Consider the following 144,179-nt stretch of genomic DNA (forward strand, 5'->3'; position numbering starts at 1 on the left):
GAGTTAAAAAAAAAAGTTTGACAAGTTTTCACAGCAAGCCTGTGATCCAGTGGCCCTAAAGGATCAGCCTACATTGGCTGCAGCAGATGAGGTGTTTAACCTGGTAAAAGGCATCGCATGCAACTGAGGTGACAAGCCTCACCTTATAACCAACTTATAGACCTAGAGGTAGCATGGAATTCCTATAGTTCTTCCAATCAACCACAACTCTGTTTAGCTCTAGCAAGTTTGTTCCATCTTGTGCTTTCATACTATAGACTTGCCCATGGAGCAAGACCCCCCCAAGCGGTGTCTATATTCTAAGTGAAGTGCTACTGTTAAACAAAGCTCAGAGCTTGTTTGGTGCTTGAAGGTTATTTTGCATGAGCATCCTTAGTCGAAATGCACTCTCCCTGCGCTGCTGTAATCTGTATTAGCCGGCCACAGATTTTTCCAACGAAAGAAGATGAAACATTGTTCTCGCCTGCATTTCACATTTATTAAAAGATTTCATCTGCTCCTGTATAATGTCTGCATCACAAAACAAATCATCAGCTTGCTTTGACCCTGACACCATTTTATAGGCTTAATAATAATAAATCTATGTCCTGAAATAGTTTCAGCAGATTACGGCAATCAATCAACATTCAGGGAGCCTTAAACCATTAATGTCATCAGCAATGATCCAACACCTTGGGAATCTATCTAAATCAGCCATTATTACCGAAAATGTTCCTTAAGAGCTTTAAGAAAAAGGTAGTCTTTGGGAGCATAAATTGCAGCTCTCACCCTCTTTGGGAGATGGGAAATGATTGTCATAGCGATTTTTAAAAATCTCTTTCGAACAAGGCGTTACTGAAATAGTGCCTTGCCTTATTATGTGCAACACCTTTTAAGCACTAGGGGGAAACCGTATAAATTGTGTCTTTGAATATCTGGACTAAAATCAGGGCCATCCCAAGTTTGTTGGCTGTCCTACACAAATCCAAACGTTACTGCTTTCTCCACCCCCTGGAGTGTATGCTAAGAGGCAGAATAGCACCTGACATAATTCAAACTTGATCAGGATTATGGTTTTTGTTTTGTTTTCATTTTTAATGTCACCAGCTTAACTATTGCGCTGCTACACTCCACATTAGCTGAAGCGGAGTAAATATTAACTTCCCTTCTTTTCCTAGGCAATTAAAGCACTTTATTTAAGCCTGCGGCCATCCACAGGTTGGGCTCCCAACTTTCGTCAGCTACAGCCAGCATGGCCAATGGCCAGGGATAATGGCAGCTGGAGCCCAACAGCTGGAGCCCAGCCACGTCTAGTTGGCCACCCCTGCTTTAGAGGGAACCTGAATGAATATATATATATATATATGGTAGGATTATAGTATTTCTCGTCTGAGGACCATGAATCCAAGAACAAGTTTTTGTTTTCCTAATGAAGGAGGTAAAAGGTAAAGGGTAAAGGGACCCCTGACCATTAGGTCCAGTCGTGACCGACTCTGGGGTTGCAGCGCTCATCTCGCTTTATTGGCCGAGGGAGCCGGCGTACAGCTTCCGGGTCATGTGGCCAGCATGACTAAGCCGCTTCTGGCAAACGGAAACGCCGTTTACCTTCCCGCTGGAGCGGTACCTATTTATCTACTTGCACTTTGATGTGCTTTCGAACTGCTAGGTTGGCAGGAGCAGGGACTGAGCAACGGGAGCTCACCCTGTCGCGGGGATTCGAACCGCCGACCTTCTGATCGGCAAGTCCTAGGCTCTGTGGTTTAACCCACAGCGCCACCCGTGTCCCTAATGAAGGAGGTAGGAAGGTTAAAAGCAAGTCCTAATAATATATCAAACGAAGATTTAAGTATCATACTTTATCATATTAAAAGAGCCAGTAGGGTGTCCTTCAGCTAAAAGAGGAATCATCAGAGACAGCCCAAATACCTGTGATGTTGGTGGCCGAAAATTCAAATGGTGCTCCATCTGATCTTCTGCCCAGTCTGGTAAAAATACAGAAGTACATCTGCCAGGTAATAGTCTCCTAAAGAAGGTTGCTCACTCAGCCAACCCTGGGAAAGAGGCATACCAGAAAGGTGAGCCATGGCTTCATGACACTTGGAGCTGGCATGTTGGTAAGAACCCTTTTCTAGGAATGTACAGCACTTCTCTGCTCCCCAATGACTATATTCTGCTTAACTGCTTTGTCTTTTATCTTTAGCAGAAGCAAGGGTACCTTTTCAAGGCGAGACCAGGAACTGTAGCCTTGGGGAACATCCCATAATTTTTATATACTTTGCCCACTGTTCTGAGTTAACTAATTTGCATTCAGTACTAAATAGTGACTCGTCATTGAATAATAAAGTTGTTAATGGGGACCAGTGCAGCAGTGGGTGATGAGATAAGCTGTAAATGCAGCCTTTAATGTCAGTTTTTTACTGTTTAAGTTAAAAAAAACCCAGTAAAAAAACACACCAGTTACGGTAAAAACTAGAGATGTCCAGGAAAGGAGGTGACAAACCTGTCTGTAAATGATGTGTGCTTCCTTCTTGTATAGTTAAGGTTATGGGGGAAGGGATTAGTACCTCTTAAAATTGTTTTAGTTAGGGGGGAAAGGCAGGCACAGAGCTTGAACTGGATATGCAGCTCAGCACAGGAGCAGAGGAGTTCACTGCCCTGTTTGTAGGCAAGTGCCTTATACAAACTCAGCTCAATAGTTCTATCTAGCTCAGCATTGTCTACAGCAATGTTTCCAGAACTTGGGTCTCCAGCTCCTTTTGGACTACAACTCCCAACATCCCTAGCTAGCAATGCCAGTGGTCAGGGATGATTGGAATTGTAGTCTGAAAACAGCTGGAGACCCAAGTTTGGGAAACACTGGTCTACAGAAAGGATGGAGAACCTGTGCCCTCCCTCCCACCACATACGTTGTTGGACTCCATCTCTCACCAACAATGGTCTGGGATGATGGGAGTTCAGTTCAATGATATCTGGAGGGCTATAGGCTCTCCGTGTCTGATCTGCACTGACTGGAAGAAACTCTCCCAGGTTCACACATGAGGATTTCTCCACCCTACCTGGAGATGTCAGGATTGAATCTGGAGCCTTCTACATGCTAAGCATGTGCCCTGCTAGGCTGAACTGCAAAAAAAGAAAAAAGAAAAAAAAAGGAGCCCAGCCTGGTTCTGATCTGTTAAAGGTCATACAGTGATGAGCATCTAACCTGTCTTGAAACACCGGTCTTGAAAGACCTACACTTGCTCCCAGTACGTTTCCAAGCACAATTCAAAGTGTTGGTGCTGACCTTTAAAGCCCTAAATGGCCTCGGTCCTGTATACCTGAAGGAGTGTCTCCAACCCCATCGTTCTGCCCGAACACTGAGGTCCAGCGCCAAGGGCCTTCTGGCGGTTCCCTTGCTGTGAGAAGCCAAGTTACAGGGAACCAGGCAGAGGGCCTTCTCAGTAGTGGCACCCACCCTGTGGAACGCCCTCCCATCAGATGTCAAAGAGAAAAATAACTACCAAACTTTTAGAAGACATCTAAAGGTAGCCCTGTTTAGGTTATTGTATTTTAGTGTTTTGTTGGAAGCCGCCCAGAGTGGCTGGGGAAACCCAGCCAGATGGGCGGGGTATAAATAATAAAGTATTATTATTATTATTATTATTATTATTATTATTGGATGTGGAATTCACAATTGTGGGAGGAGTGCGCACCAGCGGGAAATGCATCAGCAGGACTATATTCTACTCAACACAGTCATGGAATGCAAGTTCATGTGCGTTTACTCGACAGCAAGTTCTGCTGTGTTCAGTGGGGCTTGCTACCAGGGAAGCATGCCTAGGAAATGTGTTCTTGGTCAACTAGTTGGGAAACAGATATATCAAATTAAAGGCACTACAGTATAGCCTTGGGCACCAGAGATTTCTGAAGCATCCCAAAGCTGGAAAACATTTCATGAGCAGGCTGGTGCGCCGAAGCTGTGTTTTGTGTGGATGCAAGGAGAGTCAGGGCTTCTTTTCTGAAGCACTGGTAGCATGCCAGCTCCTAACCTCAAGCCACTGCTGTAGCATATGGAGGACATCATGTATAGACAGATGGCATGCACAAAACAACTCGCTGTATATTGGCCCTGATCCAGTTCAAAATAAAAATGCAGTGAAGCTGATTGAAGCCAAGCACATTGCAGCATGCTTCCATGGGAAGGGCTGGAGCTTAGGGGTACCTACATTCAGAAGGTTCTATGTTCAATCTCTGGCATCTCCAGGGAGGGCTGTCCAAAGGCGGATCTAGGGGAGCAACAAGACATGATTCAACATGATGCACTTATGCATGCTTATGTATGCCTTCCTCTAATATATGGACATTATTTAACTGGAAAGCTGCAATGCAACGTTTGGAGAAATGTAGATTTTGAATCATAGTTTGATTTCAGTCCATGTATTATTTTGGGAAGTGTGAATTAGGTAGGTTCACATTAAAACGTGAAATGAACCATTCCCCGCCCCCCTCCATCTCAGCTCTGGAGTCAGTAAGAAATGGCCCTTAGGCATAACAGTGAACTGTGTGATTGTCAATTGACCTTGCAATAATCAATATGTAGGGACGCAGGTGGCGCTGTGGGTTAAAGCACAGAGCCTAGGACTTGCCAATCAGAAGGTCGGCGGTTCGAATCCCCGTGACAGGGTGAGCTCCTGTTGCTCAGTCCCTGCTCCTGCCAACCTAGCAGTTTGAAAGCACGTCAAAGTGCAAGTAGAAAGATAGGTACCGCTCTGGCGGGAAGGTAAACGGCGTTTCTGTGCGCTGCTCTGGAAGCTGTACGCCGGCTCCCTCAGCCAATAAAGCGAGATGAGCGCCGTAACCCCAGAGTCGGTCCCGACAGGACCTAATGGTCAGGGGTCCCTTTACCTTCACCTTTTAGTGACCTACCAAAATTTGCTGGCAGTAAGTACCATGGGACGTGGAAGCTGGGACATGGGTGTAGAGTTATGTCTCCATCAGCATCTGCTAAATATGCCACCAATCTAATGTATACAAAAGGGCTCTGAGGATTAGGTGACTCCCAGATGGTTTCAGGGGTGGAAAGACAGGGGCTTTATCTTATCTGGCCTAATAGATAAGTGTTAATTCATCCTCTGCGGAATTGGTTCACACTCCAAACAGGAAACACTTATTTTGGGGAAGGGGAGATGACACTAAGTACATACCAGTGTAGACACTTGGATGTTTGGACAATTTGCAGCTATGCACTTTACTCTTTCACTTGTGCCATGACCTTTGATTTGTTAACTCCACCCCACCATTACCTTGGGTTTTAGGAAATTGAAGTAGTTTGAAAGGCATCTATCACAGACTCCTGACCTTTCGCTTAACCCTGCATTACTTGAGGGCCAGACAAGATAGGATGGCCACAGACAGACCCGTCTTTCCAAATGCAAATTTGCCCCAATCATTCATAATGTGTGGGGGGGTGGAGTCTCCTGCTTGCCCACAAAAATATCCAAATGCCTTTAAAAATTCATGTTTTGAAAGAAAATGTATTCAAAAATATACATTTAAATGCAAATTTCCATGCAGATAAGTATTTTTTAAAAAATTACACAGATCATTGCAGAACATGACAGAATGGATGTATGAAAACAGGTACACAATGTTGGATTGCTTCTAATGGACAGAAAGTATTGTTCAGATTAAATAGCTTCTCACGTCAAGTGTGTGTGTGTGTGTGTGTGTGTGTGTGTGTTTTGAGGGTGGTTTTCATGCAGAAATTAATAGTGTCTGTAGGTTTTAATAATTCCACAGACACACAGCCCCTCCTCCGGAGTATGTTTAGCACCAAGGTCTATATCTGAAATAAGCTAGAAATTCCCTTATGCAGTTTTGATGTTATGAGGTGTTTTTACTTGTTTTCAAATGCTAGTTGTACACCTTTGCCATCTTTGCTATCTTGTGTAGAAAACAAGCAAACAAACGGCACTGCAATCCACGCACATGCATTAGCACCCACTATTTTAAATCTGAACTTAAGGCAATGTTGAATAAAATCACTGGCGAAGGAAGAGGAGTGCGGGGGGAGCACACCGCCCCCGGCAGCACGATCCCCAGGGTGCCATCGGGGCTGCCCCCCCGCCCGTGCTCGGCGCCCCACCCCCAGGACATGAGCCAGCCCCACCTGCTCTCCGCCCCCAGTGCTGGAGCATGAAGCTCCGCCACTGAATACAATCTGCCATTGTGTCAACAATCTGCCATTGGGAAGCTGCCCTTCACCTCTCAAAGAAGCAATGCTCTTCACTTCAGCTTCAGCCAAATTGCAGCACTGCCAATAAAACAATGTGGCACTCAACTCAGTTTATTTTCCCCCCCAAGGTTCTAGCCCTCATGGCTGCTGAGAATTTCCTGAAAATGAATTGCAAGCGAGGCTCTAAATATAACCAAGGCAGCACACATAAAGAGTGCCCCAAATTATGGTTGTGTTTGGAGGAGCTGACTTGAGTTCAGAATTCCTGTCGCTCTCCAATCTATTATAGTCTTCCGCCTACAAACTGACAGCTACTGAAGCCTTGGCTACAGATTCTTTTGCGAGGGTGATTCCTTAATTCTTCTCCCCCGTTCTGCTAATGGGAAGAGCAGCAGCTGGGGAGAACATTTGCTGTGGGTCTCGCGTAGGCTGCATTAGGGATCAGCGTTTAAGCACACCATTTCAACATCGATGCAGAACCCATTTAGATTTCAGCTGTGAACATGTTTAATCTTGTTCAAAACTGAGCCTCTTAGAATCTTTCTGTAAAAGCCGAGAACTGCGAGAAATTAAGCTTGTGTGCATTACCTTTGCCGCAGAAAGGTCACTGGCAGTGCGCAAGAACAACATGTCCTTGTCTATCCATGTTGACAATATATTGTGCATTTCCCAGGGCTGGAGCTAAGTCAATGCAGACCCACCTGTTGCCATGTGTATTCAGAAACTCCTGATACGTAAAGTGGGCGATCATTCATACCAAAATATGGCAATCTTTGAGCATGCAAGAGAAAGCCATTTATCAAGTCCATGCCACAGACATTTCCTGAGAGGCTGAGCACCTGCCCACTTGGCCTAACCAATAGCAGAAGGGATTCTTTGTCAACTCAAGAGCTGAACGGTATAATCTCCACGCCAGTTTAGGATCTGAAAGGGTGCTCTCGATTCCGGCGAAAGGCCTGTGTAAATTGAAGGATGTTGTATGACAACCAAGTGTTTCGCCACCCAGACAAGGGCAAAGTACGGTTAAATCAACGTCACACTTCTTTGTGTGAATGTTAGCTTTGGCAGGCTGACGACAGAGTTCCTTCCTGTACGTCAGTCAGGTTGACCTCGGTTTGTAAGGGGGAAGGGATTATAGGCCAGAGCAAGGCTGCGGAACCTTCTTGAACCTTCTGTTCTGATCAACCTTCTGGGGGCCACAGTGTCCCAGTAGTGGGCGGGGTCAGAGGCAAAAATGGGAGGAGCATAAAATGCAAATTAAAAAAACAAAAGCTTTTGCATACTAGGTTTGTTTCTACATACACTCATACACCCAGTGCTACTTTTTCTAGAAAAAGAGGTGCCAGAACTTACCATGAATGCTTCCCTTGTTCTCTTATAGTGGCAATTGCACCCACCTGACAGGTGCCAGAAATGAGTTCCGGAAAGTTCTAGCTGAAAAAAAGCCCTACATACAGCCCTCCATCTAGGCAAGCAAAGGGAATCAGGAAAAATCTTCACCTTTTCTCTAAACTAAAAAGGCTCCAATTCTGCAACCTTTCTTCACAGGGAAGTTGCTCCACCCCCTTGATCATTTTGGTTGTCCCTCTCTGAATGTTTTCCCAACTCTACAATATTCAAATTTTTGAGGTGAGGAGAAGAGAATTGTATATGGTAGTTTACAACTAGTTCCACCTGTACTCAGATTTGGAGAGTTTGGGAACTACAGGACATCTATGCCATTGAAGAAGATTGCATATCTGAAAAACACAGCAGCAAATGAATTAATATTCGCCACTTTGATAGGTAATTTGAATTGTTCTTATCTGTCCAGACCCAAATGTATTCAGCTGGATTGTTGACTCAGAATATATAACACTGTGTTAAATAACCTTTGTGTGTGTGCCCATTTTAATGCTATAGCATTGTTTATTTGAAATGAATGTCTGTGTGGCTGAAGGTGATAATAAAGCAACTTGTACATTTCCCCTCCTCGCTGACCTCAGTATTGTTACCAGATCTGTGTGCATGTAGCTGCAAATGCATTGCACATTCCAGCAAGAGGACTGCATTGGCAATTTAATGCACACTCAGACACTAAGCATGTGGAGCAGCTTCTGCCCATTTCTGTGCTCTTTGGGCGTGATTATATCTGGGTAAGTCTCTCTCTCTCTCTCTCTCTCTCTCTCTCTCTCTCTCTGTGTGTGTGTGTGTGTGTGTGTGCATGTAGAGAAGGAGAGTTACTGGGGAGGCGGGGCGGATATGTCCAAAACTGTTGTAGCTGCTATCACAGTACAAACAATAATAAAGGCATTCCTACCAGCCTTGTCTTGGTTCAAGTCCTTATGGATCACGTCCAGTTTAATATGATTACAGCTTCTTTTTTTTAAAAAAATGAAACCCCAGCCATTCCATTCATGTCTCTGAAATATCTTGGTCCTTGAGGTTCTTAGGAACCATTTGGGTTTTCATGGTAGGTTGCCTAGCACATCACAATGACAAACAATTAACACGTTCTGAGGATCTTCCCTGGATGGTTCAAGTAATCCTAGGATTCAAATGTTATTAGACTTCCAAGAGCTTTGGAAAGTTCAAATTTTTCCTGCATGCATTATCCTTTCCCAGGGTATCAACAGCTGTTTTCATTCTTAATAGCTTTGTCCCAGTTGTGTCTCCATAGCCTTTCTAATGCCCTTTGCAGATTTGTCTACAGCTATAAGTCTAAGCTGCTCGTATACAGAATACATTGCGTACATTTCGAATCTTTAGGGGAGCAATGGTTTGATTTAGATCAGTAGATTACAAAGCAAGCCTGAAACCTGGGTTCAAATTGATGCTCAGCTACCAACTCATGCCAGGTGGTCTTTAAGTAAATCATTATCTCAGACTCAGCTGCTGAAGAAGAAAACATGAATGAGGGTGTGTCCAGATAGCATGTTTTGCACCATCTGCTATCGACTGCCAAACAAGGAGGTGCAGTTTTGCCAGTTTAGAGACCACCCACTGTGAGTGGGCATCCAACCCCTAATTAAAGAGGCACACATTTTTAACAATTGGTCTAGTTGGAAGTCCATCCATCATCCTAATTCCCCATTATTGGGTCCTTATTCCTCCTTCTTTTATTTTAGCATTTGTATGATCATAGAATAATAGAATTGTCAAGTTGGAAGGGGCCATCTAGCAATGCTGGAATCTTTTTACCGAACATGGGGCTCAAACCCACAACCCTGAGATTAAGAGTCTCATGCCCTACTGACTGAGCTACCACCAGTTAGACAACTTGCTGCAGTTTATCTGCTATGAACAAAGGAGGCTGATGCAGCAGGAGTCATTTCATCCAATGGTTATTTTAACTCCATTTTGTCTAATTCCACTGTGATGGATCTCCAAGGTCTCCAGCAGCCCTGATACCCGACTAGAGTTCCTAGTTGCACCAAGTACTTTATGGATGCAAAGCATGCAGTCTATCCATTGAGCAGGTTTAAAAAGAGGCATATGGGTCAGTTGTGCACAATGTGAGGTCACATTAGTTATAAGTGAACTTCACCAGCTCACTTTGGAATCAGGCCTGGCAAATTAAGCTGTTTTCTAGAGGACTTGGAAAATAGACAATCCCTTGTCCATGCTGGCTGGGACTAACAGAAGTTGAAGTTCAACGACATCTGGATGACCACAGTTCCCCACTTCGATCTATAACATATAATATGATCCAAATAGGCTGGGGGGTTCCCTATCTTTTTAGAAGGCAATTCCATTGGATGTGTAGAGAACCGAAGGCCGCTCTGAAACCCAGAGGGAGGGAGATTAGCTCTGTAAATAATCCTGTGCATGGTGAATGCATGGCACTGAGTCACATGACAACAAACGAAAAGCTGTGGAAACACAAGAAGCTTAGCTTTCCCTGGAGTGAAGGGACGACTAATTAACAAAGTAATCTAAGCAGAGAGATTAGTTCTGGGCAGAAAGGTAGGATGGAAATAAATTATCAAATAAAATGCTAAATACTATAGTCTCTCAATTCCCCCCTTTCCCTTTTAAACCAGGATAATGCCATTATCTGTACTGTTACTTAAACTTTAAGCAATAATGCTGATAATGGCATTACATTGGTTTAACTGGAGAAAGGGTAGAACAAGAAGCCACAGAATTGACAATTTTATTTTAAGTCTTAAAGAGAACAGAAACCTAGAGATAATGATGGAAACAGCAGCTCATACTCTGCAAGCAAGAGATTTTCATGTGTGTCTATATTCCTTCTCCGACTTCAGATGGAGAAAAGGATGGAAACTGAGAGACAAATAGGATGCTGGTCTGTGCCCATTACAACCAAAAGAACTCCATATTCCCAGATATTCCTCCTGTGGGTGACAGACAGCTCCTGTCCTTTCAGAAGGTAACAGAGCAGTGGAGTCCAAACTTTTTTCAAAGAGGGCCAGATTTGATGAAGTGAAGGGCTGTAAGGGCTGACCAAAGGGCCAACCAAAGTTGTTAACCTTTTTTTAGGATTGAAGTTGTTGAGGGATTTTTCCCCAGGAAATAAACTGCCACAGGGACCAGAGTAGGCCCCCAAACGGACTTTGGACATACCTGTAATAGAGAATATTCTTTTAGTGAAACCTCTATGCAGGGGTCACCAACCCAGAGATCATGGGCACTAGTTTGCCTGACAGAACTGCCAATGGTAACCAGTGAAGGACGCAGTAAATATCCCCTCAAAAATCCCCACTGCACATGGGAGTGTTAACTCTTCCTGCTCAATTCCTATTTGCTCCAGCTTAGCCTCTCCTCCATTGAACATGTCCCTTTGAACATACCCACACTTCATTGGATTAGATGCCTAGCTTACAGAAGTACAAAGAGCTTCTCTCTGTGAGTGAGCAGAGAGGTGGTGGAAGTAGATCTGTGCCCCGCCCCCCCGACCCATTGAAGGGGAGGCGTGTTCCTGTTTCTTTTAAGATGCAGGAGCTACTCTGTGTTATATCACACCTCCACAGCAGCCATTTTGTGACTGGTGCCCATCGCACTTTCCTCAAAATTCCAGATGTGCCCACTGGCTCCAAAATATTAGTGACCCTCACGGCTTATGCACTGCCATAATGTGCATGACCATTTGCTTGGATAATATAATGTAATCAGGTGTGTACAGTTAGCTAGAAAGAGTTTCTCCAGCAACTCGAATCTGAAGAGCTTTGTTCCTGTGGCCCTCTAGACAAGGATTATCAGTGGACTGAAACCACATCCAATAACTTTTTACAATTTTTGATGCTTCAGATGTAACAGGCAGCACCAACACATGGATACACCAAGGACCTTTGCACCTGTCCCCCCCCCCCACTTCTCAGTATCCATATAGGAAGTCTGAGCTTGCAAATTTCCATATGGAGCAGCAGCACTTATGTATAACATGGATTCCTCTTCAAAAAATAGCAGGCTGATTTGGAACGCCAATTGCCCACAGACCTGCTTGTGTGAAAGTGTCTCAAGCAGATTTGTCCAAAGCATAGTGGATGTCGGTGCCCAAAAGGATTTTTGGACCAATATTTGGAAGTGCTGGAACCACAACATTTGATTGAAACCTTGATGTTTTCAGATTGTGACAGAGACACTCAGCACTTCTGAACAGCAAAGGCTGACCAAGGTTTTTCAAATGTTCTCTTCCAGCAATTTAACCCTGGCTTAACTTTAACTAAATGTATCAGCAGATACTCTCCATTTCTTATATTCATTACAGTTGCTGCTCTCTCTCCCCCCCCCCCGCATCTACTTCTTCCACCCACTTGAGTCAACTGCTGGGAGCACTTTTTTTGTGCCATGTTGAACCCCAGCTCTGTTCCCACATAAGACTGGTTTGCATGTCATACTACAGCAGCCTTCCCCAACGTGCTGTTCTCCAGATGTGGTTGGACTACAACTGCAATCATGCCTGACCATTGGCCATTCTGGATGAGGATGATGAAAGCTAGGGAACGCTGCTTGTAGTGTCTGTCCCTCCCTCAAACAGCTCTCAAGAGGGTGACACCCTCAGTGAACCTGGCCCTGTCATCCATCGCCCTTAGAAGTTTTACACTGATGAAACTATGGTTGGTCCAGATTAAAAACAATGTCATGCCAAATAAAGAGGGGGCAAAGGGGAATGACAGTGACCTGGTGCACAAAACCAATTTGGTCCATAGACCTGAGGTTCCACACCTCTGCCTTAGGCCCTCAAATAAAGAGAAGTGTGAAAAAGAGGCCAGGACACAGAGAGCCACCAGATATATGTTTAAAGATTTGGGCATGCCCAGTGAGATTTCAAAGAACAGCACCGCCCTCACCCTCTGACCTTTAAAGCCCTAAATGGCCTCGGCCCAGTATACCTGAAGGAGGGTCTCCACTCCCATTGTTCTGCCTGGACACTGAGGTCCAGTGCCGAGGGCCTTCTGGCAGTTCCCTCGCTGTGAGAAGCCAAGTTACAGGGAACCAGGCAGAAGGCCTTCTTGGTAGTGGCACCGGCCCTGTGGAATGCCCTCCAACCAGATGTCAAAGAGAAAAACAACTACCAGACTTTTAGAAGACATCTGAAGGCAGCCCTGTTTAGGGAAGCTTTTAATGTTTAATAGACTGTTGTATTTTAATCTTTTGTTGGAAGCCACCCAGAGTTGCTGGGGAAACCCAGCCAGATGGGCAGGGTATAAATAATAAATTATTATTATTATTATTATTATTATTATTATTATTATTATTATTATTATTATTATTATTATTATTCTGGAGGTTCCCTCACTGTGAGAAGTGAGGTTACAGGGAACCAGGCAAAGCACCTTCTTGGAGGTGGCGCCCTCCCACCAGATGTCAAGGAAATAAACAACCATCTGACTTTTAGAAGACATCTGAAGGCAGCCATGTTTAGGGAAGTTTTTAATGTTTAATGTTTTGCCATGTTTTTAATATTCTGTTGGAAGCCGTACAGAGTGTCTGGGGAAACCCAGCCAGATGAGAGGGGTATAAACAATAAATTATTATTATAATATTATTATTATTATATTATAATCTGCTTTTGGAAGCCCTTCATGTTTCAAAAGAGAAGCACAACCCTGGATGCCACCTAAAGTCTAGAGGGGACACTAATAATCTGTTTTATCCTAAAAGCCATTTGTGTGAATGAAATTTTATTATAATACAGGCGACTCAACTTATGCGGGGGTTATGTTCTGGGGACTGTGCGAAAAGTCAAAAACATGTATAGTAAAAATACACTGGGTTCAATTGCTGGTGGGATTGCTAAACCATTTTCCCCAGAACTCTCCCCTGCGCTCTCTCTCTCTCTCTGCCAAGCGCATAAAGCTGAGTGCACACAAGTTAAATGTGAGTAGGTTGCAAGTTACCTGTACCACATGGAAGGCCATATTATACTCTTACCATCCAAATAGAAAGGAAAGTATGTCCATCTCATGCAGTAGGAACTACTAATCTACTGGGGTACCAAGTTGAAATATTTATTTTTCCCTTTATACTTGGGGTCCTTTGGGGAGAAATCATATGCTACCATCCCTTAGACTACCAGCTGATCATCAGAAACCAAGCACACAAGAGAGTCAGCAATGCGACAATGACCTCATTGAGGATTCAACACATAAAGCGCAGTTGCAAAACAATCTTTATTCTGGCTGAAGATCTAGTACAATTTTTTTAAAAGCAACTTAAAAACAGGACACAGCTCCATCAATTTCAGAAAGCCAGCATCTTTTAAGGAGGTGCATTTACCTTTTAAAGGCAATGTACAAAGTGATCCATTTAGCTTCTTCCTCCCTTACAAAAATTAAAAACAACAAATTTTTTAATGTTTTAAAGACATTTAACAGAACAGAGCTTATTTTTTTTTTCCTAAGGAGGGAAAAAACCAAGAATAAAAATAGCAGCATGTTGGGCAGCTAATGCAGTCTCATAGGGACAAATGGTAATGTAACTTTTCCTAATTTTGTATCTGGCTCATTTTAAATGCAGATCTTACAAGATCTGTGGGATTTCTTTGTGTGTATGTTTTTTTCCCAATGGAATATTGCATTCTTAACCATGTCCCATGGGAGGCATTTTGCTTGGAACTGCCCATTCTGAAAGCGATCCTGAACAAAAGCCACCTTAGGAATCACTTTCCCAAACAAATACCATGCATAGCAAAAGCACTGTGTTAAAACTAACCAATGTTCTTCTCAATGAAAAACATCAGAATGACCCCCCCCTTTCCCCAAAGCATCAAAGCTCATTGTTAATTACATGACAAAGCCACTTTTTCTACATAACAGCTGACACTGAAACATAAGATTTGGCTTGACACATTAAAACAAATTCTAGAAACATGACCTTTTCCAAGCTCCCTCTGTCTTTGAAACAAGTTGCTGGAATTTGAAACCAGGTGCATCCAGATCATTCACTCTTCCCTAGTCTGAAGGGCAGGTGGGGTGGAGAAGGTTGTGTGTGCCTTTTTCAATAAAAGTTAGAGACGCTGAAATATGCTCAGTTAAGTACCATGATTGAATACAGCAGACTTCTTCCATTTCTCTTTTATAATAGGAAATAGTGATCTGGACTCAATTTTTCCTCCTTGTAAAAAAACAAGAAAGCACTCCCCCTTTATACAAACTTCCAATTAACACCATTTCTCTATTTTATTTGCAATGCATCTTCTGCCAAATGGCACAAAGAATCTCCAGGGCAGCCAACGACACACAAAACAATAAAATCCGAACATTAAAATACACCTCAGAACACCATCCAGCCTGCTCCTTCCAGATTGTTTGAATACATGGGAAACTTGGGAGTAAAGTTTCACTTCATGCTGAAAACCGCGGTGAGAACGTGGTACACACACACACACACACACACACACACACACACACACACGTAACATCAGAGACAACAAACCTAAGCCTCAAGTTAAGGAATCCATAACTTGTTTTGTCTGTAGTAGCTGTGTTCATTTTAGGTGCACCGGGATATAAACAGGACAGTTCATATTCTAGAAACCCAGTTTAATTATCTTTGTAGCTCGGAAGTTTGGTTCTGTCTCTCTGCATCCTAAACCAGAGAGGGAGAGGCAATGCACAGAGGCAGAGTTTTGCATATGCACCCACTGCTAGCTTGGGGACCACAAACTAAAAAGGATATTGCTATGCAGTTTCCAAGGCTGAGACACTGTATTCAGCTCCAAAAGCTGCACGTGTGGTTTCCCAAAACAAGGTTGGCAACAGTGCACAGCAAATACTGTCAAACTGAGCAGTGCCGATCATTGGGGTGGCTAGTTTGGGTGGTGTGAGGACTGAATCCAGGCATCACCTTTCTTTGCCCCCATGGACCTATGCTTAGCCTTCTCTTCCCTCTGAACAGGTGATCAGAACTCGCAGCACCACCTCTCCGTTTGACAATACGTCAGGTGCAGCCAACCTACAGATGCACAACTATCTCTGTCAAAGTGCATTCGGGTCATATTACAACAGCAAACTACTTGCTATTCAGTGACCAGTCGTAATTTGCCCTCCAAGAACTATCACTGGAGCAAAATGCATGTGTTTCCTCCCTGCTACTGTTGAGTGGAGAAGAATAAAGGAACTGATTAAAACTGGTATAGTTTTTGTTGATCAGTGCTCCTTGAGATAAAATGTGACTCTCAGCCCACTTCCACCTGAGTAAACCTGAGAGTAATTCCATTGACTCTCATGAGACTACTCCAGTGAAAGTGGATTTAAGCTTGCAGGGGCAGCTCAAACTCCCGCCAAAGCCTTCTTCAAGGTTGGCAAAGCCCCAGCTGGCTTTAAAAGGGGTTTGAACTGAACCCTGAAGTTTTCTGAAACACACTGCATTCCTCAGAAAAGCAAAGCCAACGAGTGATAAACAAACTCCTCACAGCATCAAATATAAAGATACTAGAAGAAAAAAAAGGACTGAGGGAACAAAGCTAATTTATTCATAGTGTTACCAAACAAGAAAGATATATCTGCAAGGAGTCCGTACTGCTTTGTTTTAAGAAGCACTGATTACCTAATGGGTCAAAACCATAAAAAGTTCCACAATATCTATTTTCTTTTCGCTTATTCACTAAAACAAAAACAAAGAAGACTTCCGGAGTTCCTTAACACTAATTTGTAAAACAGAAATCGCAACTATGATTTTTAAAGTTTTGCTCAAGAAATGCAGAATTTGGTTAGATACTAGAACAATGAGGTTTTATGTTTCTTTCATTACTTTTAATCCATTGGTACCTGATTTGTTTGCCTTTTCAGATGACTATATTTGTTTTTCGTTTTACTCCATAGAGATATGAAAGTAATAAAAGATTAATTGTGGGAAATATGTGTCACAGAACCGGGGCTTCCTAAAATTATCCTTATTATACTCTGTCATTCACAAAAATATGAAATATGGAAGCCAAATGCACACATGGTTGAAAAACCACCCATGAAAAACAATTTTTCAATACGATATGGAAAATATCTTGATGAAGTGTCTAGAACTGTTGGTCAAAATTTCACATGTCAATCAACAGGATTAAACCTGATTTAACTACCCTAGTAGCTAATGTTTTCTGACTGTTTTTCTGCAGCATTCAAAACAAGATGGACATTTGTCTTCATTCAAATACAAACAGAACCAGCACAGAAATCTAAAACTCTCCCAATAAAATATATTGGGATTCCATAATCTGAAGTTATTTTTCAAACAATATTGTTGGACTCAGTGATACTTTGCAATGTTCATATATTCTTTTATTGAATAAAGCAGCTTTGAAGCTTATCAGGCACTGCCCAACAAAATATTTAGTCAAGAAGGAAATCTTGAATTTTAACCTTGAGCTAGAAGCCCAATTCTCTATACAAAGTGAGGCGGGGGGGGGACGGACCCTGTTAAAATAGTTCATAGTTTTAATTCTGAAACCACCTTTTACTGACATCCTGCACATTACTTTTTAAAAAAATGGCTGAGGAAATAATGAACAAACTGAAAAATAACACCAAAATATGTATTAAGGGAACATTTTGAGATGACAAAAAGAAAAAAAGAAAAGAAAAAAGCTTATCCTCTAGTTACACTTGAACAAATACAGCCTATAGAAAATGAAGTATTGCATAGCAGTGTAAGGATTTAGCTTTCAGTGAAACAAATAGTGAACAGAATGAGTTTGGTATTGACAGTATCCATCTAAGATATTTAGTCATCCGGAACTATGTACATATTATATATACTGTATGCCATAAAAGTCCAGTTTTATTCAGTCTTAAATATCTTCTTAAAACAGGAATTTAAATGTCTAAACAAAAACACTTCCTGGCACTTGTGTTACCCACGTCTGTTTTAAAGTGTCTTCTAAAGTGTCCCTTAAAACGTGAAAGTGCCGCTCTGCTACATATCATTCGCCAGAAAACCAGCAATCCACAAAACTGGCAATCCGCATCCTCTGTGCGCAACCACATCACCCAAGTCGCAACGGATAAATTCTGACGCCACTTTACACAGCCCCTGCTGCACTTTGGAGTCTTCAGAGTTCCAACATTTGAGCTCTTAAAGCTTCGACGAGATGGTCAGCAAGCACCATGGTTAAAGGCCTCTATGTCCCTGCAGGGAGACAGGTATAGCACTTCTCTTTTGATGTGTTTTGCCTTCTGCTTAGTTTTTTTTTTTCCTCTAAAAAAGAAAGCACTTTAGATTAGAAATGTGTGTTGGCAGCTCTTAAAACTGCATTCTCTCCCACTGCGGTTGCGAAGAAAGCTTCAGTCCCATCTGAAGACAGATGGCTTTGACACTTTAGCTCCAACTCAAGAGCATTCTCTACCCAGAGGCCTCAAGATTGTTGAATGATCTTTGTGGGTGTTTTAATAGAAAGAGACAAACCCCAGAGTATTATTAACATCTTCATCGCCTCTGCTGTGCATATACTGGATAGGCTAGTGTGACATTGAGAGAGTCATTGTGTTGCACTAGCGATGTGTGTTGATAATGTAGCACCAGTTCTTTCAGCGAGTTGTACAAGTTATATGGCTCTGCAAATCCAAACCCAGTAGGCGTTTCGTTGATAACACAATGCTTCACTTCACCATCCACACTAAAAGAAGAGAGAAAGATTTTTTTTAGGTACATCCTTCTTATTTTAAGTTATCCTTAAAATGATAAAATAAAAAAATCCTTTGTTCCATTATTACTACATAACCTAAAATTACTCCCACTGCTCCACTCGCCTTTAACTAATAATATTTTTTGATTTTGTGGCTCCACATACGGATAACCTAAAGTTCCCCTTTTCTCTGAAATAATTTCAACATCTCTCAGAATATTTCTTGAACTTTGGCTGCAATCCTATTCCTTCCCCCCTGGAAGTCCCACTGAATTCAGTTGAGCTTACCTCAAAGTAAACATGTATAGGATGACACTATTATTCAAAAACATTTTGTATCACTGAATAAAGTTTGAACATTTTTACTTTAATTCGTGTTCAAGTCATTAATTGCACATCTTTATGTCAACAACTAGCCTTCACTTAGAAGTGAAGTTAGGCCTAAAAGTGCAGAACATATTGGGTTGGCAGAGTGAGAATTTAAAAAAACATGACTACTCAAGCAAACAAGTACGGGATTGTGAGGGGAGCACGGCCAAGCAAATTACACTGGCTGTTGGGGTCTTCTCCACCAGCAGAGCAGATAAGCATATAACTAAGAGAGATTAGGTAGGGAGGAGAGCACATAGGTGGGTACAAAAGACCCACAAATGTTGGTAACTGATAATATTAAAATGTTAAGATTCAGGAAAATATCCTCATAGAATTGGGAGGGATCATGAGGTTCAGGAATCATTTGCCCAACAAGGGGCTCAAACCCACAACCCTGAGAATAAGAGTCTCATACTCTACCAACTGAGCTATCCCAGATACCTCAAACATTATTAGTCAGATTCAAATGCGAGTCCCGCTAGAACAGCGAGGGTTCCCCTTCTCTCCTTCCTCCTGCCCAGTTGGCTCTGGAGAGGTTGGGAGATCCCCCAGAAAAGCACACAGGGGTAGGAGAGTTTGTTTCATCTGGCAAGAAGTCATTGCTTTTGCTGACAGAACAATTGTAAGAGTGTGATGCTGAATTCTGCCCAGTGTTGCAAGATGGAGAATTTTTTATGGAATTGAGGATGTTACATGTCCCACTGCTTTAGAAATAGGGTAAAACATTTGGATACATACACAACGGAGCACGCAGAGCAACCCGGCTTGCTACTTTCCCGAATAAGGAATGTGCCATCCCTTTTCCCACGCAGCAAATTTTCTGCTTGGCCTCTGTTGATATTTCCTACATTCCATGTTCGCTCATCATGATGAGGCAAATCCTCATCATCTTCCACCATAGAATATTGCCTATTTGGAGGAAAAGCAACATGTAATAGTTACGAACCAGATGAAATTAACTTCTAATATATTTACTGTATTACACTTCCACCCAAATTATTTAATTCAGGACTGCAAACGTTGGTCCCATCAGCATTCTCAAATACAGTGGTACCTCTAGTTACGGACTTGATCCGTTCTGGGTTGCCGTTCGCACCCCGAACAGTCTGCAACTAGAGCGCTGCTTCTGCACATGTGTGCGGCGCGATAGAGCACTTCTACACATGGGCGAGATGCACAGAGCGTTTATGCGCATGCGGCGAAACCCGGAAGTATACACTTCCGGGTTTGCTGCATTCGTATCCTGAAAAAACGCAACCGGAGACTGATGTAACAAGAGGTGCGACTGTACATGAGGGCAAGATTCAGGCTTTAATTTGAAGAAATTAATTTCCTAATCATCATGACTGTCTTCCAAATATTGTAAGACACAAACTACAGAATCGTTTTCCTGAGTCTACAGGATGTACAAATTTCTGCCTACAACTTTTGCCATGTGGCAACAAAATGAGGAGGATTCTTGTCAGCTTCACATTATTTTAACAACCCAGTTATTATTATTTTTTAACAGGTTGGTTCCAGACTGCCTTCCATGGGCGGAAAGTCTCCTTCCAACTGTCTAGATCAATGTGAGTAATGTCAAGGAGGCTGCGTGGTGGAAGGTGGAGTGAACAGGTAAGCCATCTCTCTTCCCCCACCAGTGAGAATGGAGCCTGGACCCAAGCTAACATGACTGAGAAGTTCTCAAGTACTGCCATCAGTAATGGTGCTGCCCTGCTGTCAGCACAAAACAGTTCAACATGAGTTGGCTTTGGGTCCACTAAAATGGCTCTGGTTTTCAAACAAGACTATGCATTCACCCAAAACACAGATTGCGATCCATAATCACAAATGTGTCTTATAAATAAAGTGGAGCAAGCCCTAGATTAATGCAGACTGTTCCTGCTAACAGGGAGTAAAAAAACCCCCACTGCTTCTCCCCCAATCTCACCTTGGTGTTATTTAAAAGCATTCCTCTATGAATTTAGAATCTGCCTTGCTTTGCTGGTTTACTGAAAACACATTCTGGAATGCTCAGCAGCAGCATAGCAAATACCTTTCCAACAGAGCTAGCACTCAAAGTTTACTTCTCATTTACTTGCTCCAAACATCTAAGGCTTTAGCTGCTGCTGCTGCAAAATCACTATTGTGGGTTCAATAGTAATAGTAATATAATGTGGTTGCAATTGTCATAGTAAACTGAGAGCTGCTCTTTATTGAAAAGAACAGGAGGTGCCACAGACCTCTGTGTAGATAAAAAACTAGATGAAAGTTTGACTATCTCCTCTACTTCCCTGGGATTAAGATGGACAAAAGGATAACCACCTTGTGGTATCAAGGCTGTGGGAGAATCAGACACCTTAGCCTCTTTTACAAAATATGAAATTAAGGATATGAAAATAAGGATTCAACTCTTAGCTCTCCACTAGCCCAAAATGTAAAATGGATGCCCAAGCTAGCTTTCTTGAAGAGACCAAGTATCACAGTCCCTACACTACAAGATTCATATTCCATCAATGAAAATGTATAGAGTCATCATTTAACTGGCGTAATACAAGTGCTCAAAAAGACTATGGATGCTTACTCTTCTGTATTTTCATTGCCAAGCCATTCATTCAGTTTCTTTTGCCGAACTCCCTTCTGAGTCAGCCACCTGAAAAGTAAATTTGAAGGCATAGTTAGTCATGGTAATACGCATTAAAAATTGACTCAAATTGAAGTAGTACACTTAAAAATCTGGCAACTCATAGGCACTTACATCAAGTACTGATCTCTGGTCTTTCTGAGCTGTATAAGGTCTGGTTTAATGCTGTTCATGCGTTTGTCTATCTCCCTGTATTCAGCAGCTTGCTTCTTCAAATCCTCTTCCAGTCTATGCCGACTGTCCACAATTTCACTGATTCGAGATTTCAGCTTTTCATAGTTGTGCATTATTCTGGAGGGGAAAATTAGGCATGTTAGAGTCTAGGTAGATTCTTAACGCACTGCTCAGGCTTGCAGTTTCTTTAGAGCACTTTAAATATAAAAATCTTAGACACTGCTACCAACCTTTGTATTTCTTTCTCATTTCCTTCCCGTTTGAACTTTTCAATATATTCTTTGCTGTATCTTTCCTGTGTTTGGCACTGCTCTTCAAATATTTTTATGGTTTCATTAAATGCTTCAATAGCAGTTCTTTTCATTTGAATTTCCTAGAGGGGAGAAAAGCTGCAAATTCAGTTTCTGCAAAACTCAGAAAGGGGCTGGATGCTCTATACCTGAAGCACATTTGTGATAGGGTTTTGTTTTTTTTTTAATGCCAGTAAAGTAGCAAGGGTGGTTGCCTGTCTTTCTTTCTGATGCCTGAAAAATCAACTTGGAGAACGCAGGAAGTTGCCGTGCATTGAAATCAGACCAGTGGTCCAGCAAGCTGTGTACTGTCTGCTCTAACTGGCAGTGGATCTCCACAGTTTCATAGAGGAGTCTTTTCCAGCCTTACCTGAGGATGCTAGCCAGTGAACCTAGGACCTGCTGCAGGCAAAGGATGTATGTGCTCCACCAATGAGCTACCACCCTGCCTTGGCTGAGCTCCAAGGAGCCAAGCAACTACTTCCATGTGCCCAAGGATGCTATGGGCTGGTGTGTGTTTTTTGAACAGCAGCCCTGCCCCTCAACCCACTACCACCACCACATGGCAAACTAAACTGCAGGGACATTCAAAACCAGGTGTTCAAAGAGAAAAGGTCAAAACTTCTGCAGGGCGCATCTAAAGTAGTTCTATCAATCCCATCATTTGTTCACTGCATTCTTGTAGGTTTACAGCAAAGGTAATAAAGACGTTTATATATCTATATACTATGGGCTGGATGTGTACTAAGTTGTGTTTTGTTCCTAACTGTAGGTCTGCTGATTTCAATAGGAACTTAGTTCAACTTCCAGGCTGGATCCAGCCCAATATATACTTCAGCATCATCACTATTTTCAATTGTAGGAACACTTTACTCTAATATTGAGTTCGTCTGAGCAATTGGTTAGCTTTCCTGGTTTTATTTTGGCTATAATAAACGCTAAAACCAATGGTTTACTAGTGACAGTACCATAAAGCATTAAGTCCAGTCTAGATACTGTTCCTGACTCCAGTGGCTAAGTTGAAGTCCTTCAAGAGTACTAACAGTACAGTGTTCATATACCTGTGCAACTATGTTATTCTGATAAGAAATAGAGTATCATTATTTAAAACATATTTCTTGCTGGGGAAGTCATTATTACCACGAATATAAGCATTAGTCCGAAACTAGGTATAGTAAAATTACAAGTGAGTTGGGTGTGCAGACATAAAACACAAAACTATAGTGTTACTATAACCCAGAAACAATATTTTTTAAAAAGGCATATCCAAATCTTTAAGAAGTAGAAGATTCCTCCCATATCAACAGAGCGGTTTACTCACACTAGTAAAATCTAGTCTGTATAGATAATGTCAACTTTCCTGCTGGGCCCAGCTGTCTTATTCAAACAGCATATAAGCTTTACTGTAAAATTTATTAATTACTACTGTGCTAGTGCCCCTGGATGTGACCAGACAAGCAGGACACTGGCCAAGCAAATGAGGAGTGAAACAGCGGCAAGCTGCTCCACTATTCAAACCATACACTTTTCGTTCTTTCAAAACATGCACTCAAAGGTCATCGTAGCACTTTTACAAATGTCGAGAAGATTTAACCTCAGAATGCTCCTGATATAATCCCTACTGAAATGAAGAGGCCCCTCTGTGGCAGAGTGCTTTATAGACTGAGTTCATGGTAGACATTCCACACTGCTCACCTGAGATGTTCTTGTGTAGTCTTCATAGAGTCTGTCATACTCTCTGTTCTTCTCTTGGAATTGGATATTATATTCATGCAATTTCTTCCCAACTGCTTCAATGCTATCCTCTTTAACCACTTGATCCTGGAAAGACAAGCACATGGAGATACACGTCCAATGAAGACCAGGCTTCTTACATATTAATGTTTCGCACAATGCAACGGGTTGGGTCTAGAGACAAGCATGTATAATGCAGCAGCCCCCCTCATCACCAGCAATCAGCCAAGAAATTTTGACTGAATGAACGTCCATGGATTCTGCACATGACAGAATGCATTGCTTACAATGTTGCCACCGAAAACAGATGTATACCCCATGCATTTTACTGTGGAATGAGCTTATGTGTTTATTAAATGCAACGGCTTGTTCTTCTTGCTTACAAGAAAAAGCTCGTGTCGTGATTAGCCTATTATTCCAAGATGTTTCCTTTGCTTATGCCACTTACGGAGCTCCTGAAATGTGCACCACTATTCAGATCAGCAACTTTTCGTTTTAATAGATTTATAAACCACTCACATTAGAAAAATACCGAAAGCTGTGTACAGAAAACAAAAAAATAAGTAAAAATATATGCCAAAACAACAGCAGATGGCAACATTGCAGCAACAGCAGTATTCTGCACCATTATTAGAACTTCTGGACCAAACTCAAGAGCAACCTACATCTAGTGCATTGCAGCACTCATTGAGGTTACTAGTACATGGACTGCTGTGGCCAGATTGTACCTGCCCAGTAACATTCACAGCTGGTAGAAGCCATGTGTAGCCACTGATACCATCTGAGCATCTAATGACAAGGTTGTATCAATGTGTAGCCCCAGACCATGAACCCGCTCCTTCAAAGGGTATGTGACCCCATTCAGAACAGGCCAATGGCCATTTTCCCAGACTCGGGAATGCCCACCCACAGGGTCTCTATCTTTCCAGGATCCAGTCTCAGTCTTGGTCATTTCCAGCCTACCACTGCATCCAGATGCATACCCAAGACTTGCAGATCCACTTACAAATGAGACAGTTATTTAGATAACAGTGCACATTCCAGAAGAGGAGCTGTGTTAGTCTGTACTGGCAAAACACCCCATGGCAACTTAGACTAAGAGATTGAGTGGGCATGAGCTTTTCCTTGTAGGCAAAAACCTACTGTTGAATCTGATGAGGTTAACATGGGTTAGGGTCAGTGAGCACTTAAATGTTACGTTAAACAGTAACCATGCCCCCATCCCCACCCCAATTCCTATCCTTCACAGATACACATAGTTTCATTTTGTTAGAAGACAATCTTACAATATTTTTGTACATATTTTTTACCTGTTGATACTTGGATACCGGGTAAAGCAATTTAACATCCAGCTTTGGATTATACTGGGCTAAAGACTCGTTCCGGTAGTGGTTTATTAGCTCAACAACGGAATTGAATGTTAATGGATCCGAAAAGCCGTATTTCCCATCTCGGTGAAATATTTTGATTAATTTATTATTTCCTCCCTTCCTGTAAATAAAATTTAATGGGGAAAGTCAGTCATCTTCATGAGGAAAATGTTTCTTAAATCCAGCCATATAAAATGCACTTCAGTAAATAATATGATGATGCAACGATATTTACCGTAGTGTAAGTGTATAGTCCCCATGCATTTTGGTGGAGGCATCTCGTACCAAGAAGGTGCCATCAGCTGTATCACGAAGCTTCTCATTCACTTCTTCCCTGTGATGGGACCAAAGCAACATCTGGTTTAGCTTCTAAAAATACTAGCCTTTCACTACTAACGTATTTTCTCCCTTTTTCTTTTTTATTCAGCACAGTCAAAGTATGAGGAAGTTTTCATATGAAAACCTGCCAAGTTCTGTTATCTATGAACTGACTTCCCACTTTATCCAAGAAGTTTATAGCAAGAGAACTCAGTAATAGACTACTTTCTCCTGTATGTATGAAAATGTGAACTGCTAGCAGTTGTATTCTTATTCTTTCGTATGAATTTCAGAGAGCTTTAGATGTAAAAACAAACATTGGTGCTCTTGATACGTTTGCAAAACAGTTGTTTCCTGTTGTAAGTAACCAACAGAGAAATGTTTAACAGAATATAGCTCTGGCATGTTTTGTACTTCTGGTTTGCAAATATATACTCTTTAAAAGCACTGCAACCGAAACCTGTGCTTCAATGTTTTAAACATTTCCTTTCAAATAGAGAATGTGCTAAAAATGTGCATATATAATTAGCAAGATAAAAGGTGTCCTTACCTTGAGATATCTCCCCAGTACCATTCAGCATCTTGCAGAGACATGTTGTTGTTCATACCGTTATTTGCTACAGTATTAGGCTTTGGAGGTTTGGGAGGCAGTGCTGCAAATGAAAACAATAATACATATATATTTATTTATACTGCCTGCTGTGTACAGGTAGGTGACGTTCTTAAATGACAATCAACTTAAATCCACTGAGAAGAAGAAAATTATTTCAGCTTTGATTTCATTTATTTGTTTTTAATCAGCACTGCTTTTGAAACTTCTTCCTCTCCTGCCAGGAAACAAGCTTAATTCCTTTAGTAAGCCTTTATAATTTCAACACAATCCTATGCATCTGCTTAAATGTAAGCCCCACTGCATTCAACATGGTTTCCTCTAGATAAGTGTGCATATGATTGCAGCCTTGGTTACCTAAAAGTCCTGTGCTCTCAGCCAATGAGAGCTCCTCCCCCCACTCCCATCGTAGCACAAATTGCAATTTGGACTTGGAAAGATATAAACTGAAGTTTGGCACCTCATTTCCCATCCCTGGTATTCACATCTTTCTATCATTTGATGTATTAAAATTATGCTACACTCCACACACATGCTTACAGACACATACTGATTTAATCATCCAAGAGGAATTACGTTGCTTTCTAGATTCGACACTGCTGTGGCTAATAACAACTGGAAAATTACACAGCACTGCTATAGGGAAAGAATTGGGTTTCTCTGATCCTCTGATCCTGCCAAAATACACTTTAAGGAGTCCATCTGTGACCCAAATATCCCTGGTTCTAATCTTAGCATTCTATAGGATAAAACTGCTCCAAACGGCAATACTGATTTTTCAAAAACCCACAGTCCTGTTTCTCAATGTCAAACCTGCATGCAGACACCAGTGGGTGCCAGAGAAGATACTGCAGGATTTCTGGCTTACTAGCTAAAAATGGGGGTGGGGTGGGGAATCGGGACTAAATAAAAATTAAATCAAGTTATTTACTTTAACGGAAACTCCAATCTCATTTATCTACAACAATGCATGTGGGAAAGATGCACATCAAAATGAATGCTGTATTTTCAAAGGTTTAATGCAGCCCATTGATCTTCCTATCCTGTGCTAAATGAAAGTAGAAATGGTGACACCTAACATTTAATAACAGTGCCCAATAATTTAAAACGCCATCATTGTTTTGAGAAAAAAAGCAGCTTTTTACAGCATTTTCTGCCTGACATCAAGACACACAAAGCAGGGCTATTTTTACTGTACAGTATAACAAACAGACCTACAGGTGAGAGGAAAAAACTAAAAACAGAAATCACATGACAATTACAGTTTCATTAAGCAAGCCGACGAGAATTTTGAACAATAACCCTTGCTGTCTTCTTTTTTTCCCATGCACTAAAGATAATTTAATTCAGCAACTTAACAGCAGCAAGTTAACCCCCAAATCCCAATTCTGCTCTGAGAGCAGCTTTTGTGGCATCCGGAATATGCCAGCCTCCGACAGTAATGCTGCAACGTTACCTGGTGGGTCCATTTCTATGTAAAACATCAAATCCGTGCCACAATTTATATCTGTCCTGGGATAGTCTATGTCCAGTTCTTCCATGCTCCAGACAGTGTTGTACATTTGTACGAGTTTCAGCGAGTAAGCTCACTTAGAAGGAAACAGTCGGGATCTCTTTGTAATGGTGTCTTGGAATTCATTTTAAAACCTATAAGGGGCTGCACTGTAACCTATTACATCATAATCCCCAGCCAATCATGTCAAAAATAATGTCACTGGACCACTCCTGTTTCATTCCCCCCCCCCACACTCTTATTCCTTGTTAATCTTATAACAATTGTCATTTCAGAAAGAATAGACACTTCACAGAATTGTGATCGGCACCTGATTGTATTTATAAAGACGACTGGACATGTTCTCGGTTTACACGGATTCCACCCCCACCCCCCTTTAATCTTTCCTGTCTGCAGCTTGGTACATTCCACTGCTGGCAGGTTGACAAAAGGCTGATAGCAGCAGCAGGAAGCATTTTCCTTCAATACAGTAGATTTCTTGGTGCACAGAGAGATCACATCTCTGTCCCAGCTTTCTGTTCTCTAGCAGGGTTTACGACTGACTGCAATCCTTCCATGCACATTTTGACTCTACTATGAGTGCGCTTTTTAAATAAAAGCCTGACAAGAGGAAAGGTCGGAAGCTCCAGATATATTATCAAGTGCCCATTTTGCACAAGTCTGGGTACCAACTGCTTCTTTAAAACACAAGGTCCTGTACTAATAACATGTCACCTTCAAGAAATGCCCTTTTTCAGGAAAGCTGGCAAATGCAATTGTCTAATTCTTCACAAAACATAGAAACTCAAAATCTATCTTTGCTGCTTTGAGTTCCAATCAGTCTTTTTTTTTTTTTTTTAAAAAAAAGATAAACTACGGTAAAAGTTTACACTGCCATGAGCAAAACCAAACAACTTCCTGTTAATTAAATCAAGCCCACCATCGTTAAATGCTTAGCAAAATACAACAGAATATTTAAGAATATTTCAGAAGCAGTTCATACTGCTTCTTTTGACCTTCTGTCATCAGGGCATTTGCCATTTTGGCAATTCCTGAAGAGCAAAAATTCTTGGTCAGCCTTCTCTGCTTTAGACTGGATATTTTCTCAGGTCTCTTCCTCCAGGCTCTCTCACAGCTAAAGCGACCTATTATTTCTTTAAAAGGTGATTTCTTACTCAGCATAAGAAAAAAAAAATCCTTAAAGAAGTCACCAAGCAGACAGATTCCAATATTTTACACATTTATCACCACAGAAAGCCAGAAAATATTTAACTCATTAGTACTACTGTTGCCTTACCAATTATTATACCGGGACTCTAGGTGATGTGCATTGCAGAACACCACGAATGAAAGCCAACTCACATCTTCTAAGCACTCCACATACAAATGAACTCTTGACCATTTTTATCCTTCAAGACAAGTACTAGCATGTAAGGACATGGTTGCAGCACCAACAGCAGCAAAAACATGCACACACTCGTTGCCCTGCAACAGCCATGCTTCAACCCATCCCATAGTGGCCTCCCCCTCCTCTACAACCCTTTAGGTGGACATGCTCCAGAGATTCCTTCCATTTGCCTCATGTAACAGGACACTTCAGACAGTCTCAGACACAAGTCCAAACATTGAACTTGAGGGTTTAGCCCACCTGCTATCCAAACAGCTCTGTTGCCAAGGTACATTTCTTAAATTAGGTTCTGAAAGACGAAAGAGCACACATAGCTAGCTCCCGTAGCCCAACGAGGCAGTCGCTGTCATTTTTATTTGTCCCCCCCCCCAAATCGCTTTTAACAGCAAAAGTGGGAAGAATAAGTACACTCCCTCACCAAAAGTTTTACTACTGGCTAAACTCCGGAACAGCCACACTTATATGATCAGGTTACTGCTTGACCCAAACTAGTCTAGCTTGCTGTGACACGATGTGGAAAACCAGAACAGGCAAGACACTGACAGACAGGTGATTTTCCACTGTTCCAGCAGATAACTGAACAGGTGTCAAGTTTCACTGAAATCACATTTTAACTATGAAAGCTTGCTGATTAGTCTAATGATCATATATAGTAAAAGTATGCATATACAATGCATATATGCATGCATTTATATATACACACACACATAATATATACGATCACATGCATTTCATTTAAAGATTGTATGTATGTATACACACACACACACAGAGAGAGAGAGAGAGAGAGAGAGAGAGAGAGAGAGAATGAGAGTGAGTCACTTACTTTGTATACTGTGCATGGCACTTGGTCACCCTTGCATTTAACAACCTGAAAATGCCAGATTGTAGATGGCCTCTGCCCAGCTCCACAGAATTTACATGTACCAATATATATCAAGAAAATAAACTATCCTTGGAACCGAAGGCAACAAGAATCAAGTGTTTCCAAAAGTGTCTTCTAGCTCCTTAATTCCAGAAGAAAAAGCAGCAACGTGCAAAATAATAATAATAATAAATAAATAAACTGCCAAGTCCTCTTACGCTTTAGAAAGAATTGACTTCTTGTGGCTCTCTCAGACTATCTGCTCACCTCTATTTCATCACTGATTTTAGTAGTTAAAAAAAAAAAGTCCTCTGTAGCTTGCACGTCTCTCTGAGATAAAGATCTCAGTTTCATGATTAACTTGGGCAGGTTCAAATATTTGCTGAGCAAGAGATTTCAGGCGGGTGGGGGGGGGAGGGTAGGCAGAGTCAAAGTCAGAGTTGTCATCGGCTAACAAGTGGCCAATGGAAGACTAACCCAGTCTCATTTTAGCCAAGTAAATGAGAAGACCATTGTAAGTGGCCTTAAAATAGTCTCTGTAGCTGGCTGCTGCATGCAGAAGTGAAGTACATGACTGTCAAGAAAAGCATTATGAGCAGCCAAACACAGGAAGTGGCTGAGCTGGGGAGGGGAGGGGAGGGGGGGGAGAGAAACAGAATGAAAGCCTTCCTTGTAAAGTTCTGCGTCTCTGAGAGCCCACAAGCGCAGAAGAAGCTTGTTAGCATTCACTGCATCACTTTCCACACACTTTCACCGGACCACAACGACAGGTGGTGTTTGAAGACCCATAAAACGAAGCCCCACACTGCTGAGTCAAATTAATATCAAGTCCCCCAGTCCCTCCCTGAATGCCAGCTAGCTTCAACCTGGGTACATCAACAGCCGCAGAGCTTTCAAGTTATATGAGTTTAAACTTGAAACTCAGCCCCTCTGTTTGCTTGCATTCCCTGCTTATATCAATCAATCACTCAATGAAATCAGGATTTATTAGTCAACTGACCATAATAACTTATACGTATACTTTGGCAACTTTTGGCATCTCGGGTACCAACTGGTATTCTCAATCTTTGTTGGTCTGGGATCAAACTGCACTGCATTAAAAGTCCTGAATTTGGGCAGAAACATATTTTGGGAGATTTTACTCTCTTATGAGCTTCACATCTCCTTGCCTTTGACTACAAAAATAAAAATGTTATGCAGCCACAAAGGAAATAAGCTTCTGGTTCATTTAATGGGGAACAGAAAATTAATTGGGGGGGGGGGAGAGACACACATATATGTTTTCCACCTTAATGTAATTTGAGTACTATAACGGCAATCTGCTTAAACTGTTCATGTTTAATTACAGAAACTGCTATTAATTACAGAAACCTGTTGACTCCATTTTATGATATTGTTTCAACAATTATAGAAAAGTCCATTCCCATCTACTCTGACTTGGAATACAGGAATGGTATTCAGAGTCACTGCCCCCCTATGCGTTTCTATAAACTTATAGGAGTATCTGATATTTAATTTGGGCTTCATTTAGTTCTTCCCCTATAGATGGCACCAAAACCACAGAACTCAGTGTGTGGAACTACCGGTAATCCGTTCATGTGTGTGCAAGGCTGCATGCAGAAAGCAAAAGAGAGGGGCAGGATTGTGCATCGTGCCTGGAATTTGATTTGTTCTCTTCCATAAAAACCAGAAATTTACCACATCTTGCATAATTTGGTTACTTGTTTGATGGATTCACAAAGCATCTAAAAGCAGAGGTTGAATACAAACCCAACTTCCAACTGCAATATTTGTCTGTGTTACTTAGTTTACACTAAGGAAATCACTGGTGTCTGTACCCCCGCCCCCCAAAAAAAAACCACATACAAAATAAGAAGCACTGACAAAGTATGGGAATCACAATTCAGCAAGGTATTTTATTCGTTTAAAATTATATGAGCCTTGCTTATTATTAGCTTAGAAGGGGAGCCCTCTGCTGGACAAACATCAGAATGTAGACTGGCTTAAAGTGACAGTAAGGAACGCAAAGAGCGGGGGGACAGAGTTAAAATTATGTTTTTAAAGTCAAATCACTTAGACTCAGTAATTTTCCCTAAGCACAGGTGAGTTGTGATAAAGGATTATACTGAAATCTATAAATGCACAGCTTACAGTGATATCAACTGATAATGTACTTAAATTATTCCTTAATAAAAACATAGGGTGAAACACAGCACAGTGCAGGTGAATTTCCTTTCCTGGGGCTCTTCCTTCCTTTTCTTCCCCTGAAACCATGATGCCCCCCTCTCCCCACAAAGCAACAACAACAACAAGGTTTGAGCAGGGGGAATATGCATGGATACGATTCAATAGGTACCATCTTGGAAGAATCCTTTGACACTTGGTGTGGTGTCTATTCCAAGATAGAACTGAGTGCCTACAGTTTTCATAATCCAGTTTTCTAAAAAGGGTCAACCAACCATGTCAAGGGACACGGGTGGCGCTGTGGGTTAAATCACAGAGCCTAGGACCTGCCGATCGAAAGGTCGGCAGTTTGAATCCCCGCGGCGGGGTGAGCTCCCGTCGTTCGGTCCCAGCTCCTGCCTACCTAGCAGTTCAAAAGCACCCCAAAGTGCAAGTAGATAAATAGGGACCGCTATCCAGCAGGAAGGTAAACAGCGTTTCCGTGTGCTGCACTGGTCTGCCATCTGCGGCTTAGTCACGCTGGCCACGTGACCCGGAAGCTGTCTCTGGACAAGTGCCGGCTCCCGGCCTCTTGAGCGAGATGAGCGTGCAACCCTAGAGTCGGTCACGACTGGCCCTGATGAGCAGGGGTACCTTTACCTTTAACAATGTCAATTCAATGACCAAAGCTGCCATCAGATTTCACATGCATTTTTTTCACAATTCCTTACAACAGCTCTCTAAAGCAGGCAACAGTTTTCATACTCAATCCAATCCAATCCAAATAACTTTACTGTGCTAGCCATTGGTCATGACAAATCTGAATCAAAAGTAAATACAAGCAAAAGGGATGCTGTGCCTCTGTGTCTCCCTTACAGTTCACAGTTTTCATACCCAGTACCAATACATCCCATTTGTTTCTGGGTATCCGTTTTCAACCGACTATTGCTTTTTAAAATTCCGCTCATACACCCAAATCACATCGGTTTGACTTCACATTCTGTTCCCGAGACAGCCTCTACTGCACTCAGTTTTTTCAGACAACACCTTAAATCTGCTTTAAAGAAAAGTATGTGCCAAAAGTTTGCTTATTTGGTCATCAGTCACCAAAGAACACCTTACAATGTCCACAGTATACAAAATCCCCCAGAGAAAGGTTCTTTCCAACATTATGTCAGTGCAGTGCCAAGGTCTGCCTACAGGTCATGGTTTCAGGAGAGTGACGTTAACCTTGACCCTGAGCTTGGACAATACCCTAAGCCAAACCTTTCCTGCAGGAGCCAAAAAGGCACAGGGAGGAGCAAAATGAGTGCAAGCTCCTCACTGGGAGTCAGCACATTCATGGAACCATGGTAAGCCATACTCTTCTGCGTTGTGATGACATATGGCTTTAAGCAAGGAAAAATTGGTTGACAGATTACCATCCTTAGCTTACAGACAGGGGTGGGGACAGCACAGTAGATTGTGTAAATCTATCTAGGGAGTTTGTGGCAGAGGTGAGATTTGAACCCAGCTCATGGTACAACTGTATATCTTATCTTTGGATATTTCTACACAGGAATTTCCCTCAGTGCTTAATGAGAAAACAATGCAAGCAGGAAGGTACAATTGCATACCAGAACGGCTCCCGTGCACTGCCCTAGATTCCTCATAGCTGCCTTATGGACAGTGTGGCTTGCCAGAGTAGCCTACTTTGTTTTCAGCTATGTACATTGCTACCTGAAGTTAACCATCAGAGAAGGCAAAACCGTTTTGCCTCAGATTTCCCAATTCAACATAATAATAAAGGCAGAGGGTAAGAAAATGCCACAGGTACAGCCTTCTCCAAAATATACTTCAAAATGCTTCCAAAATCCAGATTTTCTTACCTGGTGCAGGTTGTCTTTCATTCCATTCACTTGTAATTAACACTTCCAGGATTTTTATGTGATGTTCAGGACTGTCAGAGCTGTAAAAAAATATTGGTCTTATATTAAAACAAGGAAGCATGCGTTGAACAAGTTGAATATTCTGAATAATATCAGACACATATACAAATGATTTCACTTGCTTCTGAAACTGTGATTGGTTTTCTAACTGCACGATTAAATGGGTGGTATTCAACTAAGGTAGAGCCACTGGAATTAATGAACATGACTAAGTTAGGGCCATTAATTTCAATATATATACTTTGAGTGAAACTTTATTAAATACTATCTCATTATTAACTCACTCTAGTACCTTACGGTTGGTGGGGAGGTAAGAAATCTTATAAATAAGTAAGTTAAATAAATGCATACACCTTACCTTGCTACCTGGGTCCTGAAGAGCAGAAAGCTGAAAATTTCAGCTAGGGATCTTGCATTTAAAAGGTTTTTGGTAGAGTGCTGACAAAGTCTGGAGAAATGTTTGAGTAGATACTGGAGTGTGAGCCAATACTGTTGAGGTATATTAGGAGATCTGATGAGCCTCTTCAGCACTTGAGCATATTCCTCTGAGTTTTGCACTTCTGCAAAGAAATTAACGTTTCCTAATGAGGTTCGTGTAATTCAACAAGAAGTTTTACAGGAAGACACAAATTCTTTCTTCTCTTGAACGATGAAAACTTTAGTAAGCATGGACAGAAAAAAGGATCAACTATACAAAAGTCAAAGTGAAACAGGAGTATCATTTGGTAAAAAGCCACAAAATGTTCAGCGTGTGCTGGTAGAAGTCTGTCTTCTGTTTAGTATCATACATGATTGGGTAATTCTGAGATGTAGCTGATAAGCATCAGAGGTGCTGTTGTAACTTTGAAGGTTACACCAGCAGCAATATCCTGTCCCTAGAATTTGCAATAACTATCAAGGCTGCCACTGAACAGGTTGAGTCCTACTGCCTGAATTCAATACTAAAAGAGATGGGCCTTATCTATGCATATTTATTGCACTGTATCCCAGAATTGCGAATGGACTTGGAATGGAATCTTGTCTACTCTAATACATTTACCTCGCAAGTACTGATAAAAGGTTAACAATTAGCTCTTTCTGCATACAGACAAATCCTTGATTTGTTAACCAGGGTTTGTACAAATATTGTACTTGCCAAGTCACAATGAGTTCTTAACACCAAGAACTGCTTTGTACATTATGTTTTTAAGAAAATTCCATGAGATTTTGTTAACATGAAAATGAAAGGTGACATGCAAACATACAAACGTTTTCAACTAGATATGTGTGCCAGGGAAACAGGACTGGCAGGCAGATCCTTGCTATGTGTACAAAGCAGATCCAAAAGGAATGTGTGTGTGTTTCTGCAGGGCTCAAAAAATGTATGCGAGTCTTGTCTAAAGGTCCGATTTTTGGTATATTAAGCCTCCCATAACCTACCCTTGGAGGAAACAAAAATTACCACTGTTAATGAATTCTGCATTTGCAAAAAAGAGAGTTTACGTTCATACCTTGTGCTATGGAAATCATTTCATTGTAAACAGATGCTGGAATGACGGGATTTGGCAAGTCCACAAAGTACCTCTTCAAAGCATCTGATAAAACCTGCAGATCGAGGGCATCAAAATCCACTGCAGAAAAATCTGAGAGAGGGAGAGACAGGTCCCAGTCACGCTTTGCCTCTGGAGCATGTTCAGTCTGCCTGCCCCCACCCCTACCGTTTTCTTGATCATGCAAAACAGAAAGCAATGCTTGCATCTCAATTTGGTTTATAATGAAGCATTTGTAGCAAACAAGGCACCCAAAATGTGCTTTCATTTATTTATTTCGATCCAGAAGGCTACCCAAGTCAGCTTACTTAAAATAACACGCGACACAGCATCACTGAGGCTGCTTCTACCCGGTTTCATGCAAGTCATTGCTCTGGGGTAGCATACCCCCAAATTCCTACACGGCTATAGGTCTTCTTATACTATCCAAGGGCAGATAGGGAGCTACTGTGCATTGGCTGAGCTGCTTAGTGATGGCAGTTGGGTGTTCTGTTGCCTGGATGTTCTGTTGCCCGGATGTCCGGTTCTTATTCCCCTCCCCCTAGGACGCCATACCTTTTACAACTATCTAAAAAAGGAGCTCTTCACAGAAGTTCAGTTTTATGTAGAACACATGTAAGAGACATTGCAGAAAGACAATGTACTGTAAAAGCTCCGCTTGTAAGAAGTTTGACAATCACATCCCATGCCCCCCTCTAATGCCAAGTTTGTCTACAGAAAGTAATGGCAACAGGCCGCTAAGAGAGAGCATGGTGAATCTGCACACTGGTGAGGAATGAATATATATATATATATATATATATATATATATATATATATATATATTAAGCAAGAACCTTTACAAACATATTGAATGCCTTTGCATTATTCACCTGTAAGACCATTCAAGGAATCATGAATGAAAAGGAAAATACATTGCCACACCATACAAATAACGTACAAAAGTATACTCCAGTCAAGGAGATCTGTCCAAAGCCCACCAGGAAGCTTCATTCCTTTGATATACCTCTCACTAATGGGGCAATATGAGTAGATTGTTTTAGGCCTTCTAAGAGTTCAAGGTATTTTTAACTGAGCTATGTTTTACATACTAATATTTTGTGTAAACAGTAGCACAGTAAAGCATTATAACCAATGATAAGGCCAGAGTGAAAACAAGAAAATGTTTTATTGGCTGGTGCTGAAAGTTACATTACATCTCTAAAATTTCAGATATGCATTCAAATGCATATACACATATATGCATGTGTGTGTATATGTGTGCATGTGTGTGTGTGTGTATGTGTGATCTGTGCATGCAGAACAAAATTATTAAATGGATGCAAAGTTTAAAAATATGTTTTCAGGTCCAAGAGAAATCCTCCTTGGACCCAGAAGATTTGAACAACTGTAGACTGGCTGTATCTGGAGTTTTACAGCATGTTTTCATCAATATTCTCCTTACACAAGGCTCTATTTCTCATGTTTTGCTCAAGCAGTTATAGTGATGGATGTACTGGATCGGTCCCTAGGGAATTCTCTCCCCAGGGAGGCCCACTGGCACCAACCTTGCTATTGTTCTTTTGCTTGTGTTTTCCTGGGCATTTGGGAGTTTCCAGCACTATGATATTGTGTTCTTATATCTCTTTTAATAATGTTTATATGATTTTTTTCATGGTATTTCTCACTTTCTTCATAAACTGCTCTTAGACTTCTTTTAGTGGGGAAGCCATGCATAAATCTTACCTTACCTAACCTAAGTTATAGCAGCATCCTCAGCCAATCATATTTCTTAAAAGCTATTTTTTAAAAAAAAGCTATTTCAAAAGCTATTCCAAGATATTTCCAAGTAGGCCTAATCCCTGGAATTTACGAAGTCAATGGGACCCGGGGTCAGTGAAAGCTAAGCCTGTAACTGAATACCAATGGAATACACTGCTCTGCCATGTGTAAGTTTTACATGTTAAATCAATTTGTCCCATGTGAAATACCCTGAAATCTATTAATATTTGTACCTACCACACTCAGTAATTTGTCTCAATTCACCAGTACTGCTTGATCCATGTGACCTGTACAGCGTTGAACATTCCAGACCTTAAAAACAGAGCAGATTGGGTTTTTAAAACAAAGAAACAAGAACTCTCAAACAAATCCTGTGGCTTTTTGTACATCGTATTTCACCCAAATGCCACTGCATAGCAGGAGTTTGCACATGCTTGTGTAATTACATTCTTAGTCTCTCACATCTAATTGCACCCCATGCAGGACATGTCTGCAAACAACTAGCTGAGCAACACTACAAAAATATACCTTATCCAAATTCTTGACTTTGAAATTTGCATCAGGGCCAAACTAAACATGAAATGGAAGATCTATGATCAGTTCTGACTTTAAAACAAAACAAAACTTTAAAACAATGGTACCTCGGTTTAATACTTTAATACTTTAATGGTACCTCGGTTCAGGTTACATATGCTTCAGGTTACAGACTCTGCTAACCCAGAAATAGTACCTCCCGTTAAGAACTTTGCTTCAGGATGAGAACAGAAATCATGTTCCTGCGGCGCGGCAGCAGCGGGAGACTCCACTAGCTAAAGTGCTGCTTCAGGTTAAGAACAATTTCAGGTTAAGAACGGACCTCCAGAATGAATTAAGTACTTAACCCAAGGTACCACTGTAGTTAGTTGGTGGAAGATGTTTCAACAGCATAAGAGTTTGGCATGATCCTTTAAGAAACCCTCTCAAACTCAGTGCCTGTATATTTTGAAACAGCCATTCTCAGTACAGGTGCTACTTCCTTTCAATAGGAAGTGTTTGAAGTTGGTGACATTTAACAATGGCTGCATTTAAAGTAAACCAGCCATGAGTGCAAGAACCACACTGAAGAGATTGCAAACAAACAACCTTCAAACCATCTGCCTTTTAACCTGCACCAATAGTCAGTCCTGTTTTAACTTCTAAACCTATGGAATAACACTGCAGAGGTGAGGCTGACCAGTTGAAGAAGTCAGATGGAGAAAGGAACACACATACACAATAAATCCATGCTGGGATGGGAACAGTAACAGAAATGCTAGTCAAACTATAGATGGAAAATCCATGTTTCATGATGGGAGGAAATTTCTCTCCTCTGGGAACATTCTTCAGCAAATGGGAAGGGCAAAGAAAGGTTTGTAGCAAGTTTGAATTTTGACACACACAGAAGTGAGAGTTTCTACTGAAGTTTACTAACACTGAAGCACTCTGACGGCTGTTCTTCTTTCTAAGAAACTGACACAGCCTTAGCAATCGTGCTTTTTGCCTTATGAATTTTTTTTCCTCCAAAGTGTGATGTTGGTATATTTGTTTACAAACAGGGAATACAAAAGACATTATTACTCTCCAGGACTCCCCGCCATTCAAAGTAAACCCTAACACTGTGCCTTGGCTTCTCACACCTGAGGGAAGCAGGGCCCCCGTAAGGCAGCCTTTCCCAACCTAATGCTCTCCAGATGTTGTTGGGACTACAAATCCCATTATCCCTGACCATTCATTGGCTGGGTTCGATGGGAAATGTAGCCCAAAACACCTGGAGGGCACCAGGTTGGGGAAAAGCTGGTTTAATGCTCCCAAGCAGTCCCTACCTGTGGATCAACTACTCACTTCAAGAACGGAGTTTTTGCTACCTGTTTGAAAACATTTCACATTTCTAGGGCTTTTCTAAATTTGTCTTTAGGTAATACATATTCATTTCAATATAGCTCAGCAGCCAGTTATGAGGTGGCAAGGTGTTCAAGCTTCATTACTACTTTAATAAACCAAGTAGCCACAATTCAAGCAGCATGTGACTGTATTATTATTATTATTATTATTATTATTATTATTATTATTATTATTACTTCTGGACCTTGGGTATAATTCCAACATCATTGGAAGCAAGCACATGAGTATTGTGCAAGACTAAGCATGACCTGATATGCCTCCTGACATTTAGGCCTGCCATTTGCAATTCAAAAATGTGAAGCTCAAAAGGGGTGGTATCCGAATGACCAGGCACACAACAAAGTTATATTCTAGCCCCATGCCACCATATGCATACCTTTTCTTTCAATGGCTTCCACTAACTTGATAAGAAGAGGAGCTGCCTTTTCAGGTGGTGAAAACTGCTCTGAAAGATCTGGAAGTGTAAAAGCTGTAAAGGAAAGGAGAAAAAAAATTTAAAAAATGAAGCAGCTAAGGTACAGTTAAGAGTTCATGAAAAGCATGAGATGTAATACAGCTGGTTAAATTTTAAACACTGAACAAATTCCCTTTATCAGCTGGCAAAGTCTAGGCAAACAGTTTTCTCGTCAGCCCCTGCGTATTAGAACCATACATAATCACTTAGTTAAAAAGAAGAAGAAGTTTGAGTCCCAAATAATTCAGGACATATTCAGCATAGTTTCAGTAGAAATTCTGCTGGCCTGGAATGAAACTTCAGAAACACATGCTACACCCTTTGCTATTTTGAACCACTTATCACTGCAACATGAATTTTCTCATGCAATAGTGAATAAATAATATGCACCCTTATATTTCTATAACTCTTTCACTGCAAAGGGCTCAAGTCATGTTGCATCAATGGCACACTCATTTCTGAGTAACATAAATAAAAGAAAGGTCATGAACCTTATCCAGATCTGTGTCTAGCCCATGTGTGATAGCCATGCACAAGTGTTTTAGTGGATGGGAATAGCAACCATGCCACAGGAGTGCTTTGGGGGTTACTGTGCCACTATCAACTACTTGCAAAAAAAGAAGAAGAAGCAACCTTATATCGAATGCTATCCCTGCCAGCATGGCATATTTCCATGGCTAGCTAAAACAGAGTATAAGAGCAGTGATGGACCCTGCTGGGTGAAAGGTGGTCCAGAGTTTTGCACTGGCTGTCATAAGCAATGAAAACATGCACCCAAATATGCTGGGGAAAATGGGATAGTTGCTGTACGGTGGTTCATGGAAAGTGCATAGTAGTTTGAAACAAGCATCCAATTTTGTGTTCATGGACACACCAAAATGGCAACTGGAGCTCTTCATTGGAGCAACCTTTTGAGAAGTCTTGACATGCCTCCCTTGGCCTTGTTTGTTTCAATTTTCAGTATAACTGATGAAGGAAGTCTGTTGGGCACGGCGACGCATAGCTCTGTACCACAGGGCACCACTGGAATGTGACCATTTATCAATGAGGCAGTATCAGAGCCACACCACTTCTGCCGCTGAGGGGGAGGCATTCTGGTGCACTACCACTCGTCTTCCCCACCCCAGGCAGAGAAGCAAAGCAAGTGGCAACAGTTGGAGGAGCGCTCGGGCTCCTACAGAGTTTGGCAAGAACTGTGACATGGCAGGTGTGGTAATTCTCGTTTCACCTCAGGTGGCGAAACGGGACAGGCCGCCCCTGTGCAGAATTGCACCCGTCTTCCATTCTGGGTCCGTTTGCACTGGGAAGTCCAGATGGGAGATGCAGAGGCCCCTGTGTTCATTGCTCCTCTTCAAGTTCCTGAGGCCTTTCTGTCCTTAAAAGACACTTGCACCTGCTTTTTCTCGCACTGCATATACAGCATAACCAATACTCCAACTCGCTTGACCCCACCACCCACTTTTTCTGTCGCTAAAAAGGCTCTTTAAGGGCAGTATGCTTGCTTCCCTCACAACCTGTCATCTCCCTGAAATGACACGTGCAGCCTCCCCAGGGAAAAGGGTTCAGAATGGAGGTACACTTGACTGGCGACAGGCACAGGGAAGTCTGTGTTGTCATCGAGTCCACATCATAGCACTTGCTATAAAGTAGCATACAGTGGTACCTCGGGTTCTATACTCTTCAGGTTACATACGCTTCAGGTTACAGACTCCGCTAACCCAGAAATAGTACCTCGGGTTAAGAACTTTACCTCAGGATGAGAACAGGAATTGTGCTCTGGTGACGCGGCGGCAGCGGGAGGCCCCATTAGCTAAAGTGGTGCATCAGGTTAAGAACAGTTTCAGGTTAAGAACAGACCTCCGGAACAAATTAAGTACTTAACCCATGGTACCACTGTATTTGATGAGCCTCCTCCTACTCTTTTCTTCCCCTGTCCTCCACAGGCTACACATATGCATGATCACATATGTCCACACACACATATACACCCTAGTGTTCCATACAAAGCATGCACGTGTTTCCCTGTGTCAACATGAGCTCTGCACTACTGTAGAACTCTTGTGCACTTCTTTAAAAAACACACAAAAAAAACCTCTTGTGCACTTCAAAACAGAACACAGCCGAATGTGCAAAATCTATACAACCTTCTTATAACAAAATGCAATGGAACAGAAAGCTCTGGACTTGACCAGCCGGGGGAGCTACGTACCTTCTTTCTTTTTGCCCCCCCCCCCCTTCTGTGATTTCTACAAGAACTATAAAAATACCGCATTTTTTAAAGGATCAGAAACTTCCTCTTAACAGCAGTTCTTTGAATATGCCACAATTACTAGGAAATCCACAGTACAAGAATCTGAAGAAGATTTCCTTGAAGTGCTCTTTGTGAAATGTGTCCAGCAGAAGAACGAACTCTGTGAAAAGAACATTCACTCCCATCCTTGCATGGTGGAGCCAGGAGTAGCCAATCTCGCATTTGTCAACAAGCAATCATGTTATAAAAGTTTAGAAGCAGCTCTGCCAATTTTGGGGAAACTGATCATTGTGAAAGATATCCATGCACAAAGCACCTTGCTGTATTTTTAAAAGTACTTGTACTTTTATACCTACATAAGTGTTCAATCACTGTGCCTTTTTCAAATGCATGCATGCATGGCCATGTATATGTCGGTTTTCTGCACAAAAATATCTGCATCGAAAATAGCTGTGCACAAAGCAGTTCTGAGGGAGGCACGCAGCAGAACGAAAAATTCAGCTCACTGCCTTCTCTCTCTTACTCCCTCTAGCGGTTTCTGTAAGGAAAACAAATTGCATTTTCCACCCGCCCACCACAATTCCTTTGAGCCTAGTTCTCCCATCCTAGATCAGAAGTAAATTAGGAATGCTGTGTCAAGTATTTTGATGTTTTAGAAGAGAGGCTTCTCTTGTCTTGTCTTATCTTTTGCAGTTAGAAAAATAAGCTGCTGCGGAGCTATAAATGCTCTTGCAATCAATTGGGTTTGCTACATAAAATATAATTTTGAGGGCTGCAACATGCCCTATCCTATGCACATTTCCAATAGACAATTTCCAATAGACAATTTCCAATAGACAAATCAGTTAAAACTGCCTGAAAATCTACCACTACCACCCATTAATCAGTGTTCGAAACTCCCATTGTTCTAGGCGCATTTTGCGACAGGGAATTCCATGTGCGCGAGCAGTTTCTGAGACCATGTGAAAAATGAACGTAATATTTTAGCTGCAGTTCATTCATTTTCAGCTCTGTATTCTTGTTATAAAAAAGCGCACCTAGATATTGCGTTGTTGCGCCCATAACCTAGGTTTAAGGTGCCATTTAGCTCCTAGCTCTCATATCTCAGTTTCCAACACTGCCATTAATTGAGCAGCATTTAAAACATATGTAAGCTGGAAATGGCCACTAGAACAGGTATTCTCCGTGGTCTCTCAGAAAAGAGAGAATGACTCTCCTAAGTTAAAATGAAAAAGGTGGAACAGGAAAAATAATCTAGTATGGTATATGACTACTTCACAACTGTTTTTACATATGCAAATTTAACTGATTAATCATAGGTAAATCAACCAATATCATAAAGTTTAAAAAGATTTGTTTAATTGGGTGACAGCCCTGATTCTTTGAAGCCAAATACCTCCTCATTGATTCAAACAAACTGCCAATCGTAATTTTAATGAAATTAGTTAAATTCTATATAAACTGATGGGGAGGGGAACCCCTTAACTTTGTAATGTGATGAAGTGATGAGTGAGCAAAGCATATCACCAACAATCCTGACACAACAACACTCTCTTAATAGTAGTGGGTTTCGTAGCTCTTGTAGCCGTGAGCTGCTCTGTTCTGCGATGCTCCTGTATAAAATTCCCATACCATTATACTGCAATTGGTACTTTCGACAGTAAACTTTCCACCTTTGGCACAAAACTGAAAATTACAGTCATTTAGGGTTTTTTAAAAAAATAAAAAAAGACCTCAGGAAACAGTTGTCTGCCAAACTAAACACTTTACAACATTCTTAGAACTAAGTACCATTTTACAAGATTTACACAGAAGGAAGCCAGGTTTGTTCGTGGTGCTTTAATTTTTTTATATATTTTTTTAAAGAAAGCTGACATGCTACAGCAACAAAACGGAATGGAAGCAAGTATTCCAGCTACCACTGCCAAAACAAGCTCTGAATATGGATTAGTGGTAATAGAGCAGAGGACTGAACATGTATCAAAAGGATTATGGCAAGAAACAAGCCCCCACCACCCCCACCCCACCCCTCTCAACACACAATTTTTCAATGGACACAGAGAAATAACGAAACTTGACAAGCAGCCTGCAATCTGTACCTGACTTCAAAACTATCTTCTGCTTTGATGTGTGCTTCACAGCACAAAGGTTTGGAGAGCCAAGTCCACTCTTAAGAATCTGGGCAACTTTGCAGATCCCTTTGCTACAATCCAGTATCAATTTTTCACTTAAAGTAATCATTTTAACGTTCACGTTAAGACAAAGTGTACCCTTCGGGTTTTATTTTGAAGCCCGCTGCCCCCGGTGTTTAAAAGTTGCCGGGGGTTTGTTTTAAAAGAGCCTTCTTCCCTGGTCATTAGGCATTTATCCCAGGTTAAAAGGAGGCTTCTGATGACATGTGAGAAATGCTGGATTTTCCACTCCTTCTATTTTTACCTTGCCACCGGCCATAACCAATCAGACGAAACAGAAGCTGAGATTCCCTCCAATCCAAAAGCTCTCCCCCCTCTTGTTAATAGAGACATGCCTGAACAGCATTTAGCAACAGCAACGTGTGTGAGCAGACGACCCATACCTTGCAACTGAGCACTGCCAACATAGCTACGAGCTGCAAGACGAAACCAGCACACAGCTGCACTTTTTGCAGGAGTTCTCAGTAAAAAGAGATTTTCAGAGTTATTACCTGGCAAAGACCTATGGAAAGTTAAAGCTGGAAGATTGGCTCTGCAAGCCTCTGAGCCAAACCTTTCATTACTGCTAGAGGAAGCATGAAAGTGGGTAGAACCAAAATTATAACCTAACCTGCCCTTTAAAATGTAATAAGATACACTATTGAAAAAGCTGGGGGGGGGGGAGGGAGGGACACACCTCATTTACTAGAAGGTATCCAGGAGACTATGGTCTAACATTAGTTAAAATCAAAATCTGAGTAATTTTACCTTTTCTTTTCTCCTAGATTTTCTCAGCACCGGGTCCAATGAAGGCCTAATGGCTACAGCAGTTCCAAGCTGGCATAGATCACAGCACATTTCTGCCTGCCTCCTTCAACTTCCAACACCAGCATAATGGATGGGGCTGTGGATACAATGGTGACTGTCGCCCCAGCATGGCCTGCTGTTACCTGGTCACAGTCTGAATTGCTCTGTTGGTATTTTATGAGGCAGTCCAAAGGCGGAGATTGTAGAATCACAGAGTTGTAGAGTTGGAAAGGACCACAAGGGTCATATTTTCCAAACCCCTGCAATGCAGGAATCTTCTGTCCAACATGAGGCTCAAACTCAGGACCCCGGGGATTAAGACTTTCATGCTCCACCAACTGAGCTATGTATGTAGGTGGCTGGATCCCTTTATTTATGCTCAGTGTGAGTTTCACATGTACTCAACCACAGATTAATTCCTCGCCATGCTTTATTTGCAGTTAAAAAAAAAATTGCACTCAAATTATTCACACTTTCTGCTAAAATGTATGTTTCATATGCTTTTCACTGCACTTCCCCCTTAAATACATACTATTGCATTTTTAATTCTGTGAAGTATGCATTTTGTGCGAATATTTTGAGCAGAAATAGCACCACGAAATTCTGAGAACTGTGAAATCTGAATGACAGCTGCATTTTAATCCACATTTCTCTCCTGGGGTGGAAAATGAAAACGTGGACCAATGAATTTCTCTTCCTTCCTTATCACAAGGATTGGTGTTGGTATTCTGTTATCTTTTTTGACTTTAAAATGAAGCCACAGTTTAGCGACAGAACAACGGCAGCCCAACTGCTACTGTGGGGTGCACTCATGTAGAGTGATGTTGTGTTGTTAGAAGCACATTGTATGAAAACAAGATGGTTGCCTCCCCATGGGGTGACCACAGAAGACCTCAAAAAACAATTAGTAAGTAATATAGTCGCCCCCACCTGGATTCCAGACCACTTCTGCCCTGTCCCCCAAATGTTCAAGAACTCACCCCCATATTTTATCTGTTCCAAGGTCTAGTGCAGAGCTTTCCAAACTGTATGTCATGACACATTAGTGCAGGCTTCCTCAACCTCGGCCCTCCAGAAGTTTTTGGCCTACAACTCCCATGATCCCTAGCTAGCAGGACCAGTGGTCAGGGATGATGGGAATTGTATTCTCAAAACATCTGGAGGGCCGAGGTTGAAGAAGCCTGCATTAGTGTGTTGGCTGTAGTGTGTAGGTGTGTTGGACGAACACCCCCCGCCCTGCTCCTGTGGCTGGAAAGGGGTTAGTTTAATCTCCAGTTTGATAGTAAAACTTAATTACTGTGTTGCAAAATGATGCATGTCTAAAAAGTGTGTCAGCAGCATGAAAAGTTTGGAAAGCTCTGGTCTAGTGAGATGGGAGGGTTGGGTGTGCGCAGCGGTGCAACAACTCTTCATTTGGATGGCACCTGTTCCAAAGAATTGCTTTCTAAGCAACATAATGTAAATATTTATATTTGTAAAAATGATGCGTTTATATTTCGCACATTATATCATTTTAAGCTGCTTTAATAAGGTGTATATGCCATCTGTGGTATGAATATGTGTTGTGAGCACCTCCACACCCTCAAAAAGAAAATGCAGCTTTAAAACTTTAGGAAAAAGCTTGCATGGGGAAATACTGCTTGCCAACAACTTACCAAAGCCTTCATCCAAAAACTTGATTATAAATTAAGTTGGACATACACTCTCACAACAGGCTAATTCAATCCCAGCCCCACTACCAGAAAGCTCTCATTTACCAGTATTAACAAAATAAAAAATGATATGCTAGAAAATGTCTTCCCTCTCCCTTGTTAAAGAAAAAAGAAAAACAATCCTCAGCACAACAACGCAAGGGGTTTCTATAATACAAAACAAAAATAGATTCTGAGGGGGAAGTTAACTAGATTTAAAAACAAAACAAAACTGGCTTAGAATCACACTAACAAGATGCATCTCCCCAAATTGCTGGTTCTGAGCCAACATTTTGCAATAATAAGCCATGGTGCTTCTTTATTAAAGTTTAATTATTATAACAAGGGCTGTAAATTGTATGTCAGCGCTCAATTTAATATGTAGCAAAGCCATGCTATCTTGTGTTAAAAGGAAGCGATATTGTCTGTGTGGGAGGGAGGAGTTTGTACATTATGTTCTATCAGATTAGGCTTCGGTAACTTTATGAATTATGAGCTGTCACCCTCTTTTTCATCTGCCACAGAATATACTTCTTGGAACTGGGAACTATAAATAAGACAGCAGATGTTTTTAGTTGGCTCCAACTGGAACTCTTTAAAAAAAAAAATGCCTGTAGTTAAATCGTCCTGTTATATTCTACTCCCCTCTACGGGCTGCTTTTGAAGCACACACTATTTTATAAAAGCCACAACACCTTTTTCAACCTGCCCTCTGTTTAGAAATGCCATGTTCAGTGTAGAACTGTTAGTTCAAGGTGCTGACAAAACTTTAGTGGCACTGGAGTAACAGTTTAGCTCAGGGGTCTGCAACCTTTAAGAAAAAAGAGCCACTTGGACCCGTTTCCGAAGGAAAAAAAACTGGGAGCCGCAAAACCATTGCGACATTTAAAACAAATATAACACTGCATATATTGTTTCTTACCTTAATGTCCGATCTGACAGCGGGCAGGAAGGTGACGTCGGGACGGTGCGTGACTAACGCATGCACCGCCCCCATGCAACGTCACAGCCAGTACAGCGCCCGCCACAGTGGGGAGTGTCGGGGCGCACAATGCGCCTCCTCCCCTCACTAGTATCTGCCCCAGAGCCGCGGCAAAGGTGTAAAAGAGCCACATGCGGCTCTGGAGCCGCAGGTTGCAGACCCCTGGTTAAGCTTGTAAGACCCTTAGAGCTGGGAACTATCTTCTTTTTGCTTGTGCTACTGTAGAAAAACACCGTGTAAAGCAATAGCATGCTGTGGAAGTAATGATGATAATAATAATAATAATACACACTTAATATTTTTCCTTGTTGAACAGCAACTATAGAAATGCATTTTTTAATTACACTAAAATTGGATTTCTTTCCGCAGGGCCTGTAAGACAGAGTTGTTCCGCATGGCCTTTGGCTCAGAGCCAATTTGATTCCCTCCCTCTTTTCTTTTTTCTTTTCCTTTCTCTTCCTGCGAAGAAGCTACATTTTAATATTTTAATGTTTCAATATTTTAATGTTGTATTTTAATTTTGTTTTTAAGTTGTAATCATTCAACTTGTTTTTATTATTGCTTGTAAGCCGCTCTGAGCCCGGCCTTGGCTGGGGAGGGCGGGGTATAAATAAATTATTATTATTATTATTATTATTATTATTATTATTATTAAAACAATGCAGGACATTGGCAGGATCTGTGACCTGCTTTATCTCTCTCTGGCTCTTTTAACCTGATGGCCCTAGCAGTACCCAATGTAGACTGTCTGTTAGTCCTGCTTTACAAAGGGCAGTCTTCTTTTTGAAGGAGTCCTCTGTTTTGACCTGGTCCGGTTTCAAGACAAATAACCCTAAAACAAGGGCATGGAAATTACTGCACGGACAGTAGTCTGAGCAGCCACATAGGTCACCTGAACACAGGGTTCCACCTCCCCCCTCCCAAAGTTGAGATGTATTGGCTTTCTATTTAAATTATAGTCCAAATTTTAAAATTGGCACCAGTGCTTATAGGAAGGAACACAGGGGTCTGTGGCTCAATATAGCATCGTACACTGACTGGCCGTGGCTTTGCAGGGTTTCAGTTTGAGGACATTCTTGTCCTACCTGGAGATGGCCTGCGATTTTCTGCAAGCAAAGCACATGCTCTTGTCTTTTGTCCTCTTTTTTTGGGTGATGTGTAAGTGGTCACTGTAACATAATTCATTTACTTATTTCATTTATAATTGGCATTTAGAGCTACATGTTCTCTCCAAGTTTTATCTTCACTGAGGGGTAGCCTGAGAGATTGACTGTGGGTTACTTTTGGCCAGTAAAATATGTAATATCTTGCCAGTTTGGTACCCAAGTGAGACATGCAAAAGATATTTTACCTGAACCCTGCAAAGGCCAATCTTGCCGTGACCTGTACAGTGGTACCTCGAGTTACAGATGCTTCAGGTTACAGACTCCGCTAACCCAGAAATAGTACCTCCGGTTAAGAACTTTGCTTCAGGATGAGAACAGTAAACGTGCAGCAATGGCACAGCAGCAGCAGGAGGCCCCATTAGCTAAAGTGGTGCTTCAGGTTAAGAACAGTTTCAGGTTGAGAACAGACCTCCAGAACGAATTAAGTTCTTAACTAGAGGTACCACTGTATTGCATTGTGTTAAAAAGGGAGCAAGTACCATGAAATGTAAGAGTTAAGTGATCTTATAACTGTGAGATTGGTTTGAAGTTACTCTTCACCTCAGGGTGTCAGTATTTTCCACAAAAACCTTAGATCAGTCTCCTGCACAACAGCAGGCCATTATGCTATAAGCAGCATTATGCTGCAGAGATCTCTTTTAAGTCTCTAGTTATTCCTTAATTATAGGCTAAAACTGATGCTTTAAATTTTTTTATTAAAAAGTAATCCAAGCCTTTTTTCTAATCTGTGCAGTTCTATGAGAGCATTGCATTTACCCCTGAAGTGTTACATTATTTTGTATTTTACCTTTACCTTTTACTACATTGTTTTGTCCAGGAATTAAACAGGTTTTGACTAATCATGTGACTAGGGGAACAGAAATGGATTTTAAGCGATTTATTTTACAATAGATTGGCTCATTACCACTTATTTTGTCCAAAGTGGGCTTTTATATGAAGAGTTGAAGTCTTATCACCCATTCAAGCAAAAGGAGGCAAGATTCATAATGGTAGCTTTATATTATCAGAAAACATTGACGAAACTTAACTGTAAACATTTATTGTCAATGTACGCATTTGTTCTTGGGTTCCTACTATGTATCCATTTTGTTTGTACTATTAAGCCATTTAGCTGCCTATTTTATCTCTCATACAAGGGAGATGAAGCAAATACTTTTCTTCCAAATTAGCACCTCATATTTAGAAGACGAAATGTTGTGTGTGTGCCTAATTTAATGACATAATGAAGAATTTATTCTACACAGAAAATTGGGTAGGTCACCAACCATGCACATAAGCATATGTTGTATGTATTTGTGACAATGTCTGGTCTTATTTCATATTGGCACTCTGACAACAAGCTGTCACTCGTAACAGGAGTTAACACCGTGACATTTCACACTGCTCTGCAGATTCATTTGTCATCTGTTAAGATACCTATGACAAGTTTTGGCAATCATTTTATAGTGAGCTATTTTCAGTCTGGTTTCGTTTTTAAAAAGGACAGCTTTGTTTACATCGAAATGATTAAAATCACATAAGCAGGGTGGAGAAACAGTGGTCCTCAAGATGTTGCTGAACTACAACTGCTATCATTTCTGAGTACTGGCCACAGCTGGCTAGGACTGAGGGCAGCTGTAGTTCACCACCATTTGGAGGGTGTCTTAGGTTACCAATAGGGGACAGGGACTAATTCATATAATTGATTTAATGCAGGTTTCTTGCTTGCAATTATATCAAGAAAACCACCCCTTGCCCGTCTGTGAACATCTAACTATCTGGAATTTCAAAATTCTGCCAGTAGGAAAGCTCATCTCTTTTCTAACACAAAAACTAAAGCTGCCAGTATTTAACAATCCCAAGATTTCTAGTATCAGCAAACAGTTCCTTGCATGTTCTGTTTACACAGCATCATACAACATGGCACTATGCCAGACCCACAAGGAAGCCCATGCAATACAGACAGGAGATGTTTAGGCCAGAATGCTCAATGAGGACTTTTTCATTACATAAAGCAGCCCTACTTGTACGGAGAACTTAAGATCTACGTACAGTATTTGAATTCTGGTAAACAGGAAATGGTGTGTGTGTGAGAGAGAGAGGCGGGGGGGAGAGAGAGAGAGCTGTGTCTCAACTAGGTCTGGTAACCTTTTCTTCTAATAGGCCAGTGCACTTATTCCTAAAATAACTGAAGGCAACACCGCCCACAGCACCTGAGCATGTACTTTGCACACGATTTTTTATTACACTGAATCCACACAGGCAGTTAGAACAAGTTGTACCCTAATTAGCCTTTCCCTTGAATCTTACAGCAATGTACAAACATATGCACCAATTAAAGCTGCTTAAAACTGCGCTGATGTGGCAATTAATCTATTGCGCCCCATATTGCTTTGCTGCAGAAAGAGAAGTAACCCTCGGGGAGTGGATCTTATTTTCTTGTGCACCACATTTTCTTTCCTGTTCCCCGCGTGCTGTTTTGTTTTTAAAAGATACTTAACATTGCAGGCCTCTCCATGTCTACGCATACGTAAGATCCACTGAGTTTGATGGGACTTACTCTAAGGTAAGGGCATCTAGGATTTCAGCCAGTCACTTCCCTTATACTGGATGCCTTGGTACTGCTTTCTATCTCTCTAGTATAACAGGCATACTGTGTAAATAGCTATCTTAATTATCTGTAGGAAAGGGTTTACAGTTTGTGTTGTGCAAGCAGTGCTGTCATCAGAGGCCCATACAAAATAACCTGAACACACTGAATGTGCTCTGATAATGGTGGTGGTCTCTGAGCTAGTGCTGGGAGTCACTTGCTGTGGGGCAGATGCCAACAATGGGTAGAGACAGGATCATCTCCCCCCCCCCCCCACTCAAAGGGCTACCAGGAAAGGGCAGGTAGATTGTGCCTTAACTGGTCACTTTCAGAGAGCTTCTGTTGCCATAAAGCAACAGAAAACTCACTTGTGCATTTTAGTCATCAGTTTCCCTACTATGGAGTGACAACGAGGGTACTGCAGCATGGAATTGGGTCAAATGTGGTGTCAGGGCCAAACTAAGCATATGCTTAAACACATATCATCTTTGGTCCCGTATAGGTGGCATCTGAATTAGGACAAATATTATGCAGGGCTATCTGGTTTATCATATTTTGTTTTCCAGTTACCCTGTATGCACATATATTCAAACCTATCATAGCAGCATCCAAACACATGATAAAAGCATAGCTTGAAACCATGTGTGAAGTAGCCGTAAACTGCTTACCATAAAGCTCACTGTTAAATTGACAATGGACTCAGTGAGCTGGTCCACATGTAAATGGTGAACCGGCTGCTCATTTGTGTCAACTCCCTCCTCTGTGTGTTGCACCAGAAGGCAGGAAGGGGGACCCAGAATGTTGTGAATTGCCCTGATTATTCTGAGAACCGCCCTGAGATCTATGGGTATAGGGTAGTATACAAATTTAACAGCAACACCACCAGCAGCAGCTTAGCACAGCATGATAACTGGATAGTGAGACCAGCAAATCTAGCTCTTCTGTTACTATCGACATTTTTTATTTTCAAAGCTGCTCAAATACTTAAGAAACATTGAGAACAAAATGCCCGCGCTTTCTAAAAGTTAGAAGAGAAAGGTATTCCAGATCTTCTCAACATATTTGACTTAAACGTGTGTGTTTTTTAAAAAAGCCACACACACACACACATCATATATACCCAAATCCTGAAGGAATATAATCTTGAGCCCAGTACAATAAATTGGAACCACATTTAATCCTACTTTCCTCCAGTAACATTATAGTTTCCTTACACTATAAACACACTATACCTCAGCATTTGGGCTCTCTGCCCTCCCCCACCCCCAGTGTGCTGTAATCTTGCCAGCAGACAAGCTTTGCTTTTAATAAGTTGATCTGCCAACTTAAACAGCAGTCTCCTAAGGCAATCAAATAATGAAACACATGCGCAAGTGCTTGCATGTAATCTGTCAGAGGTTTACTCACCCCGACACAAATGGTTTCCTCAATATTAGCTGTTATATAAATGTACATTCACAACCCTTAGGTACTCAAAAAGCACACATATGTTCCATCAATCTCTCATTTACCACTCTTCCTTCTCCTCTTCGTTCCTTCCCCTCTTCATTTTTTTTTAAGTTTCATGATTTAGCAGAGAGAGAAAGAGATAGAAAAGTCAAAGTACAGAACCTTGTACAGAATCTGTACATAGGAATCCAAAGAGAAATAAGACTTCTATCAAAAAAGGCAACAGATGACGTCAATATGGGCTGGTAGACAGAGGGAGGCAACTGTTCCTCCATGAGCTCCCCAGCTGCTGTTCCCCTCTGTTGCCACACGGTCTGTTCTGGGGCCCCTAACTTTGGTGCAGTAGAAGATCACCAGTGCTAAAATGAGATTCAATTGCCAGTCCACTTGGGTTCAGAATGTGGGATGGGGGTGAGGCATTACTTTGTGCTTCACCTCAGGCAGCAAAATTTCTTGGGCGGTTTCTTACTGTTAAGAACTGATTTGTTGCTTTGTCTCTTCTTCCCTAAGAAACCAAAATAGTGAAATAAATAAATAAAACCTTAATTTGCTGCTTCTGTGGAAGAAATTTCCCATACTGAAGAAACAAGGTGTTCCAACTTTAGAAGAGTTCTTCCACAGTAAGTGTGCAGTGAGAAAAATATAAAACAGTCCCTCAAGTTCTTCACAGGTTAAGAAGGGATATAATCCATTCCAGCTCCTTGCTACATGTACCAGTATAATACTGTATAGGCATCTGCAAATGCACATTTACTGTCTTTATATATATATGCATTTATTTGCTGGTCTGGGCCTTTAAAGTCCTACATGTCCTAGTATTTAAAGGGCTGCTTTCACCCATAGAAACCTGCTCACTAATTTCTTGGTGTCCTGTCTAAGAAAGTAGCTTCTGGAAAGAGGACCTCTTCCATGATAGCACCCAAATTATAGAACTCCCAAGAAATATTTGGCTTGTGCTTTCTTAGGTGCTGATGCCTTCTGTGTTTGTCCAAGTCTCCAATGGCTTTTACTGATGTTTCAGACTTATTTACTGCTTTGGTCTAGCTTTCACTACTGACCTCACAATTTTATTTCCTGGTCTAATTTTGCTGTTTAGTGTGGTGGATGTGTTCTTATGATACCGTATTGTTAAAAATGTAAGCTAGCTTGCAGCTGTTTGGTAAAAGGCAAAATATGAATAACATAAATAAAATGTTTTGTGCTTTTGCAAAATCAAATTTTGAAGTAATTCAAATTTTTCCTTCAACCACACGAAATCATTCAGAGGTGATTCCACGTGACATTTCTCTACTCATGCTCTGGAAGCTGTCAAGCGCATAAAGCTGCTTTCACACGAGTTAAATGTGCACAAGTTGTGATCCTACTGTCAGGAGCTCGTCCTACACTCGTGTAGGACCCTGGTAGAGACACAAACCCAACTGGCATGTTCTCTTCCTCCTGGTCATTCATTCGGGAGCTTCAAAAGATTTCTTCAGCCTGAACATCACAGTGACCGATGCTAACAGACACTGGCACACTTAGGGATCCCCAGAATCTTCACAGCTTGCGTAACAGACCTCAGCAACTCAGCATTTTGGCTAATCTACTTTATTTACATACAAACACACATGGAGCACTGCAACATGGCTCCCTCTCTCTCTAGCATCAGACGGGGGGGGGGAGGACAATAGTCCCATTTCACGGAACACAGTAACACAAACATCCTGTCTCCTTCACTTCCTACTCCGTGGAGTCAAAACATACACCGTCATGTAACAGACAAAAATCCCATGACTGAAATCATGGAGTAGGAATTCTAACACCTACTGCATTCTAACAGTGTTCTTAGATGGAATCTCCCAAAGGTTTGGGATAAACTTTTGTTTTAGATAAAACAAAGTACTTCTTTGTGCACCACATAGTCAAACTAGGGAATGTGTTCTTCCAGGAAGCAGTGATGGCTGCCAGGTTGGATGGCTTTAAGCAAATTCATGGAGAAGAGCGCTTTCAATGGCTACTAGCCATAATGGCTATGCTCTTTGTCCACTGTTGGAGGCAGCAATACTTCCAAATACTAGTTGCTAGAAATCAGGAAGGTGGAGGTGGAAGGGGGAGTGTTTCTTGTGCTCATATTCTGCTCCCTGGTTTCCTACAGCTATCTGGTTGGCCACTGTGAGAACAGGTGTTGGACTGAATGGGCCATTGGCCTGATCCTGAAGGCTGTTCTTATGGCTATAGTGCAACCCCACAGTACTTTCTCAGACAAGATTCCCAGGTTAAACAGGCAATCCCGGATAATCTTCGTTGGTCTGATCCTATTTTCACTCACGTTAATGAGGGATTTGGCTGACGACCTTGGTAGGAGGAAGATGACAGCTTGCTCTTTCCTGTCTTACTCTGAACAAATATGGAATATTTGAGAACAAAAAGAAAGTTAAACACACCCTTAGCAAAAAAAAATAAATCTTTTTTTAAAAGAATTTCAGTGGTAGTTATTTACGAAAAAGATAATTCAACCTTGCAGATTAAAAGGGGCAACATGTGCTTTTATTCTGTCCTGATACAAACAGTCAATGAGAAATGCTGAACATCAGGCAAAAAGCACAAACTAAAAAAAAAAAAAAAAAGTTAATTGGTTCCTTCTCTTACCTAAATATAATAAAAAACCTTCTAGTTGTGAGTTTTGGAGGAAACATCTGGAGAAAACCCTAGACCAGCCTATAACTGTCTTCCCCTCTGGTGCTTGTGGGGAGAGTTGCACCAACGTATGTTGGCAAGAATGCTCAAACATCATAGATATTTACACTATCAATTTGGGTCCCCCCTTTTTTTTGCTTCAGTCATTCAAATGGTGGGCATTTAACTTTAACGAACAGCTTATGAAGGAACCTTAATTATGGCCAAGCTCACAAAAGTTACGAACTTGTCTCCCGCTCCATAAAAAGAGGGGGGAAAGTGCCACCTCTCCCAAATTGCAAAATCTTCCCTGCCCAGATGCCTGGAGGCAACTCTTCATCACCAGAGGCAAACAGAAAAGTGGCTATTTACAAATCTGGGAGCTGCCAAGAGGCAGTCAGGGTGGAGGCAGTAAGGAGAGCGTGCCAGTAACCGCTGAGAAGTGATGATGGGACCCTGAGTGTGTCAGTCAGAACTATGCAAGCATATAGTTGTCAACCACCTAGCATTCTCCAGTGATGCCAGCAATACACACTGTGGGTTCCTAGCAGTTGCACACTTACATAGTGCTGACTGAGACATCCCCTGAAGTGACCACCTTCCCTCTCCATCTGATTGTTAGGCACAAGATCATGCCTTCTCTCTCAAAGTGGCCTGCAGTGCAGACACAATTCTGACCAGCAAACAGCCTTATTTGCTGAAAGCTGTCTGGAGTGGTCAAGCTAGTCTGTAACCGTTTTAAACGGGTACATTCACTGCAAGGTGCTTTGAAAAATGAGTGAGGACAACTGTCAGTTTAATAACAACAAGGGGTCTTAAAAAGCCCATGGCATGTGTTGCAGCTATTACCATCTCGCTGGGTACAGGCCCCAAAATTATTACGCCCCATTAGAATTCATTTCTGGACCACAAATAATTAATAGTAAAGATTTTTGTTAGCATCAGCACAAAAATATATCCCAGAGAGGAAACTGCGAAAATACAGAACTGGTGGCAGTTAAGGGTGGTTTTTTAAAAGCTTGTTTTTTCCTTTCTTTTTTTACCATCACTTTGCAGCATCAGTGCACTTGAGGAGGCCCCTTCCTGGATGAACAGAGGTCCTTTAAAATCTAGATATCTGATTTAAAAATAAGTAGCTCTTGTTATGTACCATTGTTATGACTGAACATGCATTCCTCAACACTTTCTCCTACTAACAAGCAAGACTACTAACAAGCCCATAGAGAGGTCAAGTCTCAGAACTGGATTATGCTAGGAAAAGCCCTCAATAATGCTTTTCATAAAAATGCTTATGCAGGCTAATTATGAGCTAAATTATTCCGGATTTGGAACAGCCAACTGGATTTGAATTGGCAAGAACTCTAAATCTCTTCTATAGTCCATGTTCAAAAGCTTAAAATCAAACAGCAACCATTTCTGAACCTTCTCTCTCTCAAGAGAAGAAATAATCATAATTTATAAAGCAAAGAATAGCCTCCTCCCTTTAAAAAAGACTCATGTTTGCTGTGGCATTCTGTGACAATAAATTCCATAATTATTGTGGGAGGTTTAGCTTACTTTTATTTGTCCTGAATTTGTGACTGATCAATTCCACTGTATCACTCTTATGTTCTAGTGTTTGGAGAGAGAGTATTTTCTCTCTCATAATTCTCTCCACACTTTTCATAATGATGAGTTATCTTCTTCTTTTGCCCCCTAAACTCAGCAGCTGGAACTTCTCAAGCCTTCCTTCATAGGTGATGGTCCACATACATCCCTTCATTCTGTTCTCTCTCTCACACACACACAATCGGTTTTCTTGCTGTACAATCAGCAGGTGCTGTCAGTGAGCTTTTTGCTATGAACCAAGGATCTCATGAACAATTTCAACCAACTTGGACACCATCAGCATCTATGTGCAATCAGGAACTTTTGTCTCACAATGCACCACTTTGCATGTGCTTAGGCTGAAGTTGATATGAAGCTGCACAGCCATAATGTCTAGAAATATCTCTTTGCTGTCTGCTTTAGTGTTGGGTTAAAAGCATGAACAGACCCCAGTTTAAATATTAGCTCAGCCACAAACTTGCTAAGTGGCCTTCAGTACAGTTTCTCAAGTCTTAGCATCTCTTCTCATCTGTAGTATGTGGAAGAATAATATTGGGCTGCCTTGTTGGATTTTTGTTGTTGCAAGGACTGCTAAGATTAAGTATTCAAGTGACTGTTTAAAACTGAAGATTTACAGCTTGATACACAACACTGGCAGAAAGCTCTTAATCCATTCCTGGCCCTGTCTGGAATTCACATGTTGTCATTGCTCGCTCACAGTTGAGACCAGGATGCAAGCCCCGCTTCTCTGAGTATCAGTTTCTCTTTCAACAAAAGACAAAAGCACATGTATGGGGATAACTCTGAGCTGTAGTAATCAGCACCCTGCTTTCTTACACAAAGGAAGAGCAGTCATTCATTCACTTGGGGAGTTCAATTCTATGTCTCTTGCTGCTGGTTAGAGAAGAGTCTTCCCCTTGCTCCAGCAAGTTTAATCAGACTGCTAAACCCCTCAGTACTGTTCTCACTACTAACCGTTACAGCAAGGCATGCAAGTAAAAAAAAAGAGAGAGACCAGTTTTGACTATGAATTACATGAGCCACAGATGCAAGATAATGAGTTGGGTTTTGCTGCATTTACAGTGCAAGGCAATGATGACTAAATCTCTGCTTGTAACAGAAAGCAATCGCAGTGGCGCAAACTGTGTCGTTCACCTGCTCACCATTCATCATGAGATGTCCTATGATGTTCAGTTTAGCAGGCAAGCAGCTGTGTGAGCTTCTGTACTCACTGCGGCAGTGATTACTTTTGCCTCCAGTGACTTGCACTTTGAGAAAGCAGCATTGTGGGGTCTGCAGCTGGGAGACTCAAATTCAAGAACTGTCTTAGGGTCCACTCTGGGTTTATCCTGAGAAATGCAGTTACAGCCCCATAGATAATAGCGAGTGCAGCGGAGGGACTATCAGCAGAAGATCAGCAAGTTGAAGGCGTCAGTTCCCATCCACCTGCTTATTCTTCTCTGTAAACGCTGTCCCCTGTATTGGGATGATGAATGATTTCCTGCCTTTGCATTGTGAAGGAAAGCTCACGTTCCCATATAATGTCTACCTTGGCTCCTTAAGCCACATTATAACTTCAAGTGAGCCACACCAAAGTCACATCCCTGTGTAAAACACAGCTAAATTTTACTACAACTCTCTAAACATCTTAGGCTTATCTAAGCTTGGCTCCTCCTCTTTTCCTCATTCCATTTCATTCTAATATCAGCCATGACTAGCCTCCTAATATTTGTATGTGATACATTCAGTGACGGGGGTGGAAATTTTCCCACTACTAAAATGCATATGCCAGAAAATTGATTAGTAACACAATGAAAAGATTGTATACTATGCAATACTAGTCAAATTACACAGCTCCTGAACTGTATTGTTTCAAGTGAGTCATTCCTAAACACGCATGCATATATGGTGGTACCTTGATTCTCGAAGTCAATCTATTCCAGGAATCCGTTCGACTCCTGAAACCGTTCAAAAACCAAGGTGTGGCTTCTGATTGGCTGCAGGAGCTTCCTGCACTCAAGCGGAAGCCGCATTGGACATTCCGTTTCCAAAAAATGTTTGCAAACCGGAACACTTACTTCCGGGTTTGTGGCATTTGGGAGCCGATTTGTTCGAGAACCAAGGTACCACTGTATAACAAAGCTAAACACACTGATTTCTAAGCATGCTAAAATTGGCCTAACAAGTCTTTGGTCCCTTCATTCCTTTCCTTAGCCAGTTTCTTGAGTTGTGTGTTAAAATATTTACAAGCATTCAGAGAAGAATAATTTCCCAGTAAAGCTTTGAACGAAGCATTTAGTCAACACTAAGGCTGTCATTCTATTAACATGTGCTGCTGAGCGTAAGGTCAATGGGACTTATTTCTGAGTAGACATATCCTGCAGTGCAGGTGTGGTTTACTGACTTTTCAGCAATCAACCACACAGTTCAATTCAAATACTTCTTAGGGGGGGAAACTGTGATATGTATGCAGCGTATTAAATCCCAATGTTGCACTGTGCTTTTAAAGTTTTGTTTGCTAAATAAATGCAAGTCAAACAAACATGCTAACCAACTCCAATCTATTCAGGGCATCAGAAAGTTTGCTGGAAACTCCATTCACTGGATCCGTTCAGACAACAAAAAGGCACAGACAGAAGAGCTCTTGGTCTCTGTCGCAGCTGTGGAATTCCCCTCCCCTTGGACGCAAGCCAAAAAAACTAAGCATATTTTTTAGAAGCACTGTAAGACCTTTGTCTGGGCTGGCTTCTGGGGTCAGGGTTTAGTCAACATAAGTTTTTTTAAAAAAATAAAAATAAAATATGTTGTGTTTTATTTGATTTTATGTATTGTTATATAGTGCACTATCTTTGTTATAGGGCAGGATGAGAATTTAAAGAATTAGGACATGTCATTTGAATCTTTCTGTTTCGAAATAAAAATTAAAAGCTGGCTGGATTTAATAAAGCAAACCCAACCACTCCTTCAGTACTGTCAGTATAATGCCACAGAATGCATAAGCCATAACCACTGCTAAATACTTAAAGTGCAACACAAATGCCCTTTTCATTCCAGGCTATTAAAATAAGGTAATTCCTCAGATTTCAGCCTTCAGACTGATTTCATGGTAATTCATCATGGACACAAGATTTTAAGCAAGATACACATGCAGAAAGTTTTATGGCCAGCTGCGCTGCAGACATCTGCGTTCTTTCACAAGAAACTGTGTATCTGTAAATGGCATTAAGAAAAGGTTTAAGGGGGCATGGTGGTACAGAATTAATCATTTCTTGGCAAGAAATTAGCAGCTGCAAATGACCACGTTTTGCAAAAAAACCCAAGTCTTCCTTTATAAGTAAACCCCAAGTGAAAGACTGCTAAACCTATAGACTGTGTCAGCAATGCGCATTACCACCAATTAAGTATATCCTTCAATTTTGTATTAGAAGTTGGGTGGGATCGGGGTTTGGGGCTGGTATGCAATTGTCTATTTTAACACAAGCAAGTGACCCTAAAAGTAGACAAGACGACAGGTTTTGGCTTTCTTTTCATTTTAGCAGGAGTTATAATCAGATACACTACTAGGTTGGAACCATTAGATACAATATTTAAATAAGATGTCTGTCTTGGTTGGGTGGGGGACACACACACAAAGACTGGGTTTCATTTTGTTACTTTCAATCCATCAATTACTTGTGTGAAATGTTTTTGGGACTATGAGTATTTACCAGCAGATGGAGTCAAACAGCAGTCAGAGAAGCTCTGTGGCATTGAGGGGGGAGTGCTTTAGCCTTTTAAAAATAAATAAATCAGTTGTTCAAATGTAACACCAAAAATATGCCAAGAAAACTGATAATTCCATCCCTTTTGTGTGTATATTACTTAAGATTAATAGCTACCTAGAAGTCCTTTGATAAATCAGCCATTTAGCCCTTAAAAACAACAACTAGTGAACAGAAACTTCCTAAACAGGTAGACATTTTAGGAGGCATATTAAAATGTCAATCCATTTTTCAACAGTATTAATGTAAAAGTTGTTCAGAAGGTGTATTACCATGTCCATCTATATCAGAGTTCCCCAAACTTGGGTCTCTTATCTGTTTTTGGACTAAAACTCCCTAGCTAGCAGGACCCACCCACCCTGTGGAACAGCCCTCCCATCACATGTCAAGGAGGTTAGTAACTATAGAACCTTTAGAAGTCATCTGAAGGCAACCCTGTATAGGGAAGCCTATTAATGTGTGAAGTTTTATTGGCTTTTTATGTGTGCTAGAAGCCACCCAGAGTGGCTGGGGCAACCCAGTCAGATGGGCAGGGTATAACAACAACAACAACAAAAATTGTAATAATTCCTCCCCCTTTTCTTCTTCTCCTTAGGAATAAAACAGCCATATATATTTGTCTGTATGTACACATACACACACATGCATCCACACACCCCTCTTCATTGTGGAGTTCAGAATTGTTAGCATGAATACATTAGCCCTCTTTAGGGATTAACAGTGTCTAACTATACAGAGGCTGCAGGGTTCAGGAAGTCAGCCCCACATCCGTCCATCCTGACATTCCTGCATTTGTAGTGTTGAATGGGCTTATTATCCCACTTCAGATCTTCCTGCTCAATGTGGGAAGGCGCTGGGTGAAGGGGGGGGAGCCAACATGTACATCTTTGTGCCTCCTACACAGGTATTTAGAACACCTGAAGAGAACTATTATCTCCGGGGGAAACATGTAGATATAGCCCATTCTTGGATTTCCTGCACATGTGCAAGTCCATGATGTACAAGTCTATGATGGGATACCAACTTCTCAGCTACTTTGTTTGATTGCTATTTTAGAGTACAGGGATCAAGATACATATTGAAATGTGAGTTAGGGCAGGAGGTTACTTGTAAATGTCACATGTTTTAAAAGCACCTGGCTTTGCAATATATTTCATGGATATACCAACACGTTTGGGGAAACCAAGAATTCCCCACTATCCTGGTTTTAGACAATAATAATAATAATAATTTATTATTTGTACCCCGCCCATCTGGCTGGGTTTCCCCAGCCACTCTGGGCGGCTTCCATAAAAACCAGAAATACACTAAAATATCACAGATTAAAAACTTCCCTGAACAGGGCTGCCTTAAGATGTCTTCTGAATGTCAACTGCCTCCCACTGACATATCTGTACAAATATTGAAGAGACTTCATATATTATTTCACATCTTTGTAAATAATGCAATAAACTTTTGAAACATTTTCTTTCTGGGTCTGAAAAATGGCAGTAGAGATTTTTCCAAGCTGAGATATTGTCACTTATCTTTTCAGAAGCTTTATTTCAGGAGTAAACAACCAACCCCACTTGCTTTGCTGGGGAATCAGACCAGTAGATTGCAATCCCTCTTAAAAGAAATACAAATATGCTGTAGAATAGGATGCTGTTTCACAGCGTTGAACTGTCAATTTTCAATATTTTACTATCAGTAAAGACTCCTGATATTGTTTATTTGTACAAGTAGCCTCTCTCCCTTGAGGAAGATGTCCCTAGGGATTATCTGAATTCTTCTGCAGGGTGCTAATAATTGCATTTCCCTCTCTGTGCAATTCCCAACAAAAGACAGAATATACATAAAGACCATGCTGTTCAGCTTTGTCAAATGTTGTCAAATGGAGAGGTGAAACTCACAAGGATATGTCCTCCCCTTCACCGCTATGTCTCTCCCTCTCCCCCCAAGGTTATTTTGGAAACTTTTTACCTTTGAAAATATATTTCTAATATTAATTGGTAGGGCAACCACCATACCCAAAAATGATTTTGTGTGTGTGTGTGTGTAAACACATAGAATAACCAATAAACGTCTTAAAGGTTATACAGATTATTATTATTTTTTGCAAGAGGAGTAATAGAAGTGCCCTCCATCTTGCAACCATATGATTATACCAGCACTGATACTCACACAAATGTTAGTGGAGTAGAATAAGCACGGGGGGGGGGGGGGACTGGAAAGGGAAACATACTGGGAGAGGTATCCAACAAAAATTTGCTCAGAATGGATGCATTGAAACAAACAGGATTAAGTTAGGTCCATTAATTTCAACGGGCCTCCTCTGAGCAAAACTTAGTTGAAGACCATCCATACTTCTCCAGTCACCCCAATTCTCTCCCCACCCCCAGTAATGACCAATTATAAACAGCACTGTCTACAAAATTTCAAGGGGATGTTCCTGAATTTCATCCATAAGTTATGGCTATTTGGTTACCAGAGCAGTGTGACAGCCGGTTCCTGTTGGCTAAATTCCTTATGGCTCCAATCGGAAAAGAGAAACCACACCATGTGGGCGAGTAATGTGGTTTCTTCCAAGACCAGCATCCCTGGAAGAAATGATACTGGTGTTTGACATAACCACATGGTTTCCCCATATCACATAATTCCTCTTTCTAGATATGACAATAACAGAAAGAGTTCTAAACATGGGGAAGCAGTAGCACCCATCACTAAGATAATGCTAAATTGGCCCTTACTGTCAAGCTGTACTTACATGAGTACACAGAGGTCCTACCCTCAGATAATCACTGGAATTCCCAATAACTACCAGTAATTTTTATTTTATAAACGGGGGGTTAGAAAGAGGAATTTCATTTTTCTGCAGTAAGGCTAACCACTGTTATTATTTTAAAAAGTGTTTTGTGGCATCTTAAAGATTAATGCATTTCTTACGTCACATGCTTTTGGTAAGCAAGGTCCCCTTCATCAGATGGGCGAAATGTTATCCTAAATTGCTATATACATGCAAAGGGAAAGGATTGCAAGCAATGAGGTCAAAGGAACATGAAAGGGAAAGTGCAGACTGATACTTATGTTAAAAGCTTAAATGTACCGGTATGTAGAACCATTCACAAAGCAAAACAGTGCTGAAGATAACAAAGATCCTGGAATGGGTAAGCCAGTTACTAATTTGTTAAGTAATTAGGGTGCTACAAAACTGTTACTTTAACTGCAAAAAGGCTGAGACAAAACTGTTGAAAACAATTATTATTTGTCTTCCACGACCCCTTAAGAATTTCTATGTTATGTAGTCTATGTTATTTAGGCATACATTAAATTGCTTTGGTTAGCATTATATATTTTAAATCCTAGGTTAGCATCGAAAATTAAATTTGAAAAAGAAAACATTTCTATCAGCTAATTAAAGCTCAGCCGTCCTCAAACATAGTGCACAAATTTCAATCACATCTGTTGATTTCAAGATATGTATGCTCACAAAGACAAAACACTTGTCTGATTAAGGAAAGAGAAGTGTTCCAAGTATCAAGTTACTAAGTCTGATAAACAAAAGCAGAAACCCCAAATAAAGCTTGTTTTGTTTATGGGAACACATGTTAAAAATAGTTTGGGGGAAAGGTACCATGGTGAATATATCAGTGAGAAACCACAACAGAGGCCTAATCTGTAAACCATACAACTATGTTTTCATTTGCAATTTGACTCCAAGTAGTACAGTAAGAAACATCACTCCTCATGTGCTCCCTCTCCTACTGATGGAGCAGTATGAAAAAGTTAAGCATGGAAAATATGAACTTGACCAAATACAGTCAAGCAAGCTTTACATCAAGTCTCCTTATAGTCAAAATGCACTCTATTGGGCAGAACAATGGTTTATTATCCTGGGAAGGTTCTTGTTGGTTTGCTGCCCACATTCATTTGGACTATATAAAAGATTAACCATTTCATTATCCTGGGAACAGAATTTCCACTTTTAATAATTCACACTGTGACTCCAGAAGAGGAAAGGCACCAGTGCTGGTATTTAAGCACCAAATATTTTCCCCACACCATAGAATCCAAAGGCATTTCTTAATATCTAATATGTAAGGGGAGATTATGTTTTCGACATAAAGCTGTAGGCAGCTATATTGTCACTACTTTGTGGAACACTCACACAGTTGTGAATTATTCCCTCTGTTGTTCTAAAACAGCTCTATTAAACATGCAAGGTGCTTACATTTGCCATGTATAAGAAAGAGAGCAGAAAGTACCATGTTACATGTTTCCACTTTCTCTTCTACTTTGTGGGCATTCTGCACAACAGAACCTCAGAGGGAAATTCATTTATGCACATTCTGCTCCCCCACGTCAAAGGAGATGGATGTACACAGATACATGTAGCCACAGCCATCTCTTGCAATTCAGTTCCATTCCACTTTGCCACCTTCCCATCAGCAACTACTTTTCTGAATCAAGCTTTAACATTTAACCATTCTGTACTACTTTGGGATTTTGGTGGGCAGGCGGGATTCAGGGGTCCATGAAAGGTGAAGATGACAAACACTGTTTCTCAACAAAAAAAAAACGATAAAGATTCACGTTACGTGAATTCATTTAAAGTAACAAAAATGATTTCCTAGTAAGTTACTTCTGTTGTCACACACACACACACACACACACACGAGCTTGAAGAGAGAACATGAAGGTCTAGAAGTCACCAAGACTAAGGGTTGCATCCAAGTGGCATCTCTCTAATAATGGAAGACTCTCTGATCCACTGGAACCTTCCAACAGGAGAAGAGAGTGAGGCAATTTCCAGTGATTCCCATGACCCCCTGCAAGTACCAAACCATCACCCATGCTGTTCCAGAGGGTCCTCCCAACTCTCTGGAGCAAATATGGGGGGCATAGACTGTGGGGAGGTGAAAGAATTAGTGAAAACCATCTCCTTCCCAACTTCCTTCTCTTACATGTATATATTTCCTACAAAAAAAAGTTGATTGACCTGGCTTTCAATACCAGTATGTCTCAGAGGACAGCAAAAATACATTTAGGCCCAGACCAAGGCATTTTGCTGTCTGAAGCAAAGGACAAAATGGTGTTTCCCTCAAGCAAAAACTAGCTGGGCCAGCAGTTGACGCTTACATTAACACTAGTGATAAGATGGCATCGTTCACTGGATCTGAGGCAGCAGGCCACATTTTGGGGGGGGGGGCAGTGGAAGGACTGGAGGAATCTGGAGGAGCAGCCATGGGCCGCTGCAGCAGCATCTGTCATCTGAGACAGTGGCCTCATTCTGCATGATGGTAGGGCTGGCCCCTATTACATTTAAAAACCATGTATTTATCTGAATAAAGTTAGTGTATATTTTCTTAAATATTAAGCTATATTAGCAGAACTGGCACATGAATACAACCCAACAGTAGCAGTGATATTTCATTTCTATTTATAGTCGCAAGTAATAGTTTCAGTGATATGTGTGGTTACAACTCCTCAGGTGTTATTGAAATAGTTATAATTCATGTATGCAGATCATGCATATTGCCAAACTCCCATCAGCCTCAGGCAGTGCAGCCAATAATCTTGGGTGATGGGAACTATAGTTCAGTATCCGGAGGGCACCATGTTGGTGACAGCTGCTCTAAACTGAGATGTTTATTATATTAGAATTCCCCTGTCCTATGCGTTAGATGAGCAACAGGGGTTTTTTTTTGGGGGGGGGTTACATTCAGGATACCCCTTCCACACTTGTCTTGAAGAGAATCCCTGCTTTTTGCAGAGGATTCTGTAGATTTTCAAGAGCACAGCACTGAAGAGTACTAGCCAGATCTCACCCTAGCTGACTTGACAACATGCCCTGAGACTCAAAAGGGTAAAATGTTACAGAGGAAATTCGGTAGTAATGGAAAATGTATCTTTAAAGAAAACTTGTTTGCCGTTACCAACATTCTTACTGAAGTACCACAGGGTTCTCTGGAACACGGTCTGAAGGCAAGTATGCTGAAGTACTTCCCAAAACCATTATGGTTTTTGCTATTTTATGGTCATGCTGCACAAGGGCAATCAAAATGCAAGGAAAGCATGAACTCTTTTCTAGTCCAAATAGGAAAATGCAGTTGTTACAAAGTGAACATGGTTTAGAGAAATACGAATAATAATAATAAAAAAGCTACCAGTGTTCTGACCAATTTCAATGACTTACCGTTTGCAGTATCCACTTAATATTCCATAGAATAAAGGTTTGGACATTGAACCACAATGATTAGGGGTGGGGGAGAGTCGCTACTAACCTGGTTGATCATTGTCTGTTCCTACTCTTGCTGGACTTGGTGCCACAGGAAGAGGTCGAACAGGCCGAGGCTTTGGAGTTGGGGGACAAATCTTTTTTCTTCCAATATATTCTACATAAGTTCCTGGGAAGTCCCCCCTTTCTCCAGTAGTTTCGTTATAACCATTCAGCCAACCGATTTCCTCAGGTTTCTCTTCTTCCCCGTCATTGAATCCAAGGGCCACTAAAGTACCTTTATTCACAGTTAAAATATCTCCCAGGTGTAAGTCAATGTCTTCCTCTCGTTCTTTTTTGTAATCGTATAAAGCTCTGTACTGGTATCCTTCTGCACTCATTTTGGCAAAGGTCTTAACATTCAATTATTTTAGCGAATAACAGCAACACAGTGCTACTCGGTTTTATTGTATATACAGCGAAAGAAGTTATAAACAGGGGAAGTAACGTGTCAGTTAGAAGGACTGTAACACAAACATATAAGAAGCACCAGAATCTGTGGCTGTACAGCTCAGGCTGTATGTGCGTCTTTTACATTTAATCAGTGAAATTTCAGAAGAGTGGACTTTTATCTATGTATAGACTCCCAGCTAGTTCCTTTTCAGGTCAGCTTGGCACTTATGGGCACAATTTTTCAAGGTGGGCTGAAAATTACTCCTTGCTGCACCTCCTTCTGATGTACTTGCTGGAAAATGTTCACTTTTCTTAAACTTTTTGCGGTGGAGTTCTGCACACATACTTCACCTACGGAGGAAGAAAAAAATTCAGACATGAAATTAACGTATTTACTCCCATTCTCATTGAAGGCTCTAACTATGGTAAGCTCAGGTTCTAGTGGGAAATGTTTCAGAATCAAGTGTGCTGGCACAGAAGAAAAATTAAAATGGAAGACCTGACAAAACGGACTTCAAACTAGAACTCCAAGGAGGTACGCCAACCCAGAAAAGAATCTACTTGGCACCAAGAGGAAGCTCCTACACGAGCACCCCTCTTTTCGTAATATAGATAGGGGGTGAGCACTAACAACTTCAGTGCACATACTGAAAACTAGTTTCCAGTGTGCTAGTTCTTGTAGTACTGCCTCTACAATGGAAATCAAGTCCAGTCTGGCGGGACAGAGCAAGGTGGAACAACATTGCTTGCCTGGCTTCTCACTGAGGAGGTCACTGCTAGTAACTGTGAGGAGCACACTGGTGTGGAAATAAGTATGATGTGGGCAGAGAGGTGGGGGCATCAGGTTGACATCCCCCCCACCATGCCACCCTCCCCACCATCTCGCCTCTCTCAGTTACCAGCAGCGACCTCTGCATTGGGAAACCAGGTGAACAATGCTTCCGCATTCCAGTCCAGGGGTTGCTAGAATGGATAGTTCAGTTGGTTGGACCGTGGTGCTGATATTGCCAAGGTTGCAGGTTCGATTCCCGTGTGCATATTCCTGCATTGCAGGGGGTTGGACTAGATGATCCTCGGGGTCCCTTCTAACTCTATGATTCTATGGGAAGTCCCCCTAATAAGTGCTCATCCTTAATGGCCAAGTCACCCCTGCTCTCTGTTTGGTGCACTTCCACCCCACCCCTCGCAAATTACTGAATCCCTATTTCATACATATTTTTTTTTACAGAGGAGCTTAAATATCAGTATCAAACTTTATTTCGGTCACAGACCAGCATAAGATAAGACATACGGATAAACTGAACACATAAGACTTAAAACAGGTATGGGATAATGACTGGCAATTAAAAGGTGAATTTATCATACATGCTTAAAAAGATAGAAACAGGGGCAAACAGTTAAAAGTGATGATAAGGGACAGAGCGTGAAGGCACACAGGTCTTTCATCTTAGGCCTAGTTTGTGGCGCAACCATCCTTCAACGAATATCCATCATGGCAGCGCAGAATCTAGTGACTGAGTATGGACAGAGGAGCTTAAGTTCTAAGACAGGAGAAGGCAGGAAAGGGGCTCTAGGGCTCTTATCTTTAAAATCTGCTATACTCCTAGGGGATCAGTGCTCTTCTCCCTACTGGTCTACCTTCTCCAGTGCTGAGGGCAAGCATGAGAAAGAGTGAATTAAACTAGGGTGGGTTTAACCCATGGCATCCTCCCAAGCTTGCCTTCTTGCTTTGGGGTGGTTCTTTTGAGAAAAGAAGCATTGCTCGAACACAAACTGATTTTATGCATGAAATCACGTGCCTCCATTTTTTATTCCCTCAGAAACTATACATTTAACAGCAAGGTTACAATTTTTCTATGAAGACTTTAACCTACTCCTTTCATATTTTGATGTGATTTCCCACAGCTTTATGTAACTGTACTGAAGCTAGACCACCTAAGGAGCAGTGTTTTGTCAGGCTGGGGGAAGTGGTAAATACTTAAATTAGACCTGGAGCAAAAGACGAGGCTTGAACATTTAAATCATGTTGGTGTGATTACGAAGTTAAAAAAGCAATACACTGCTGTAAAATACTATAAATATACACACTAAACACTAGCTTACAGAAATCCAGAACAGTAGGTGCCTTATAAAGTTTTTATTATTTCACCTGTTATTCATTCTACAGCTATAGAAAAAGCTAAATTCAAATCATAATCTAATTGCTGCATTGCTGTACCAACAAGTGAAAGCATTCACTTAAACAGTGAAAACCTTTTAAAGCAAAGAATAAAATGTCTTAAGGGGGCTATGTAATTCTAGCAGGTGAGACTATTTACAGGATAATATTTTTTTTATACTGCCACTCTGCCATTTGCTGCAAAGTATAATGAATAACGGTTATGTGAAAATTCCAACTGATGGATTAATTCTGCCAAAGAAATTCTCGGGGGGAAAAAATTCTCTATCCCAGTTGCAGTAGGATAACATAACACAATTTTTGAAAATCTGTATTTCATGAACTATGGCTCATAGTAGAATAGATGTGGTATCCAATCCTACATTTTCAAAGTCACAGAAACCATTTACACATGACCTAATAATTCTAGGATAAAAACTCCTTCAGTAGAGTTAAGGTTCTTACAAAGTCATTCATGCATCAAAAAGCATGAAAATTATGAGTTAAGGAGACAGTTTTGTATTCTGCACCAAAGGCAGTATACATGTTCTGTACTGTGACATACTGTGCCTTCATGCATCTGAGCCACACTGGGATCAGCTGCACTAAGGGGGGATCATTTTCAGTGCTTATCAGCTGATGGGAAATGAAACTGAGCCCTGCTTCGTCCATTTGAGCTAAGTGTGGTTCAAATTCCCACTCAGCCATGAAGCTCACTGGGTGATCTTGGGCCAGTCACCATCTCTTAGCCTAACCCATGGGTTGTTGTGAGGGTGGATTGGGGAGGAGAACCATGTACAGTCATACCTTGGGTTACAGACACTTCGGGTTGTGCGATTTTGGGTTGCGCACCACGCCGAACCCGGAAGTACCAGAATGGGTTACTTCTGGGTTTCGGTGCTTGCACATATGCAGAAGCGCTAAATTGCGCTTTGCGCATGCGCAGAAGTGCCAAATCGTGACCCACGGTGCTGCGGGTTGCGAATGTGCTTCCCGCACGGATCACATTCGCAACCCGAGCATCCACTGTACACCACCTTGATCTTCTCGGAAGATAAAGGCGGTATATAAATATAATAAATAAATGAAAATAAAATTGGATGTTTGGATTCAAACCACAGCTGCAAATAGACATTCTTTATCTGTAGCATGCTTTTAGCAAGCACCTTTGAAGTTATCGCTTGATGTCACAATGGGACAAGTGAGCACCTCCCACACCTGGTCAAGGTGACCTGCAGAGGATGGTGGAGGTTTGAATTTGGTCCACCAGCCAGAAAAGGTCCCCTGCCTTACATGGTCCTCAAGTTTCTGGGTGTTGGAAACCAAAATGCTTTCTAATATGTCTCCTGAATTTGTTCTTAGGACCTGGCCTGGGTTCACACATCATGGTAAACTATGGTTTACCATGACTGCTCATATTGCATCTACTCTGCTGCTCCCTTTGCTTAGCACAGAGAAAATAAATGTGAACCAGGGCTTACATTTGTTTCTCTCCAAACAAGCCACAAACAGAAGCCCAGAACAAACCTTGGTTTCTGCTCATGGCTTGTCTGAAGACAAGGAAAGCATGAGTGCTGGTTCACATGTAACATTCAGACAGCACTCTGCTTTGTTCCCACCCAGCTCAGTAAAGGAAGGAGTGTGACGAGCATGATTTGTGGTATGCCATGGTTTGTTATTGACCATGGCTTAGAAACAAAATAGAATCTCACACAAACAAAATATTGAAACTCAAGATACTGAGATCCAGAATAGTGATGGTACCACTGTTAACTTCTTTTCTCCTACATCCAGCACTTTGCTTCTCTATATACAAATAACTTCTTACCAAAGATTTCAGTGAAGACAACTGTACTGCTATTATCACCAACTGGTCCATTAATAACACTGGTTGAATGATTAATGATGACAGATACCTGACGACTGTATTAGTGAGTTCACAGGAAGAAGAGGAATTATGTGAAGAAACTTGTAGCACAGATGGCTTCACAAGCAATAGCAATGACACAGATTCAGTAGCATCAGAGGATAAAATATGGGGAAATATTTCTCAATCTAACCAATGGTTACTAATGGATGTAAATGTTTACTAACAGTTATCTTTTTCTATATCTAGACCTGCAATGTGCAGTTATGTATGAAAGAAGAAAAATGGAGCACAAAGTGCCATATCTCTGTCTACCGATGACTGGCAAATATATTGGAAGTAATGATAACAGGTCCTTTGGTTCTCATGATCTTAAAAACATGGGAGTTTACACTATGTTTACTCTTCCATGAGCCACACTTCATAATATATGGGGGGAAGTGCCTTTTGATCCCTTACATCTTCAATGCACTGAGGAAATGTTGGTGAAGACTAATCAATAAGGACAACCAATCATCATCCGTCAACAGAATTATTTTCATGCATGTTGTCATTTGGCTGTGTGACTGTAAGCCAAGTGTAAAAGAGTATTCCTGTGCATATACACAACGTCAAGAAACAGCTCTGCACAAGTCGCCATCTATCAATGTACTTAAAAGGTGAAACTATTGGAAAGAAAAGAGGAGAAACAGACCTCCTGCAAGTACAATCCCTTCCCAAACTCCTACTTTGGTTATGTTAGTTGGGTATACAGTACTGACTGCTTTGATTAAACAAGAATTACATTTGAGAGCCAGGAAGCTCTGTTACAAGTGCCTATACCCCCTCATCTCTTCTGTCATTCTGTTACACTCCTCACTGCAAAGCTGCCCTTTTGATTCTGAAGATGCCACAAGTTATCAACCATCCAAAGGCACCATGTAGCGTCTCTACAAAAGCTCTTCTCCCACTGTACTCCAGCCTTTCTGCTGTACTTAGGAACCCACGAATGAACATGCAGTATCACTATATGCTAATTTTCTCCACTCTCTGGTATCTGCAAAAAGAACTTGACAAGAAGGGGAAATGATGCAATGAAAGAATTGATATGCTACAAGAGTGCCAGCTCCTTGGGGCTGAGGCACTGTGCCCCCCCCCCCCGCATGCACGACAACTGGATGTCGGATCAGGTCCCCTCGGTCCTCCGGAGAAGGTGGCGCCTCCAAGTCCTTTTATATATTTGAACATGGCTAATATATAAAAGGATGTCACATAGAGGAGGGAAAAAGGTTGTTTTCTGCTGCTCCAGAGAAGCGGACACGGAGCAATGGTTCCAAACTACAAGAAAAAAGATTCCACCTAAACATTAGGAAGAACTTCCTGACAGTAAGAGCTGTTCGACAGTGGAATTTGCTGCCAAGGAGTGTGGTGGAGTCTCCTTCTTTGGAGGTCTTTAAGCTGAGGCTTGACAACCATATGTCAGGAGTGCTCTGATGGTGTTTCCTGCTTGGCAGGGGGTTGGACTCGATGGCCCTTGTGGTCTCTTCCAACTCTATGATTCTATGATTCTATTCTATGATTCTATGATTCTAAGTCGCTTGACAAATGCACATCTAACAAAGCCCACCACCAAAACTCACAGGTAAACCTCTTAATAAGAAAAAATATGCATATCAGTAAATATATTTACTGATTACACTCAGTAAACAGCCTCTAATAGAAAAGAAAACCACTTTCTATAGATACAGCATGCAGAATTTTGCACAGCATTGCCACTGCACCTATGGGATTGTGCTATTGCCCAAGCATCAGACTCGCCTAGAATGCTGGACTAGATAAGCCTTTGATCTGATCCTGCAGGGCTCTTATGTACTGTTGGAAGCTAGCCAAACATCTTACATTGGATTTAGACTCTTGGAGTATAGTGGTGGGGAGGTAAGGTTATGTGCCTCAACATGCCCCCACTAAGGAACTGAACACTTCGGCATTGGCTATGAAAGTCTACTAATAACTCTAGAACTTTCACACCTATGCCTAGGAACACATCTGGAACTGGAAACAAGGGGGAATGCACCGTAAGTATTAATTAAATTGTTCTACAGTGATTTCTGTGTACATTGTTTTCGTCACTAATTCTTGCAACAAACAAGCAAGTCCACTTAAACACACCTTGAGAGTCTGGAACATCGCCAACACTCAACTAAATATATACACAACCTGTGCCAGAAAATTAACACTTCTCCAAATATCTCAAATGCTTTGAAATATTTATTATCACGCTAAGAAATAGTTTCAGCTCCACAAGTGCACAAGTGTGTGAGAAGGCCTACTCACTTTGTTCTCGTTGACACAACCATTTTGGCACACTGCCAATTAGAGTTCTTCTCTAAACACTGTAAAATATGTCTAGTTTGACCTATTTCCCCCCTCCCCACCAGTAGAGAAAGATAGCACAGCCCCTCCACCCAGCCCAACAAACTTTCAGTTAAATCTGAGAAGGGAGGGTTGCACTGTGGATACAATACGGCAACAACCCCCTTGAACCTCAGGGTTGACAATGTATCACATGGCAAGCAAATGCCCCAAGTCGCTTTGTTAAGTGCTGAACTTCTCTATACCCATGTACTGTATTCCCCAAATGCAGCAGTTTCATTTTGCCTTTTTGTTATCAGCCAGTACAAGTCTGTATTGGAAATCAGGGCCAAGCAATGGTCTTGCCCAGCAAACCTCTAGCTGTTAAGCCTATTCTCCAAGACAGCAAACTGATGAATCTTACCAATATGGCTGCCGTGCTCCAATACTTCCATAATACAGAAATACTGCAGTATTTATACCAGCAAGTGATAGGGTACAGATCAGTCTCTGGTTTGCAGTCAGTTTGAGAACAGGAAAGAATCTCTCAGGATAGACTCAACTGTTTGCTTGACCAAGACATTTTAGTATGAGTTTTCTGCTTCTGAAGTTGTGCTGAAGAGCTATTCGCTCTGCCTAAGACATCTTTATGACCTTACACATTAAGCAATAACTTTTTAAAAGAACTATTTACTTGTTACGTTTATTCTTTGTGCTATTAATGTGTTCCACAAGCCAATCACATTTTAAACAAAATTAAAACATTGTCTCCAGCCATTATTGTAAACAGTCCTGTACCAATTATAGGAGCTTTTAAAGAAGTTAGAATGCAATTCTCTGCACATCTATTCAGAAGTAAGTTCCATGAAGTGCAATGGGGCTTACTCCCTTATAAGTGATTACAGCATTGCAGGACAATCCGAGTACTATATGCAAACATTATTATGATCTTTAAAATAAAGTGGAAATGGATTTGCCTGATCAAGAAGCAGAATGCCCATTAAATTTATGTGGTCCAGATTTTATCCTTCTGTAGTTTACAGGTTTTAATCCTGAGGAGTAATGGGATTCTTTCTTTATAGCAGTTCCTCTACCTTAGAACAGTATACAGTGGTACCTCGGGTTAAGTACTTAATTCGTTCCGGAGGTCCGTTCTTAACCTGAAACTGTTCTTAACCTGATGCACCACTTTAGCTAATGGGGTCTCCTGCTGCCGCCGCGCCGCTGAAGCACAATTTCTGTTCTCATCCTGGGGCAAAGTTCTTAACCTGAAGCACTATTTCTGGGTTAGCGGAATCTGTAACCTGAAGCGTATTTAACCTGAAGCGTATGTAACCTGAGGTATCACTGTACTCTGACTGTAGAAGTCATTCCCAGCTCTTCTGGCCAAAATTATTTAACAAACTGGTACCTTATACTTGCAAAGCATCTGTTCTACTATACAAATTTTTAGACTTTGCATTCATTCCTCAAAAAGCTTCACATTAAGACTACAACTGTGTACTTACTGAAATAGAAGTAAGTTTCAATGAACTCAACAGAACTGAGTAGACAGGCACAGGATTGCACCTGTGAGTGTCATAGCCTTAAGTTATAATAGCTCCTCCTGTCGGCACCACAGAGATTTTACTAGGGTGTTGGTTTTTTGTTTTGTTTTGTTTTCCCTTATACATTCAATTAATTGGTCTGTATCCAACTATGTTCTACGCACAGTAGACTTATTGAAATTAATAAATAAGTTAGTCAAGTTTATTAATTTCAGTGGGTCTACTCTAAGTAGAGATTATGTTGGATACAACCTAATGTCTTCATTTTTTTTTTTACATTATGGGTACCACACACTGGATTTTTTCTGTTGATGAATTAATAAAAATATAACCCAGCAACACACATCATGTGAAAATGCAACACCCTGCTTAATTCCTTTTGCAATTCCTTTTCCACTTGTCATCTGAATGGCAAGAAATTTCTCTGCCTATTCAAATGGTTCTATGCATTTTATACCCTCTTTTTTCAGTGTGGGCACGTTTTAATCCAATGCTTAGAGGCAAGAATTTGGCAGCAGAAAACACAAGACTTTCCTCTCCCCTTCCTGAACTCAAATCCTTCAACCAGCCATTTGTTCCTCCAGAACCAGACACTTTCCATTTCCAGGAAAGACACAATACACTAATAAGAGCTATTTTTCTAAAATGCCACCAGTAAATCCCAAAGCAAACACAATGCAGCACTCTCGATAGCACAAGAAGTTCGCTTAACAGTTCATTACACTTAACTGAAATGCAGCTTTGGCAGCAGAAGCTTCATATAATATCTGGGCTATGAATTCAACAAATTGCATCTCTGCTTCACATTGCATCTAATTAAAACCAGTTAGTCTCCCTGTGTATTCCGGATAGGGTAGTAAGAGTTTGCTTACTTATTTATAAGAGAAATTAAAGTTTTTCAAAATAGTAAAGACAATACATGTAGAAAAGAGCAAAGTTATGTTGAACAACATTATGCAAATTCGGTACTTATAATATGAATATATTACAGGAGTGCGGTGGGGAGGGGGGTTTAGCCTTCCGATACATGATTAAAATTCCTATCAGGAAAATGGTGTGAAGCAATTTTCCAGATTAACTTCCGTGGATTGCTCGCTTATCCAGAGAATGAGATTTTAGTGTCAATATTTAGCCAGCTTTATTTAGCACCAACCAAGTCTAGCACCTGGTGCTCCACTCTTGCCATTGCACACTGTCTAGACCAAGAAGTGCCATGTACTCTTTTGATTTGCTTCTCCACATAAGCCAGCAGTGTGGACTTCCTCACGCAGCACAGCCGCTGTGCAAAGTCCAAAGGCAGAAAAAGGAAGAAAAAGGAAACGTGTTCAGATTTTGAAATATAAAGTCAGCGAGAGGGTTTATTCCTTCCGGCTTTTTCAAACGACCTGTAGCCGATTGAGAATTCGCCTAACCGCGATGCATGCAGTTCAGCGCAGCTTTAACTCTGTCGGCCGCCACCAGCACCCAAAAAAGGGGGAGGCGAGGCAGGGAATACGAAATATTTAACCCGGCAATTCCTCCCTTCCTCGCACCCTTCCCAGTCCCCAGACCTTGAGAGTGGAGGGCACCTAGGCTGGTCTGGGGCTGAGGAGCGGGGCTGCCATAAATGCAACCTCCTGCAATCCTGAGCGCCCTTTCCCAGAGAAAGCATTTTTTCCTCCAGCTGGCGCGGGGATCGGGTCCCGCTGCTGCAAGGACGCCGCTCCGCTCCAGTTCAACTTCCTCCAGCCAAGCCAGCTGGGCAGGGGAGACGGGAAATGAATGCACTGCAAGGCTTTGCTTGCTTGCCTGCCTGCCTGCCTGCCTGCCTGCCTGTCAGTCACCAGGAGGGGAAGAAGCCGGAGCCGCGCGCGCAAGAGAGAGACAGCGAAGCCCCCCTTCAGGCGGCAGGAGGCCTCGCGCCGCCGAACAGGATGTCTGCAGCGCGCGGCCAAGCGGCGTCCCGGCCCCGCCGCCGCCGGACTCCCCTCCGCACGCTCGCTAGGCCGGCAGCAGCGAGGCAGGGAAGGGAGGCGGGCGGCGGCGAGGGGACGGCGACGCGGGAAGGAAAGGCTCTCACCTTCGGCTGTCACGCACCCGCCCGGGCCCCAGCCGCGCGCCCTGCAGCCAAGGGAGAGAAGCCGAGCGCGCCAAGCCTCCGTCTGCGCCTGCTGCTGCTGCTTCGCCGCCGCCGCCGCCGCCGCTACCACAGCAGCCCGCGCTCGCCGCCGCGCTGCTTCCTTCGCCTCAGCCCCAGCCAGCCAGGCAGCCCGAGCCCAGCGCGGCTGGCGTCCCTCCCAGCTCGCCTCTCGCCCCGCCTCCGCTCCCTCACCCCTGCCAACCCGCGCCAGGCCTGGGGGACCCAAGCGCCGCCTCCCCGCCCAGCCAGGCTGCAGCTTCTCCAGCTTGCTCGCGCTCTAGCCGACGCCACAGCTGCCACCGCAGTGGCCCTCCGCTTCCCCTCGGGCTGCTTGGCGGTTCCTCCTCGCGGGCCGAAAAGGTTCCTCTTGCTGCAGGCCGCCCCTCTCCGTTCGGGTGGCGGGCCGGAGGAAAAGAACCGGCCATTGACCCGCTGAGATGACAGTGCACGATATGGAGGGAGGGGGGAGGAATTTTAGGGGGGTGTGGAAATCCCCAGCGCGCGCCAAGGGGATCGAAGACCAGCCAGGCGCCTTTTTTTCTCGCTCAGACGTTCCTTCCCTGCAGAATGGGCGCCTGGCCACACCGGATTCTAGGCTCCACATCACACGATTTTTTGCACCCGCATTGGTCTATCGAGCCCCTTGATAAGGCTGTCAGCTTTTCCTCTGGTAGGCTCCTGCGCCTTTCACAACTATCTGCCATTTGCACGCCTCTGTAAATGGGTGAGGGGGCTCCAGGTGCTGTTGGGCTTCCATAAGCTTCAGCCAGCATCATAGGAGAGCCAACTCGTAGGGGCTGAGGTCCCTTCGGCCCACCCAATAAAATATTTGAGGGGGCCATCCCCAACAAAGTTGATGGGCATTGGCATGCAAATGGTGTGCATGTGCCACATCTTGTAACCGGTTATGCAGGACAGGGCTTACCTGCTGCTCCCCCTAATATTTTACTGTGGACGTCCGGATTGCAAATGTGATCAGTGCGGGATGCATGTTTGCAACCCACAGTGTCTGCAACCTGCAGCGGTGCATCTGTGCACACACGGGTTGCGATTCAGCGCTTCTGTGCATGTGCAAAGCACAATTTAGCGCTTCTGCACATGCGCGACTGCCATAACCTGAAAAAATGCAACCTGAAGCATCTGTAACCCAAGGTATGACTGTACTTAAGATGGCACCCCTTGACCAGCATGGACAGTGGGCAGGGGCAGGGCCAGCCCACCCATTAGGCAGTGGTCAGGCGGCAGGATCTGCGAGGGCAGCAGTTCCTGCTTCCAAGGAATGCATCATTGCTGCTGCAGTAACAAAGGCTGTGGGGTACTCCTTGGAGGTCGGATCTGCGTCCTCCTCAGAGGCACACCCCCCCAGGCAAATGTCCCCAGTACAGCGGCCTCTCAGCTGATAGGGGCATGATTCAGAGCAGACCCCTTTCCCCACATGATGGCCCTTGATTCTCACTTCAACCATTGGGTAAGGTTAATTTGATTCCCACCCTCTTGTTCCCATTGTAGATATATATATATTCCCCTTCTTATTCCTGATGTAGATCTTCACTCACCTCTTCTTCCCAGGGGGGTGCCATTTTGTGCTTTGCCTCAGGTGCCGAAATGAATTGGTCAGTGGTAAGCACATGAAAAGAGCCAGGCTGAATCAGACCAAAGGTGCATAGCCAAGCCAAAGGTGCTGGCCAACCACATGCCTATGAGACAGTGGCGTAGCGTGGGTTGTCAGCACCTGGGGCAAGGCAAATAATTTGCGCCCCCTAACCCATGGATTTGCGCCCCCTAACCCGTGGATTTGCCCTAACCCCAGATGTTGCGCCCGGTGCGGCCGGCCCCCCCTGCACCCCCCACACTACGCCACTGCTATGAGAAGCCTGCTGGCAGGACATGAGCAGCAACAGAACTTTCTCCAGCAATGAGTATTTAGAGCCATTGTGCCTGCAGTACTCCAGCCATTGCCTTATTTGTCGTGAAATTGTCTAAACCCCAGTTTGGCACTCCTGCTGGCAATGACCTCCCCACTGCCGTGCCTTCACCTCACTGTAAGCAGCAACAACCCATCTGCCAGGCAACCAGTAGAGCTGTTCCACTGCACCCAGCAAACCACTTCTGCCTCATAGGGAAGTTTTTCCAGCCTCTTGGCCATTTTGCTTCCCCTTTTCTGAGCCTTTTCCAGCTGTACAGTATTGTTTTGGTGTGGCAACCAGAAATGAACACCGTATTCTAAGCATGGCCACATCACAGATTCGTTCAGTGACAATATAATATTGGCTGTTTTATTTTAAACCCTTTCCTAATGATCCTTAACAGGGAGTTCGACTTTTTCACAGCGGCTGCACACTGGGTCAATATCTTCATCAAGCTGCTCCTTGGCCAGTCACTTCCAGTGCAGAGTCCTTGAGTTGTATATGTGGTTAGGATTATTAGCCCAACATGCATGACACAACGCTTGCTTCCACTGAATCACATTTGCCATTTTAATGCTCATTCCCCCAGTTTGGAGATATCCTTTTGGAGCCTCCTGCAATCTGTTTTTGTTCTTGCAGCTCTGTTATCATCAACAAACGCACTTACCTCACGGCTCACTCATAACTCCAAATCCTGTATGAACAATTTAGAAAGCAAATGTTCCAGTCAATCCTTGGGGGACTTCACTTCTTTTATTGGGAGAACTGTCCACATTTATTCCTACACTCTGCTTCCAGTACTTTAAACAAGTTACTTTAACCAGGATGATGGGAGATGGAGTCCTACAACATCTGGAGGGCCTCAAGTCCCACAGCCCTGATCTAAATGCTGACCCCAAGGCTTCCAAAGTCAGCCTAATAGTAAAACAGCTTGTTTAGCACCTTCACCCCGCAACTCCCGCTGTTTGCAACATCTCACCTGATGAAGAGTTCTGGAATACTTTTTATTATTATTCAAAGCTTGCACACATTTTTGCAACATTTTATCGGCTCCAATAAAGTTATTATGCAACTGGATTTTGGATTTTTTTTGTTTCGTTTTGTTTCTACCTTAGCCAAGTTGATTTAGAAGTAAATGCACAGATTGCAGTGCTGCAGGTTGTTCTCTCATCCCTGTTCCTAAGAGAGCCTGAGCTGATAAAAACACTGGAGCCCTACTATGATTAAATAAGGACAGTCCTAGGGTTTTTAAAAAAATGTTTTGTGGACTTCAATGGCTCGATGACTAAATAAAACCACACAAGCTCAAATCAGAAAATTCTGATTTCAGAATGTCCTGTGGCTCGGAAAACTATGTAAATAGCAGAGTTCTTTGTAATGCAATGTTCCAAAACAAGAGGTAACACCATTAAAACATTTTTCTGAGTGGAAACTCTTTCTCCAAAAGTTGCTGTAGAGCAAACATTCCTAGGCCTCCTTTCCACTTTTTTCCCTCCTCCATTCCAAGCACCAGAATCTCCTCCTCTTCTGGAAGTTTTTCTTAAAACAAAACAACAAGACACACACACACCAATTGAGTGGGTTGTAGATTCCACCCCATGTGTACTGAAAAGAAGTTGGAGTGTCGGTGAAATTGCAGGAGGAATATACAAAATTCAAAGAAATAACTTTCCATTTGGATCAGGTACCCTTTGAAAGAACTGGATAAATTGCTTATGTCAGAGCTGTAGATTCAATTACACTTGTCGTGGTTGGCAAACTGGCTCAAAACACCTCCCCATCCTTAGTTTAAAGGATAGCATAAGGAGAGTTCAAACAAAAACCCAATGCAAAATGAAATAAATATATGTATAGATAATATGTTTCTTCTGTGCTACAAATCTGCAAAATGCGTATCATGTCTTGAAATAATTAGATGTCTCCTGAATAAAAGGGCATTTTTTATTATGACATGTTCATATGTCAGCTACGTAAGCTGTGTTTGGGTTTCCCTTATGTGATGGTGCAATGGGACAATGATGTGTCATGGTTGTGCAGTTGCTTCCTGAAAGCTGTCAGTGCAGCAGACCTCATTGAAAAGGTCTGTCCTGCAAAATCTAAAATGTGTGACAGTGCAGTTAGAGAGCTAGCCCACTAACAGATTCAAAATGAGAGATACATGCTTGGACTTGTCAAAAACATCCAACTGCACTATGAGCTGTTTAGGCTTGCAAAGATAAGGACAGTTAAAAATAAGTTGGAGTAGATGGGAGGTGTTCAGGGTAGCCAGATATTAACTCGGGCCATAGTATAAAACCGGGGCATTCAGATAACTTATCAGAATATAGTACTGTAACAGAGGGCTGAGTGAAATACTCAGGCAGACAGGATTAAAGTTCTAAAACCAAGGCTGAGAATTTTTAATGCCTTTGTGAAAGGAAACTGGGAATCAATAGAAATGTTCAAAAGAGTGAGTTCTAATAACTATCTTGGGGGCCACCAAAGAAGATGGATTTAGCACTGAATTTTGTAGAGACTGAAGACAGCTACACCACTGTCATAAAGGTCGGGGAACAAACGTTTGTAATAATCAAGAATATAAAGACGTGTGGAAGAGTTTGAGGTGTGTGGACAAATGTGAAGGAATCAGCTTCTAATTGTGTCAGAAGAAATACTATTTCTAATTACTAATAGCGAGAAGGAGACCACAGTCCTTACTGCACTCAATGGGATATACTTCTGAGTAGACATGAACAGGATGATGCTGTTCAATTGGGACCTTTCCCCCCCTTTAGAATTCAAGAATTCAAGTACATTTTGGAAAGAGTAAAAGAATAACCATTCATTTTCTGGTTTTAAGAAAAATTGACTAGTATTTACAGCTTCCTTGGGAATGCCATTAAGTAACTTCCACATTTGTTGATGTAACTGGCCATGTTACAATGATGTCATGGTGGACCTTCCTTTTCAGTAAAAATATAGTCAGTAGGGCAGAGCTTTCCGAACTGTGTGTCACAACACATTAGTGTGTCAGCTCTGGTGTGTGGGGGTGTCGCATGAACACTCCTCATGCTCCTCTTGGGGCTGGAAAGGGATTTGTTTAACTTCTGGCTTTCTAGTAAAGCTGAATTACCCGGTAATGTGTCGTGAAATGATGCATGTCTAAAAGGTGTGCCACAAACATGAAAAGTTTCGAAAGCTCTGCAGTAAGGTATTCGTAATGAAGAAAATAACAAAGCAGGGTTCTCAGGAAATGTTTGCGATGTTGACCTGGGACTCAGAAGCTCAGTGTCTCTGAACTTCACCATTCCTTAGCATTTTCCACACTGATAATTAGATATCTGAAACTTTATTTGCAAGCACATAGTAAAATGTGCAACATTATCTGTAATTGTGACATCTGTGTTTATTTCTCAGCCTTGTAAAAGTATGACAACACAGATCCTACTGTTTCTAAAATATGAGTAAGGCTTTCACCGCTAACAAAGTCACAGTAAAACATGAACCATATTATCCCATAGATAATTATTGTACTATGTGCTTCCCAGTCATGGAGACAATTGTCTCCATTTGGAGAATATCTGTGACATAAGCAGCACTTTTATAAGCATCTACAGATAATCCATTAAAGGAACCATAAAATTTATACTATCAGAACTCCTTTAGAAGTCACAGTGCCCTTTATGCTGTGTTTATTTCTTCTATTATGGGGCAGATCAGAGGACTAAAGTTGGTCACAGAATCACCCTGTACTGATACCAATTTAATAGGGCTAGTTTTCACTAGGTAAAAGGTAAGGTAAAGGACCCCTGGACAGTAAAGTCCAGTCAAAGGCGACTATGGGGTTGCAGTGCTCATCTCTCTTCCAGGTCAAGGGAGCCGGTGTTTGTTCACAGACAGCTCTCCAGTTCATGTGGCCAGCATGACTAAACCACTACTGGCACATGGAGGACCGTGACGAGTGTCAGAGCGCATGGAAATTCCGTTTACCTTACTGTCGCAGCGGTACCTATTTATCTACTTGCACTGGCGTGCTTTTGAACTGCTAGGTTGGCAGGAGCTGGGACAGAGCAACGGGAGCTCACCCCATTGTGGAGATTTGAACCGCCGACCTTCCGATCAGCAAGCCCAAGAGGCTCAGTGGTTTAGATCACAGCACCATGTGACAGATGGTGCATGAACATGGTCAACTATTCTATTTTTTCTCAGGGAAATTTCCTGTGCCATTTCGATATTGAATTGCCATTTTGCTCTGTGCCACATGATTAAAGTAAAGGTAAAGGTACCCCTGCCTGTACGGGCCAGTCGTGTCCGACTCTAGGGTTGTGCGCCCATCTTACTTAAGAGGCCGGGGGCCAGCGCTGTCCAGAGACACTTCCGGGTCATGTGGCTAGTGTGATGAAGCTGCTCTGGCGAGCCGACACCAGCGCAGCACACGGAAACGCCGTTTACCTTCCCGCTAGAAAGCGGTACCTATTTATCTACTTGCACTTAAGGGTGCTTTCGAACTGCTAGGTGGGCAGGAGCTGGGACCGAAAGATGGGAGCTCACCCCGCTGCAGGGATTCGAACCGCCGACCATGCAATTGGCAAGCCCTAGGCGCTGAGGTTTTACCCACAGCGCCACCCGCGTCCCTTGCCACATGATTAGGGTATGTGTAAAATATGGCTCATCCCCCAATAGTATCCAGTAATAGTAATGGTTCTGCTACAGACCAAAGTCAGAACTGATTCCATAGCTAAAGGTCAAAGGGAAGGTCCAGATGGCTGCCTGCTAAAAGTTATTTTTGTGAGTGTCCTGAAAATTATCCACACTGAATGGAAAGGTTGATGTTCCCCTTTGCTAGCAACTACAGATAAACAAAAATGTACAACGTAGGAATTCTCTGAGGTTGATATCTGGTCTTCCTACCACTCCATGGGTTGTAATAACCTACAAGGGCTACCGTCTGTTAGAATGCATGCTAAAGTCTATTCCCAGGCATTCCACATTAGGAAGGAAGGCTTCCCCTCTTCAGGTCAGTTAGTTACATATGCTGTTGCTCCACAACCCTCCTGGTTACAGTGGTGGGTTTTGGTCCTTCAGATTTCAGTGGCACCCTGTGCAAGGTCAAAATTTGGCGCATGCTCCCATGGCTCTTGCCTTTTATTCTGCTCAGCGCCCACTGCAGCAGAACCTTAAATCCACCTCTGCCAGTTAATGACCTCCAGGGCATTTTCTAAGACTCTTATGTAGTTCTACTTATCACAGCTCATGTGCCTGGATTTGTGAATGGCATGTATGCCTTGGAAAAACCGTGACACTAATCTTCTCAATGACCCAGAGCTAGCTGACATCTGCGCTGTGGCCATGTGTCCTGTGTTACAGAAGATAGTCCTCTATTTGAAGGTGTCCTCTCTCTGAAGGGTTTCCTGATTCAAGTCCAACTGGTTCAAGTCCATCTTCAAGAGAAGAATGACACGAAGGTTAGCATAGGGGCCTTCAAATGGCCTATCAACAGTTGCACCTAGACAGCAAACTGAGTGGGCACACAATTCACCAGGTCACAGCCTTCTGCACTATAGTAAATATACATTGTGTTTCTATTTAAATCTTAGTAATTATTTATAAATGTGCGTCTACACATATAAAGCAATGCAACTTGAAAACTTTATGCAAATTTGTGCCCTGTAGCATCATCTGTTTTAAAAATGATGACAACCACCTTAATCATCTGGCTGGCTGCCATTTTGTTCACTGGCTTTCTTTCTTTCTTTTTTAAATAATATTTATTAAAGTTTCCAGAATGAGAAAGGAAAGATAGAAAAAAAAGAGAGATACAGTTTACACTTAATTTCATTGACATCTTTCCAGGACTCCCCCCCTCCCCCTCTTGTATTCCACTTCCATTAAAATAATTCCACAAATTCTTACCCCAAATTTTAAAGCCTTATTATAATTATAAATAACCCATTTATTCAAAATTAATTTATCTTATTTAACCATTTCTCCTTGTATTTTTTATATTTCCCTAAGATCGACCCCAATTCCCTTCCACGAATTCCCCTATTTTCATAAAACAAGGAAAAAAAAAGAACAGAAAGAAAGAATATGTAATTTTACAGCCTTTGGGTTCCAGATCTCCCCCCCCCCCGGTCCCGATCCCCAAAGTTCATCCATCTGACTACTGCCAGGCTGGAGAACCCACGTCCATGTCTCAGTTCCACTTTGCCGTCGTTTGATAGCTTTTAATTTTAGAAAGTCCAATCTCAGAGAAACTCTCAAAAAGTTTCATTCTTCTTCCATCCAGACCTCTATGTTTAAGAGTATAGCTCAAATTCTATTTCTTGATCCTTTTAAAGTCTGGATGTCCCAAATGTTCCAACTTCGAGTTTAGTCCTCAGGTTTCTTTTTCCTGTTCTGCTGCAAAAATCTTCTAATTCAGAAACTTCTTGTTCTTCACAGAGGCTTTATTTATTCAGGAACATAAACTTACGTCAAGTCCCTTCCTTTCTTCAATAGATAAATCCATTGTCTCCTTTAGTGTAGAGACCTCTGTAGACAAAATAAAACTTCATTCTTGCAGCTTTCCCAAGAGATAACGAATCCTGCTCCATTTCATAGTATTTTTCCACTTGCTGCCACTGTTGCAATGTCCCGACCTCCCTCTAGAGGGAATATAGTAACTTAATTTCTTTCCAGATCAGACCCAAAAGTCAAATAACTTGTTGCCTTTATTTCCAATAATTTATGTCCAAATTGTAACAAATCTAACAAGTAAAGCCATCGTAACAAAGTTCTCTTTTATTTCCCTGCTTTGACAGCTACTTTGACAGCTGTCAAAGTTTCTGTGTCTCTTCACCAGTCTCTCATAGCGGATCGTTCCCGGTTCCTGGGGGGTTGCATTTTAGTTCCCACAAACCAATCTTCTCCTCCAGCACAATTCTTGTAATTTCCCTTCATGAAGTTAATTTTTTCCCCCAATTAAGCAAGTTCATCTCTCGATCTTAGTTGTCAAATCCTTGCGTTAAGACATCTACAACGGGGGGGGGGGGGGCGGACTTCCTTTTTGCACCTCCCCCACTCGCTCCAAATTCATAAATCAAATTTTCCTTTTAAGTCCGATAAATTTACTCACGGGTTGTTCTTTGTAATCCAAATCCAAAATTTCCAAAGAAGAAGTCGTTGCTCTCCGCCGAATGGTATGCGGCTTCGCTAGGCAGGGGAAGCAGTGGACTCATAGCACCACACCCCCCGTCACCCACTCCGTAGCCTTTAAAAAGGCTCCTTCGCGGGTCGGGGGGGCGCAAACGGTGCCCGCCGAGTCACCAAGTCCATGGGCATCTCCGCCCATGGTTTTTGAGGGTCCCCGCGTCGCCGGCGCGGCAGGACCCAACCCCTACCCAGCAGGCTCCCTCCGGAGCTCGGAGGGAGTCCACCATTCGGCGATGGCGCTGACCCGGAAGTGCTCTTTTCCCAAAAAGAAAATTAAGCTACAGTCTGGTTATCAGTTCTGTTGTCCTCTTCCCAATCTGTTGGGCTGCTGGTTTGGGGAGTAACATTAGAATCGACTGCATTGACCATGCCTGGGCATCACTAATGTATTAGTGGCATTGATTAAGCGTCAAAAAAGATCCCAGCAAAATACCTGTACTGATGGTACCATCTCACCTGACGAATGAAAAAGCGGCAAAACAATGTTTTCTATTTTTGATTCGACTAATTTTAAAATGGAAAAATCGCCTTCAAATGTAAATCACAAGAGTGCTCATTTGGCACAGATACAATCTGCAGACAGGAAACACGTGTATGTGGGCAGCAAATGTTTGAGGGAAAATATATTGCAATGAAATATGAGGAAGAACTGGCAATAACTGTCATGATAACTGCCAGACATTAATACAGTGGCAATAGTAGAAGGATGGGAGCTATTTCATAAATACCGATTGATTTAGTAAATGTCAGATTAACAAGATTACTGTATCATTTGTATATCCGTCATTTTCTAGATATCATTTTTCTATTTAAAAATCTTTTAAGGTTTATTTTGGTGCACAGCTTGCCTTATCTGTAAAGTTTGAGGCAAGCAACACAATCTGTCAGGGAACTGCCATCAGTGCCGGAGGGAGAGAGCAAAATCCAGAGGGATTCCAGAGAGCGTCCCGGGATTGGGAGAGGCAGCCCATCTTCTGGGGAGGAGAATCAGCGTAGCACCAGTGGAGAAGGGGGGCAGATGGGGGAGGCGGCGAGGCGGTCCCATGACTCCTTGCTGGGGACCAGCGGGGAGAGTAGAGGTCCTCCGCTGCCTATGCCCTCCTTGCGCAGAAGGCTTTCACGCAGAGAGAGTAGGAGGAGACTAGGCGTCAAAGAACTTCTTTGCTGGAAGAAGTTTAAGAAACGCCCACTGACGGATTCTGCCAGCGATTGAGACAGCCACAGGTGAGTGGCTGTCCGGACAGAAAAGGTTCACTCAGGCAATACAGCCAGGTGTTTGCACCGGCTTACGCACGAGCAACCCCTAGAACTATCACACAATCTTTTTGACAATCAACGATAAAACTGCATGTCACTCTCTCTAAAGACCAACAACCCAAGCCGTTTGATGCTAACATTTAACAGAATTTGAAAACTGAAAAGGGAATATTTTAACTCATACAGTGTGGTATTACAGCACTTCTACGGGTCTCCTCTCACCTGGAGGCTACCTAGGGAAGAAAGCTACCAAGCCACACAGTTACAATACTCTGTGTAGTCTTTTTATTCTGAACCAGTGGGATTAACAGAGTGTCTCTACAGATGAGGGAAAATTCAAACGACACCATACAACACTTCTGATGAGGGAGCTGCCGCTGGCAGGTCACTCAACCAACTTCAGCAAGTGCTGCAGAGGCAGAAAAAGCATCAAACTCATTCTTCTGCTTGCATTGGGTTGGCAAACTACATCTTAAGAAAGCTTCCTGCACACAATGCTTCATAACCTTGTATCTAGAAGGCCCAGAGACTTACTTTTTCAAATGAAAGCTGAAGAGTTTGGGGTCTCTGCTGGCATGGGCCCTGGTGCAAGTATTCCATCTGCACCATTATAAATCCAACCCTGTTAGGACCTCAGGGATTCCTATTGCCTGGAATCGAAACAACTCACTTATCAATCACAGCTCTGACTTCACTCATTGGTTAAAACAGGTGGGAGCAGCCAGGCTGGCTCATTTAACAGAAATTGATTAGAAACGGCACATTATGCTTCATAGCTGTCAGGGAACTGCCATCGGAGCCAGAGGAGGAGGGAGGGCTCCAGAGGGATGCCGGAGAGCGTCCTAGGAGGGAGAGAGGCAGCCCATCTGGTGGGGAAGGATATCAGCGTAGCACCAGTGGAGAAGGGGGGCAGATGGGGGAATCGGCGAGGGGGCTCCATGACTCCTCGCCGGAGACCAGCGGGGAGAGCACAGGTCCTCCGCTGCCCACACCCTCCCTGCGCAGAAGACTTTCGCGCAGGGAGAGTAGGCGGAGACTAGGCGTCAAAGAACTTCTTTGCTGGAAGAAGTTCAAGAAACACCCACTGACGGATTCTGCCAGCGATTGAGGCAGCCACAGATGGGTGGCTGTCCGGACAGAAAAGGTTCACCCAGGTAACCCAGCCAAGCGTGGCACCGATTTACGCACGAGCAACCCCTAGAACCATTACAATAGCTTTCTTTCTAGAAGGGCCAGAGACTTTCATTTTGGCGAAGAGAATTGCACTGCAAAATTGGAAGAAGTGTGAATCCTGGAGGCTGCCTATGTTACCCATGTTGTTTTGGAAAGCACAAGTTATGTAGGTTTGCCTTCAAATGTGAACAGAATCAAAGTCCTCCCCAGTCCCTGCTTCAGAGAAAATATGCATAGGATTCACCTGCATTTTCCTAGTATATTAGGGCATTTTCTTCCACTCTAAACAGAATCTTTGAAAATGTCGAGTATTATATAAGCAGTGTGCAGGGGAACTGTTGAATATGCTGTGTAATGAAGCATGGTGGAGAAATCTTTTATGAAAACAATACAATGAGAGCAACAAGAAACCACAAATAATTTGTCTTTTAACGATAAAACTGTCCTCACAATTCAGTTGCCATTTGCATAATATCAGTAATGCCCAGAGCAACCAATTGATTCGGGGGTTTTTATTAAAAACAAAAAACAAAAAACAAACACTTGCATGCAGCTGGTACAACTCCCTACTAGTCACTTTTTATCTTTCAAACCACAAAAACTGCAATAAAGTAATAAGGAAAAGTATGGACCTTCAAAGATAAGGCAGAAATTCAGCCCTTTACCTTTGATACCATGCTTTGCTACTGGCACAGAAACTGAACTCCGCACGCTTGTCAGCAAAAGTTTACTAGTCTGGAATAAAGAATTCTCCCACTTCATTATTTTTGTATTATTATTATTATTATTAAAATTTCTTATTCACCTTTCTCCATAAGGTTCCAGGGTGGTTTATAACAATAGAAAAATACCCTATCAAAATCAGACTGAACAACCTGCAATTAAAAGAAGGAAGTGGGTCCTAAAAATACATCTCACACATGTCTAAGGCCAGGTAAAAAGGTACTTCTTCAGCATATGACAAAACATTGCTACCAAACTAGGACTTATAGGCTAAACCCATGTTGCTTATTTCCATTTTTTAAAGCAGGGATTGGGAACCATTCAGGGGGTTGGATTAGACCCTTGTGGTACCTTCCATCTTTCTGTTCTAACTTGCATAACCCTTGACCACCGGCCATGCTTGGCTGGTACTGATGGGAGTTGGAGTCAATCAACATCTGTAGGAACAAAGAATAGCCACCTCTTCGAAAGCACTGCTTTATACAACAAGGGAGAAGAAAAGTGTCGGACAACAAGAGATATGGCATATATGGAAACATATATGATCTGAGATACAGTGTGGTACTGTGGTTGGAATTTTGGACCAGGTTTGAGGAAATCAGGCATAGAAGTTCTCTCCTGATGCTTTACATGATGAACAAGTTTATGGTCCACAGGCTTAGAACTGAATTAGATCTCATGGCACAAACACAACTCCCCCATCTCCATGTTTATCTAATAAGTCAAATATGGGAGTTGGGGATGCATTTGAGACCACAGATCCTTCTATTCTGATCCTTCCTCCTCCCCCTCCTTTTTCACTTACTCTCCTTCAGCCCACCAGCCAGCTGGACTGTGAATCCAGCAGTAAATCCAATGGTGTTGTTTTTTGTGGTGAGAGGCAGAAGAATGGAGGATTGGAGGTAAACACACCAGGGAAAACATCCTGCATATGGGGAGCGTTTTGTTCATCCTCCTACCTGTTGATCTGGTCATACGATGAGTCCCCACCCCCATATTTACATCACAACAGCAAATGCAGGTTTTGCTCATAGGAGCTGCTAAGCAAAACTAAGTAATAAAATGCTAAATAAATAAGGCTCCAGCAATATGGAATATAGGTTCACAGAGCTGGAAGTCAAAATGTGGACACATGCCTACAGTTCACCTTCTGAAAAATTACGACATGAACTTTCTCTCAAGCACTGAATACTGTGAGATGTTTTCTTTTTCACACTGATGGTTTTTATTTTTCCATCTCCTTCACCCACTTAGGCGGTAGAAGTGGAATTATTTGAAAATGAAGGTCCAGGGAAAGCCATCTGGCCCAATTCCCATGTGAAAATTCCCATTGTGTTTCTTCTCAGAGAAGCACTCAGCATCCACAGCTTCTACAAAAATGTCTGATCCATTTGTCTGTGGTGCTACTTCTGCCAAGAATGAAGCTGAAAATTGTTCAGTTGGCAAAGAATGTTATTAACTTCTAGTTCAGAAGAATGCTATCCCATTGGCTTTCTATATAAGCGTCCAAGTTCCCAGTTGTTTATACCACATCAGAAAATGGCCATTTCAAGAGGGTCTGCGAACAAACAACACAAACAGACACACAGACACAAATACACACTTAGACACAAACTCTTCCCTCCTCTAAATGAGATGTTATAATAATGAGTGGTGTTACAAAATAGTGTAATATCATTTTGATAGTTCCACTATTAATGTCCCAATGTGGTGAGGAGGTAACAGACCATGTTTGCGGTACCTACAAGATGTATCCCTCCAACACTGACACACTCACTGGCTACATTTGTCCCTGTGTCCTGCATTCAGTGTTTGTGTGAAAAGGAGCCTATGCACGTACAGATGTCCCAATTCATGTGAAGGTGTCCTCCATGTGTACACAGGCTCCTTTTTCACATTGTCACCAGATATGCTCTTGTGGTGGTTGCCCAAGGCATACGTTGGTGAGGGTTTATTTCTGAACAGACCTAATATTTCACAGAGTTAGAAAAATAACATTGGAAATAGTTGCTTGGTCAAGGAAGACTAGCATATTCACATGCTGTAAGTACTGTTTAACATCAAATGGCTGATCTGTGGGGTGGGGTGTAAACAACAGCATCACAGTTTCTCTGGTTGCCATAGGCTTGACTGTTCTGATGTCATAGAAGGCTTTGTCAACTTTGGTTACCAGGCCCAGCCGCAGCGATTGGCCAGGCCAGGCATTGACTCAGAGCCCAGGAGCTTCATAAAGCCCTTTCCCAGCTTGACCCAGTCATGCTGCCAGTCACCAGCTGCTCCACTCGGTCCATGGATGCCTTTCAGCAGTAGGTGGTGCTGCCAATTTTCAATGAGAGTCAAACTCAGCTCCCACCTAAGTGACTCCCTGCCATTTTAAGTCACCTGAAATGTAATGCCTCCAGCCCATAAATCTATTAAATACGATGCTTTCATAAATTGATAGTCTGGGTAGTTCTTAGCTCCTATTTGCAATCAATGCAACCTGCCCACTGCTGAAGTATGCCCAGCAGACATCAATGCCAAGGCCTCAGGTGTGTCACCATGAGCAAGGCTGGGCCCTTCCCTGGTTGTGGGTAGTGTGGGGATGGTGGTCAACACCATACTCAAGGCCCCCCCAAATCTGGCCCTGGCCCTGGCCAAGGCTGACAACTGGTTTAGCTTTCTTAATGTTCATCTTTGCTGGAACCAAATATGGTCCACTAATTTAAGTGTTAACATTTCCAGTTTGGCCTGTTTGATCTTCCTCATTAAATCGTTCATTTGATGAGGTTAATTTAACAGCCTGATAATATCTTCTAATATTGGGATGCTCTACCCTTCCTTTCTTGTTATACACAGTCATTGCTGAACTATTTGGTGGTATATTTTGCTAAGCAAATCAAATTATGCATTTCTGCCATTTATCCAGAATCAATGTACTGATTTGTAGATGTCGATTGCTAACGGTATTTTAGATAACACGTTTGTCTTGATGGCTGCAGCTTTCCTCAGCCATGCTGGGTTGCCAGGCTGTTCATCAATTCATGACTTTCTCAATATCTGTGAATAGTTATTGGTAATGTGTAAGGAAGCATTCAGCTGTTTAATACACTGCAATTCCTAGTTTGTCATGAGAAACTTCCCCATTTTTGATGACTGAAATTCACTTTTGGCACAAATGCACCAGAAGATATTTGAGCCCAAGTGAGGCTCATATTTTAGCAATTATCAAAAACACTTGCATTTGTATGATGGAGTATGAGAACAGTTAATAATTTATGTTGTTCTGATTCCAAAGTACAAGAGTGCGAAAAGGAATGACTAATTTGTGATTATTGATAAAGAACGGAATGTTAATCTTTTATGAGAACATATTGGCCGCAGGCATGTTTTATCTCAGAAAGACTCAGACATTCTGAAGTGGCCAACAAATGAGTATTGAGCAAGTCCTCAGCCTGTGAGCCCTACGATAAAAATAACCGAGGAAGAGAGATGCTACTACTGCAGAGTTGGGTCTTCTTCCCAAGAAGTGGCTTTCTATAACACAGATAGGTCATTTCAGAAAAGCGATGTTTCAGCTCTGCATATTCATCTCAATTCACAGATTTCCATGTGTCCTCTGTTCCTACCTGCAATTGATAACTGGAAGGGCGCTAAGCTTCCTGCACTAATAAGCCAAATTAGCGGGGTAGGAGAGCTGGGGGGGGGGGAGAGACATCTGGCTTTGGTTTCAGGTAGTACATGAGTAGTCTGAAAAGCCCAGGACACAAATTTTCATGGCTCTCCAGCAGCTATGGTAGCTTACAGTGGTACCTCTGGTTACGTACTTAATTCGTTCCGGAGGTCCGTTCTTAACCTGAAACTGTTCTTTTTTAAAAATATATATATATTTTTTATTAACAAACCAATCAAATCACATTAATTCTAAATCACAGAGCCAAATTTTAATTTTTTGTTGGGGGTACCCACGTTTCGAGCTCCGAAAGGGATCCATTCATCTTATTGCTGCTGCTTTGATGTTCACAATTCTGTCCAAATAATGTTCACAATTCTATCCATTCCTTCTTTGTTGTTTTCCTCATCTCTTCTTGTTGTTTTCGTATATTTTTCCTTTCTAACCTGAAACTGTTCTTAACCTGAAGCACCACTTTAGCTAATGGGGCCTCCTGCTGCCGCTGCGCTGCCACTGCCCGATTTCTGTTCTCATCCTGAAGCAAAGTTCTTAACCCGAGGTACTGTTTCTGGGTTAGTGGAGTCTGTAACCTGAAGCGTATATAACCTGAAGCGTATGTAACCCGAGGTACCACTGTATTTACAAGAAGTAATGTATTCACTGTTAACTCTGGAAGTGCATCCTCAAATTAAGCCTCCTAGAGCAAAATATGCATCAGGAGGCTTCTACTCAATATATAGGTTCTAGGAAATGTCCCTGATGGATAGATAAAGCTATGAGTTGTAGTTTGGATGTACCTAAGTTCACCAAAATCACTTTCAAAAATTGCAGCAGCTATAGCTGTATGTCACTGAGCATTCACAGACTGCTTCCTATCCTTTGATCCCATCAGAGTTCCTTCCCTCCTGTTTTTCCTGGCTCTTGAAAGCGTTTCCTCTTTCTTTCTTTTTTTTTTTTAACATAATTTTTATTAACAGGCCAATCATATCACATTATTTCAAATCACATTAATTCCAAATTATACAGCCAAATTTTTCAATTTTGTTGGGGGTACCCATACATCAAGCTCCGGACGAGAATCCAAACATCACTTCTATTACTGCATTAATTAAACAGTTCTATCCAGTTCTATCCAGATAGTCTCTTTTTTACTTTCTTCATTCTTGTTGTTGTCATATATTCCTTTCTTTGCGATCTCTGATAATCTTCACAGGCAGGTTAAGAACAAACATCGTCTGTGTGGGTTTTACGCACTCCATAAGTCATATTTCATAGGGACAGCCGCCATTCCACTCCTACTTCGAAAATTTATCTTCGGTCTGCCCATTAGTTGTCCCAGGCTTGTAAAATATCTCCTAGAGGGCTCTGCCAGGTTAAAGATCAAATTCCACACATCGTTCACTTTCAAACAGTCCTGGTTCTCCTCCCCCCATCTTTCTTAAACAAGCCTGTCTTACGAGACGCCATTTTAAAACTGCGTCATAAAATTTTCTATTCTCTGATCTTTACCAATCCTCTCTTCATTCATCATTAATTCATCCCACACAGTTTTTAGATTCCTGCTTGTGTAGTAAAATACAGCGGTTCTTTTTTCTTTGGCGTGGAGGGTTATTTATGCTCATATAATATAAAGAAAGAAAAGTTTTTCCTCCACTCCACCTTCTTAACTCCAAACATACCCATCTCTTAATGGCGCTTCGTCTCTTGATTTATTTGTCTTTCGCCTGCCGCTCCGATCCCAGAAATCCATTAATCAGCAGTGTTATCTCCCGACCTTTGCTTGACATATGTGCTTCAACATCTCCAATTATATATTTCCAATTATATTTTCATGTTAAAGCAAGCCAGCACACATGAATTGGAGACGGCGTCCGGGAAGAGCCGAACACACCGAGGGCTTAGCCAAGTGACCGGCGCACCCCCTTCTCCCAAGTCTGGGGGTGCATTGTGGCCACCGCTGGCAAGGCAGTCCCCCCATATCCTTGGGGGGGGGAAGACTGCATACTTCCCATAGCAGCCTCTTAATTACCTCGTATGGGTTGGAGAGATGTTATTGTCGACCATATTCCAATGCGCCACCTGGTGGCCCCCCGTTTCCTCTTTCTTTCTGCCTTGTTTCAGAGCAACTGGAAGAGGCAGCATTTTATTGGATTAAAATAATTTTATTTTATTGATTTGTATTTATGAGATGCCCCATAAAATCACTTCTCCAGGCATCACACAAAGGAGAATAAAATAATACTATGATAGGACCACCGGTATGAAGTTTACGGCATGTAATGCCCTGAAAGAGAACATTATGAAAATGATATATAGGTGGTACATGACCCCAGTCAAGCTAGCAAAAATATATCACCTGTCAGATAATAAGTGTTGGAAATGTAAGGAAACTGAAGGAACGTTCTTTCACCTCTGGTGGACTTGCCCCAGGGTTAAGGCCTTCTGGGAAATGATATATAATGAGCTGAAAAAGGTATTTAAGTATACCTTCCCTAAGAAACCAGAGGCCCTCCTTTTGGGCATTGTTGGCCAGAGGGTGTTAAAGAATGATCGAACATTATTTATGTATGCAACAACAGCAGCAAGGATACTTGTCGCCAAATATTGGAAAACTCAAGATTTGCCCACGCTGGAAGAATGGCAGATGCAACTGATGGACTACATGGAGCTAGCAGAAATGACTGGCAGAATCCGAGACCTGGGAGAGGAAGCGGTGGAGGAGGATTGGAAGAAATTTAAGGACTATTTACAAAAACACTGTAAACTATATGAGTGTTAAGAAGGATGAGAGATTTGAAAATAACAGGGCACCATAAGGTTAGTTGAAAAGATTATGAGAATGAGTGAATTTTATGAGAAAAATAAATTTTGAATAAATATCATGTCAAAATTAGGTATTTAAGACCTAGATAAAATATTCAAAGTTAGGGACAAAATATTGGAAATGTGTACAATAAGAATGGAAACAAGGTGATAAGTTGCTGGCTAAAGTTTTATAAATTTGGAACGTAGGAGCGAGAGATGTGAGGAAGTCCAAAAATGAAGAAAAGATGGTTATCACAAGATGCCAAATTTTATGTTTGTTTCTTTTTTGTCTGTTTTCTGTGTATTCTGTTTTTCTTTTTTCTCTTTATTGTATTAACAAAATTCTTAATAATTTTTTTTTAAAAAAATAATACTATGATAAAATCATGCTAAACTTAAGAGAGCACATAAAAACTCAGAACCAGCACAGTTAAATAATATGTAGAGCACAAAAGTGAAACAGTCACCAGATGCATACATTAAAACACTGGCTGTGGCTTAAGACTCTTCCCCTGAGCTTTTCCAGATCAGGTCCTCGTGAAAATTTACCAGCATTTTAATGTGAATTTCTTCTACCATTTTCCCCATCCCACCCCAAAAAAGTATTCATTATATAGCCGCAGACACATTAACTCCTAATATATATACATTTTAATGTGCAGCTTTGACTAATACGCATTTTTTTGCAAACATTTTTTCCATAATATAATGCATATCTGTATGTCATTTTAAATAATGTATGCATTTTTGGGCACACTTTCCCTAATACGTGCATTTCTGTGTGCAATGTTTGGTTGGGGGAAAGTGTGAATTTTGAAGGATGCTTCTATTTTGGTTCTCAAATTGGGTTCAGATGTGAGAATTACGTTGTTTCTCATTAAAATGCACAAAAAATAAAAAGATCCCCCATTCCACGGGTAGTTTGGGTCTTCTTTGTCAACATTTGCTGCTACCAGTTAGGTTTATTATCCCATCCTTCCAAAGTAGGCATGAAACCATGTAGGAAGCCCAGGCACTGTTGCAGCAATAAGAACCTAAAGCTGTGTTTGTGCTGTCACCTTTCTGTTTTATTGAACATTGCTCTTTCTAGTTGATTGAGTTGTTTTTAAATGTCACGAGTCCTGTGCCATAGGCACTAGAAAGGTGGGCTGTAAATTTTCATATAAAATAAAAGTGAGAAGATCTAACTTCAGATCCATAAAACACATCTTCCTCAGAAATAAAAAGCCCCAACTCCCCCATTCACAGATTTTGTCATCCTTGTGTTAGCTTCACAGAAAGGTTTGAACTTTTATGTCCTGCATTCTCTTTCTGTTCTCATGTCATGTTTTGGCCAAACGAGACAGGTGCATGAGAAAGAGAAAGCTATGATGAGACTAGGCAGGTGTCCAATATCAATTACCATATTAAATACGAGCAAGACAACCTAGGTAAAGTGAAACCCTTTATTAGATGAGGGCTAGATGATGAGAGTGAGCACGTTTAGCGTTTCGTAGATCTCTTCTTGAAGCAGAAATCAAACTGAAAACCAACACACGTTTACATTTTTAAACAACAACAACACACAACACAAAACATTTATTTATCTATTTCCCTGGAAATATGCTCCACAATTCCTCACAGTGGGAGTTCAGAGCAGCTAACAACGCAATGCAAAATATCACAATTATAAACAGCAATCAAAGATCTTTAAAACATCACATCAAATACAGATACAGAAACGAAATAATCAGCAAAATTATCAGAAAAGCCTGGACTAATCTAAAAGTCTTCCCCTAAATGCGGCCAGGGTAGAGTGCAACCAAATATCATTTGGGTGCCCCGTGGATGAATTGGGTTCCCCTTATATGCTGTATTGCATTTGAACATATCTATTCTAGTTACAGTGGTACCACGGTTTTCAAACGTAGCGTATTTTTCGCCCTATAGGATGCACTTTTCCCCCTCCAAAAATGAAGGGGAAATGCGTGTGCGTCCTATGGGGCGAATGCAGGCTTTCGCTGAAGCCTGGAGAGAAGAGCGCTTCTCCCCGCTGCCTGCCCCGCAAGCTCCAGGGACAGCTGGGAGGCGCAGCGCGTCCTCCCTCTGTCCCCGGACCTGGTCTGCAGGCGGGCTGCGGGGAGAAGAGCGCTTCTCCCCGCTGCCGGCCCCACAAGCGCCTGGGGGGGAAATAATTTTTTTTTTCTTTATTTCCCCCCCAAAAAACTTGGTGCGTCCTATTGGCCGGTGCGTCCTATGGGGCGAAAAATACGGTAATCCGTTCCAGAAGACTGTTCGAGTTCCGAAACGTTCGAAAACCGAAAACTCAATACGGAAGCCTCAATACAGAAAGCTCAGTATGGAAGCTGCATGGCATGTTTGATTTCTGAGGCTTGTTCGAAAACCGAAGCTTTTATACCAAAGCTGATGGATGAGTAATAAGTTTGTATAACATATTCTTTATTTAAAGAGTCCCACCCCTATCTGAGGTCACCATTATTTATATATATATATTTATGTTAAATTATGAATGTTTGGCCACTGTCACTTCCTGTTAAAATGTGTCTGGCCAATTCATCTATGGTGTGCTTGCTTTTAATGGGCATTTCACCTGCAAGGAGAATGTAAGAGTGCATTATTCATATCTATCTAACCAGGGGGGGGGGGGGATTTAAAATATTTTTTATGTTTGTATAATCTACAAATAAGTGTTTACCTTAAACTTTGTCTTTTTGAAGTTATCGCCTGTTAAAGAGAGCGGATCTACCTTTTCTGCTTCTTTCTCTTATAGGCAATCCTGTGTCAGGATGGCTACAGCAATGGAACTTCAAACCAGAAAGACAGTCGTCACTAAATCTCTCATTAAATGTCATTCTCATTACAGAAGTACAGAAAATGAAAAGTCAAACCAGATTAAAAACTTCTGTAACACCCTATTCCAGCCTTTATCCAGGACAGGTTATTCACTGCACCCCTCCTGAGAAAGGAAAGGAGACGATGGCAGAAAAGGAGATGTACAGTTTAGCCCTGATGGGTGCTGCCTTGCCAGTGTGTTCCTTGGAGAAAGGGGGGGAACACTTTTAAAAATCTAAGTCTTGCCTTGCCCCTCCAGTGTAAAATGGTTCCTGGGTAGCCCTGAGGAGGCAGTTGAGGACAGGAGCACCAGGAGCTAGATAGCAGGCAGCTCACCAAACTGTTCTGTCTTCTTTCTCTTGCCTCATGGCAAAGCCTTCAATGGGTTCCTGCCTTCAATAGCCACCGCAGGGCTACTCAAGAATCATCTTGCCCTGAGGGGAGAAAACACTTGGCTTTTTAAAACATTTTTTCTCATTGAAGCTTGCTCCCCACCCCTTCTGCTTTATTATATAATGTTCATTTTCATCTAAACTGCTTTGAGAGGGTTGCATGAAAAGCACTGTATAAATCCTTTTCATACATAGTTCGTTCAAAATCTTGAGTTAGAAAAACACTTTAATTTCATTTCATAGCTCCTGGGGAAGAAGATGTCAGTCAAACCCTGAAATGCCCCTTTCTAATGTATCATTTCATCTGGACATCATATCTATTCAGTAAACTCAGATATTCAGTGTAGGTCATTTAAGGCACCCAACACTAACCCATTAAACCAATACATGAATGCTTGGAATTTTTCAACAGCTCTTTCCCTGTCCTTAGATGTGCAGAAAATAAAAGATTTTGTTTAAGATAGGAGAAAATGGCATTCTGCACATGTGCTGTGGCACACTTCCCTAAGTAAGTGCTGTTGTCCTATTGTCGTGAAAATGGCAAGTGTTAAATATTGCAGCTGTCGCCCCTCACAGTACTGTGAGTAAGCACTGGTTGCATTAAATATCTCACTGCTTAAGAAACAGAGAGTTTAAAGCATTCCTTATACTTCATGTTGGATATTTTAATTTAGTGTGTTTCATCTTTCTAAGATTCAGCAAAGATGGAAGTTGTGGCTCTCAGAATCTGGAAGGCAACATGTCTATTCCCAGAATAGGTAGAGAAGATTCTACAGCATCACATTAATTGCAAAATCATACAAAATCCAATGTATCTTAGTTTTATTTTACAGAGATTATGGAGCTAGCCCAAATTCAAAAAACTTGGTCCACAATATGAGGATATTATAAGAATATAAAGTTACAGTGTAGAATCTAGAATCTAACTGCTTGGCTGCTCTCTTCTTGAGCCATTTCACACCTATGAGGCAACTGCCTGTTTTCTTCCATTGGCATCTTCCACGAACAAAATCACTTGGATAAAAATTGGTGCAAACTAAAGTTTTTCACAAGTACAAAGTAGAATTGAACTACCCATCTCTGCTATTATGGCTACTTTGCAACTGTGGGTCATAAAATTCAAAAAGCTGCTGGACGTGAAATTGGCCGTGCAGGTAGGTTAAAGGAATCGGTCCTTCACCACATCTGACTGGGTTACTCAAGACAGACACTTCTGACTTCATATTTATAAATAGTTTGGGCTCTGGGACGGTAAATCCAGGGCACATAAATCACACTGTTTCTTCCAATCTGAGTTGCCAGAGACCAGCGCCATATGGAATAAGCTTTAGTCATCTCCCGAGGAAGTCTCTTGACAAAAGTATTTCACACAGGTGGCCGTGGCAATAAAGCGAACATTAAAATGTTTGCCTAGCTCAGAATGGTCTGTCTTTCATTCTTGACTTCAGGGGGAATCTGACCCAACTCTCTATTCTTGACAAAATCAAAGCATCTTCCAGTGTTGTCAGCTTATTTGTAAGAAAGAGAGTTTTGAAAACGAACCCTCTCAGAATATGGGCCAATTGGTCAGCTGCAAACTTGGCACAGGCACGAAGCATGTTTGCTGGGCTGCTTTGCGGGAACACAATGTTCTTTTTCACTTCTAAGTGCTGAGGAGAATGAAATCAGGGCTCAGCCCAGGACATAACTGGATCAATTCTGGAAAAAAAAGTCACTAAGCGTAAAATGAAAGCAGGAACGAAAAACTGAAGTGTCTTTGTGTGTGTGTGTGTGTGTGTGTGTGTGTGTGTGTGTGTGTGTGGCGGGGAATCTCAGAGAAAGACACACAGAGAAAGTAAATAAAAACATTTTATTTCATTTTAGAACCCAGTTGTTTCGGGTTATTGTGCGAGCTGGATCAAACAAGGAGAACACTCTGGCCAAGGCTGACGGAATCTGATATTTCTCTTTCCCCAGAAGGGATAGCATGCATAATTCCAGGGGTGGGGGGTGGGGGGACCTTAACTTGACATTCTTAACTGTAAAATCAATTTCAAAAGGTGGAAAGATCCCATGAAACCCAACGTATTGAAAGCCTCCTCTAAACAAATTTGAGATGTGATTGTTTTAACGGGAATAACTCAGCATTCTTGTGCTCGAAGAAATGCCAGCAAACATCCTGTTGCCAAAAAGCACTATTCTCCTTTCATTTTGTGAGTCCTCTCACAAATGCCTTGGCTCAGAAGGCTACATTTTGGTTGGAAATGTCAGCTAGTCTGGAAAGGATCTAACAAACTAGGATGAAACGTACCCTAATTTGCAACAAAACCCTCTATTGAAATGGACACGTCCACAACCTCTGTTTCAGCCTTTCTAACCTACTGCTTTAATTATTATTATTATTATTATTATTATTATTATTATTATTATTATTATTATTTATTTCTACCCTGCCCATCTGGCTGGGTTTCCCTAGCCACTCTGGGCGGCTTCCAACAAAAGATTAAAAATACATTAAAACATCAGTCATTAAAAACTTCCCCAAACAGGGCTGCCTTCAGATGTCTTCTAAAGGTCATATAGCTGTTTATTTCTTTGACATCTGATGGGAGGGCGTTCCACAGGGCGGGCGCCACTACCGAGAAGGCCCTCTGCCTGGTTCCCTGTAACTTTGCTTCTCTCAATGAGGGAACCGCCAGAAGGCCCTTGGCACTGGACCTCAGTGTCCAAGTTGAACGACGGGGGTGGAGATGCTCCTTCAGGTTGGATTCCATCTCCCATCAGGCCAAAGGTCAGGCGGAGATGGTACCCGTCATCCTATATTTATCTATATCCTGTATTCAGAGAGAGCAAGGGAGAAGGAAATGTATAACTCTCTTTCTTACTAGCTTTCCAATTTCCCCCTGCAATTTCCCATTCATCTTTTCTGATGTGTGTTCTGGGAGGACTTATTCCCCAAACAAGGAGAAGTATGCCAACAACCCAGACTTCCAAATCCCCAACGTGACAGATAACGGCACAACTGCACAAGGAGCTGTGGGATCTAGAACAAAACCCTACAGTAGCAAAACAATTGCAAATGTGGCGTGCCGGCACAGTTATTTATATTCATGCACAATGTATAGATGAAGTCATTCCACGAGACGAGCGATTCTGGAAATAATAGCCTTTTGACCTGAAGCATGCTTGCCATGCCAGGATAGTTATCTTTATATTCAAGAAGGCTCTTATACGGCCACAAATGGCTACAATGCATTCTATAGTGTTACGGGAAGTGCCTGCCAACTGGAACGGTGGCTGATTTGTGCATCCAGCTGGCAATTTTGTGTGTGTGTGATAGCCAAAGGAAACTCGCATGGGAGATGAGCCCAAGCTTCAGATGCATAGGAAGATGCAGAGGCTGCCAAAGACATTATGCTGCCTGAAAGAAATCCTAAATCCAGGGTCAAGGAATGTGTGGCTCTCCAGATGTGGTTGGACCCCAATTCCCACGAGCCCCAGTGAAGCCAGTGACCAGGAACAATGGGAGTTGGAGTTCAGCAACATCTAGAGGGCTGCATGTTCCGCACCCCTGTCCTAAACTGGGAGCTCGCCCATCCCCGCTAAGGCGAACAGTTTCAAAAGACCACACAGACATGCCTCTCCCTTGTGAGGCATGGCAGAACCGGCATTTTTAATCTATACGAAAATTCAGAAAATTCCACACATAATATTCAAGGCAGGATGTGCAATGAGGCCCCTGCATTTTATTCCACAAAGCATTTCTGTTGCAAAGCCAGACTGTGACCTGAAGCGAATACTCTAGAATTATAGCACAAAGCTTAACGTTAACTGTCGGAGTTATATCTATAGAACATAATAGATGGGCTGGAGTGAGTAAATAATGCATTGCAAAATGTATGGCTGTAACCGTGCATATCCATGTCTCCTGCCACCCAAGAAGCTCAAACCTCAACATAAATGCGCTTTTGTTAAGGAGACTGCTATTTGAACTAATTTGATAAATTCCTCCTTAAACATAGATATAATAAAGCTGGATGCTAGGGCTTTGAAACAAAGGCATTCTTAGGCCATCATGGAGGAAAAAGTGCTTTAAAATGCATATTTTATTCTTGTTTAAAAGATCATATAAATTGCCAGCCTTGGAAGACTCAGCTGCTGCCTGTAAACCTGCATTTATAGCTTTCAGATAAAAATCTAAAAGTGAGAGTTCTCATTCTCAGCTGCTAGTATCCTGCTGGCTCTCTGTGACTTTTCTGACCTTGATCCCATGGGAACTGAGCTGGGTTAGGTTAAAAAAAAAACACACTAAGGGATTAGTAAGATTGTTTTAAACATTTATTTTAACTAATCCAATGTCTTCTTTTTTAAAAAAAGTGGTGTAAATTAATCCGAGGCAACTAAAATTCTCACATGGGTATGATTTGCTGAATCGCACATTGGTTTCCTTGGCAATGTCTGTACTGATGCGAAAGAGCTGTAAATTAAAAAATGTTATCTTATATCTTCCGCCTCATCTACTCTCCCTTGCTGATAGCTGTCAGCCAGTAGATAAATTCACAATTGTAGATTTCAAAGTGGAAGTTGAGAGCTGTGAGCAAAGTACACAAATCTAAAAGGGTGAAAACTTTGCAGGAATTGAACATCCATCTATCCATCTATCCATATTCTGCATGTGAAGATAGCAATGTATCTGAGAATGTTCAACAGAACCTTCAGTGTTGTTATCAGCCATTTTCTTTTCCAGTGATTTGTCAACTAAAAACATCATTATTCTCATTAAGTTTGTGTTTCACTTAAATATAGGACCGCCTCTTTCCATATGAACCTGCCTGGACCCTGAGATCATCTTCTGAGGCCCTTCTTCATGTGCCTCCTCCATGAAAGGTCCAGAGGGTGGCAACAAGAGAACAGGTCTTCTCTGCAGTGGCTCCCCGTCTGTGGAATGCTCTCCCCAGGGAAGTTTGCTGGCGCCTTCATTATATACCTTCAGGAGCCAGGCAAAAACATTCCATTTTAACCAAGCCTTTGGTTGACCTGATTGACATCCTATACACTTTTAAAATGTTGCTCTTTTTGGAGGAGGGGGTGTTACTGGTTTATTGTTCTTATTTTGATTTTATATATTGTGATATTTTCTGTGAACTGCCCTGAGACCTCCTTCTCACAGTCTCACATAGCTGACATACTGAATGAATGGGGTGGAAAGAAAGAGGGTGACTTGCTACATAGGGTTAAAGGGTAAAGGGTCCAGTCGTGGCCGACTCTGGGGTTCCAGCGCTCATCTCACTTTATTGGCCGAGGGAGCCGGCGTATAGCTTCCGGGTCATGTGGCCAGCATGACTAAGCCGCTTCTGGCGAACCAGAGCAGCGCACGGAAACACCGTTTACCTTCATGCCAGAGCGGTACCTATTTATCTACTTGCACTTTGACGTGCTTTCGAATTGCTAGGTTGGCAGGAACAGGGACCGAGCAACGGGAGCTCACCCCATCGCGGGGATTCAAACCGCCGACCTTCTGATCTGCAAGTCCAAGGCTCTGTGGTTTAACCCACAGCGCCACCTGCGTCCTTACATAGGGTTAGGCATGCCCAGTCAGAATAGGCCAGAGTGCAGAAGGAAGTGAGCTTTACTATGGCTTTCATTGCTTGTTGTTCTGGAAATGTCCGCAGCATTAAGAAAATCCCTTCTGATACTTTTGAGGTGGCCTCATGGGCCACATGAGATGGGCCATAGGCCACTGTTGTAAAATCTCTGAACTGGACTCTACTGCAGAGCTTACCTCCTTCAGAGAAGGAGCAGCTACAAATGTGTTAATGGATCATAACTCCAATGACATTTCACAGAGGCATCTCGTTGATGCTATGTTAAATAAGGTTACAGAAGGAGTAATGTTTCAGCCTTATTTAATCCAAGGAAGAGCAGTTCTTGGAAGACTCCTTCTGGGATGACTAACATCAGATGAAGAAATTCCCTTTTGTCTAATTGACTCTGCTTAGTGTTTATATTTACGTTTTTAAAATGCCATGTCAGTAATGAGCACTCTTTGTGTCCAAGCACCTTGCAGATTGAATGTTTTCTGCCTGCAGTGCTTACATCTTATGTGTGGAATTCTTCATTTTTTCAACCAAAGAGCATCACTTGATTATAACAAAGAATTTTAGAGTATAGTGACAAGCTTGCTAAAGCCCTGGTGATGAGATATTATAAGCAAATGTTAGGGTAAAACAGAAAAATATTGCCCATGCAAGATCATTGCAAGAGAATTACTGGTAGGTAGCACAGAGCCTAGGGCTTGCCGATCAGAAGGTCGGCGGTTCGAATCCCTGTGACGGAGTGAGCTCCCGTTGCTCGGTCCCAGCTCCTGCCAACCTAGCAGTTCGAAAGCACGTCAAAGTGCAAGTAGATAAATAGGTACAGCTCCGGTGGGAAGGTTAACGGTGTTTCCGTGCGCTGCTGTGGTTCACCAGAAGCGGCTTAGTCCTGCTGGCCACATGACCCGGAAGCTGTCTGCAGACAAATGCTGACTCCCTCAGCCAGTAAAGCGAGATGAGCGCCGCAACCCCAGAGTCGGTCACGACTGGACCTAATGGTCAGGGGTCCCTTCACCTTTACCTTTAGCACTGAGCTGAAGAGATTGAGAAGGCTTCTATGAAAGCTTTAGAACCTGAGAGGAGCTTGCCCTTTCAGTTATAATTGAGGGGGAGGGAGGGGTTCGAACAGCGCAAAAATGTTCACCGTTCAAAGTGAATGCACAAAATATTGCTCCCAAACTGACTGGTTATAAAGCATTATTCTGAATATTCAACTCACTTGTTCCGTCAGTGCAAGGACTTTTGCCTGTGCAATGAAACTTCCCTTTCTTCTCCTCTTCCTGTGCACTCCCTCTAAATCTGCTATGGAAGTTTCCTCATCTCTCCAGGGAAGAGCTGGAGAGGATGTGGGGCAAGTTCATTTGCAAAATGGAAATATTTGTGCAAACAGAACAAGTGCATTGGATACCACCCTATGTATTAAAACTAAAGAGCTGTCATTTTTCAGGTTGGAACATTATAGATAATTATGTGTCTTTGTTTTAGTATGACAAAAAGAGTAGGATATTGAATTGGCAATAGAATGAACACTAACCTGGGAGTAAAACGTATTGAACATTTCTAAAGATTGGTGATATGCCCCCCAAATATCTGGACAAACTCCATTAATGAGCACTCACACTTTACATTGTGGGTGCCCTTTGTGGGATCACGTGTGGTGCTACAGTTCCCAGGGAGCTTATTGGCTAAACAGGGGCTGGCTTGCCTCTCAGTGTTAATTTTTGGAGGTTCACGCCCAGGATCAGTAATCAAGTTTCTTGCTGGGAGGTGGGGCCAGCCCCATTTATAAATAGGGGGTGGAGCCGACAATAGCTAGGCAGTCGGCTCTGGAGATTCACCATCCCTCCCCTCCCTTTGTTTAATGTTTCTTGTTTGCAGGTTAACTTTTTCTTCCTGTTTAGTGGGTGCTGCTACAGTCTTTGACTGGCTGCTGTTGAAGGACTGGGAAGAAATTTTCCTGCATTGGCAGGTTTTGTCTTCCCCATAGCAATTCATCACAACTTTGGCGGTTATGGCCTTGGGTGGAATCCTTTAGTCTTTTCTTCCCTATATGGGGGGGGGGGGGTGGCTGAAGTGATGACTTACCCCCTGCGGCAACGATTCCAGGGTCCCCCTCTTAAAGGGGTTATATATATGGGTGTCACTGGCCATACACTGAAAGGTCGTCAGTGAACTACCCTGCGTGTGGGGATATGGGCTTGGCTGCCTGCTACACTTATGTCTTGCAGAGACCCCTCTATCCCATTTACCCTGATGAACCCCAGTTGGGAGGCTGGGGGGCTGGGAGGGATACACGCCCAAGGCCTAAGCCAAGGTTTTCCTACATTCGGAAGTTTAATAAAGTTGTGGCCTAATTTTAATTCCATATAACGTTGTCAGAGTCTTTATTCCTTCCTTATAATCCCTGGGAGCTGGGGCTGTTGCTGCCTGGTCATGCAATGGTATTTTTTCTGCCTATTATGGTAGAAACTATGAACAGTCCATTTATATATGAACCAGTGGCTATCCTACTTAAAACGTCAGGCCTTTTTTTTACCACAATGCTTCTTACTTTCAGTAATGTTTGGAAACAGTAGCTTGCTATCTTCTCTGGAGATGCTTTTGCCTAAACATGGGCCTGTTTGTTTCAGCATCCTTTGTCTTTTCCAGCAGTATCATTTGCCTAGATTTTCCATCACTTACTTGCTACTTGACACTGGCCCTGATAACAGGGATCAGGATGAAATCATATTCCATAAAGTATTAATTTTAAAATAGTAAGACAAATTCATGGAAAGAGCTCATGGAATTTACATTTTATGAGAAGCATAACAGGAAATATCCCACCATGATAAGCAGTCCTAATGAGCACCGTTAAGAGTCAGCCACTTTCTTTTTTTTGTAAAAATAATAATAATTTGGGGGGAGGGCTTGGTACAGTAGATACAACTCTCAGATGATATCATTCAAAACTCTTAGATGAGATCAGTTAAAACATTTGCAGGAACGATGTAGGGTCAATACTCTGCATAATGATGGCAACAGAAGACATTATTTAAAATTCCACCCATCCATCTGTAAATTGTAGAAGGTATCTCTTTTGTCAACCTTTAACAACTGAGAGCATTATTAAAAACACCTGGTGGTCATCTTCGATGTTCCGTTGTTGGGTTCCTTTTTTGTTCATTAAAGATAGTAAGATAAGGTTGTGCTAATATGGGAGCAAATTGCTTTACTTTTATTAACTCATTTTTTTAAAAAATAAATATTACCAAATTCAGCATCTGTGCTGGGTCAGTGGTGGAAAAAGAGAAAAGCAATTTGAGCATTCATCATTTGTAGTCCACTGTATTGGCTTCAGGGAGTTTAATCACCTGAAATGCATTTGCACACAACTTGCGCTCTCTTTGTGTCTGTGAACAATTTTTACAAAGGTGTGCTGCTTGCCAGTCATGTTTTACTTTCCCACTCCGTCTTACTTCCTGATTAAAAAAAACAGAGGAATAACTTGATTTATTGTTACTAACCATTAAAAGGTATTATTTATTTGATAGTAGCTTCCATTTTACACAGGCTGGAGCAAGTGACAACTTGCAAAATAGGAAAAAGACAGCAAAGGAAGAAGGAGAAGCATGTTTTTGTCTCCCTGTGGGTCATTTTTAAAAAAAGCAAAATATTGATCTAAAGCATGTGGAAGTATTTATGCTTTATGGATGCAGTCCACATCCTGCAGAAGTCAGTGGTGAGACTCACATTCAATTTAAAGGAGTGGGTTATGTGGTGAATATATTGAAATATGCTGGTGGTGCTTGATTTGCAGCTCATTAGCCAAAGTGTCTTCGTCTTGACTGTAAACCTTCCCTATGATGAGCCACTTGCTTTCAGGTTAAGAGATGGGCAAATGCCAAACCAAACTCTTCTTTCATATTGACGTCTTTATTATTTGAGTTCTACATCCATTGTATTAAGGCAGAGAGAAAATGCCCCCCTCCCAATAAGCCACCTTGTTTGCAAACTGTGAATGGTGGTGGTGGGTTGCATTTCACAAATTCTTTGGGGGGTGAATTCTTTGAAAGGCTTGGAGGAGGCTTAACAGTTAGCAGCAGTGGGCTGGTGTATTTGGGTAAATGGGTCATTGTCAGGAGCCCAGGCTGCCATCTTGATAACACAGCATGCAAGTCGTAATTAGCTTGAAGATTTCTTGCAAAACAAACAATTAACCTCTGACGCTCTAGCTGAGTGTCTGTGTTTTATGATTCAGTTGACCCTTCTGAAGAATGTTTCCAGCTTCTGCAGAATATCCTGAACCTATGTTTCTGGTTTTGTTTTCTGTCTAATTCCTTTCCCATCATAGCTGTCCCATCATAGCATCCCTATTCAGAATAAGGGAATTTCCCTTTAAAAAAGGGAAACGTTGACAGCTATGTTTCCCATTTGTCTGCTCCTGGGGTTCATGAGGCTAACTGCTTCCTCTTCCGGTGAGGAAATGTTCCCCTCCTGCCTTCTGAGGCTGCCTGTGCTTCTTGAGAGACTTGGCTTCTCTCCAGCCCGCCCCCTGCTAATGGCTTATCTACCTTCCTTTCAGTGTCAAGAAGGGAGGTGGGGCGTTGACAGCCGACTGCTTCCAGCTGTCTGAGAGAAATGCAAGCATCTCTGTTGCTGGCTGCCTTCTAACTCATGCTGGACGTGCACATGACAGTCACTGCCCATCAACTTCAGTCCTTCCACAGCCAGTGCCCGCCAGCTTTCCTTCTTTCTTACAGTCAGATCAAGGGGTGGCACTGGCTGTCGTCCTCCTCCTCTGTGTTGCCCTTGTAGAACTCAACAAGGAGCAGGAGAGGAACAAAACTACAATGAGTGGACTCTGCCTGTCATGCGCTCTGGCTCCACCTACTGTTCATCTCCCTGCCTTCTGTCCTATCAAGTCCCATAGGCACCAGTCACCACTGGTTAGCAGTGGTAGTCCTTTCTACCTCCCTTCCTCCCTTCCTTTTTACCATTGCTTCTTGGACCGTTATCCAACTACAGTGGTACCTCAGGTTACATACGCTTCAGGTTACAGACTCCACTAACCAAGAAATAGTAGCTTGGGTTAAGAATTTTGCTTCAGGATGAGAACAGAAATTGTGCGGCAGTGGCATGGTGGCAGCGGGAGGCCCCATTAGCTAAAATGGTACCTCAGATTAAGAACAGTTTCAGCTTAAGAATGGATCTCCAGATCAAATTAAGTTCTTAACCCAAGTACCACTGTAATACTATGGAGTCTATCCAAAGCCCTGTGTAGGAGTCCACCCAACCACCCACCCTACACGCCTTTATTTGTCTGATATATCAATCTGACATATATTACTAGGACACTTTTACTTTAAGGATCCCCAGCCTCCTTGTTCTTAGAAGACGGAGAACAAATTGACTTGTTCCATGGCACTCTCCCAACAAAGGCAACTTCTAGGAACGTTGAGACCTCACTGGCCTTGAGACATGCGCAGGCGTTTGACATATAGCCGAGCATCAAGTTCACAAATGGAACAGCCTGAAATGTTATCCACCGCCATACCCAAATTCTTTGAAATACAAATGGGCTAGGGTTGAGAAGGAATCATATTCATCTGAAATTCATTTAGCAGCCAGCAGTATCAGGGCACATAATATAAACCAATAGTCTCTTCTTTTCAGACAGTGGTTATAATGCTGGCCAATAACTTCATGGCATGCTAGAAGAGAGACTGCTTCCTGCCCCCCCAGCTCCTTTGAGCGTATGGAGGCAGATAAATGCTCTCAATTATGTACAGGAATAAAAGACCATCCAGTTCAAGGAAAAGTGGAATTTAAAATCTTTTGTGATAAATTAGTAGGCAGCAGCATGCAATGCCACTAAAAGCAATTTTGAAGAAAGAAAATGGAAATGGGGAGATGTAGAGAGAGCCAGGAAGGGAAAGAGAGAAAGCTAAATGTGTGAAAATGTATTTCTTTTACTGTTATGAAGAGTGTTGCAAGCAGGAATTAAAAGATACCACATTTCCCCTGCCATCCCCTGTAAGGTCCTCTTTTGCCTGCAGTACACATCTGCCACCAGATCAGGTCTATTCCCGTGGAGCACATATACATAAATACATCACAAACTGTCAGGTGTTCCATTCAGGCTCCATGAGGTCTGAATAGATGCTATAAATACTTTCTAAAAGTATTAATAACTCCTATTATAACTCACGGAGAAATGGGCACACACTACTGAAGAATGGAAATAATCTACAATTTGAATTCCAAAGTGAAGTGGACTTAAGTGAACTACATTCTAGGACAAAACAAGCATACTGTGACCTTTTCAGTTAACAGATATACATTTTAAAGAGAAATATCCTCATCGGCCACCAACCCGAAGCTGTCTTTTATGAGCTGTCAATTATTATTCAGCAGAGTTGGATGGGTCCATTATGTAAGCACAATCTCTGGGTGCCAGGAATATCGCTACCTTTTTGAGTGTTATATTTTAGTGGCCGATACAACTTGTACAGGACTTTTAAAAGAGCTTCCTATTTTTACACAAGTCCCTACATCTCCCAGATGTAGATGACAGCGCCAGTTAAAAGAGAGCATCTAGCTATGCCGCAAGAAGCACTCTCTTTTCGTTTTATGGAGTGAGCAACAGAGCAGTGACTCAAAGCAAATTAGAAACTGTGCGGAGACATTTACAAGCTTGCTCATTTACCATGATATATGAGCATGACTGAAACATATCAGAACACAATCCTTCTTCCGCTCCCTTCCAATATGAAACTTGCCTTATGAGTGCAAGAGCTGGAACCAAGTCACCCAGTCAACAAATGCTTTGGAATCCAATGTTTTACTATCCAAAGTGAAATGGATTCTTACTTTATTTTTTAAAACACACAAGGAAGGCATCATGTCCTTTTGTAGTGTAAAGGTAAAGGTAAAGGTAAAGGGACCCCTGACCATTAGGTCCAGTCGTGACCGACTCTGGGATTGCGGCGCTCATCTCGCTTTACTGGCCTAGGGAGTTGGCGTACAGCTTCCGGGTCATGTGGCCAGCATGACTAAGCTGCTTCTGGCGAACCAGAGCAGCGCATGGAAACGCCGTTTACCTTCCCGCCGTAGCGGTACCTATTTATCTATTTGTACTTTGACGTGCTTTCGAACTGCTAGGTTGGCAGGAGCAGGGATCAAGGAACTGGAGCTCACCCTGTCGCGGGGATTCGAACCGTGGTGTAACCCACAGCGCCACTGCGTTGTAGTGTAGGTGGGTTTAATTGCAATTCCCCATCCCCTGAAATGTAGTTCTCTTTGGTGGATGGTGGGTAGCAATCTCTAAATTCTCAGCATCCTCATTACAACCCCTGCAGTGTAAATGCTTCTAGTGTACCTAATGTCCACACCCCAGCAAAGCAACCTCTAAGGAACTGTAAATAGAACCATTTCTTATTTTAGAGTTTCCAGGCAAAAACGATTGAACATCCAGCTGCCTAGATAACTCATACCCTATTGGACTGCAGTGCTTGTAAAGTGGTACTTTGGTTCTCAAATGCCTTGGTTCTCAAACGCCGAACACCCGGAAGGAAGTGTTCCAGTTTTTGAATGATTTTTGGAAGCCACACGTCCAATGGGGTTGTTGGCTATTGTTTCCAGGGCACCTGCACCAATCAGAAGCTGTGTCTTGGCTTTCGAACATTTCAGAAGTCAAATGGTCTTCTGGAACAAATTAAATTTGGTGCTCTTGTTTTTGCTATTTATTTTGCGTTCTTGTTTTTGAGGCTTTTTTGGTTTATTTGCTTTTGTGTGCAACCCAGTTCAGCTACTGATTAATTGACTGACTGATTGATTGATTGACTGCAGAAATGGATAAAAGCCCCCCATCCAAACAGTTACTATCATCAGTGCAGGTAAGAAAAAATAATAATTTAAATTTTTATCTTCTACAATACTGTCTTGTTTATTTTATAGTACAGTACATTGATTATTGCTTTCATTGGATGAATGGTCTCATTTTTCATTTTTCATTACTTTCTATGGGAAAGCATGCCTTGGTTATGGAACGCTTTGGTTTTGGAACGGAATTCAGGAACAGATTGAGAACCAAGGTACCACTGTAATTCATGGGTTTACTCATGTGCATTATTGCATGCAATCTTTCACAACACAGGAGTGAGCAACAGAAGTCAGTATGTGGCTTTAAAATCACAATAAGGAAGGGTTCCAAATTCTTGATGATACAGCTTAATGATACATAAAACTTGTTTTGAAATCAGGTTGAGTTGTGTGGACATTTTGTGCATGACTTATAGCAGACTTCCCAGTGTTCCTCATCTCATTATTAACTACTCAGAAAATGATGCACAAATTTAATAAATGGGCTCATGTGGGTTCGATGTGACTTGAAATCAAGTCCAAAAGTAGGTCAGATGTATCAGCCCTCATTTATTCTGTAAGCGACCGTGAACATTGTGACTACAGGATTTTGCAGTTCGTGTGTGAGAGAAAAATAATGGAGTATGTCCATTGGGAAATACTGAATTTTGATTGTTGTGCAACTGTAGTAGGAAATAGTGAGAAGAGTAAGATCTAAAATTGTAAGGGTTGCTCTAGTGCTGCCTTTTCTCAACCAGTCCTGTCTTTCTGTATCATGAAAACACAATACTCATTTGTTACTTCTTTCTGTAGACTTATGGGCACAGAAACCATTTGGGAGGCAAGATGTACAATGTGTCTTGGATTACAAACAAAGGTTTGGAAATTGGGGAGCTGTTTGGATGCAAGACCAAGTGGGGGAGGGTTGGTGACTGACTGACTGAACCAAAATGCAGATATCCCTTGAATTCACACTTTGCTGAATTTTGTGATGCAGTTTTCCTACCAAAATTAATGTGAACAACGTTGTGTATATTAAGGAAGTAGGCATAAAATGTATACAACATACAAACTATAGTATATTAGGGAACACAGTTTACAAAAATGTGCATATTAGGTAAAATGTGCCCTAAAACGCAATTATTATTATTATTATTATTATTATTATTATTATTATTAAAAATGCAAACTGATGGAGAAATGACGTGAACTGAACTTAAAATGCAAAAAAGAGAAACTAACATTGACTGATTTATCCATCCTTACCACATATGCCTGGTGTTTAATGAAAAGATAGAAAACACACACACGATGTAATTACATGGTTGCTAATCATTTCATTAATGTCACATGTAGTTAGGCCCTTAGACAAGTGAAACCACACTAATTAGATGGATGCAGTTAGGAGCATCACCTTTAAGCAGCCACAGCAACATCAAGTAGATCTTCAGCTACAGAGCGGAGGCTGATCTCTTAGGGCAACTGGGGCACTGCTTTCAGTTCCCTACACACTCCCATGTCTTCTATTTGAATAGCTGCAACCGATTGTGTCAAAATCCCATTCACTGGCCAGTCAGCTATTTCCCCTGTACTCTTCCTCTTCTTCTTTTTTGGCTAACATTGCACTGTGGCCTACTTTGCATGCTTGTTGTGGGGGGAAAAACCCTGTCCAATATTTTGGTAAATTTAAATTGCTATCATAAAAAGGAGGAAGCTGCATGGGATAGTTCAGATGAGAATGTGGCATACAGAGTCTATACATAGTACAGGAGTACAGATGAAACTCTGACTGCACAACTCACCCAGGCAAGCCTGTCCCTACAGATGTTGTATTTGCCAAGGACCTGCATGAAAATTATAATGTGCACAGGCCAGTTTATCCTGGTGGTATCCCAGATTCCAAAGCTAGCCTCCTTTCCCCACTTCAGAATCAGGGACAGACAGTCCGGATATCTTCTTTGTTTACACCTAGAGCCATGCTTTTCTGCAAGGGGTTAAAGTTGGTTTTCCTTTTCCCCATACAGTGGTACCTCAGGTTACATACGCTTCAGGTTACAGACTCCACTAACCCAGAAATAGTGCTTCAGGTTAAGAACTTTGCTTCAGGATGAGAACAGAAATTGTGCTCCGGAGGCATGGCAGCAGCTGGAGGCCCCATTAGCTAAAGTGGTGCTTCAGGTTAAGAACAGTTTCAGGTTAAGTACGGACCTCCAGAACGAATTAAGTACTTAACCTGAGGTACCACTGTATTGTCCCCTGTGAGGTGGCTTAGGTCGAGAGTCTGGCCAAGGTCTCACAGCGAGCTTCATGGCCAAACAGTGATGTTAAATCCTTTCTCCCAGATCCTAGTCCAATTGATATCCCACCACTTTATTCCATATTCTAGGAAGGAGGCCTAGAAGAAGCTGAAAGAGGAGAGTAGTCTTTTCCCATAGACTTGGATGTTTATGGAGTCCCTTCGTTAACTGCTCTCTTGGGTACCTTATAACCATCCACTGGCTCCACTTAGGTGACCTGCTAGATGGCCAAGTTGCTCTACTAGGCCCGCAAAGCCTCCAACATTTTCATCCCCAAAATTGGAACATCAGGAGGGGCTTGCCTTCCGGCCTGGCTCTCTGGTGCTCTTCAGCTGGGTCATGCCAGAGCCCTGGACCTTCAGTGCGAATTTGCTGACAAGCGCTAGAGGGCTGGAATGGAAGGTGTTCGGGTGCTCTCAGCAGGGTGCACCAGAGCTCTGACGTGACCCTGCTGACTCATGCCAGAGTGAGTGTCTTTGGTCTGGTGATCTGGTGCACTAGACCCCCCAAACAGGACATTCCGGGATGCAAATAGAATTCTGGGATGTCCCACTTAAAACAGGACAGTTGCGGGGAGGGGTATGGGCCCAGGGTCCACCAGCTGCTGACACTGCAATACATTTGGGGATGCAATCTCCTACACTGCTCCTTGGTTTCCTCCCTTCTATGTCAATGAAATTTATGCAGGATTCCAATATAGAAGGGGTTCTCCCCCTCCCCCCGTATGTTAGAAAGAGACAGTCCTGTCACTTTAACAAGATGCACTGTTTATTCTGTTTGGCAGCCAAGCCTCCAGCTCCTCCAAAGGCCTTGTCAAGAATTGTGACAGTACCATGCTTATGTCTATACACCCACAAATTGTCCTAGAGCTATAATAGGCTGCAGTAGCAATTAATTAGATAAATAGGAGAAGTCACCTTCCTTTTCTCATAAGGACAAAGTTTTGTAATGACCCAAGAAATCAGGCGTCTGAGTTGTATTACCCTGGGAAGACTTGTAGTCATTTGTATGATATAATATTGTGCTGGCCAATGCACTGTAGCTGCTAACTGTTTAATAACTTAGCTATTGCCTACTTGAAGCATCTAAAAATATCCCCACTATTATAATAGTGGGAATCAAGCAAATTTGTTCTTCCATTCAAAGAGTGAAGTTGTATGATAAAGAGGTCTCATGCATCTTTAACTGAAAATTTCGGCGGCGGCAGCTTGCCTTCTGTAGCACAATGAAAAAATGCAGGAGCCTGTTCTCCATTCCATCTTGCACCATGGTTATGAAACTGCTGCCACCTGTACCCATAATTGTTCATTCACATCTTAGGCACATCTGAGGACACACCTGATGATGGTTGATATTAGGGATGGCATACCTATGGCCCTTCAGATGTTGCTGGACTTCAACTACCATCAGCCCTGGCCAGAATGGCTAATAGTCAAGGATTATGGAAAATGTAGTCCAACAACACCTAGAAAACCACAAATTACCCATCCCTGGTTTACATCAAGGGTGAGGAACCTGGCCCTCCAGATTGTTCAACTCCAACTCCAACATAGGAACCTAAGAATAGCCTGCTAGATCTGGTCAATGGCCTGTCTAGTCCAGCATCCTATTCTCTTTTTTTTTTTTAAATAATTTTTATTGGGTTTTTACATTTTATAACAACAAACACACACACAAAGACAAAAACACACAAACACACAAATACAATTACATACCCTAATTTTCTTTATCCACTTTCATTGACTTCCCCCCACCCCCTCCTCTTACATCCCAGTTCCAAAATTAATTCAGCAAGTTCTTACCTAACCTCTTAAACATAATTCATATTGTTTTTAAAAATTAAATTCTTTTTGTTTATCTATATTCAACTTATCCAATTCTCTTATAATCATTAATTTCTTTTTTTTTAAGGTCGATCTAACTTCCCTTCCACAAATTTTCCCTTTATTATATTAATTATAGGTCACATTGACCAAGTAAAACAAATCATAACATTTTATAGTTCTATTCTCTCTCCCCCCCCCCCCGCCCCGGTTTCTGTCCCTTCCCAGACAAATGTCCAAAAAACAAACAAAAAATAGTTCTTAGCCCGGATTCCTCACGTCCGAGGCGTCTGATTCTCTGTCAGTCCCTCTCTGCCAACTATATTGGTAATCCTCTTTGTTGGTCCTAAGACCCCGAAGGAGTTCAGTCAGAGTCACATCATATTTTCTTTCATCCAGAATGTTAAAGAGTGTTTGCTGCGAAGGACCATCTAGTTTTCCATACTCAAGAGGAAAGTCCCAATCATGTTGCTTTATTCTTTTTAGTTTTAATATTCCAAGTACTCCAGGGACTTCTCTCTTCTTCTTTCTCATCTTTCGCAGGTTTGTAATCCAAAGGTCTTCTTGCTCATACTCTAACAATGCAGATTCCTGGTTGATATTTTCCACTTGTAGTGTCTGAACTCCTTCTTTCTTCTCTGTCAATTCCAAAGGCATCTCTTCCTGCTCAGCTGCAGAGTTTTTGTCATACGTCTCCTTTGTGCATTCAGCAGAGTTGTTTGTTTCAGAATTCAAGGTCATAAAAACTTTACTCAAAGCCATACTCTGCTCCTGCAGGATTCCCACGAGAAAGAACATTTTTTCTATCTCCGCCAGTAATTTTCCCTCTGCAGCCATTGTAATGTCACTAATTCCCCCTAGGGGGCTTTCAGTTATTTAGTAGTCCTTTTCCAATAATCTGTTACTTTGTTATTATCAATACTTTGTTTCCAATCGCCTCAGTTCAAATGTATCACCTTTAATTCCAAGAGTTGTTAAACAACAAAATTCTTTACTTTGTCCGTCCTTCTTTGACAGCTGTCAAACTCCTTTCATTTCTTCCTCCGGCACCCAAATAGGACACTCCCGGGTTTTTGGGGGGGATTACACACAAAGTTCCAAAGTTCCCTTTCTCTCCAGCACAAAATCTTCTTCTATCAAATTTGTGAAAAACTTTTAAATCATCAAAACAGTATTCATTCCACCTTAATTCTCCGTTCCTTGCTTTAAATCGTCTATAAGTAGAGGGGGTGCGGACTTCCCTTTAACACATCCCCCGATCGTGCCGAATTCACAGGATAAAATTTTTTAAAGTCCAAATTCCACTACTCACGGGTCCTTTGTTATCCAGTCCAAATTTTGGGAAGAAAGTCAGCGCTCTCCGGCCATGGCTTGCGGCTTCGCTCCACTGAAGTAGCGGTCTACTCTCAGCACCACGCCACTCTCCGTACCCTCTCCGTAGCCTTTAAAAAGGCTCTTCGTGGGTCGGGGAGGGCGCTTAAGGTGCCCACCGAGTCACCAAGTCCGCAGGCTTCCGCGCCTGCGGTTTCTGAGGGTCCCCGTGTCGCCGGCACGGCAAGACCCGTCTTCAGCAGAGCCGATTCCCTCCGGAGCTCGGAGGGAATCCGCCATTAGCCGTTCGCGCTAACCCGGAAGTCCCGTCCAGCATCCTATTCTCACAGTGGCCAACTAGAAGCCTGTGGGAAGCTCATAAGAGTTCAATAGCCCTCTCCCCACATGTGACTCCCAGCATCTGGCTCCAACTGTGGAGGCAGAACATAGCCATCATGGTTAGTAGCCACTGATAGCGGTATGCTCCATAAATTTGTCTCATTCTCTTTCAAAACCATTCAAGTTGGTGACCATCACTACTCCCTGTAGAAACCAGTTCCATAATTTAACTATGTGCTGTGTGAAGAAGCACTTTCTGTTGTCTGTCCTGCCCAGTGCTGTGGCCCAAGCCTAACTTGGGGGCCACAGGTTCCCCACCTGTGGTTTACATGGAGAAAGCTACTGGATCTTTATGGTACAGTCATTTTCATATCTACTTAGAAGTCCTTTTGAGTTTAACGAACCTTACCCCCAGGTTAATATATATTGGCTTTCTGGATTGCATCTTTATGGTACAAACCTAACCATGTCTACTCAGAAGCAAGCTAGGTGAGTGGGTGTGGCAAGTCCCACTTAATCTAATAGGACTTCCTTTAGAGTAGACATAGATAGGCTTGCTTTGCTAGTCTCTTTTGAAAAGAGGAGGAAAGCTGGAAAATACACAGACAGTGACTTCCCCTATATAAAGCTCACTGTGCAATATTTACTAACTTAATGCTGACAAAAGCAAATTGATTGCTAGCAAGTGCTTAGGGAGAGATCTGTCCTATTTAACTTACCCCTGTGACTATGTAAAAGCACCCATCACATCTACAAGTATTGTGCAACTCAGGGTATGACTACACCAGTGCCCCTCGGTTGCAGGTACAGTATATATATACACCTTAAAATATAATTTTAAGGATTTATATACAGCCCTTCATAGACTTTCCCAGGATGACTTGGAACGTAGCAAAAACAATAATAAAACACAGCAGAAAAAACAACAGTGGAGAAAAAGCATACTTCACAAGACTGGGGAAATTAACACATCTTTTACCTAGCACTGAAAAAGCAACAATGTGTTGGTGATTTGTGACTGTGCAAGTCGTTATCGACATGAAGCATTTTTCTTAAAAATTCCTTGTCCAGTTATGCTTGGAGAATATATTTACCCAACACAGCCAGAAAATAGGACATTTAGTAGCAATTCAGGCCAATTTCTTTAATTTTAGGCTAATAATTAAGAACACACACACAAGGATATGAAGGAGTGAATGCTGCTTCATGAAGAGGAACGTGGTAGACAAGTTTCTTTAATTTGCAGGTTTTTTCATATGCAGGATCCAGTATGTGCTTGGACCAAGGCTGGTATTGCTTGTAGTGACATACCCAGCCATGCTCTGGACTGTGACAGTGCTCTCAGTGTTTGTCATGAACAATTAACAATGTGTGCTGGAAATAGCAGATCATTGTGCATTTTGTTAGGCTGGAGTATAGTCTGCAGCTTTTTTAAAAAATCAACATTCTGTTCAATGTAACCTCAAAAATGCTCTAAAAAAAGTTGTCGTTTTTAACTTGTAAGTTATGTACTTCAAGCCATTTGCATATATTTTCTTGTTTTGCATAATTAATTTTGCTTCCAATGGTCATGGGAAGTGATGCAGGACACTGAATCCACATCCCAAAACTTATTGCTTCCCCTTCTCATGGGTCTGAAGATTTCACTGAGCATAAAGACAACGAGTTTGTTTTTTATCACTGACACTTGGGATTTTCAGAATGCTGAATTCTGGACCCAGACATCCCACCCAAATCACAGAATGCAGACAGAGCCTCTTTCAGCAGCTGATCAAATATGTCATCCATATTGATTAAACAAGCACTGTAGATCTGTACAATATTTTAGTTCTGAAAACCCAGTACTGCAGGAAACAAACACTGCCATGCATTTATGTTTCTTCAAAATCACTCTGTTACACCCACGCCTGCGTTCTGATTTTGAAGAAAAAATAAGTGCAAATGTTCTTTTAACTTTGCAACCTGATCCTGAGTGTTTACAGTACTCAGAAATAAATCCCACTAAAGTTCTGTGGGACTTGTATCTAGATAAATATGCTTTGGATTGCAACATTGCTTTCCAAAAAAGAAAATCTTTTGTCATTGTACAGAGATTAAATCTGGCTGGTGTGTAGATAAATGTTTCAGTTCTTCCATCTGTTTTTGGCTACTGAGCAATTGTATAGGACTGTTCAAATATAGACTCTGCCTCCTCTTAATGGCTCTTGCGGCATGAGTGTAGGGTTCCTCATCATTTTAGTGCCCCACACAATAAACGTCGAGGATATAAATTTTGATATGCTTCCCAGCTGAATGGATGCCTAGAGTGGAGACAGACTGGCTGGAGCTAGAAGCTGTTAGCTTTGATTTACCTCCCTTCCATTATTCAATCCTATTGAGAATTTTGAGTAGCGATCACAAAGCATGTTGATTGGCTGCAGTTTATAGATTGAGTGATATTTAACTCCAGTCAATACTCGGCAACCTCCTAACGATATTAGCGGCGATGAAGTAATGGTTGTTTGGTAAGAGGCAGACAATGAAGTAAGGTGTTTGCAAATAAATCCATTGACTGACGAGTTGTCCTCATTAACCATGAAGCACATGTGTTCCTCCAAATCCCTGACAGGATTCCTGCCAAGAGGGAAGTACTTGTGAAAAGTTCTCCATGTCATTTCCTTGATGCAATATTTACGCTTTGCCTGGTTTGTAATGTTTGGCTCACAGGCTGGAGACCTACGTATGCTATGGGACATGCTTCCGCTATGTCGAGAGCTCAAAATTTTTATGTGACCCAGAAGCACTCTTTCTTCATATGCTGTATCTGTTGCAGATGGGAACGTAAAGACAAGCAAAACAGAGGATATTGGGAGAGGGGAGGTGTCAGAGAACCCCAGAAGATTTTACAATGCAAAGTGTAAACAGATGAAACACAAAAGCAGAGAACCAGCCGCCCATTGTGCAGTGAGCGTTGCAGGATTCCATGTCCTGAGTTCAATTGCCCACCTAGCTACAGAAGCTCATTGGACGATCTTGGGCCAGCCGTTCTCTCTCAGCCTCGTCTACCTCGCAGGGCTCTTGTGAGGAGGGAATAAGAGATTGATGATGTGCTCAGAGCTCCTGGAAGGAAGGGTGAAGCAAAGATGTAACAGAATATCCTATAATAAGCAAGGTAAGTGAGCTGTAATCTGGCTGCCACTTACAGATGCTCATTGTTGCACTCCATGTGCAAAAATATGCAAAAGATAAGAGTTCATGACCCCAGCGTGCTCTGATGAATCATGGGGTTGGAGAAAGTAAAGTTCTGCTGCTCAGGATTCTCATGAGGGTGGCTGTTATGAGTTGCAAATAGAGCCTAAACAATTATAGAGTGTGTCATCGCCGTTTTTCTAATCCTGGGGCAAGGTGCGGCAAGCTCTACTAAGTTTGTTCCTCCTTGCACTAATGCATTTCTGCGTTATCCTTTGGGGTGCACACATTCAAAGTGCAGCACATAAATCACAGTACAAGGTGCGAGAAGAGCAGGGCAGGGAATAATCAAGCAGCAAACCTTTGCAGTCTCCAAAGCCCTGCAACTTGGTGTGGTGATGGAGACATTTTTTTTTGCTGTGTCAGCTCCAGGCACCAAGGATCGGGCCCCTCAGGAGATGCATTGAAGTCTTCAGATCCAAAACATCCAGGCCTCTTTCCTCTGCCTGCGGATGTGGGACATTATTGCAGCCAAGCCAACAATTCATGTTTTGCTACATAGGTATATGAAGCAGCTAAAGCTCACAAAGCTCTCCTGTAAAATTTGCTAGAGAGAACTATATAAGATAGTTATTTGACTACTACCTTGGCAAGAAGCTGTAATACTTCCTTCTTTCCTGGGCATCTGTCTCTTTCTTCATCATGCTTCTAAGCTGACCACACATGCATGTCTGAGCTCTGCAGCTCAGAAAGCATTTTTGAACTTACATTTTGTACATTTGTAACTTACATAGCGGTTATCAACCTGCCTTTATTTTGCTATTGTAATTGTTCCCTCAAGACCTAAATTATGTAAGTAAATACTAATTTTAGTTCTTCACAAAACAGTGTGTGATTATTATTTTTAAGGGGGCGAGGGGAAATACTAAGGAAAATCCAGCCTGCCTTAAAGCATCCTGGATTTTTGTGCTAGAAGTTTAAATCAACGTTGTCTTAGCTTCCAAGTTGAAGTTGCAAAGGATGGTCCTATGCTGATCTCACTAATGTGACCAAGGAAGGATAATAACTAAGCAATATATATTCTCCTACAGCGGCCACGGGTAGTTTCGTGCCCACTTGGGCACAGCTTGGGTCACCCACCACTGTTCTAGACTGCCATGTTAGCTAGCAGGCAAGAACTCTTCTCTGGCAGTAAATCTGCTTGGCACAACAGATTCCTTGGCATGGCAGGTTTGTAAGCAGATGACGTCAGAGTTCATGTTCCTTGGAATAGATGTCCTCAGAGATGTCCCATTTCCCCAAAGATGGAGTCCTAATTAGGGGCTTTCCTGGACTGGCTGTTCTGGCATATATCCCAAAAGAGAAAGAGAGATCTGATGAGGATGCAGTGAGCAGCATACTGGAGTGTCAGCCTGCTACTCCCTGGGGGGCTTTTCCAGTGGTGGATAGGGAAGATCTGCTACATGTACTGTGCACAGAGCTTACCCGAGTCTATGTCCTTTCTGTCTTAGAGCTCTTAAGATGTCCAGCCATCAAATCAGAACATAAATTTAATTGAAAGGCTTGAAACCAAATAGGTGACTCAAGTTTCATGCTGGGAGAGCAGAGTGCAGCATTTCAGCAAGAAGAGTGGTGGAAGACAAAGAGAAAAGTCTACTCTTTATGCTGCTTTCCCATGACAGTGTTGGTATAGTGAAGCATCAGGGAAATATTGAATCTATTCACCACATTTAAATCCTACCTTTCTTCCAAGGAGTTCAAGGCAGGATGCATAGTCTGCCTCTGCTTTTTATCCTTGCCATCTGTGTGGTAGGTTAAGATCAGATATACGTAATAACTCGCCCAAGGTCACACGGTGAATTTTATAACTGAGGGGGCATTTGACTCTGAGTCTCCCCAGTCCTAGCCTGATCCTCCAATTCATTCATTTAATTCATTTATTTGATTTCCCAAAGCTTTCCATGGCATTGCCACACTGCTATGCCACACTGACTGCGCCACATCACACTATGCCGGCTCTCACATTGCAGCAGGTCTGGCAAGTTTCTATCAAGAACTCCAGTATCTTCAGGCTGACTAGTGTGTAGGGATGGGGGGGAATTCATCTGACTTGGCACACCTACTGAACTTCTACTTTCTGAAACAATTTGTGAACAGACAAACAGCCACCCTTCAAAATTCACACAAGCACCCCTCCGCACCATCCCAACACATATCCCTGCAACTATACAACCTCCCCCCTGCAAACACACCCTGTATTCTCCTGTACACAGAATGCAACCACACCGCATGCTCTTGCAGCCACAAATGTCATGGAACTACATATGCAAAATGTTTTAGGTGCTTCATAAAGCAAAACTCCAGGCTCTCCATATGGATCTGGGTCTGAAAGACCAAGGGGAAATGTGGGTACATGGAGGGTACGTTATTAGCAAGCACAGTTTGTGACATTCCACAACATCATTGCTGATCATCTGGTACATCTGTTTAAGCTTCCAATTTTCCAGCTCTTGGGAGCCTGAGCGAACATGAAATAGCCTTAACTCTGATCTTAAACTGGCAGGGTTTTTGAAATCACTGGTTTTTATTTATTAACTTCATCCAAACACATCAGCAAAACTCCACTGAATTCTTTCTGGCCTTACAAGGAAGTATTTAGGACTGCCGCCTTATAGTCATTAAATATTTCCTACTCATTAAAGCAGGGAAAGAAAGAGGATCTCAGATTTCCTTAACATCTGAGAGCAACATGTGGCATTTGAATGCTGGGTAGCTTGAGGGATTGATTAATGTGCTGTTAATAAAATTTATTATACTTTAAGCTGCAAGTGATTTAAAGGTTGTTACTATAGGCACTTCCTAAATAGATAATAACAATGAATATATTTATGGATGGGAGCAGGGAGGCTGGTGTGTGACAGCTCAGAGCAAAAATCAGTCATCCTTGCTAATAGCCAAATTTTCCACTGGTTCATCAGCAGAATGCTAGTTATGGGCAAACTCTGAAGATGCGATTATGGACTGAGTTTGCCAGATAACTCATCATCATAAGATCCAGTAGTTCAGTATTTCATGCAAAATGGGTTCATTTAAATTAGAAGATAACTCACCAAGGAAACAAGACAATTTTTTATCACTGACAAAGGAAACATCCCACTTTGAAATCCATGTATTTCCTGAAGAAGCATACATGCTACGTGGTTATAATAATAATAATAATAATAATAATTTATTATTTGTAACCCGCCCATCTGGCTGGGTTTCCCCAGCCACTCTGGGCGGCTTCCATAAAAACCAGAAATACACTAAAATATCACAGATTAAAAACTTCCCTGAACAGGGCTGCCTTAAGATGTCTTCTGAATGTCAGGTAGTTATTTATCGCTTTGACATCTGATGGGAGGGCGTTCCACAGGGCGGGTGCCACTACCGAGAAGGCCCTCTGCCTGGTTCCCTGTAGCTTTGCTTCTCGTAATGAGGGAACCGCCAGAAGGCCCTCGGCGCTGGACCTCAGCGTCCGGGCAGAACGATGGGGGTGGAGACGCTCCTTCAGGTATACTGGGCCGAGGCCGTTTAGGGCTTTAAAGGTCAACACCAGCACTTTGAATTGTGCTCGGAAACGTACTGGGAGCCAATGTAGGTCTTTCAAGTCCGGTGTTATGTGGTCTCGGCGGCTGCCCCCAGTCACCAGTCTAGCTGCCGCATTCTGGATTAGTTGTAGTTTCCGAGTCACCTTCAAAGGTAGCCCCACGTAGAGCACATTGCAGTAGTCCAAGCGGGAGATAACTAGAGCATGCACCACTCTGGCGAGACAGTCCGCGGGCAGGTAGGGTCTCAGCCTGCGTACCAGGTGGAGTTGGTAGACAGCTGCCCTGGATACAGAATTGACCTGCACCTCCATGGACAGCTGTGAGTCCAAAATGACTCCCAGGCTGCGCACCTGGTCCTTCAGGGGCACAGTTACCCCATTCAGGACCAGGGAGTCCTCCACACCAGCCCGCCCCCTGTCCCCCAAAAACAGTACTTCTGTCTTGTCAGGATTCAACCTCAATCCATTAGCCGCCATCCATCCTCCAACCGCCTCCAGGCACTCACACAGGACCTTCACCGCCTTCACTGGTTCTGATTTGAAAGAGAGGTAGAGCTGGGTATCATCTGCATATTGATGGACACCCAGTCCAAACCCCCTGATGATCTCTCCCAGCGGCTTCATATAGATGTTAAAAAGCATGGGGGAGAGGACGGAACCCTGAGGCACCCCACAAGTGAGGGCCCAGGGGTCTGAACACTCATCCCCCACCACCACTTTCTGAACACGGCCCAGGAGGAAGGAGCGAAACCACTGTATAACAGTGCCCCCAGCTCCCAGCCCCTCTAGACGGTCCAGAAGGATGTTATGGTCGATTGTATCAAAGGCCGCTGAGAGATCCAGCAGAACTAGGAAACAGCTCTCACCTTTGTCCCTAGCTCGCCGGAGATCATCAACCAGCGCGACCAAGGCAGTTTCAGTCCCATGATGAGGCCTGAATCCCGATTGGAAGGGATCCAAATGGTCCGCATCCTCCAGGCGTGCCTGGAGTTGTTCAGCAACCACGCGCTCAATCACCTTGCCCAAGAATGGAAGATTTGAGACTGGGCGATAGTTGGCCATACTGGCCGGGTCTAAAGATGGTTTTTTTAAGAAGCGGTTTGATGACCGCCTCTTTCAGCGGATCTGGGAATGCTCCCTCACAGAGGGAAGCATTCACCACCCCGCAGAGCCCATCGCCCAGCCCTTCCCGGCTTGCTTTTATTAGCCAGGATGGGCAAGGATCCAGGAGACAGGTGGTTGGTTTCACACGTCCAAGCAGCCTGTCCACATCCTCGGGGGTAATGGATTGAAATCGATTCCATGCAACTTGACCAGACAGAGCTCTAGCACTCTCCCGCCCCAGCCCTGCTCCCACGGTGGTGTCTAGCTCCTTCCGAATATGAGTGATTTTATCTGCAAAAAACTTTGCAAAATCGTTGCAGGAGATCTTGGGGTCTTTACAAAGCCCCGGTGGTAAAGGTGGTTCCGTTAAATTACGAACCACCTGAAAAAGTCTCCTGCTACTATTTTCTGCAGATGCAATAGAGGCGGTGAAGAAAGTCTTCTTCGCCGTCGCTATCGCCACTTGGTAGGCTCGACGTTGAGCTCTAACCTGTGTCCGGTCAGATTCGGAGTGAGTTTTTTGCCACCGACGCTCTAGCCGTCTCAGCGATTGTTTCATCGCCCTCAGCTCCGAAGAAAACCACGGAGCTGTCCGGGCTCCATGCAATCGGAGAGGGCGCTTCGGAGCCAGACAGTCGATAGCCCTGGTTAACTCCGCATTCCAGCGGGCCACCAGGGAATCAGCTGAAAGGCCATCAACATGGGATAAGGCATCCCCTACCGCTCTCTGGAAACCATTTGGATCCATTAAGTGGCGGGGGCGGACCATCCGAATTGGTCCCACCTCCCTGCAGAGGGGAAGGGTCGCGGAGAAGTCCAGTTGCACCAGGAAGTGATCTGACCATGGCACTTCTTTTGTTTCACTTTTACTTAGTGTCAGATCACCCACGTCACTAGAGGTGAACACCAGGTCTAAGGCATGTCCATGACTATGAGTTGGGCCAAACTTATTCAGGGACAGCCCCATGGAGGCCATGCTTTCCACGAAGTCCCGAGCAGCCCCTTGTAAGGTCGTGTCGGCATGGATGTTAAAATCCCCTAGGACAACCAAACTAGGTGTCTCCAGGAGAAAATCCGCCACGACCTGAAGCAGCTCAGACAGGGAATCCTTGGTGCAGCGGGGAGGTCGGTACACCAAAAGGAATTCTGTACTGCCCCTATTGCCCAACTTCCAGAACATGCACTCAGAAAACTGGATCTTCCCAGTAGGACGCCTGGTGCAAGCTAGTGACTTCCTAAAAATCACTGCAACCCCCCCTCCCCGCCCACATGACCTGGGTTGCTGTGCGTAAGAGAAACCTGGTGGGCAAGCAGCGGCAAGGACAGGCCCATCTGCTTCCTCCAACCAGGTCTCTGTCACACATGCCAGGTCAAGTCCTCCATCCACAATCAGGTCGTGGATGGCAGTGGTTTTATTCATCATTGACCTGGCATTACACAGCAACACCTTCAGGTCATGTAGGTTTCCCCTGTTGATTCCAGTATCCATCCGGTCAAGGCCAGACCCGGAGGCAGGGATAGTCTTCAAACAACGACTAAACCTGCCTCCTCGGTAATGACATGGTCTGGTCTTAGCGTAACTCCGCCTCCTGCCCATGATCACCGAGATCGGATGTCCCAGTGCTTCCCCCCCTGTGGAGCTTGTCCCAGCCATCGTGATGGCTGGGGCCCCACTCCCAGGCAGCCCTGATCTAGCCCCTTCAAAACAAAACACAAACTATACAGAACCAATAAAACAACAACAACAACAAAAAGGAACAGAACAATTATACTAAAATTAATCCCCAACCAAATATCCATCCCACCCACCCCCAGCAATGGAAAAAAAGAAACAAAAATTTAAATTGCCACCGACTGCTTGCTTGGTTGCTATAGTAATTGGTTTGCAACTAAATTGAGCCGTCTTGCAACCCAGGAGTACAATCCAAAGCTTTGAGCTTTGCAGCCAATATGCCTTTCACACCACAGAACTTCATCTACACAGAAACAAGATACTTATTTCTCTTGTCTCTCTTTGGACAACCACTTGGCCTAGGGCTGCCATACATCTGGAATTTTCCAGACATAGTCGGTATTCAGCCCCCTTAAGCAGCATCCGGGGGCAGAAATCACTGACACTTCTGGGAAAATCTGGACGTATGTCAGCCCAAGGTTGGTTGTGTAGATTTTGGCCAGCGGCGTAGCGTGGGTTGTCAGCACCCGGGGCAAGGCAAGTAATTTGCGCCCCCTAACCCGGGGCAAGGCAAGTAATTTGCGCCCCCTAACCCGGGGCAAGGCAAGTAATTTGCGCCCCCTAACCCGTGGATTTGCGCCCCCATACCCTACAAATCTATGCCTATGAATGATGGCCCCCCCCTCTCTCTCTTTCTCATATTCCAATTGATTCCCATTTCGGCCGATCGATCCCCCAAGCTCTCACCCAGCGAAATTCGTGCGTAATTACGCTTCGCCATCCCTAATCCTGCCGCTTCCACCGGGAAATCATGACGGTGCATTTCTCCTCTCCAAACTTTCCCCGGCCCTTTGCCGGCCGGCGCAGCCCTTTTGGCTACGAGCTCCCCTCCTTCTCTGCCCGCTTCCGACCCCACCTCCCCGTCCAGCCTCCCTACCTCCTGAAAAAAGGCGCCGGCGCCGAGCAGGACACCCCCGCGGCCATCGGAGAGAGGCGGGGCCGAGGGAAGCAAGCGAATGGGCGAGGCGGGGGTAGGTGGCCACGGGGGCGGGCGCTGCCGCAGTCCTCGGGTGGGCAAGGTAGGAGCAGGCGGAGGCTGGCCGGCCGCTCTGACAATAGGGGCGGGCCGAGGGCACGACGGGGCTGGGCCCTCTGGACTCGCGCCCCCCCCAGATGTTGCGCCCGGTGCGGCTGGCACCCCCGGCACCCCCCACGCTACGCCACTGATTTTGGCAACTCTAGTTAACCAGGCTAATTCACTTGAAGATGAAGGCTGTGATGGATATGCATAGAGGTTTGAAAGCAAGTCTCCAGCTGATTGGAGGGCAAATGTCTAAAGCTTTTCACAGTCAAGGGATAATGGCGTTTTTGCATAATGGCGTTTTATCCATGAAGTGGAAAATTATTGTCCATAATTTGTCATACATATTCATAATTTGGGAAGTTTGCACATTGCAGAGCACAAAATAGAGAGCAAGATAATCACATGGACTTTGTGGACAATCCTGGTACAGCACAGGGTAGCATCTTCCAGTGACAGCTGATGCAGTTGTTTTCTAGAATGATCTGTCGAAGGAGGAGGGGAATTCCCATCCTTACTAGAAACAGGTGGTGGTGGTGGGGTGCGTCAGCACTGTGCAAGAGCCTTTTGGGTTGTGCCTTCACAACAGTCAATGAACTCCCCACTGAGGGATGCCTTGGCTATGCAATATATTCCTTTTGGTGGCAGGTGAAGATGCTCTTCTTAAAACCAGGCTTTATTAGGTGATAAAGGTAAAGGTAAAGGTACCCCTGACCGTTAGGGGGTCGCAGATGACTCTGGGGTTGTGGTGCTCATCTTGCTCTATAGGCTGAGGTAGCCGGCGTTTCTCCGCAGTCATGTGGCCAGCATGACTAAGCTGCTTCTGGTGAACCAGAGCAGTGCACAGAAATGCCGTTTACCTTCCCGCCGGAGCGGTACCTATTTATCTACTTGCACTTTGATGTGCTTTCAGACTGCTAGGTGGGCAGGAGCAGGGACCAAACAACGGGAGCTCACCCTGTTGTGGGGATTCGAACTGCCAACCTTCCGATCGGCAAGCCCAAGGCTCAGTGGTTTAGACCACAGCGCCACCCGCGTGATAGGTGCTAGGTGAAGCCAATTGTAAGTATGACACTGCTATGATACTATTTATGTAGGCATTTTGTGTGAATTGCTTTAAATAATTTTGTGTTTGGCTTTGCTTTGTCATACTCCACCCTGCGATTGTTGCAGAGAAGGGCACTATAAAATTAAGGGTGGGTTTGCAAATGTTCACTTGCACATATGTAGACTCACTGGCACCAGCTCCAATCAGGCACGGGCTTCAGCCAGCCAATCAGCTACCTTGTTGCTTGCCTGGTGCAGAGCAAGGAGCCCCTGCCTTAACATAGCCTCCTGCCTAATCTTGATAAGGTGGGACATCCCACTCCCGGATAATTGCGCGCGCTCTCTCTCTCTCTCTCTCTCTCTCTCTCTCTCTCTCTTGTCTTCAGTGGTGACCAGCAGGAGTTCCTGCTCAAGAACCACTTCGCTGGCCACTTCTGGCATCTCCTGGATCCTCACATCTTGGACAATTTGGCCAAGGTCTAGCACAGTGCTTCCCAAACTTTTTTGGGGGGGGGGCACTGCCCCCTTTGTTCCATAAACTCACCCCCCAGTGCCTCCTACTTTACCCTATCAAAAGCATTGTTCAGAATGGCAGTTTCCACAATTCACTAAGGAAGATAATAACGGAATAAAATTCAAATCAATAACAATTAATTGCAGATTTATTCAAAATCCAATTAAAACTATTTAGTTTAGTTGATTCAACAAAACTGCTCCACTTGATCCACTGAGGCCTGCTTTTTAAAGCCTTAGTCATTTACACTTCCAGTGCCCCCTTTCCATCTTCTTGGCTCTCAGTGCCCCCCCGCCCCGAATCCCACCTCACCCCAAGGGCAAATATTTCCCACTTTGGGAAAAACTGGCCTAGAAGAAGTTCAATAATAAACACACAGGACATTATAACAGAAATTCTTTTAAAAAATGAGGGGTTAAAAAAAAATACCCTGTGCCCATTTTCTCCAATATTTTTTGTTCTTTTAATGTTGTTGGGTGGCACAGGCTAGGACTGAGATATTTATAAACTTCCTATTACCTCATGACACGAGCCATCAGCAAAGTTAAACTGAGCACATACTTGACCTTTGCAATGAATGCGTACATTGGTAGGAAGTTTTATGTGTACACTTCGGCATAAATAATACAGAAGCTCTGGGAGCCGCATTGCACGGAGTGAGCCGAGACAGGCACCTGGGCCTTACAAACAGATGGCCAGACCATCTGAAATGGAGCACCCTCTTTTGGCTTTTTTGTTGCTCCCTGGTTCTAGTTTCGCTACCTTCTAGGTTTGTCTTCCTGGATGGGAATGAGATCACCACATAACTGTCTGATGATGACACACAGCAACAGGTTCTCCAGTTTGCCGGTCCTGCTGCTTTGGAATGTGATGACTATGTTGACAATTTACATGGCATTGTGGAAGACTTTTGAAAGGGCCTTTTTATTTTTCAGGGAAGGAAAGGTGAGTATGGCAGGAGACATGATAGCAGAGTATAACATTCCGCAAGGCATGGAGAAAGTGGACAGGCCTTTCTCAGTATTCTAGAATCCAGGGGTCAGCCAATGAAGATGGGAAGATTCACTACAGACAAAAGGAAGTGCATAGTCACGGGGGCCACTAGGGGGCGCATCGGAAGATGGCTGACAATAACATCTCTCCGACCCACACGAGGTAATTTGGAGGCTATGATGGGAGTAATTAGCCTCCCTACCCCCCCCCAGGATGGGGGGGGGACTACCCTTGCCTGCTGTGCCCTATACCACCCCCGAATTTGTGGGGATGGGGGCACTAGGCACAAAGCCCTCCTGTGGGATTCCGCGCCACTAGCTGCAAGAACTTCAAAAGAAACAATTTGGATGAAGGAATGCACATATCTCAAGGAAGAAGGGGGAGTAAAGACTGCTAACAGAAGAGATCTCTGATAAAACAAGACAAGAATAAAACATGAGAAGATACGCCAAGATACGGTATGGCAAATGACTGATGGGGGAGGGGGAAAAACTTTCCTTTCTTTCCTTATGTGATTAAACAAGAATCCCCTCCCCTCACGAGTCAGAATTGTCGTTTTAAGGACTTAAGCTGTGGATTTAAGGCTGTGTGGAGATAAACTTTCGAACTAAAGCATGTTTTAAGAAGAGTGTGGAATGTATAAGAGCTTTGGAATGACGCAGTTAAAGATGCCGTCGCCATATTGGGAAGTTCTGTCGGAGGACTTAAGTCTGAGAGGAGAAATAGAGAAATAGATCTGTTTTTATATTGTGGGTGAAACTCCTCAGTGGGACTTAAGAATGACAGTTCTGTAATTAATGATGGAAAGAGCGCTGTTATCTATGAAGGTGATGATATATGGAAACCATCTCGATTTGAGGATTGGAAGAACGGAAAATTCACACAGGATTATTATTGGTGTTTATCGGCTTAAGGAGACTATCAGAAGAGATCATAAAGAAAAAGGAGAAAATATATGAACAAGATGTGATGTAGAAACAGCAAGATAAGACTGGATAGAATTATGAACTCTGTTTGGACTGATTTGGACATTAACGCAGTAGCAAGAAGATGATCAGAATCCCCCTTCGGATCTTGAAATATGGGTCCCCCCAACAAAATTTAAAATTCGGCTTTGTAACTCGGAATTTATGTGATGTGATTTAATTTGATTTGATTGGCCAGTTAATAAAAATTATTAAAAAAAAGAAAGGAAGTGCATAGTCACACAGCACATTGTTTAAACTGTGGAATTCATTTACCACAAGCTGCAGTAATGGCCACTGGAACGACTTTAAAATAGGTTTAGACAAATTCATGGAGTATAAGCTCAGGGGCGGCCTGAGGCATTTCAGCAACCAAGACTAAACACCCCACTGCTCCCCCTGAAATGGGGAGGGGCAAGCTCTGTATGGGTGCTGCTGTCCCTGGCTGGGTGGGTGGGTGAGATCCCCCCACCTGCTCAACGACAAGGAGAAGTCAGTGAAAAGCCCCCCCCCCCCATTGCCTGGCCAGGGATGGAGATCCTTTCTGATTGGTTGTGAATTGGAAGAAATTAAAAAATACCAACGAATAGGTCGGGATTATAGATGTCTCAGTGCTTTACCTGGAGAAGGTCCCTGCTGTAATCCTTGCAACCTTGTGGTTGTTTTATCTATATTATAATAGGGTTTTCTACAGTATTACAATGGAACAATGCAGTCCTTTATTCCTCCTCCCCTATTCCAGCTTCCTTACTTCTCTTCAAACTCATGCCCTCTTTTTAACTATGGTATTTTCATCTCTGTTGTACAGTTGTTAAGCATGCTGCAGGCTCAGATAATGAGTGTCAGGGTTCTGCTGGAGTCCCAGTTTAACATCCATTTAGTTGGGGAGATTTCCATCCTTTCATTGTGCCTCCTTCCACTTCTAGAAGAACTGCTAAGGAGGCATAAAGTGGCTATCACTTGGCGAAGAATTCCAAAAATGCATCCCCAAACTCTTTGAAACTTGACTGGTTCATAGAGTAGAATTTTCTCATGGTTGCAGGAGGTATTGCAGCTGGTTTTCTGTGCTTGTTGTGGTCTAGGCTTTCCAGTATTTAAGGATTATTCACAGAGGCGGATTTAGAGGCGAGCAACCACTTCAGTCACACTGGGCATGGAGCCTAGGGGGCGCTGCAGGGGACACCACAACTATTGTGTAGAATGGAGCACGAGGGGGGGGGCGACGCCAAATTTTGGCATTGCACAAGGCACTGCTGAAATGTAAGACCCCAAGGTCTGCCCCTGATTATTCATTTTGCTGCCAGTGTGGTTCAGTGGAACCATCCTTCCTGTCCTTTTGATAACCCTCACCTGGCAGTTGTGCAACTATCTGCAGATAAAAAAGGATTGGGTAGCAGATGATGCAAAAGATCTCTGCCTGACACCCTGGAGAGGATCAAAGTCAGTCAAGGAAGACAATACTACACAGACAGTCTGACTAGTATAAGGCAGATTTTTTTGTATTTCTATCCTGTTGTGTGAAAAAGTGTAGATTGACATTAAGGAAGTCATTCAATTAAGAACCTTCTTGCAGTCCCCCATGCTGGAGCCGCTGTCAAGCATTTGAAGTGTGTATACATGCAGACACATGAATGTACCTATGTGTTCTTTTTCAAAAATCAAGTAGGTGAACAAATGCCAATTGTCAGAGTCACCCGTGGTCCCAGCTCACAAGAGACCAAGTCCACTCCAGCTTATGTACAAAAGCATTTATTGAAGAACGTTATTAGCTTTACATCCGAGGTCTGTGACGCTACGTCTGTTACGCTTAGAGCGCTGAAGTCCCCTCTGAGTCCGTCCCGCCTCAGTTTAAGAGGCTTGTACTGGTCCACCTCTTTCTCTCTTTCCTTTTCCGCAGGGTCTTTCTGCCCCCCTGTGTTCTCTCCCTTCGGGACTCTCCAGAGGCTGAGTCCTCTGCCGCCTCCTCCCCCCTCCTTCGGGCTTTGGGACCAGGCTCCTCCCCAGGACTCTCTTCATTTCCGCGCGCCTCCCATTTTGAACTTGGCGCGCGTACGTTGCTCCTGACCTTCCCTTCGACAGTTACACTCCCCTCGATACTACTTTCCTCCCCTTCCGGCAGGACGTTTTGCCCTGATCTCCTTCCCCTCTCTGCTTCCTGTTCTGCTCCTTCTGACACACTGGTCACTCCTCCCCCCTCACTCCGTTCCAGCGGAGCAGCCGGTCTCGCTCTCCAACTCCCACTGGGGGTTCCCCCTTCGTTTCCCTGCTCCTGACTGCTTCCCCCTCTAGCTTCCCTTGGCTTGACCAGAGGGGCTCCCTTTTGGGAGTCCTCCGATTCACTGGACGGACTCATGGACAATCTTGGGTCATTGTCATCCTCTTCCTCGTCAGTCTGGAATCCTTCCCCCTCACTCTCTGTCTCCTCCCTCATCTGCGTCTCTCTCCCTGAACCCCTGACATCCATCCCCCCTCGAAGCCCCCCCTTCCCCCCTCCCGGCCCTCGGAGGCAGGTCGTGGGAGCCGCAGCTCCTCGGAGGTAGATGCAGGATACAGTTCGTTTGCTTCAATGTCCTCTGCTAGCAGCTCGGTGTATGTGTGTTCGAATGCGGGTTCTTCACCCAAGATGTTCTCGGCTCCCTCTTCCATTGCTACTTCGTCTGGTGCTGCCTGCCAAGGCCCCGTCAGCCATTTCTTGCGCCAGTCGTCCTCTGGTTGCTCGTCCCACCAGTAAGAGGGTTCTGTGTCTACCCCCGAACACGATCCCCTGGGCGGGCTTGATTCTGGCGTTCTCTCCTCGGCGGAAGAAAAGCCCCTGAAAGTACTGTCTGAAAGTGTGGGCGTAAAGAGCCAGTCATCAAAATACTCGGCTGGCATGGGTCTATGCGGGAAAAGTGCATGGAACTCGTCTTTCAGAAGAGGTTCGTCTAAAGCGTAGTCCGGCACCCAAATATTGGCACTGGCCGGGGTACCCTCTCTGGCTAGAAAGTATTCTACTCCCTCTACCCCCCATCTCGAGTCCAGGATCTCAGTGACCTCGTTGAGTGGTTCGGCCCTGGGCGCCCCCTCCCTCTTGGGTGACTGAGTGCGTGCGTGCAGTACTGTTTCAGACTCCTGAAACCTGTGCGGGGTCTTGTAGGGAGTGAGGACCGACCTATGAAAGACCGGGTGCACTCTAGAACCTTCGGGGAGGGCCAGTCGAAAAGCTACAGGGTTAATCCTAGCCTCCACCTGGTATGGCCCTAGCTGCCTGTGTCCCAGCTTCTTCTTAGCCAACGACCTGGCTGGCATCGCTTGGGCCGCTAACCATACCCAGTCCCCCACCTGGATGTCCTCTCCCACTCTCCTGTTTTTGTCTGCCTGCACCTTATATGCTTGTTTGGCTAGCTCCAAATGTCTCCGCAGCTCCTCGTGCACCTCTTGCAGCTCTGCTGCGAACTGGTCGGCTTCTTGCGTCACCCCCTCTCCCGGTGTTACGAACCCCGGGAAGGTTCTGGGATGACGACCATTGTTCGCGAAGAACGGCATCACCCCCGTCGACACGTGCTTCGTGTTGTTGTAGGCAAACTCCGCCATCGGCAGGTAGTCCACCCACGCCGCCGGGCGCTGATTGGCGTAACATCTCAGGTACTGCTGCATGATCGCGTTGACTCTCTCTGCTTGGCCGTTGGTCTGCGGATGCCTTGCCGACGTTAGGTTGATCTTGACATGCAGGATACCTAGAAGCTTCCTCCAAAAAGTAGAAACAAATTGGCGCCCCCTATCGGACAGGATGGATTGTGGCAGCCCATGCACCTTGAACACGTGATCGATGAAGAGTTTGGCGGTCTGTTCCGCCGTCGCCACCTTCGCGCAAGGAATGAAGTGCGCCATCTTGGTGAACAGGTCCACCACCACCAGCACCGCCGTCTTGCCTCTGGAACTGGGCAGGTCAGTGACGAAGTCCAGCGCCACCCTCTCCCATGGTTGCTGTGGCGTCTCCAGCGGTTCCAGTAACCCCGCTGGCTTCTGGTGCACTGGCTTGGACCTCTGACAAGTGTCACACCTGGCGACGTAATCCGCTATCTCTCCCCGCATCTGGGGCCACCAAAAGTCCCTGGCCACCAGTTCTATTGTCTTCTCCTTGCCGAAGTGTCCCGCACTGGGGGCGTCGTGCAACTGCTGCAGAACCCTCGCGCGGAGCTCTTCGCCCGGTACGTAGAGGGCACCTTTGTGAGTTAACAGCCCGTCGCGTAATTGGAACTCATCTTCTCTCTGCGAACCCCTGCGCAGCGCCTCCATCTTGGATTGTGCAAATCGATCTACTTGCAACGCACGTCGCACCGCGTCCAGGTCGACTGCGATGGTAGCGCACGTCCACGCCTGCGGTGCGAAAATGTGCTTGGCTGCCACTGGCGCTGCTTCCTCGAGATATTGCGGTTTCCTGGAGAGCGCGTCGGCTATAACGTTGGATTCTCCTGGGATGTATTCTATCCTGAAGTCGAAATCCGCGAAGAATTCAGCCCAGCGCATGTGTCTTTGGCTCTGGAGCTTCGCCGTGCGCCAATACTCTAAGTTCTTGTGATCTGTGCGGACCTGCACTGTGTGCTTGGCACCTATGAGGAAGTGTCGCCACGCTTTGAAGGCAGCGTGGATGGCCAACAGCTCTCTGTCCCATATGGTGTAGTTTTGCTCCGCCTTGCTGAGCTTTCGGGAGTAAAAGGCACAGGGTCTCCAATTTCCTTGGGAATCTTCTTGCAGGAGCACGGCTCCCACCGCTCTGTCTGAGGCGTCGGTCTCTACTCGCATGGGTCTGCCCGGATTCACGTGCATCAGCTGCTCCTCGGAAGCGAAGAGGCTTTTAAGCTTCCTAAAAGAGCGCTCCGCCTGTTCCGTCCAAGCGAACTTCTTCTTCTTGGAACTGAGGGTGTCCGTGATTGCTGCTGTCTCCTTTGCAAAACCCCTGATGAATTTGCGGTAGAAATTGGCGAACCCGACAAATCTCTGGACCTCCTTCCGATTGCGTGGGCTCTTCCAGTCTAACACGGCGCGGACCTTGACGCTGTCCATGGCCAGCCCCTTGTCAGACAGCTTGTAGCCGAGGAAATCCACCTCCGTCACATCAAACTGGCATTTCTCCAACTTGGCGTAGAGCCTGTGTTCTCGCAGTCTCTGCAGGACCTCCTTCACGTCTCTTTCATGAGCCTCCTGCGATTCCGAAAAGATCAGGATGTCGTCGAGGAAACACACACACTTCTTGTAGAGGAGCCCCGCCAGCACGTGATGCATAAAGGCTTGGAAGACGTGAGATCCATTTTGGAGACCAAACGGCATAACTCTGTATTCATACGTGCCCAGAGGCGTGAACATGGCCGTCTTCCACTCATCGCCCTCCCGGATACGGATGAGATTATACGCTCCACGCAGATCCAACTTGGTGAAGATCTTCCCCTTCCGCACGGTCGCTAGGAGGTCATCAATCTTGGGCATGGGGAAGGCCTTGGGCTTGGTCATGGAATTTATGGCCCTGAAATCCACAATGAGTCTTTTCTGGGGCGTGTCTTTCTTCTTTACAAAAAACACAGGACTGCCCCCCACTGCTTTGGACTCCCGGATGAATCCACGCTTCAAATTATGCTCTATGAACTCCCTGAGTTCTTGCATCTCGTCCTCAGACATGGAATACAGCTTCGCAGTCGGCAGCTGCGCCCCCGGCAACAGGTCGATCGCGCAATCGTAAGGTCTGTGGGGCGGCAGCCGGTCAGCTTCCTTCTCGCAGAAAACCTCCAGGAAACTCTCGTACTTGCGAGGAACTGCCTGCGCCATGCCAAGTTGCAGCTGCTGCTCCACCCCTTCCTCCTGGCTGGACTGGATACAATGTTGAGCACAGTACGATGAGCAAAAGGTGATCTGCCGTTGGTACCACGCTATCGCAGGACTGTGTCTCTCCAGCCAACTCATGCCTAGTACTATAGGCGTGTCCGATAGGCGGGTGACATTGAAGCTGATGACTTCTCTATGATGTCCAATCCGCATCTCCATGGGAGGCGTCTGTTGCACAACTTGTCCTCCCAGCAATTTCCTGCCATCAACCGTGACTACGTTTAGAGGCGTTGTCGCGGGCAGAAGCGCCATGCGATGCTGCTTGACGAAATGCACCCCCACAAAGTCCGCGTTGCTCCCAGAATCGATCGTGATGGGGACTTCCAGGGTGGTTCCGTTCGGCAACTGGAGTGTTGCAGTGAGCTGCACCGTTGGCTTGGGTGGTAAAGGGTCTGTACGTTGCAAAGGCACTGGGGACTGCTCTACAGATTCGCCTGGCTGAGCCCCAGCAGCTCTGCTTCCAGCCAGGCACTGTCGTTTCCCTGAGGCTGCTCCTCTTGCATCACTTCTGCTGCCACTGTTGCTAAGGCTGCAGTGTGCTTCTGGGGCCTCTGGGGGCACTCTTTCGCCATGTGTTGTGCACTGTCACAGATGTAACATTTCCTGTTCCCTCTAGGAGGCTTCGCCTTTACTGCACCGGATGCTGGGACTCTGGCTGTTGCTTGAGCCTTAGCACCACCAATTTCCATCGGTTCCTCCCCCTGCCGCGCCAGAGGCGAGGGATGTGCCTGACTGAAATCTCTGGGGAGAAAAGGAGGCGTCCTTGCCGGTGCACGCGCCTGGTGTCCCTCCTCATTGTGCCAAGGACGTTCTTCGTGCCGTACCCCTATTGCAAGAGCCCTCTGCACGACGTCCTCCAGGGTCTGAGGTCTGTCTCCCCTGGCAAGTTCATCTTTTATGGGGCCGCTGAGACCCTCCCAGAACAAATCTCTCACTGGTTTGCAGTCCTTCTCCCAGCCTAATACAGTCAGTAAGGCGAAAAATCGCGAATGATACTGACGCACAGTGGCTCTCCCTTGCCGCAACCCGTGTATTTCCCTGCGTGCAAGATCAAGATCCACGGTAGACTGGAAACAAGCGTCCATCGCTTTAATAAATTCATCAGAATCGCGGCGGGCAGGGCCGTCTTCGCGCCACAAATTGCGCAACCAAGCTCTTGCCTCCCCATGCAAATGAGACACAATAAACCCCACTTTCTCCTCTTCATCTTTAAAGTCATTACGAAGCAAATGCAGTGCATACAAGACGTCTGCTCTGAAACTTGGGTAGTGCTTTAGGTTCCCATCGAAGTGGGTGACTAGACTGCCCCCCCGCCTTCCAAGTCCAATTCCCTCTGATCTGGACCCTGGGAACCCTTCCTTGCTTGCACGCTCCCACCTTATTTGCAGGTCCTGGCAGCGCTTCTCCGCTTCATCACTCTTCTTCTGAGATGCAATGACTGCAGCGGTGAGTTCTGTAACTGCGCTTCGCAGTGTTGTCAGCTGCTCCTCCGCACTCATGGCTGCTACCGTTCGTGAGCTTTGCAAAAAAAAAATTTGCGTTCTAAGAGAGGGGACTTGCTGTCAGAGTCACCCGTGGTCCCAGCTCACAAGAGACCAAGTCCACTCCAGCTTATGTACAAAAGCATTTATTGAAGAACGTTATTAGCTTTACATCCGAGGTCTGTGACTCTACGTCTGTTACGCTTAGACCGCTGAAGTCCCCTCTGAGTCCGTCCCGCCTCGACACCAGTTTAAGAGGCTTGTACTGGTCCACCTCTTTCTCTCTTTCCTTTTCCGCAGGGTCTTTCTGCCCCCCTGTGTTCTCTCCCTTCGGGACTCTCCAGAGGCTGAGTCCTCTGCCGCCTCCTCCCCCCTCCTTCGGGCTTTGGGACCAGGCTCCTCCCCAGGACTCTCTTCATTTCCGCGCGCCTCCCATTTTGAACTTGGCGCGCGTACGTTGCTCCTGACCTTCCCTTCGACAGTTACACTCCCCTCGATACTACTTTCCTCCCCTTCCGGCAGGACGTTTTGCCCTGATCTCCTTCCCCTCTCTGCTTCCTGTTCTGCTCCTTCTGACACACTGGTCACTCCTCCCCCCTCACTCCGTTCCAGCGGAGCAGCCGGTCTCGCTCTCCAACTCCCACTGGGGGTTCCCCCTTCGTTTCCCTGCTCCTGACTGCTTCCCCCTCTAGCTTCCCTTGGCTTGACCAGAGGGGCTCCCTTTTGGGAGTCCTCCGATTCACTGGACGGACTCATGGACAATCTTGGGTCATTGTCATCCTCTTCCTCGTCAGTCTGGAATCCTTCCCCCTCACTCTCTGTCTCCTCCCTCATCTGCGTCTCTCTCCCTGAACCCCTGACACCAATGAATAGCCAACGTCAGTGGCCGAGTAAAACACAGACCAGCCCTTTCATCTGTAAAAAGGCCCACACCCATCACACAACATAAAATTAGATTAGGCCTCATTCCCACTGGCGTGAGTATTGCCTCGCTCCTGTGGATGTCATTCCGAAGAAATGGTCTAATATAAACAAGGTGAAGGTTGACAGTCACAAAGTCCATTCCATTTTTAAAATGGTTCTATATATTTCCATTGCTGGAAATGGAAACTTACAACTGGCTCCCATAGTTACGTTTGCATGCAGCACTGTTACGTTGCAGCGAATTGTCTGAATTCCACTTTCACCTGCTTTTAAGCTGGTCCGTTTAAATGCAAACTCAGGAAAAGAGATAAAAACTTGCTGAATGAAGCAAGGATATCCCTTGTGGAGTGACAAGGAAAACATGCTTAGTTAAATGTGACTGGTTCAGCTGCACCTGTAACTGACATACAATTTGGACCTGCTTCACCGATGGAGCTACCCACATGCATGGACAGTATAGGTGGAGCTTTCCATGATCAGCTGCTCAGTTTGGTGGATCTTAATCTTGCCAGGGGTTTGCCCTGATGCAAGTAGTTGCCTGCATGAAGTGAGAATTGGGTTATAATTCCACTTAACAAAAAACACTAGCTCTAATATTCTTGAAGCCTCAATTCAGTGGCAGTTGCATGCCACTTATATTAAATAAGTGGCTAAGGGTTACATCACAGGGTTTCTTTGTATTTATAGGTGTCACAAGCATCACAGTAACCCTGGCTGATACTGAAGTATATGAAGAACCTGCTGGATTAGGCCAACAGCCCAGTTAGTCCAGCATCCTGTTCTCGCAAAGTAATGTGGGAACTATCTGTTTAGCTCCGTAGAGCAAATTATGACATATACCCAGTTCAAACCAAGAAAGAGGTGAGACACAATCCCTTGTGAAATGCTTTCCAAATTCTGTTTGATTACCTTGAAAGCAAAGGCCCCTTTGCGAGGAGTCAGACATATGTCTGAGCAAACATGCATAGGGTTGCAATGTTAGAAATTTAAACAGAGTTTTAAAACAAAACTAAAAGATTGTCCCAAGGACAAAACTGGACGAAGCTGCTCCACAGGGCATTGCTGATGGCAAACATCTACTTCATCTGGTTCAACTTGATTTTCCACTCTTGGTTTAGAAAGCAGACATCTATTTCAGCAGGCTCGACCAAAAGAAAGGTGGAAACTTCCATGACAGGGTTAGAATGATAATTTCTTTAAGCCTAGCTGCGGTGTTGGAGAAATAGTTCCCGAGAGATTAGTAGGAAATGTTTTAGATCATTTTAGCAGTTGTCTGATAAATCAGGGATCAGTATGAGAGCCACATCCTCTCTTGGGCAGCCTTCCAAGACTCGAGAAGGGCACGAGGCAAGGCTGGTGAGATAAGGAGAGTCCTGAGGGCTACCTAGAGGGGTGCAGACAGCTGTATTTCACACATGTGGCAAGCGACCCATCAGGTACATGAAGCATTTGTATGAGCCACAGAATCTCCTGAGCTCTAGAAGGTGAAACTAAGGGGAGCCTCAATACATTTGTTGTTTAGTCGTTTAGTCGTGTCCGACTCTTCGTGACCCCATGGACCAGAGCACGCCAGGCACTCCTGTCTTCCACTGCCTCCCAGAGTTTGGTCAGACTCATGTTTGTAGCTTCGAGAACACTGTCCAACCATCTCGTCCTCTGTCGTCCCCTTCTCCTTGTGTCCTCCATCTTTCCCAACATCAGGGTCTTTTCCAGGGAGTCATCTCTTCTCATGAGATGGCCAAAGTATTGGAGCCTCAGCTTCACGATCTGTCCTTACAGAGAGCACTCAGGGCTGATTTCCTTAAGAATGGAGAGGTTTGATCTTCTTGCAATCCATGGGACTCTCAAGAGTCTCCTCCAGCACCATAATTCAAAAGCATCAATTCTTCGGCGATCAGCCTTCTTTATAGTCCAGCTCTCACTTCCATACATCACTACTGGGAAAACCATAGCTTTAACTATATGGACCTTTGTTGGCAAGGTGATGTCTCTGCTTTTTAAGATGCTGTCTAGGTTTGTCATTGCTTTTCTCCCAAGAAGCAGGCGTCTTTTAATTTCGTGACTGCTGTCACCATCTGCAGTGATCATGGAGCCCAAGAAAGTAAAATCTCTCACTACATAAAGTAGTAAAATCTCTCTATACATAAAGTCTGTTATGTATAGAGGCAGTCCTCATATCATATAGGCAGAGTGGGCAGGCAGTCCCATGGGGCAGCATGATTCAAGGAGTCTCCTTGAGGCTGGAGGACATGCACAAGTCCAGGCTCTCATGTTGGCTCTGACTCTGGCACAGAGGATTCAGGAGCATGCTCTGTTTATGCATTGGCCTACTAATTCCATCCTGCCAAGAGCAGCAATACATTTCCTTGAGAGATTCAACATAGGTGATGATATTGTCTTTAATATAAGGACGGATGTCTCTCCTCATTGTCCTTGCTCAGTCTGCCTGCTAGCTGTGGAGAGGAGGCTAAAGGCTACTTGTGCCAACTTCTAGTCTGTATCTTGAAGGTGGGAATTAGAGGATCCTGGGAAGCGAGCCAAGTCACACTTCAGTTGCATGGTTGCAGGTCAAAAAGTTGGGATAGTAGATAATCTCAGGAGCATAGTGGCTTTCTGCCAGTGTGTGGCCTGATTAGACTATCAGCAATGTCCCACAGTTTATCTGCTTTAGGACAGATGGACCCCATTGGGGGATACTTTTCAGTTAGCCTTATTGGAAGATTCAATGCACGAGTGGCACTGCTGTAAACAAAGCCCACAACTTTAGATGAAAGAGAGAGAGGAGAAGAGGTGGTTGTTTTCATATTCTTTGATCATGCATATTGCTAGAATCACCATAGGAAACAACCAGAGAGGCTTCCCCCTCTGCTCCTTCTTTATGTTGCTGCCAAGTTAAGATATGCCAATGCTTATACATGTGTAAACTCCATAGTGGGAAGCAGAGGTGCCAGCTTGTAAGGGTGATTGGGGTGGGGGCAATGATGTTGCTGGTGGTCCTGCTTCCTGCTCCTCCTCCTGATGATGCCACTGGTGGGAGGCTGCTTCAACCCTCCTTCCCCTCCATGGCAGAAGGAGGAGGAGGAGAAGGAGAAGGAGCAGGCCACTGGAGCTACACTATGGTCGGTTCCATGCTTTGGCTCCATGCTATTCTAGGCTGCATCAGCAGAAGTATAGTGTCCAAAGTAAGGTACGTCATAGTATTATTCTGTTCTGCCTTGGTCAAGGGTCTGGAAACCAAGTCTAATGCCAGAGAGCCAGTGTGGTGTAGTGGTTAAGAGCGGTAGTGTTGTAATCTGGTGAACCGGGTTCGCGTCTCCGCTCCTCCACATGCAGCTGCTGGGTGACCTTGGACTAGTCACACTTCTTTGAAGTCTCTCAGCCCCACTCACCTCACAGAGTGTTTGTTGTAGGGTAGGAAGGGAAAGGAGAATGTTAGCTGCTTTGAGACTCCTTCGGGTAGTGATAAAGCGGGATATCAAATCCAAACTCTTCTTCTTCTTCTTCTTATGAGAAATGGCTGAGGGAGTTGGGTATGTTTAACCTGGATAAGAGGAGACTGAGAAGAGATAGGGTAACCACCTTCAAATATCTAAAAGGCTGCCACCTTCCAGGTGTTTTGGACTACAATTCCCATCAGCCCCAATGTTGCAAAGGCTGT

At 43.2% G+C, this 144,179-nt stretch overlaps 1 protein-coding gene and 2 long non-coding RNA genes across 6 annotated transcripts; 2 read left to right on the forward strand and 1 right to left on the reverse strand.

Moving 5' to 3' along the window:
- Positions 1-13,790: 13,790 nt before the first annotated feature.
- PIK3R1 (phosphoinositide-3-kinase regulatory subunit 1) lies at positions 13,791-77,109 on the reverse strand. 4 transcript variants are annotated; one of them, XM_081880749.1, is made up of 16 exons: positions 76,966-77,109; positions 66,618-67,354; positions 39,188-39,280; positions 37,129-37,203; positions 35,092-35,223; positions 33,960-34,161; positions 33,542-33,621; positions 25,686-25,788; positions 25,053-25,151; positions 24,758-24,938; positions 23,409-23,534; positions 21,654-21,796; positions 21,364-21,540; positions 21,190-21,258; positions 19,365-19,535; positions 13,791-18,245 (listed from the first exon to the last, which is right to left on the reverse strand). In XM_081880749.1, exons 2-16 carry the CDS (start codon positions 66,949-66,951, stop codon positions 18,056-18,058), a joined length of 2,175 nt encoding a protein of 724 aa, XP_081736875.1. In that variant the 5' UTR covers positions 66,952-67,354; positions 76,966-77,109; the 3' UTR covers positions 13,791-18,055. The 4 variants fall into 4 exon arrangements, with proteins under 4 accessions (XP_081736875.1, XP_081736876.1, XP_081736878.1 ...); XM_081880750.1 differs by lacking the exons at positions 66,618-67,354; positions 76,966-77,109 and adding an exon at positions 43,616-43,889; XM_081880752.1 differs by lacking the exons at positions 33,542-33,621; positions 33,960-34,161; positions 35,092-35,223; ... (2 more) ...; positions 66,618-67,354; positions 76,966-77,109 and adding an exon at positions 29,472-29,623.
- Positions 27,566-29,699, forward strand: LOC309352392. The gene is made up of 2 exons (XR_014161293.1): positions 27,566-29,397; positions 29,436-29,699. It is a non-coding gene; the product is annotated as an uncharacterized lncRNA (long non-coding RNA).
- Positions 35,230-36,779, forward strand: LOC309352379. The gene is made up of 2 exons (XR_014161278.1): positions 35,230-35,898; positions 36,477-36,779. It is a non-coding gene; the product is annotated as an uncharacterized lncRNA (long non-coding RNA).
- Positions 77,110-144,179: the final 67,070 nt, after the last annotated feature.

Source organism: Podarcis erhardii (genome assembly GCF_964252035.2).
Source record: "Podarcis erhardii genome assembly, chromosome: 11".
Lineage (NCBI taxonomy): Eukaryota > Metazoa > Chordata > Lepidosauria > Squamata > Lacertidae > Podarcis > Podarcis erhardii.

What these genes read in the sequence shown, in the direction of transcription:
- PIK3R1 (XM_081880749.1), bottom strand. Translation starts at nt 66,951, where the DNA reads ATGAGTGCAGAAGGATACCAGTACAGAGCTTTATACGATTACAAAAAA. An exon ending in TTCAGGACCCAGGTAGCAAG is followed by an intron (nt 33,622 to 33,959) that starts GTAAGGTGTATG and finishes ATTTTTTTACAG; the next exon opens with CTCTGACAGTCCTGAACATC. An exon ending in ACCAGAGATCAGTACTTGAT is followed by an intron (nt 21,259 to 21,363) that starts GTAAGTGCCTAT and finishes TTTACTTTTCAG; the next exon opens with GTGGCTGACTCAGAAGGGAG.